This window comes from Gymnodraco acuticeps, unplaced genomic scaffold (genome assembly GCF_902827175.1).
Source record: "Gymnodraco acuticeps unplaced genomic scaffold, fGymAcu1.1, whole genome shotgun sequence".
NCBI lineage: Eukaryota > Metazoa > Chordata > Actinopteri > Perciformes > Bathydraconidae > Gymnodraco > Gymnodraco acuticeps.
The window spans coordinates 987,137-1,129,161 of NW_022990082.1; the positions used below are offsets into that span (position 1 = coordinate 987,137).

Here is a 142,025-nt window from a genome sequence, read left to right on the forward strand (position 1 = left end):
TCAGACCATCTGTGGAGGCCGTATAACTTTTGTTCTCCTCACCTTTTCTCTGAAGAGACTTTTACGACGTGCTTCTTGCTTCTGCCGTCAGTGACGTTTACAAAGCTCCACTCTGCAATGTGTCATCTCAGCAGCCATCCTACTATGAGGATAACCTCAAGTTAGTCACTTACACATTTAGATTTATCATAAAAAGCAATGGAACGTAAAACGGCATCCATTATTCATATACACTGAGTCAAGAGAGGGATATTCAACCTGTGTCTGTCAGTGAGAGGAAATATGTGCTGTTGTGTTGAAAGACAGGCGCTGCATACTCTGGTCACTTGATCACAGAAGAAGGAGATCACAGTTACTGTTTGTATGAACATTTGAGAGAAGCCAGAGGCCAGAATAAATTATTTTTTCTTTTACCGAGTGGAATTATAAATTGTTGCAAGACTGATCCAAAGAATAATGAAGCAGAAAAGGAGCACAGACGAGTGCATTTTTGGGACAATAAACCAAGCGCCGCGTTTTATGTAAAGATGTACTAACTGGTGAGGGGGAGAAAGGGAGACAGAGAGAGGGAGAGAAAGGTAACAAGGAACTGACAATTAGGGACAACTAATCACCAAGTGTGTAGCCAAGCGCATCCCCCCACGCTGGTGCCAGCGCTTGCACTGCGCTTGAACCTGTGCTGAATGCCAACGGCAGATAATTATAAACCCGCAGGGCAGGCCTCCTCTGAGCAGAGGGAGGGATGGAGCCTCCGCCAGGCCTGAACTCCTGACCTTCTTCACACACCAAGCGTCTGTTGTGGGCTTCGGAAGGTGCAAGATGGGTCACAGCAAGCCGTGAGGCAACTGGGAGAGAACGAGCGAGGGGAGAGGGCTGGTAGAGGGCTGGGAGGGGGGGGCGGGTATATGGGGTAGGGGGGATGGGTGAGGGCCACAGAGCAGGGAGGCTGAGGTGGGGGATGGAGGGATTTGAGGGAGGAGGTGCTCACAGGAGGGTCACTTTTTTGTTGGCATTCTTTGTTGAGCGCCCACAGCCAATCAGAGGAGAGAAGGAACCACTTGACAAATCAGAATGAAACCCTGAGTGAGAGAAATCCCTTTTGTTATGCCTGTTTGGTTATCTCCTCTCACTTTATCAGCATTCATTAGGTGGGGAAATGTGCTCTGTTCTATTCCTTTGTTAACAAAGAGAAGCCTTTGTTTGAGCTGGTTTATCTTTAAAGTGTTCTCAACCAATCATTTCATTGTCACACATTATCAACAGTTAATTATTTAAATCCTTGAGTCAATCCATCTTATTATTGCCCCATTTAACAATGAAGGGATCATGTTTACAGATTGATAGCAGAATATTTGAATGGGAGTTTTGGGCAAGTTACTTTTAGACTATAATACATTACTCATTAAATATTATGAATTGAAAAGTAATTACATTCCTTGCCATCAAAAGTAATGTTTTATAGTCGTTTTTAATACTTTCGTTACATAGCATAACTCCGTCAAAGTGCTTATAAACAGCTTTGAAGCATCACCACCCAAAGGTTATATGTTATGTTATCTATGTATCACTAATGTGTAATTTCCATCAGGATAAATACAATTGTATCGTATATTACATTACATTACATGTCATTTGTTAGGCACTTTTATCCAAAGCGACTTACATACATGCAGTACTGTGGACAATCCCCAAAGGAGCAATTTGGGGTGAAGTGTCTTGCCCAGCTAGGGACACAACGACATGCTGAATGCAGTGGAACTCAAACTAGCTACCACCTGATTCAAAGTCCAGCACACTATCCACTGAGCTACAGCCTCCCGCCATATCATTTTTAATCGATTGCATGGTCACAAAACTGATATCAACCCTCCATAATATTTCTGGTAAAACTTCACCCCTAAATTGTTAGGATTAGTTACAATAAAGTTATTGCCAATCTCCGAATTGTAATCTCTTTACTCTAATAATTACGAAAAAATTAAATTGTACCGCAAAGTAATGCATTGCAGCTCAGCCCACTTTTAGCAACTTATTTTCTGTCTTTTCTAATTTCCTCTTTGATTGACTTCATATTTGATGATAGAAAGACAATCCTTTTTTTTCTCAGTCCCAAAACTCAGAATGAAAATATAATAGTGGTAAAGTCAAATGTCACTGTGACCCACAACAATAAAAATACACAGAGAAATGACTCCCAATACAAAAGTGTTCTCTGTGAAGTCAGACATCTCGGCGGACCACCTCCACTCATCTGGCCTCCTGCTCTCATCATGAAGATCTCTCGCTTTGCACTTTGCCAATTTCCCATGATTGAGTGTAATTGGGACCAGATAACTCTCTCTCTCTCTCTCTCTCTCTCTCTCTCTCTCTCTCTCTCTCTCTCTCTCTCTCTCTCTCTCTCTCTCTCTCTCTCTCTCTCTCTCTCTCTCTCTCCTCAGCAGTCTTTGATCACTTCTGACCTGGTTCCAGCTCAACTCTGACACACTGGCAACCATTGCTTGGGTGGTTTGTGATTGCTCACAGACAGACTGCGAGATATATTGAGTATTGATGTGTTAGCCCCAAAATCCTACGTGCTGCAGTGAATATTGTTACTTTATTCCTTGGGATTGTTAATAATTTGTGCAACAGGCTCTCTCACATGTATACATCTGGTTAGAAGAATAGAGCACGTCTTTTTTCGAGTTGTTTATGGATGTGTGCGTGCATTTCATGAGTGATTGTCTTGAGGGAATAGAACAAGATGTGCCGAAAGATTCCCAAATTCGATTCAGGAGATTTGTAAACCCTTTGCAAATTACTGTTGCCTCTTTCTTTTCTCCCCCCGCCGTACTCTTCTTTGAAATTCGTCTTCTGAGGCAATCACTCCCAGATGGAGAATATTAGATGTAATCACTACCATTTGCCGGCTCTTTTACTCTCACTGCGAGGTGACATGCCGTCTCCTTCTGACATCTCCTCACAATCGACAATTACCCAGCACTCATCGATCACTTTCGGCGAGGAACTTTGACACCCAAAATCTGGGAGAAATCATCTAATTTGATAACTTAGAGAACTCTACAAATCTGCTTATGTATATTATAGATTCATACCCTCTCCATTGTGTGTTAGGGCCATTCTGTCTGTCTAAACTGCCAAGTGCACTCAATATAACTTGTATTAGCTCTTTTCTTACAGTGTAGAGCACATACATACAGCAAGAGTTGGTTTTGATCTACCGTTTTATACAAATACTATGTCAAGGGTATTGGCTCAGCTTTAAAGATAGCCATGTGCTTACAGTCGTTCTGCTAAGAATAAACTGTCTTTCAGTCTGCCATATGGAAAAGGTGAAAATCAAAGATGAGGGAGAAGGATGTGTGGAATTAAAGTGGTTCAATTCTCTATTCAACTTTCATGTAAAAACCTCTTTTTCTATCCTATTACATTCCTCTTGCTTCACGTTTTCTCCCCTTTTGCCCAACCACTAAACTCCCTCCTCTCCTATCCGCCCTCACCTCCAACCATCCCTCTCTCTCTCTCTCTACTCTCTATCCTTCATTCTCTGAGACAGACAATAAAGCAAGCTTTTTCACGGCTGACCTGCAATTCACCCCTACCTCCGCACCATCCCAAACCACAGACAGAGGGTGAGTTACAGCCCGTGATCCAACGTGGTGCTGAACGGTCTCGGACCTTGAGCCAGATTTGGGTCCCACAGGGCTTTCGGCCCCCGTGGCCGGTCTACTCTGTCCCGCTCAGTGCTGATGGGGTCACGCAGACTCCAAGACATACACCACGGTCCCTTTGAAGGAAATTCCTATGGGTTTCTGGAGGAATAAAGTATGAAAGATTGAGGGGAAAACAGGAAGAATGTTGAAATGAAGTAAAGAGGAAATCCTGTTTCATAGAGAGAGACCTGCAATTGCACTTAGGCCAACGTGACTCCTCTGACATGTGTCTATTCTTTAGGGAGAAGTAGAACGGATTTTGACATTCATCTAATTCTAGGCACGTGCTCCTTTCAGCTTTTCTCACGACCCTCATTTGACACAGCCACATCACTGACCTCTGGATCTGTCATTTGGGTGAGGATAAATTATAGTTCATGTGAATCAGATGGTACAGAGAGTGCTCCTTCAGCCAGGGGGAGCACCTGCTTTCAAATAAATCTCGGGATACAAATGATATACTGTAGCTCGATCATATGTCTGGAAATGTGGAAATCAGATACCTTGTGCACACATACTTTTTTTTTCACTCCCACATGAATTTTTTCATCTAACGCCCCAAGCTATAAGTTACCATTTTCCCTCCCCTTAACTTAAGTAAATCCCAGAATTCAGGATTTAAAGCAAAGGCCAGAGTCACATGTCTCGCCAGCCGCCTTCCTCCCAGAGAGGCTTCAGAGCGCTTTGACCCCGGGGTCTCAGGGTTGAGGTAGAGCCCAGCCAGCCCTCACTGGAGGAACCATGATCCGTGTCAGGTCATGTCAGCTCTCTGCTCAGCTCCCCTTACTTTAATGTAGTTAAAGCAAGTCTGGCTTGGTTCCACTCCACCAGGACCACTCACACTCTTTGGTAGGGACAACGGATGACATCCTAACAAGAAGTCGTTCACTTTAAAGCTCTTGTTCATTGTCTGGAAAATATTAGAGTAGGGTGATTAATAATATTTGGGCAAAGCTTTATAACTTTTGCTAACAAAACTATTTCTGACAATTATAAAGGATAAAACAGTTTATGGGAACATAACAAGGATTCTAATACAAGTGAAGACAGTTTTACAACAGTATCTTGCTTAAGTTCGCTTACATTAGCCACCAAAAGGTAATAGCCACACACACTAGAATAAGCGTGAAGCCGCAAAACTGCTTATTTCATGAAGTTTTTTTGTTTTGCTCATCAAGACAACTGTTATTTTTTAAGATAAGTGTTGAGTGTTAAAGGTTTCATACTCTTTAACACAAAGGGTATTTTTTTTTAGATATAGCTATTAAGTGAGTACTAGAGTACTAGTATTAGTATTACAGAGATCTGGTACACTCACTTCTTTCTAACTTCACCATATTTGAAAACGTTTTCAAACTTGAATATGTCAGACCTAACGGACACTCCTTTTACATAAGTTATTCAGTGTGTTGTTTTCAAATTATATTTTGATGTTGAAGGATCCATTTGGCCTTTTCTTGACATGAGTGAAATCCAATTCATGCTTTGCTCATTCCCAATAGAATAACCAATTTCAACAAGGCATCTTATCCAAAAGTAAAGAAACGAGTGGAGAGACCTGGCCTCATGAGGTCATAAATTGTAGAGGTAGACTCAGAGAATTGAGTACAGGCAGAAGCTCCCTTAAAGAGCCTATGGTCTCTGTTTCTCCCAGAGTTTAACCCTCTCACCTCTTCTCATTGGTCGCTCTTTTATTCAGCAGTCTGATTTATTGGAGTTCACAAGGGAGACATACAAGCGTTTCACAGCCATCAGCCTCGCCTGTGATAAATGACCCGCTGCTATCTTCATCTCAAGTGGGAGCTACAGTTCCAACGGGTGAGAAAAGGTGTGTCTGTGTGTGTGTGTGTGTGTGTGTGTGTGTGTGTGTGTGTGTGTGTATGTGTGTGTGTGTGTGTGTGTGTGTGTGTGTGTGTGTGTGTGTGTGTGTGTGTGTGTGTGTGTGTGTGTGTGTGTGTGTGTGTGTGTGTACATAGATGTGTGTTCCCTTAAGTGTAAACTAGGGTCATGTTGACATAATTTTTGCATATAATGTGCTGATGTAAGAGGGTGAAATAACAAATAGGGAAAAAGGGGAGAGCATATAAAATAACCTCTTTAGTAACCAGAGATGAGGTAATCAGCATGTTTTAATTTAAAAAAAGGAAATACATTTAAAATCCACACCTGATATAAATATTTGATACACATTTTTTCACTTTCTTTAACTAATAATTTATGGTTGTCTCTGTTTCTCTTCCTCACTGGGGACGGCCCACCCCCCACCTCCCCCCTCCATCCCTGGTCCTGCCCCTGGCTGCCGAAATTCAACGCAGCCCCTCTTCTCCCAAATGAAATTCTTTGGAAAGTCATTTTATATCACCCTTTGACTGTGCATTGAACTGTAAAACCACCCCATTGGAAACAAAATAAAAGGATAGGAGAGGGAGAGAAGGGGGGATGGGGCAAGGAGGAGAATTATAATTCTTTGCAGGCCTTTGGTATTAACCCAAACACCAGAGCTGTCAGCAGTTCAGAGAGGGAGGTGCGAGGGGCAAACATTCAGTGTTAATTGGCACTTTGTAAGCTCTGAGCCTTCCTTTTGTGAGGGAAGTGGAAGAGAGAGTGGGTGAGCAAGAGGGGGGAGGAGGAGGGTGGGAGGAGTGGTCAGCAGAGGGGGGAGGGAGAGATAGAGAGAGTGAGCTCTCGTTCTTGTAGGTTTGTTGGGCCTTGTTGAGGGTGTTTACGGTTCACTTCTTATCCTTTGTTAATTGGGCTTTCTCTCCCCCAATGAAAAACAAAAAAAATAATTAATGTAACCCCCAGCCTGCCACCCATGCTCCCTGTGATTCACCCCACCAGCCTGATCAGCAAGAGAGGGATAAACGACAAGAACGGGACAAAAGGATTGTCCTACAAGGTCATTATAAGCTCGTACATGCAGCACACTGAATGTATGACTCCATATTAAATGCAACTGGTATTGTATAGGCGTAACACTTTGCATTGGCGAAAACATATGCATATCACATTGAATCAAAAGATAAATCAGATGCAAAGCTTTTTTAAGCGGTTTATACAGACGTGGGCATTTGAATGTAAAACTCCCCGCTTCCTCACCCAGACTGATGCCCTCTGTGTTAACGGTGATACAGAGGGAGGGATATCTGACCATTAGGTACAGGATGTAAAAACACCCTGTCTGTCCTCTTTGTGGATCCTCTCCTTCCGCCGATGTGTTTGGAGTTATCTGAAATAATTAAAAAGGAAGAGATTGCCAGACAGAGGGAGAGAGAGAGGGCGATAGGAAGGCACCTGCCTTTGGAGGAGAGGGGGTGTTGTTGGCATGAAGCTGGTGCACTCTGCTTCACAGCACCTCTGGCCTCTCGGTCTTTCTCTCCCTCTCCCACTGACTGATGTAAATAATAATAGTACCAGTATTGAAAGGACACAGGTGTCAACCATTGTGCTGCTCTGAATGGACCTGGGGGAAGGAGGTCAGGGGTCACTCACAGGGCCACCTCAGCCACCTCTCACACCCACAGTTTGTATTCACACTGACGCTCCCTTTCATAGGTTTTCATCTCGCCTCCCCCTCCGCCTCCATCTCCCTCGCTCACTCTTTCCTTTTGTTATCATAGCTCAATGTTTTGTGAAAACTTTTCAGAGGTCATGCTCAAGCAGTATTCAGGAAGGTTAACATTCTTTCTTATAATTAATCGCCTCACACCATTACACAGATCAATGGTTACAACTTCAACTGATGTTAAATAACAATTACGCTAACAGACATTATTACCTAAATATTTATGGCATTATTCTATCAGTAGCCTAGTGGTGCATACTAAAACTATCCTACTTGCATAACAGTACATTTTTGTTTTATTAAGATACTACAGGGGAGGGGAGGCTGGACTTCGAATCAGGGGATAGCAAGTTCGAGTCCCACTGCAGTCAGAATGTCGTTGTGTCCCTGGGCAAGACACTTCACCCCAAATTGCTCCTGTGGGGATTGTCCACAGTACTGAATGTATGTAAGTCACTTTGGATAAAAGCATCTAACAAATAAAATAACATGTAATGTACAGTAAACTCATCTACATGCTTCACGACTAGGACCTATATGTTGCAGCTTCAAAATATCTCATTTTTTCTTAGATAAGTAGATTTACATGTCTCTCATCTGTCATTTTAAAAGTTATCTGGAAACTGGAGCCAATTAGCCTAACTTAGCACAACGCCTGGAAACAAGGCAGCTAGCCCACCTACCAGCATTTTTAAGCACAATAATTAACAAGTTCTCCTTTTTTTGTTACCTTGCACAAATAACTTTTATGAACATTCATTTGCCATTTTACGAGGATCTATGTGTCAGATACTTCTTAGCTGGGAGCTGCCAATGGACTTTATGCTAAGCTAAGCTAATCGTCTGCTGAATCTTGCAACAAAATCTAAAAATATTATTTTTAAATGAATGCATTTCACTTAAGATAGTACACTAAGGGGACCAATTCAATCACAATATCTTCTTAAATTGCTCCTTTTATCTGTCTACCTGTAGGCCTATGTCAAATTGTATGCCAACAGTTGTGTGTCACCTAATGGTTCACTTCCACCTTCACACAAGAGGCAGAATCCCCATTCTCACCAGTTGGGTCACCCACTCCACTGATAAATGTCTCACACACACACACACACACACACACACACACACACACACACACACACACACACACACACACACACACACACACACACACACACACACACACACACACATAATACACACAAGCCGGCGAACATGACATGACGCATGTGTGAAGGCCGCTCTTTCTGTAGTGCTCAAAGTAACTGATGGATGAAGCTGGACGGAGATTTGTGGAGCAGTGTCCTTTGTGCTCAAAGAAGCAGGACAAGAAAGAATCATAAATTGGGTCCGGTGCTTGATGGTTGAGGTGCGCTGTAATATTGCTATGCATAGGTGACTATTTATGGTCTGAAACATGACATTTCTGCTGCATCAGCAAACGTTGTGTGCAAATATAAAAGCGAGGACATACTGTGTGCTCACTGGAAAAAGGTTATAGACTTATTTTACATGTCGTTTGATTTTTACAACCGATGCATATATACAGATTGTCTTTCTTTATCGGCCGACATAGAGATGAAATAATATGCTGTATCACGGACATTAAAGCAGAATTCAACCTCCATTACAAACCTCTGTAAGTAAGCGTCCAATTGGCCAATCAGTCAGCCACCTTTCAAGTTTTATGTGTAGTCAGTAAAGCAGCCAGCCTCAGCTTTGTTCTTGGCCTTGGCTGTTTGCAGTCATAATGGAAATGTTTGATCTTGATATAGAGCCCAGTGCAAGACCCTGGGGAAAACCGCCATGATGCTGAACCAATAGGAGAGAGATTATGTTAGTGTAGTGCAGTTTCACTTGCATCATGTAGGCTGGATGATACTGAGAAAAACAATGCATCAACTTTTCAGTCTTATATACCATATTCTGTATGTGTTGCTGTGAAGGATGTGGGTGGATGCTCCTCAGCCTATAAGATCCATGCTGGGTGGAGATGCTAGAGAAGGGTGAGAGGATTTATTACCTAGCATTAGGAACTCTAATCTGTTGCAGGTGTTTCTGGCTGTTCTCCCTGGCTATGCCTTCTCTCCTACCCGGGAGGCCCCACCACATGTGTGCGTGTGTGTTTGTGTGTGTGTTTGTGTGTGTGTGTGTGTGTGTGTGTGTGTGTGTGTGTGTGTGTGTGTGTGTGTGTGTGTGTGTGTGTGTGTGTGTGTGTGTGTGTGTGTGTGTGTGTGTGTGTGTGTGTGTGTGTGTGTGTGTGTGACAGAGAAAGAGACAGAAGGAGGAGTTTTGTTCCCTTCCACTGCATGTGCAAGGAGATGATACTACCTCCACAATATCTCAAATCATAAAGTTTCAAGATAAGGACAAAGAGAACACTCACTCCAATGACATTCCCCCATCATTCATAGCATTGCAAATACCTGAAATAAAAAGTGTGAGAGAGCTGTGCAAACTTGTATATTCAATATTCATGACCACTTGCTGTAGTGTCATGTATATGCCCAGGAGAAAGTGCCCTTTATTCAGTTTCTCAACTTTTCAAATCAACCTTTTTTTTTAGCAATGCATTTCTTTTTGACAATGACATCTCTCTCTGGGAATACAGTAGAAAAACACTTTATCAGCAGGGTACAACCTCTAGGGTGTATTACAATACAGAAAAGACCACCAGGATGGATTGAGCCAACAGCTTCACAGGAGGCCTGTGGTGCTTTTGCAGGAGGATCAACAAAGACACAAAGGAACCCACTGAGAAGTCCTGCTCTGTAGGAAGTCTGCAACGCCTACTGTGGCCGGCTTTGGAAAGACAGAACTAAGGGAAATAGAGAAGAATGGAGATGGAGACAAATCAAGGGGTGGAGAACAGTGAAGACAGGAAGGGAAGGATATGGTGATGAAGGTTTAAAAAACCAAAAAATCTGATGATTCAATCTATGAAAACATGGGACCTGGTTATTTATTCCAGCAGAGACATGAGTAATGGAGATTAAATTATTTGAAACTAATTTGCTATATCAGTTTTAAATGCATGATAGTCTACAATCAAAATGTTTCTTTTGAGACTGAAGCCATCTGTCTTCACTACTTTGGCATTACTGCCCTCATGTGGATATCCAAAGTAATACTCCATTCAGATTTTTCGTCAAAAGGTTTGATGGTTCAAAGACTTACAGATTCAAAGTTCGTCATGTGATCAATAGCTAGTGAAGTTGCTGACATGAAAGTCCCAGGCTTCTCCAAAGTGCAAAATACAATATTCTCAAGACACAAAGAAATAAAAAGTGTGAGTGACATATTTATATTATAAATTATGTGTTTTTTATGTCTGTCATTTTTATGTCTGTTTAGGTGTTTAATACTTTATACCAGGGGTGTCCAAACTTTTTTCACAAAGGGCCGCATACATTAAAATATATGAAGGGCTGGGCCACTCACTAGAGGTGAGGTGTATTGCCTTAAGTAAGTCAGCAAAACCAATCAAATGTAGGTAAATTATGCTTTTTACTTGAATATGCTTTAAGAAGACAAAACAGCCTACATCCCAGTTCTCTGTAGGTTTTTACTTATTTTGTTAGCGGCTCATTCCTTAAAACAGGAGCCTCAGATTGCTTAAAACAAGAGGAAATAGGAAGGGTCTATTTCAAGCTTCTTATGTAAATAATTTATTATTATCAACTTAGATTTGTTAGAAATAGTTTTCAACTTTAATTGACTGAATGTATTTGAAACATTTGGCCTATTAACTCATGAATACTACTGTGAAATATCTGTTTACATATATATTTGAGAAGTACAATATAAGACAAGCACAAGTTTCATTTGTGGGCCATATTTCATTACAATTTTGGAATTCGCTGAGGGCCGATTCAAAATGGCCCGCGGGCCGCATTTGGCTCCCGGGCCGTAGTTTGGACACCCCTGTTTTATACTATTAACAGCATCTCTCCAATTTCATTCCAGCCAGGTTACCTTTGTTGCAAATCATTTCCACCCTCTCTCACTCTTCTTTCTTGTCAATGCTCTGCTATCCGCTTCGAAATGACGGCAAAGACCCCATCAAAAAGTACATAAAAATACATTTTCACAAGCAGGAGAAATACAGCGTGATTTGGGAAAATGTATTTATACAACTATTTCACCAGCTCTTTCACACTTACCACAGAAATGCAGTTATGTGAAATGTTTGATCATTCAAACATCACTAACATAAAGAAAAAGAGGGTCCTCTAATCTCCAGCAACTATGTGCAATATATATATATATATATTTATATTCTGTTAATAACTGTGCAATATAGAACTGTTACAGGATGTGTATTTTGTAAATTGTGTAACTTTGTATTTTGTTTTATATTATAACTTTTTTTTAACTTTAATACTTTTGTATGCATGCTTCTTCGTAACATTAAGCTGTCTTTGGCTCTTTTTCTGCTATAACAATGTACATTTTCAATCTGTGGGACTAATAAAGGTATTCTGATCTGATTCTGATTTCCTGACTCGTATATCAACGCTGCACCTTATCCTACTGTCTACTGCCCCCTGTCTTGCCTTCTAAGTAGTTAACCCGTTTTGTTTTTTTACTTGTCCTTAGCATTGGTGCTTCAGTTGGTGAAAAACTCTGGCTTGGCTATGTGTTATAGACAACATTTATACAAACCCAGTCTAGCTTTCTTCCCTGTGAACCTGTTATAACATGACCTCTCACAAAAGCAAGACGAGGAAAGAACAAAATAGTCAATTATTTCTCTTTTAATATTTTATAGGCAGATTTTATGTCGTGGAATATATCAATTACAATGAATGTTTTTCATGGGTTGTAGGTGTAGGAGTTCTTCATTATGTAGCCTGTGATGGAAGGGAATATTTCTTTGGTTATAGACAAGATGTAGGTGATCCAAGGGTAGAAGAGCTCCGACTGTCTCGTTGCTCCAGTAATTATGATGTTCATCGCTGCTTCTGTGGCAGGGTAGGCTGGAACACTGGTGACTCCCCTAGGACACAGAAAAATACTGCTTTTAACTACTGAAGAAAGCAGCAATGTTTAATGAAAGAAAAAGTAGCAGGATATAATGTAATCCGTGATGACTTTGATGTATCTGTGAGACACTTTGCATTTGGTTTTTACACTTGACTCACTTGACTTTCTCCATAGCTGCTTCAGTGTCAATTAGCCCCAGAGTGCATATAGAGATGGACACGTTGCTCTTCTTCATAGCCAGCTCGTGCTGAAGGGCCCCGAAGAAACCATTCAAGGCAAATTTTGTGGAGGTATACGGTGCCACAAAGGGACTGGGCATTTTACCTGTGAACCATGAATAACTACACTGAACAAAAATATAAACGCAACACTTTTGTTTTTGCTCCCATTTTTTATGAGATGAACTCAAAGATCTAAAACATATTTTATATACACAAAATAACCATTTCTCTCAAATATTGTTCACAAATCTGAAAAAATCTGTAATAGTGAGCACTTCTCCTTTGCCGAGATAATCCATCCCACCTCACAGGTGTGGCATATCAAGATGCTGATTAGACAGCATGATTATTGCACAGGTCTGCCTTAGGCTGGCCACAATAAAAGGCCACTCTGAAACGTGCAGTTTTGCTTTATTGGGGGGGTCTGGGGGGGTCCGAAAACCGGTCAGTATCTGGTGTGAGGGGTAGGGGTAGGGTTAGGGGTAGGGTTAGGGTTAGGGTAATGTTGTGAATCGAGTGGCCCATGGAGGTGGTGGGGTTATGGTATGGGCAGGCGTATGGTATGGACGACGAACACAGGCCACTCGATTCACAACATTACCCTAACCCTACCCCTAACCCTACCCCTACCCCTACCCCTCACACCAGATACTTCCTGGTTTTCTGACCCCCCCAGACCCCCCCAATAAAGCAAAACTGCACGTTTCAGAGTGGCCTTTTATTGTGGCCAGCCTAAGGCACACCTGTGTAATAATCATGCTGTCTAATCAGCATCTTGATATGCCACACCTGTGAGGTGGGATGGATTATCTCGGCAAAGGAGAAGTGCTCACTATCACAGATTTTTTCAGATTTTTGAACAATATTTTAGAGAAATGGTTATTTTGTGTATATAGAAAATGTTTTAGATCTTTGAGTTCATCTCATGAAAAATGGGAGCAAAAACAAAAGTGTTGCATTTATATTTTTGTTCAGTGTATTACACTTCTAATACATTGTTTATCAGATGTAAAACATAAGAATATATTGTGGCCTTTTTTGGGCTTCATTCATAACACTGCAGTAGGCCTACTCATAACTAGTGCACATATTCATTTAACTATACTTTTAGATGTTTTAATTGATTGGAACAGAAAATAAAACACAATTAATGCATCTGTAAAATACTGAAAATAAAAGATTGGAATAAATGTAGTATTTCATAATTTTACTAAACAGTATCACTAGGTGGTCCATTTAGTAGTCAGATGTCCTTCTTGTGTTCAAGGTTTTTTTCTCTAAAGACTTAATAGTAAAATTATCGAATATTTATTTTAGGCCTCAGAAAAAACTGAAAGTCTGGACACATACATTCTGAATGACTGCTGATTAAAATGTACTTTTAAATCCCAATTGTTTTCAAATATTATGATCATTTTTGTGAAATTCATAAATTAATACATCCATCATGTGTTTTTTAAATGTTTATTCTCATCATCAAGGTGTGTTTGAATAATGTCCCTATGTTACTTACCTAAAAGCGATGAAACAATCACCAGTGATCCATTACTTTGTTCAAGGGAGGGCAAAGCTCTCCACGCCATCTGAATGTAGCTGAAGAAATTGACCTTTGGAAAACACACACACAGACACGATTTTATTTTCCAAATCTACACTGTAGCTTTTGTGCATAAGATGATGAAGACTCTTTGAAAGTTGAATCTTGAAAACGAGAGATGCTGATAGACCATGAAAACGCTGCACTACCTTCATCAGCCACCTGGTGTGCTCCACGTCTCCCTCCCACATGCTGAAGGGGCTCGGGCCAATGTGGTTGAGAACCAGGTAATCCAGCCCTCCAAGCTTTTCAAGTGCAAAGTCTACAACTTTGTCCGGGTCTGACTCACTGGCCATGTCTGCGGCTATGTAGAGAGCTTTCTGGGCTCCTAAACTCAGACACTTCTCTGCCACCTAGAAGCAAATATCAGAATGAAAAGATCAAATGCATTTCTGAAAAAAATACAGAAAAAGCTTGTGGCTTAAAATGCAGGAACTTTGAAGAATGTGTACATGTCTGACTTGATTTATAAACAAATACACTTTACATGATATGATGGACACAGAACTGAACCGGCTGGCCCGGACAACGTAGAACCTTTCTTTTTAAAGATAGCTGCAGATTTTATTGCTCCACCTCTTACTACTCTTTGTAACCTCTCCCTCAGCTCAAACACAATTCCAAAATTGTGGAAGTCAGCGTATGTCCTGCCTTTGCTAAAAGGAGGGGAGGCCACCTTATTAAATAACTATAGGCCAATCTCTAAGTTGTCAGTTCTGGCTAAGGTTCTTGAACGCTTAGTGAGTGAACAGGTAAAGGTGTTTTTATGTACAAATGACATCCTGTCTAAACATCAGTCAGGCTTCAGAAAGCAACACAGCACCATCACTGCCAGAATGAAAGTGGTGAATGATGTGGCGAGTATTTTAGATAATAAGCAGAGTTGTGCAGCTCTATTTATTGACCTTTCAAAAGCGTTTGACACCGTCGATCATCACATTTTAAAGCAGAGGCTAGCCAGTATAGGCATGTCCAGCCATGCAGTGGGGTGGTTTGTGAACTACCTCTCTGAAAGGTCCCAATGTGTTCACTTTGATGGGCTGTCTTCTGAGTGGTTGAACATTGCTAATGGTGTTCCCCAAGGTTCTGTTTTAGGTCCACTTTTATTCTCCATCTACATCAACAGTTTAGGTGAAAATGTGGATGAAGCTACTGTACATTTTTATGCGGATGATACCGTGATGTACTGTGCAGGTCCCTCCATTAAGGAGGCTGGTGTTAAATTACAGGCTGTTTTTAACATTATTCAGACTCAGCTCTCTGAACTAAAGCTTCTTTTAAATGTTGAGAAAACCAAGGTAATGCTCTTTTCTAAAGCTAAAAAGACACCAGAGCCTGTTTTAGATATTGTAACTATACGCAAGGAATAAAACTTGAAGTGGTTACCTGTTACAAATACCTTGGTATCTGGCTTGATGATTGTCTCACTTTTAAACTTCATGTCAATAACCTGCTTAAAAAGCTGAGGGTTAGGCTAGGTTTCTTCTACAGGAACAAGTCCTGTTTCTCGCTTGAGGCCAGGAAAAGGCTAGTCACTGTGACCTTTTTACCTGTGCTGGACTATGGTGATTTGATGTATATGAATGCACCTGACAATTGCCTGGTCAAGTTAGATGCTGCGTATCACAGTGCACTGAGATTTGTGACAAACTGTAAAGCATTAACCCATCACTGTACCCTGTATGCAAGGGCTGGTTTGCTTTCACTAACTGTACGGAGGCTCAGTCACTGGTACATTTTTATATACAAAGCCATGTTAGGGAAACTTCCATCTTATATCTGCTCCCTGATCTCACGGAAAATTGTAAGTGGCTACTGCCTGAGATCGAATGCTGTGGTTTTATTAAATGTGCCAACTGCTAGGACTGTCTTAGGGAAGACAGCTTTTAGATGCGCAGCTCCTCTGTCTTGGAATAGTCTGCAAATTAAATGGAAACTGAACAATCTGGTGCCACTAAATGTTTTTAAAGCTCGGTTGGATACTAGTCAATCGGAAGCTATTGGTACCTGTTTATGTGGATAATTATGTAAATGATGCTGTATGATGTCTTTTTGTTGTTCTATTTATGTTTTTATGTTTCATGTGGAACTACTTGAGCAGGTCTCCCTTGAAAAAGAGATCAATGATCTCAATGGGATTTATCTGTATAAATAAAGGTTTGAAATGAAATTAAATGAATGTGCGTCAAGTCCACTGTGATGTTGTTAAGATCACTAACCTGCTGTAACACTTTCTCCCTCCTTGCTGTAATTACTATCTGAGCACCAAAGCTGGCATAGTGGTATGCCATTTGTTCTCCAATACCCGTACTGGACCCAGTCACCAATACCCTGGCCCCTTTGAGAGATTCTGAAAGAAACACAAAAACAAAGACATAGTCAAATTTGAGTTGTGATGGTGGAAATTAATTAAATGTTTAACTTGAGTGCCATTGATACAGCTTTTGAAACAATAATGGTGCTTTGCCTGGGCAAGTATATGTCACGATCTGCCTGTATTGTATTTTGTCTTGTCTTGTTTCATGTTTTATTTTGAAAGGTCTTCACCTCCTGTCTTGCCTGTTTCTGTCTGCATTGTGTCTTGTTTAAATCTGTCTGTGGTTCCCGGTCGTTAGTTTCCCTGGTGTGTCTAATTTACCCGATTGTGTTCACCTGGTGTCCCTGTGTTTTCTCCTCCCTCCTCACCTGTGTCTTGTTTCTGTGATTAGTCTTGTGTGTATTTAAGTTCTGGTTTTTCTGTCTGTCTTTGTCGGTTCGTCTTGTGTCATGACTAGTTCGTCGGTGAGTGTTCTGTTTTGTCTTTGTTTAGCACCTAGCCTTGAAATAAAGGAATTCTCACTTTAATCTGCATTTTGGTCCTACCTGCTTCACACACCGTGACAGTACGAACCGACCAACAAATGGACCCAGCAGATGATCCATGGGAGGTAGAATTACAGCATTTTACCTTCTATCTGGCTTGCTGCTTCGATTGGTGGAGGGGAGCGTCCAGTGTTCGGCAGAAGAGGGCCGCTCTGGTAGAGGCGCACCGGTTGGCAGCAGAGAAACTATGTTTTGTGGAGTTCTTACCTGACTGGATTTTGGACTTCCTTGAAACATGTGATTCCCGGCCTGCTAGCCCCAGGCATGCTAACTCCATGTCCCCCAATTCCCAACCTGGCACCATACGCCTTGGTGGGTTCCGCCTGAAGTCAACCTGTGCTTCTGCCCCAGTTCCTGCTCCTGTCCAGGAGTTGTATTCCGGAACTCGTCTGGCTTATGGAGGTCCACGGAGTATTCAGGCGGCTGCTAAGAGGAGTCGTCGCAAGGCCAGGCTAGCAGCCCGGGCCCCAGCAGCCATGGTTCCAGACCCGGTTCCGGCCCCAGCAGCCATGGTACCGGCCCTGGAAGCCATGGGCTCGACTCCAGTTTCGGCTACAGGGCTGGCTCCCCAGCCGACGCCAGCTCCCGAGTCTTGTCGGCGTACAAGCCGACTCCAGCACCTCGTCTCCTGCTGGCTCCCCAGCCGACGCCAGCTCCCCGAGTCTTGTCGGCGTACCGGCCGACTCCAGCACCTCGTCTCCTGCTGGCTCCCCAGACGACGCCTGCTCCCCGAGTCTTGTCGGCGTACCGGCCGACTCCAGCACCTCGTCTCCTGCTGGCTCCCCAGACGACGCCTGCTCCCCGTGTCCTGTCAGCGTACTGACCGACTCAAGTCCCCTCTCAAGTCCCCTCTCAAGTTCCTACCCGAGTCCCCTCTCCAGTTCCTACCCGAGTCCCCTCTCGAGTCCCCTCTCCCGTTGGAGGTCCCGCCGACTACTCTCCTGCCGGGGGTCCTGCCAACCCTTTGTCCTGTCCCGTTGGAGGTCCCGCCGTCTACTCTCCTGCCGGGGGTCCTGCCAACCCTTTGTCCTGTCCCGTTGGAGGTCCCGCCGTCTACTCTCCGTCCGGGGCTCCTACCAATCCTATGTCCTGTGCCGTTGGAGGCCCCGCCGACTACTCTCCTGCCGGGGGTCCTGCCAACCCTTTGTCCTGTCCCGTTGGAGGTCCCGCCGTCTACTCTCCTGCCGGGGGTCCTGCCAACCCTTTGTCCTGTCCCGTTGGAGGTCCCGCCGTCTACTCTCCTGCCGGGGGTCCTGCCAACCCTTTGTCCTGTCTCGTTGGAGGTCCCGCCGTCTACTCTCCTGCCGGAGGTCCTGCCAACCATTTGTCCTGTCCCGTTGGAGGTCCCGCCGACTGCTCTCCTGCCGGGGGTCCTGCCAATCCTTTGTCCTGTCTCGTTGGAGGTCCCGCCGTCTACTCTCCTGCCGGGGGTCCTGCCAACCCTTTGTCCTGTCCCGTTGGAGGTCCCGCCGTCTACTCTCCTGCCGGGGGTCCTGCCAACCCTTTGTCCTGTCTTGCCTGTTTCTGTCTGCATTGTGTCTTGTTTAAATCTGTCTGTGGTTCCCGGTCGTTAGGTTCCCTGGTGTGTCTAATTTACCCAATTGTGTTCACCTGGTGTCCCTGTGTTTTCTCCTCCCTCCTCACCTGTGTCTTGTTTCTGTGATTAGTCTTGTGTGTATTTAAGTTCTGGTTTTTCTGTCTTTGTCGGTTCGTCTTGTGTCATGACTAGTTCGTCGGTGAGTGTTCTGTTTTGTCTTTGTTTAGCACCTAGCCTTGAAATAAAGGAATTATCACTTTAATCTGCATTTGGGTCCTACCTACTTCACACACCGTGACAGTATATGTGCCAACTGGTATTAACTCTGTATATATCTAATTGGGAAGTCATACAAAATAATCTAAAGTTTAAAAACAGTTATCTCATATCCAGCCTATGACACCATGATCCCCATTGTATCTTCTTATGAGATAAGATATCAGACCTTATTGTCAATATAATGCTCTGCATGACTAATAGGGTTAGGATCACACTTTAATTAAAAAAACATAATAAAGAAGCAGTGATTAAATTGCTATCCATAGTGACATGTTGCACAATAGGTATAAGGCCTTTTTATCATTCAGTGATAAACCAGTTCCCGATATGCCAGTGCAAGGCATTTAGACAACTCTTTACACATTGGACTCTGACACCGACCCTAGACACGGCCACATTCGTCTGCCATATCTTTGAACAGGGAGGTAAAATGGTCAGATACATTGTTTTAAAAAAACCTAATACTACATGTGTAATGTTAATGCTATTTCTGTGTATGTACAGAGGGCAACACAAACTGAAGTCAGTTTCCTCGTAATTGTGATTCTCAACCCTCCTTAAATATGTGCATATGGCACATATTATGAGTACCTTTGTTCCCTTCATAAATCCATTTGTGCAGACAAATAACACCTTTGTGAAGTAAAAACTTCTTTGCAGCAATGTTGAGCGCATCATCAAATGAGGGAAACTGGATTCACCCGTCAATACACTGATATTTATTGAGAGACAGACAATTACATACGGCCGGGGATCATCCTAGTTTCACACTGTCCTTGTGCTCCACCAAGGTAATCTCTGAACCAAAAGACACAAAACATCTAACCAACACGAGGAGAGGCGGGCTTCCAGAAAGCCCGCGTATAATCAATAACCGATGCAAGACAATGATCTGCTTGTCTCAAAGAGATACTGCTAGATCTCAAACCCCCCCCCCACGGATATCGGGGAAGCGTTTGACCTGTGACCTCCACCTACAGTGGAGTCTTTGAGTGACTACAAGCAGATGTTTGCAGTATCACAGACTCTAAGGAACCATAAAAGACTCTATAAACAGATCAGATGAAAATATTCTCTTACAGATTCACTCTTTTTATCAATCTATTGATAACCAATTAACATTAGTCTAAGAATATTTCAGTCAATACTTAAAATCAATAGGCGTCCTCAGAGTTGGGTGGGCTCCTCACCAGGCTGGGGGAGCCTGTCAGCCACCTGCCTGTGAAACTTTCTCAACATGTCAGTTAGATATTTGACATAGTTAGTCATGTAATCCTCTGTCCACAAAAGAGTGAGTCTGTGGGGCATTACTGGAGGACTAGATCCTGTGAACATTGGCCTTCCCATCAATACTTCGTGTGGGCTAAGCCCTGTCGTTGCATTTGGTGAGTTTCTGATTGAGCACAGAACTAGCGGCAGCGCGTCTACCCATTTTAGTCCTGTGGTCAACATTGTTTTAGTGAGTTTTTCCTTTATAGTCAAGTTCATTCTCTCAACCTGACCTGAGCTCTGTGGATGATAGGGAACATGCAATTGCCATTTGAACCCTAACACTGTAGCTAGACTCTGGGTTATCTTAGAAATGAATGCTGGACCTCTGTCACTGTTAATCCCTGCTGGAACACCAAATCTAGGGACAACATCTTTGAGAAGACACTTTACAACTGTTCTGGCGTCTTCTTTTCTGGTAGGGTAGGCCTCTACCCATTTGGAGAACTGGCACACTATTACCAAAAGATATTTGAATCCTTGGCATGGTGGCATGTGCGAAAAGTCAATTTGCATATTTACAAAGGGCCCCGAGGGGGGCGGTAAATGTTCATGCTGAACTGGACCTTTTCTTCTTCTTGTCTGCTGGCATATCATGCATCTATCTACAAGGGTCTGTGTAGCTAGTGTAATGCCTGGAGCAAACCATTGTGACTTTATAATCCCATTCATCCCTCCTTTTCCTACATGTGATTTGCCATGTGCAACATGTGCCAAAACATGGAGGAATGAACGGGGACAGACCATCCGGCCGTCTGGGTGGAGCCACAAGCTGGACTCAGCGTCAAGTGTACAACCTCGTCTTAGCCATAAATCTTTCTCCCTAACATCAGCGCGGGCTTGCATGTCCGCGACATCATTAAAGGAAGGCAAACAAATGGTTTCTGCGGGTTGTGTCGAGGGGCATTGGAGCACCATAGAAGAGGAGGAAACTGCTGCTTGTTTAGCCGCGGTGTCGGCTAACGCATTTCCACGCGAAATAGGATCATTAGAATTTGTGTGAGCAGCACATTTAAATACTGCTAGCTGTGCAGGGAGCAGGATAGCGTCTAATAGCTCAGCTACTAACGCATGATGTTGAATAGGCTTACCAGCCGATGTTAAGAAACCGCGCATTTTCCACAAGACACCAAAATCATGGCACACACCAAATGCATACCTGGAGTCTGTGAAAATGGTTGCAACTCTACCTTCAGCCAAAATACACGCCCTGAGCAGAGCATACAACTCTGCAGCCTGAGCTGACGTGCCATTTGGCAAGGCTCGGCTTTCTAAAACTTCCCAGTCATTCACAACAGCATAGCCTGCTAAGTGTACTGTGTCAGACGGCCTGCTCGCAGACCCGTCTGTGTACAGAATCATATCTGAATTAGGGATAGGGGTTTGCAACATATCAGCTCTGGGGGAGGAAGACATGTCAATCGTTGTGACGCAGTCATGTGTTATTTCAAAATCTGGAATTGGCACCAGTGTAGCTGGGTTTAGGGGGGGGGAACGTTTAAGAGTGATGTGTGGACTTGAAAGAATTACAGCTTCATAACCAGATCGCCTTGCTGCCGTCATATGCTGAGTAGCAGAGGTGTTCAGAATATGCAAAACTGCATGTGGGACATGTACTACACCAGGGGTGGCCAACCCGCGGCTCTCGAGCCGCATGCGGCCCTTTGCCTAGTTTCATGCGGCTCTTCAGTTCATATCGAATTGTATAGCCTATGTGTGAGTTTGGGGGAGAGACACTGACTCCTGACTAGTGTTGCACGGTGTACCGATACTTGAAAGGTACCGCGATACCCTGCCGTTAAAAACGTTACGATTCCTCCGTTTCATTAATATCGGTACTTTAAGAATGACGGGGAAAAGTACTCCGGTGAGAAAGCGCTGTTTTAATAAGAGCCGTGTGTGTTCAGCGCTCTGCTTTCACTCCCTGCACTGCAGCCGTGCCTGCAGTCCCGCCCCTCTCAAGCACGCTCTAAGTCCCTCCCCTCTCAAGCACGCTCTAAGTCCCTCCCCTCTCAAGCACGCTCTAAGTCCCTCCCCTCTCAAGCACACTCAAGTGCCTCCCCTCTCTCGTGCACGCGCTAGCTGCCAGAGCATGTGAGAAAACGAGAAGCAAGTGGGAGTGCAACTGCTTCTGCGCCTCGGCTTGTTGACAACAAAGACGCCAGAAGCGAAATTTGGAAGTATTTGAGCGATATCTCTGACAGTGAGGGCAAGCCTACGGACACCACGAGGCCCGTCTGTAAGAAATGTATTAATTGTATTTAATACAAATTATTGTCATTTATTTTATTTATTGTTCTCATTGTTAAAAAGAATCGGAATCGCAATTCTTGACTTGGTATCGAAACCAAAATGTTGGTATCGTGACAACACTAGCTACTCCTGACAGTTAAACCTGATATTTAGTAGGTCTGTTAAGTATTGAATGCTAATAATTCTGACGTAATTTGGCCGGTCAAAGTTGTTTGGGCTCGGATAAAATCGCTCCGTTACTTTCGTCCCGTGTTACTTTCGTCCCGGCTCTCCCTACTTGTGTATGTGTGGTGTCAGGTGTCAGTATGAGAGGATGACAGCGTGTCTAATTTTGATGTGGCCCAACAGCCAATCACAATAATACCTGCGATGCAGTGAACCAATTTGAGGGGGGGAAACCTATCGTTGATTAAACACTATCCAGTGTTTCCCGCCAACGGAGCCCCGCGCCCCCCCCCCTGAAATTCAAGGTGTTTAAAAAATATATATAATTTTTTTTTTTAAATATATATATAGCACCAAATTCCAAATAATCTATAACTACTGTCACTTTTCATATTGAACATGTGCTCTTTTATTAAATAAACTAAACGCTTTCATTTTAAGTTGTGAGTTTAGTGTTTTTGACCCTAAGAAACACTGATGCATTAATCAATAACAATAATCCACAGCTCCTCTCTCTGCTCCAGAGGATTTCAAAAATATATATCCCAATGCCACAAAGATGCATCAGTGACGTGGTTGAAATCTTGTCTCCAGAAAACAAAAAACTGAAACAAGCGGTATCAGTGACTGTGTGTTTGATGTGGCTCTTTGCAGAAACATAGAAAAAATGTGGCTCTTAACCTCTGACTGGTTGGCCAGCCCTGTACTACACAGTCACTGGCCAGTACAATGGGAGAGGATTGTTTTACCACTATCGCCACTGCGGCCACAGCCCGCAGGCATGAAGGCATACCAAGCACCACAGGGGAGAGTCGAGATGAGTAGTATGCAACAGGCCGGAAATTAGAGCCATGCTTCTGCACCAAGATGCCCGCTGCAAAGTCCCCTTTCTCATGGACGTGCAGGTGAAACGGCTGATGGTAGTCAGGGAGCCCCAGGGCAGGAGCCGATGTGAGGGCTCGCTTTAAGTCCTGAAAGGCAGTGTGCATGTCCTCAGACCACTGAACAATGTTAGGGGCAGCCTGCAGAGTGGCAGCACGCAGGACAGAATCCATCGCAGCATACTCAAAAATCCAGTGTCTGCAATAATTTGCCATGCCCAAGAAGGAAAGCATGTCCTTCTTTGTGCGAGGTGGTGGTACTTTGTTCAACAGACAAATCCTTGCTGGCGAGAGGAGACGGTGTCCATCCCTCAGAATGTGACCCAAATACGTGACCTCAGTCTGGCAGTATTGCAACTTGGCCAGGGATGCTCTGTGTCCGCATTCAGAAAGTCTTTTCATGAGCAGAATGGAGTCGATGCGACAGGCGTCTTTATTGGGAGACAGACAATTACATACGGCCGGGGATCATCCTAGTTTCACACTGTCCTTGTGCTCCACCAAGGTAATCTCTGAACCAAAAGACACAAAACATCTAACCAACACGAGGAGAGGCGGGCTTCCAGAAAGCCCGCGTATAATCAATAACCGATGCAAGACAATGATCTGCTTGTCTCAAAGAGATGCTGCTAGATCTCAAACCCCCCCCCCACGGATATCGGGGAAGCGTTTGACCTGTGACCTCCACCTACAGTGGAGTCTTTGAGTGACTACAAGCAGATGTTTGCAGTATCACAGACTCTAAGGAACCATAAAAGACTCTATAAACAGATCAGATGAAAATATTCTCTTACAACCTTGTCATACAGTTTTTTAACAAAGTAAATAAAAAAAGAAGAATTTTAAGAGTATACAGGCAGAACTGCACCTCCTTTAATATACTTTTGAATGGCTGTGGATGCAGAGTGCATCTGAAACAAATCATAACATTTAATTAACTATGTGTAAGTTGTAGTCATAAAAAGTTACTATGTTATCTTAAGGAAGCTGTAGTGTCAGCAATGGTAGTAGCTGTTCATAAGGCAGTATACTGTTGCAATTGTGGGAAATATGACACACTAGCCTATTCACTTTACCCCATGATTTCATTACTTGTGGAAACTGGCTTGTTCACTGAATCCTCACATCATGGATAAATGCTACTTTCTCTCTCTGGTAATGCAAGAGTCACAAGCGTAAAGCGTGTCTGATTATCACCAATTACTCGCTCAGCTTGTGCTTCTTTTCCTAAACTTCCCCAGGGAAGCTTTAAACTCTATCATTATTATACATGGATATTTAGAGCATTGCAGAGCGGTTAGCATCCCATTACTGGACATGATGAGTTCACATGATTCAAATTCAAGAGATGACCACGTAGTTCAGACGTCACGTGGTCCACACTGTTAGCCATGAGATGGGATGGCTATAGTGATTTTTTATTAAGGACAAATTACACCTTATATTTTCTAATATTTTTGTCATTAGAATAAAGCCTTTTAGGAATATAACTTCCCTTCTATATTGTGTATATTTCTGTTTAATTGCTTCCTCTTATAACTGCCCATGTTTTTAATTCCCAGTGAACATTATTATTTTCTTATTGGACTTGCTTTTGTGTATATTTATATTTCTTGTAAACATTGATTTTCAAACTTTTAAATGTAATAATATATTTTATATTAATTTATATGATTTATATATTAATTTTTTTACAACTCAATTCAACTTAATATGATATGGTCATCATTATGTTGCAAATAGACCCTAGTTTCTATTTGCTTAATGCAAATTATTATTTGGTCATCCTTACCATGCTTTTAACCTTTTTTCTAATATGAGCCATCCCTAATTTATTGTCAGATTTCATAAATTAATATAGCTTAAAAAGTTAAATAAATCTCCACTGAACCAATTCAAGAGAATACCATTTGTATAAATGCGATTTTCTTTAATTTGTTGTATTACTTAATGAGATCTAGGATATTTTGGATCCTCATTTTATATTTCATAATGTGCAAACAGGTCTTAAAAACCAGGTGCACGAAGCTACAATTTATCTTAAATAAAACATTGCATTTTCAAACGTAGTCTAACAGGAGACCATTAATCTATAACAGTAAAGTTATTGAATATTCTCAGGAGAAATATCACCAAAATAATGCAACAGCATATTTTTCCACACTTTGTCTTATAGTAAAATCAACCAGAAAGAAATACATGTTGATGTGATTCAGGTAGACTACTGCAAAGCAGTGGAAGTATTACATATTTTTCAAAAGAGTAATAATCTACATTTAGCAAACTACTCTTTTCTCAAACTAAGTGTGGTAGTATAACCAACAGGGGACCATTCATTTGTAACTTTATTTGAGTAGGTCAATACTTTACAGCAGTGAAGTTGCTACACGTGTTATCCCTTTTCGGCATTGCACTTTGTAGACGGTCCCTGTGCACTTGCCCCTCACTTGGCTTCACATGAACAATGTCATTAGTCCATCTCCAAGGACTCTTTGTTTTGGCTCGTTCTGTTTAAAATTAGGTTGTAGGTCTTTGTCTACTTTTCTAGCCAACTGCAAGAAAGAGGAGTCCTTAATGTTAAAACAATGCAAAGAACAATTCGTCTTTGCACACACATGATATGCACCTTTAGCTACACCCACACTCCGGGTATTTAAATGTGTAAATGCCTGTGCATTTTAAGCTACTTCAATGCAATTTGTGTGTAACTGGTATTTCAAACACAGCAGTTTAGGACCGTTTCAAAACTCTTCAGTAATCAGCACAAATTAAAAAAAACGTCTAGACAAGAATCCTATGCAAACATCCCAAAGTATCGTTAGTCAACAACAAGGTTAGTTAACCCACTCTCTTACCTTTATTAAAACTGGGTGAAGTCCACTTGACAGCAAGGAAAGCAACACATATAGACGCTAACAGGACCTTTGTACAAGTTCCCATGTTTTGACCTTGTTTGTAGCTTTGTTACAGCCTTCTTCCTTGCACTGGGATGAGGAATAAAAAGGAGTGCCTTTTACCAAACCCTTCCCCTCTTCAACTTGACATGCATAGGAGGGGTAAGGTTATTTGTATGATAAAAGTTGAACATGTTGAACTAGTTCTACTCGCTTGGATGTGGGCGGAGCCGAAGGACAACGTGGCGGAGTGCTTAAACTGGATACACTGGATTATTTCCCATTATATTCATTTTGTCATTTAAATTAACTGAATATGCTTTATTGTTTCACATGTACAGACATTTTCATTTTAATATAGTTTAACTTACATAGGCTTACATAGGTTACATTCTTCTACTGCTTTACTCCAAACGTTTCCCCTGACATCTGATTTGATTTATTATTATACTTAATGGTACATCTATATAACGTCTTTATGTAGAGTCAAATGTGTTTATTTAATGAAGACACAATTTCATTAATATGTGCTTTCATACTTTTCTGAAACAGTTCAAAGGATCAAACGTTCCCTTGCTTTTGTATCCACAAGCTATTACTATTTTCGTTTTAGATTAAGTATGTACTTTTAGCCAGGAACCACTCACTAATAGTGTTGCAAATATGCCAAGTAAGGGCTATTTAAGCTTCATGATATGCTTCCTCATCATCCTGTATAAATAACTACAACATATTTGACATTTTCCTTGAGACGCCTTTCAGAAAAATCTGCTTCAAATATTTATTGTGCGAAATAACACATAAAGTGACAACATTGGGATTTAAGTCGAAATACATGCAAAACGAGAATTAGATCGAATCTGCTGCTCTTAAATACCACTAACGCTGGCTTTTGAAAGGGCAACTTTATTGACACAGCCCTTGTACGCAGTGTTGTCCTTCAGCATAGCCTTCATTCAAGCTTTTTACTGGCGTAACTGGAATAACCCTGCGTTGAAGGACACTGCACCACTGTGGACCATGGCGGCAAAGATTCTGCCCGTAGTAAAGTAAGTAATTATCATTTTACTCGTAATTTCCATTATGTTTTTGCTACAGTGTGGCGTGCTAGCCGCTCCATTAGCCATGTAGCTTAGTGACGCAAAGCTAACTGTCAGTGTGTCGGAGAGATTTCCAGCTGTCATGAACCACTGTAATTACAGGATAGATAGCTTAGTCTGTTTAATAGATCACTATTTAGCTTATCATAGTCTACCTGGAGCGTTATACATTGCACGTCAACTGTAGCTTTATACACACCAAACGTATTCGTTCACCAACGTGAGCTAATGTTGTATAACTAGCTAACCGTTGAATAGTTAACTGATTATTTATAGATAGATACTTTATTCATCACTGTTCTATAAAAGGCCAAAAATACTACAGCAACTTCAGAGACACTTTAAGCTGTGCACAGCACTAATGGTAACATTTTAAGCGTGTTATTCATCTGTTTGACATATATTTGACAGGATACTGAGGTGGGTTTTCTTGGTTTGTTGCTTGACTGCCTCTCTCCCCATATGTTTAGACTGGCCACCAAGGTGACCATTGCAGGAGGAGCTCTCTACGTCGCCTACGGCTCTGGCCTGTTAGGAAGCAGCGAGCAGGGCTCCGTGGCCCTGGGGAAGGCCAAGGCTGCGATCCCCCCCGCCGTACAGGAGTGGATGAAGTACTTTGGCCTGGAGGTACAGATAAGATGCTCTACTTATGATATGGGCTGGTAGTAGGCATGGCCTTGCAACTACAGGACAATATGAAAAGTAAACCCATTTATATCTATATTTGTTTTTGAAATGTGCCTGCAGTAGCTAAAAAGGTAAATACTTTAAACACTGCTGATCATGCTATATTTGTTGACATGGATTATGTTCTATTCTAGTGTCCTACCATCTCATAGTCGTCCCAAACATCATTTTAATTCACTATTACAAGATGAAAATAATGTATTGTTACATTCAATGAAAAGTTCTCAGTTGTGTTTACTACAAACCAGACCAAGTTATTTAAAAGTAACAATCCTAAAGCAATGGAATCACTAAATATGTTTTTTTGTGGATTCTTTTTAAACCAGCATTGATCCGACCCATTCAAATCCACCAGCTCATTTGTATTCTTTCCCATTAAACAAACTATCATGACTTTCCAGGTACAAGGCCCGGTAACAAAAAAACATAAGATGAAGATAACTGTCTGATTATTCTTAAAAATATCCAAATTATTTGAGTATATATTCCCATTCCGGTGGAATTCTGGAGTATCATGCCCACCATTTTAAGATAATGTATAAGGTAGTATTGGGAGTCATCAGCCAAACTAATATCTCTCAGATTGCACACTGTCTATTTGCACTGGTGTTACACAATTTCATATAAATGCAATATACACTGAACAAAAATATAAATGCAACACGTGGTCTGCGGTTGTGAGGATGTACTGCCAAATTCTCTGAAACGCCTTTGGAGACGGCTTATGGTAGAGAAATGAACATTCAATTCACGGGCAACAGCTCTGGTGGACATTCCTGCTGTCAGCATGCCAATTGCACGCTCCCTCTACATCTGTGGCATTGTGCTGTGTGATAACACTGCACGTTTCAGAGTGGCCTTTTATTGTGGCCAGCCTAAGGCACACCTGTGCAATAATCATGCTGTCTAATCAGCATCTTGATATGCCACACCTGTGAGGTGGGATGGATTATCTCGGCAAAGGAGAAGTGCTCACTATCACAGATTTGTTCAGATTTGTGAACAATATTTGAGAGAAATGGTTATTTTGCGTATATAGAAAATGTTTTAGATCTTTGAGTTCATCTCATGGAAAATGGGAGCAAAAACAAAAGTGTTACATTTATATTTTTGTTCAGTAGTATACATATTTACAATTCATGTAAGCAAGTCCTGTGGTGTTTCAAACTAACAGACCTCTTCTCATCCCCTCCTCAGGCTCAGCTTCCAACCATACCTACAGTGGAATTTTCTCCCGTTCAGGCGTGGAACTCTGGTAAGAACTGAAAGAAAACTTGTTCCCTTTTTTTGAAGAGATTGTAACACGTGTGATACCATCATGAATTTGTTCTTAATGCCCACATTTGAAATGATGGCAGTGACTTAGATATAGTGATATAGTTAGCATTTCATTTGGTCTGTTATCAATTGAAGCATCACTACTATCGCTCCAATATAATTGTTGTTGTATTGGTTTATACCTGTAATGCTTTGAACGTATTTCCGATATCTCTAAACCAAACCATTGATTTGTATTGCAGGGGTGCGGAAAACCATTTCAACTCTTTCAGAGGCTCCAACAAACGCAGTTGGATACACAAATCAAGGTTTTCAGTACATGAAAGACCTGACGAAGTAAACAGGACCTCAACCTGGACAACCTGACATTTATTCATGTTTTTGAGTTTTGCACTTGAGAAATTACTTCTTCAAAAGTTGTTTCCCCTCCCAGGAAAGAAGAAACTCCCAACATAGAAGGAAACAGTTCAGCTATAAGGAGTGGAGACTGAATGTTATTTTGGTTCTCTAAATGTTAGCGGCATTCGTTTTGAGTTGTTTTGTACATAATGCTAGGAAGCTAAATGTAGTTTAAAAAACACATTTTTTTTTTCATTTTGTGTATTCCATCCAAATTAATTTAGCTTAATACTGTCTAATAATCAGTATTTCACCCTCCTTTGTTCTCAAACAATCCAAGTAATCTTATGAAGAGAATGTCTGTATATTGTGTATATATGCAATTTCACCAGTTGTCACAAAAAATACATCAATCTTAAAACAAGTCACGTCTTTAGTTTGATTTATTAAGGAAAGAATATACTGCATGTTGATCAAGGCAGCGTGTCTTAAGAACAAGACCAGACAAATGTGCAAAAATCTTTATTACTCATGACAGAATAATAACGACACAAATTGCCTGTCGATGCTGCTACATCTTGGAACAGGTGTTGATTCAAAGCATAAAGAATAGCGCTTACAGTCATTTGTAACTCCACTTTACACAACACAGAAACACTACACAGCACCACTAGTGGTGATGTACAGTGAGAACCTCTTTTTTTAATGTAGGTTAAACTAACGGTACCTATTCTGCCACACATTGTCACTTTCCTACTGTCAAAATAAGGTTTAAATATATCCAGACACTCTGATCAGATAATTCATGCAGTGTTTTGAAAGCTAAAAATAACAGGAACAGTTAAACCACTGATTGACTAGTTAACTGAGGGATACAATTGAAGAAGACTGACGGGGCTAGACCAATTCAGCAACTGAAAAAGTGTGGATGAAACCAATTTTGCAAACATGTTGGCAAGAGACAAAGTTATAAAGCCTATAACCAGAGTTAGTGAGTTACTGTCAACATACTGTTATTTTTTCAGTTGAATATACCTGTTATAATTCTTGGAAATAAACAACCCTTTCACTAAAAGCTGGTGCTGTTTGGATGAGAAATGTATATAAATGAGAGTAACCACTACAAGCAACATTACAAGGCATTTTACACAAGTCTTACATATTGAATACTGTCATTTGAACATATTGCAACACATTTTTCTTTTTTTCTTCATGCGTATGATATAAAGCATTTATTCCGCCACATTTTCTCTGAAGGAAAAAGCATTTTGGGGAAACTACTGTTGTGGTCAAAAGTTGACATACACTTGTAAAGAACATGTATTTCATGACAGTCTTGACTTTTCAATCATTTCTATAACGCTTATTTTTCTGTGATAGAGTGATTGGAGCACATACTACTTTGTCACAAAACAAAAATCATGAAGTTTGGTTCTTTTGTGAATTTATAATGAGTCTTCTGAAAATGTGATCGAATCTGCTGAGTTAAAAATATACATACAACAACGAAACAAATTGGTAACATGTCCCTTGGCCATTTTCACCTCAATTAGGTGCTTTTGGTAGCCATCCACAAGCTTCTGGTTGAACCTTTGACCCCTCCTCTTGACAGAATTGGTGCATTTCAACTAAATTAGTTGGCTTTCTGACATGGACTTGTTTCCTCAGCACTGTCAGGATTTTGGGAAGCCATTCTAAAACCTTAATTCTAGCCTGATTTAGCCATTCCTTTCCACTTTGTATGTGTGTCTGTGGTCATTGTCCTGTTGGAGCACCCAACTGCGCCCAAGACCCAACCTTCTGGCTGATGATTTTAGGCTCTCCTAAATAATTTGGAGGTAATCCTCTTTCTTCATTATTCCATTGACTTTAGGAAAAGCACCAGTTCCATTGGCAGCTAAACATGCTCAGCGCATAATAGTAGCACCACCATGCTTGACGGTAGGCATAGTGATGTTGGGGTTAAAGGCCTCACCTTCTCTCCTCCAAACATATTTCTGGTAATTGTGGCCAAACAGATAGATTCTTGTTTCCTCTGACCCCAGAACTTTACTCCAGAAGGCTTTTTCTTCGTCCATTTAATCAGCAGTAAACTTCAGTCGAGCCTCAATGTGCCGCTTCTGGAGCGAGGGCTTCCTTCCTGCACGGCAGCCTCTCAGCCCATAGTGATGTAAAACACGCTTGACTGTGGACACTGACACCTGTGTTCCAGCAGCTTCTAATTCATTGCAGACCTTCTTTTTAATGGTACTCTGTTGACTCTTGACCATCCTGACCATTTTTCTCTCCGTAGCAGGTGATGGCTTGCGTTTTCTTCCTGATCATGGCAGTGATGCAACAGTGCCATGCACTTTATACCTACAAACAACTGTGTGCACAGTTGATCTTGGGACCTGTAGCTGCTTTGAAATGGCTACAAGTGACTTTCCTGACTTGTTGAAGTCAATGATCCACTTTTTCAGATCCATGTTGAGGCTCCTTTGACCTTTCCATTGTAGTGATGTGGATGAGTCTAACGATTGTATCATATGAACCCTATTTAAATTATAATCACTCACACAAAGTTAATTTGATTAAAACAACTTTCTACATCCCAAAAATTGATAATTCATGTTATATGTATATTTTTAACTCAGCAGATTCGATCACATTTTCAGAAAACCCATTATAAATTAATAAAAGAACCAAACTTCATGATTTTTGTTTTGTGACAACGTAGTATTTGCTCCAATTACTCTATCACAGAAAAAAAAGAGTTGTAGAAATTATTGAAAAGTCTAGACTGTCATGAAATACATGTTCTTTACAAGTGTATGTAAACTTTTGACCACAACTGTATATAGCGTACTATAACCTAAACATGTAAACTTTATACAATAAAGTGCTCCCCGAAGATCAACAGTGAGCTTATACAACCAATGAAGTGTGTAATATTTAAAGAACATTTGATACTGCATTAACAGCAAAACACAGCACTCATAAACTAATGGTTGCAAAACTTTCCTCAAGCTGTCAGTGTCCTTACATCTGAATGAAATCCAAATAGCAGCCTTCATACGCAATGATTTAATAAGGGTGTAGATGGTGGAGATATAGTATTTACAATATTGCAAAAATGACAAGCCGAAAGGCACTTTATGATTTGTGTGGGATCTAATTTATATGAGAATTTGGCAAACTGTGTCTTCTCCACCAGTGCAAAGTATCTTATAACTTGCTAAATATGGTGCAACGGTGCAGGAGAATCTTTACACAAAGCATAATTAATCTAAAAGGCTTTTGTAAATATAAGGGACCCCTTTTACAAAGTTGATATCAGCCATTCCTTCCATTATTAACAATAATTGTATAATATTGTTAAATGAATACAATACACACATTCATCTGCCCATTCAATTTAATAAATGCCTCAGTGGAATGTGTCTATCCCAAACGTAATGCGTATATCGTGCTTACTAGCTATTTAATTAGGATAATTACTCCAAGGACAGATGAGCGAACATCTCAAGGAAAAACAAAACCAAATGCAGAAATCAACTGCCCTCTTTGCAGCTGTCGGGCCATCCTGAACTGTCCAACCTTAAATAAAAATGCAGAGCAGCAACAATAAAAACAAGTTGACTCCATCTCCTTGCGATAGCCGAGCATAGCGGTGCTACAGTTCTGCTGTGCATATGAAAAACAGATTGCACTTTCTTCTGAACAATAAAGCGTTTTAACTATTCAACCCTGCCATGGCTTTGGATAACAGATTATAACGATGAGTGGAACAGACGCAGATGGAGGGAGGCTGGAGAGTGAGATCAAGTGTCCACTATGCCTAGGTGGTTTTCACCAGGTCATAGACATGGATATGAAAGTCATCATCATATTTGATATAGTAGACAGAGGGCTTGGCTGGGACCTGGTAGATGACCAGGCCTGTTCTCTTCACACCTTTGTCAGTAACATACTCCACCTGTTTCCCCACCAGACTCTCCGTCTCTTCTCCGGGCTTCCTGTCTGCAGGCAACAGGTGTTTGTTTTCTGAGGAGTGAAACATTATAGCGTTACATGTGAGTAAGTCCAAGTTAGTTTGACATTTGCTTGTGTGTAACTCACCAAACACCGCCTACTTAAAGTATCTCAAAGTGGATACAACACACAGTGGTTTGTTTTTCAACCAAAATGTGCACGGAAAATGATTAAAACCAAGAGTTCTTTATTATTCTAGAAATGATCTATCCCAAAATGTATCTTATTCATAAAAATAATAGGATGTGATAACTGTCATAAGAAGTATACATCCCAATTTTCCCATTCCAGTCTTAATTTCTTTTTAGACAACTTTAAACATTTTTTTTAATTACTTTAGACAACTTTTAAGCATGTAATCTCTATAATATAAATAATGATGGCAACAAATCTTTAAAATAACAAACAATATGAGTTTTTAAATGTGTTCAATATTTAGATTGGATATCATTCGACCTCATACAGAATATATCTCTTATCTCCAAACACAACTCCAAGCGTAACTTTAAATGATGTACTTTAGCCTGTTTACTATTACGAGTATAATTATTTGATGAATACTATTGATAAATACAGACTTCTAAGACCACCAGGAACTCACATGCTATCCATGTCAAATAAGTTGAAACAGTCCTCCAAAGTAGAAAATACATTTCCATCACATAGCAGATCTTGATCTATAAAGCTTTAGGACACAGTTATTGAAGACTTAAGAAAGCCTTGTTAAGTATCAATCGGTCTTTGTTAAAAAAAACAACCAGTACCTGCTTCAGGCAGAATCCTGAGGTCTCCGTCAGCATAGTCGTCCCACAGCTGGTACATATAAAGCACGGGGTCCTTTTCATAAGTGATATAATACCAGTTGGTCATGATGGGAGCTCTGGAGAGGACCATGCCTCTCCACTCGTTCTTCTCTCCATCCTCCTTTTCAAACAGATGCTCCACAGCTTTGCCCACCAGCTCCTCCGCCCCTGGTGGCATCTTGATCTTGTTGTTTACTTTGGAGACACAGCCACAAACGATGTAAACATTAAAAGTGAGAAACATGGCAATTTGTTACCAAACCGCAGGTAAACGTGAATAGCATCTTCATTATATGACAAATGTTTCTCTTTGTTAATAAGTCTAAAACTACATGGTGCAGATTAACGAGAGGTGTGGTAACTCACCAACTTTTTCTGACAGGACCTGCAGGTTCGACACTCTCTCGTCCTTGAACAGCTCGATGCCATAGACGCAGTCGAAGCCGTCATACTTCACCATGAAGAGAGAAGTGTTCACACTCAGCCTGTCCAGTACCGTTCCCTTCCATTTGCTCTGGTTCCCCTTCTCACGCCAGTTATGCTGAATGCGGACTCCCAGAATGCTGTTGGGATCCGGGGTCAATGTGTCACTCAGCTCCCCGCTACTCCGCTTTCTGAGAAAACAGGAATATTAAGGGCTGTGCGTCTGTTGTCCCATTAAAAAATACTCTGTTGTTTTGTATACAGCTGTTTATTTGAATGCAGTGGGATTTTTTACCATTTACATTATGTTATAAAACCACCTCTAATAACTATTACACTATATTTTAAAACAACCATTAATGGCCTCATGTGATGACATAGCTTTGTTTCAACATACCTGCCTCTTTTCTTGGACATGCCTCCAGAAAGTCAAAGGCTACTGATAAAGAGAAAGACAGGGACACGTTTCAGTGATTATGAGAGAGTATGACAGCTGCCATACCTGCCGTGTCCTGTATATAACCTATATAACAGCATGAGGAAGGCCTCTGCTCCAGCTAAGAGGCTGTCCTCTCTACAGAAACCTGTGACAGACTGCAGGCTGCTCAACAGAGACTGACAACTGCAGCAGCCAATAGATTAGCATGCAGGAATAACTTCCTGGGTATTTACTCTAACTACACAGACATGGAGGTCATATCTGGTGCGAGACTTGGTCATATTTCTTACACAACTTCAGCTCCGTTAAGTATTTAAAACACAATCTGGCAGACACAACTTCAATATGTCAGCCATTTCACTGTAGCTGACATATTACAGTATACAACGTTAGCCGGTTACATGTGACTGTAAATAACTTGAATATTAGCAGCATACATGAACAATATATTGAGATGAGTACTATAAACCACGTTATAAGGCATGCCGTATACCACCTGTCCTGGACTTAATCCAACACACCTACACCTCACTGTACGTTATCAATAAGGCTAGCTCTACCTCAATGCAGATGTGAAGGCAGCTAGCTAAACCCGTGTCCCTGAAACCAGGTATCACACACCAGCAACAACTGGGTGGTTACAGCCCATTTTCTCCCCACGTAACATCTCTCCATTACCTTTACGCAGATTTCATATCAGTATTGTTCAGTTCGTCTGGCAGAGAAATGCTGCCACACACCAGCCCGCCTATGTAAATCTCGCGAAACCTGTGGAAAATGGGAGATGCGGAAACGAGACTCTAGTTCCCAGGGAGCCTTCGGTTGCCACGACCACAGAGAAAGACAGCAACACTCGCGCAATGAACGCTGGGAAATTGTGTTTTAATGACAATGATGTGGACTTTTTTTAACAACCGGAGTTACACAGGTGTTGTGCTGCATGCTGCGTTCGAGTGTTTTCGGAAATAGCGTCATTACGGTATTATAGCGCATGATAGACATGAAAAGGTACACAGCAACAAACCACAGCAGGAGAGTGAGGTCGGAATTTTCTGTGACGCAAGACTCGCCAATAATTTGATTTAAAGGGGCAGAGAACGTTAAGGAGATTTTAAAGTTAGAAAAGCAACATTAGCATACAATGTGGTGTTTGGACTGTATTGCCAAGCATACTCTTTCTTTAACATGTAAATGCAACTTTAGGTCTTTCACAACAATTAGCAAATCAAGTTTGATCCACATATTAAATACATTGCACTGATGTGAAATATGGTGCAACCAGTGTTGCAAATACTCAATGGCCGTAATGACCACGTTTTAAATGTATCTTGAATTATGAACTGAATGCCTGCAATACAACTGTTCCAGTAATCTTCAGGGTCGTTAGACAGCTACAATGACCTCTTGCCTAGCATTTAGGGCAGTGTTAGTGAGCATGGGCAAATCAATGGTAAAATCAGCTGTGCCACTGACTTTAATGATGTCTCAAAGTGAGGTGTTCATACTTTATCTGTGAAAACGTTCGTGAAATACGCCCTTTTTTTTAACAAATTCAACATGATATATCCTGAACCTATATTGTCATTAGGCTACTAATTCTGCTTAGTAGCCTACTACATTTTTTTTCTAAAGCTGTAATGACAGAGTTCATGATTTCCTGGTGGTGTCACTGTTTGACAATTCAAAACGTAGTGCTGTGGGATTGACTACACTCATTTTCACTTTGTTGCAGGCCAGTATATTTTTTTAATTTGAAAACAAAATTCCTGACTTATTCAAAGGCATGATGCATAACAGAAACAAAAGGCAACAACAGTGGGGGTGAAACTTCCTTTATCATCTTATCTCAACAGCCACAGCACTGCATGGCACATCATTATAAAGAGTGTTGTCTTACATTTGCATCCCAGTCAAGCATATTATTAACACATAACCATTATACCTAATTTGCCTAATTCTTGTTTAACACTCTTGCTATCCAACCCCTGAAGGTTGAAATGCGTGTGTAGACATCAGGAGTCCTTTTTTTTTTAACAAATTCAACATGATATACCCTGAACCTATATTGTCATTACTACTAATTCTGCTACTACATTTTGTTTCTAAAGCTGTAATGACAGAGTTCATGATTTCCTGGTGGTGTCACTGTTTGACAATTCAAAACGTAGTGCTGTGGGATTGACTACACTCATTTTCACTTGTTGCAGGCCAGTATATTTTTTCAATTTGACGACGAAAAAACTAAATTCCTGACTTATTCAAAGGCATGATGCATAACAGAAACAAAAGGCAACAACAGTGGGGGTGACAAAAACTTCCTTTATTATCTTATCTCAACAGCCACAGCACTGCATGGCACATGACACCTCATTATAAAGAGCGTTGTCTTACTGTACATTTGCATCAAGCATATTATTGACACATAACCATTATACCTAATTTGCCTAATTCTTGTTTAACACTCTTGCTATCCAACGCCTGAAGGTTGAAATGCGTGTGTAGACATCAGGAGTCCTGGGGTCTCCGCATCTCCGACCAGAGAAGGAGACGACGCCTGCTGCTGCTCCATCACACACCAACGGACCACCTGAATCCCCCTTAAACAGAAAAGATGAGAGACCCTTCACAAATTGTGTAGTTTGTTTGAAACATCCTGAGATCTTTTTTTGTTCTCAGCCTTACTTAATAACTGCAAACATAAAATAAGACGGTGTAGAAGTGGTGTGAAAAATAAAGACTTCTATCTTTGAGTCTGCCTCGGTGTTAATGTGAAGATAAAACATCACAGAAAAGACACATTAGTTTCTAGTGTTTAACCACAAAGGGTTAATTATGTCCTTCACTACAGTGGCATCATTTTTAAACGAAAAACAAAGATATTATTAACAAATGTAATGTTTATTTTAACATATTGAAGCGTACTCTTTGAAAGGTTTGCTTTTAAGCGTATTCTCTTACCGAGCAGAAGCCTTGAAAGACACCGGCTCCAATGCCACAAACCATGCTGCTGGTGATGGGAACAGTTCTCCACCTTTTAATACACCCCCGCTGTGGCAGGGTGGTTACGTTGACTTCCTGAAGCCTGTTCGGTAAGGTGCCATTGTCCCCTACATCCCCCCAGCCAGCTGTGATGCACTGACTGGAAGTACTCAGCCTGCCTCTTTTCGGAGAGATCAGCTGCACGGAGTCCGTCAGTTGTGCACTTCCATTGAGCTAAGACAAGAACAATTCAATTGATAAAGAAATACGTACATTTAAACCTTAATTTCCCCTTAATAATCTGATTCACCAACAATGTAATCCTTACCTTTAAAAGCATGATATCATTTCCATGTCCATCATAGTTGGGATGTGGAATGGATCTGACTACAGTGAACTCCTGCTTTGTAGGCTCATTAGCGTTCAGGGAATTAGCTCCAAGCACGACTGTATATGGTCTAGAAATCACAATAAAATGATGGATAGGCATTCGGTTAAGAGTTCAAATAATTTCTCTTGAGATTGACATTATTTTCAACATTGAAAATATCATTACATAAAAGAAAACAAATTGACCACTTCTAAGAACAATTTATGTTTTCTAGTTGTCCTACAAATCAGCACTTTCCATTCATTTATTAAGTACACAATCACCTTGCCGACTTTAAAGAAGAACGGTATTCACTACAGTAAAACATTATCAAAGAGTGCATCCCCAAAAACATGTCCTGCTTGTAACTAAGCCTTACTTTGACAAATATGTAAAAATGTTTGCTGGAATAAATTACTTTGGTCTGACGAATTAAATGTCCCTGTAAGTTTGTATTTCTACTAAATTGACCTGATATGAAAAAACACAAAATAACAGAAAAATCTCTGACTGTTTTTTTTTAATCTTACATGGGTATCTCACAATGTGCTGCTGTGAGCACAAAGTCCCCTCTCATCAGGGCACCCCCACAGAGGTGGCGTCCTCGGACTTGCAGCGAGGCCATGTACGGTCGAGAATTAGGGGCAGCATCTCTTCCTCCAACAATATAAGAACCATTAGCTCCTGAAATACAAAATCACAATTCATTAATCGCCTGTGTTTATCCAAATTGCTCTCAGTTGGCAGCCAATGCTAATTTATGTCTCATCTTACCATTAAAGATGAAGAGCAGCAGTAGTAGGGAGCTGGTTGCCATGGTCTCTGCTCAAATCCACACCTTCCACTAAAGGTCTTGTCATTTTTAGAGAAGTAAGATATTACTTAGTTTGTGGTCTTTATTGCTTCAGTGTGTTTGCTAACAGTCTGTTGACTTTTCGTAAAAGGATGGTTGGATTACAAAACCTGTGTAACTTGCATGTTCAAAACAGGCTTTCATAATAGATGCAATAAACGTGTTAAAGACAATGGCCATATTGAGGCCCACAACGCTTTAAGGGTTAAAACTGCTGTATGTGTCACAGTGTACAAGATTAAAATGTAATGTAAGTTGTTTAGCAAAGGTAGACATTTTGAAAAAAGCTATATAGACGTTTCCTGGTTCCACCCCTGGTACATTTCAGCCTCTGTCAGAAGTGTGTGTGTGTGTGTGTGTGTGTGTGTGTGTGTGTGTGTGTGTGTGTGTGTGTGTGTGTGTGTGTGTGTGTGTGTGTGTGTGTGTGTGTGTGTGTGTGGTGTGTGGTATGTGTGTGTTGTGTGTGCGTGTGTGTGTGTGTGGTGTGTGTGTGTGTGTGGTATGTGTGTGGTGTGTGGTATGTGTGTGTTGTGTGTGTGTGTGGTGTGCGGTGTGTGATATGTGTGTGTGTGTGTGTGTGTGGTGTGTGGTATGTGTGTGTTGTGTAGTGTGTGTGTGCGTGTTGTTTTAATGAGCAATTTGGTTGGTAGACTAGTAAACTGCAACTGTAAGATCCCATATTCATTAAAGTGACAGAGACAAAAGCGCATGTGTGTGTGTGTGTGTGTGTGTGTGTGTGTGTGTGTGTGTGTGTGTGTGTGTGTGTGTGTGTGTGTGTGTGTGTGTGTGTGTGTGTGTGTGTGTGTGTGTGTGTGTGTGTGTGTGTGTGTGTGTGTGCGTGTGTGTGCATCGAGAATTTTTACAAACTTTATTTTAATATTAGTGCTTAGATTTAACTCTTGCAAATTGTTGAAAGAATTATTTCTCTTTTCACTAGTTTACATCATGTGAACAAGAGCTTCATTGAAGAAATAATGTGGTTTAGTGTAATGCAACACATGGTAGACAGAAACGCTCTGCTCTAACATGTAACTGAGTTCCTCAGTTATGTTGAAAATATTTTCAAATTCTCCTGATGAAACTGCAGTAAATGTCAATATAAAACTGCCATTTTAAGAATCAAGTATCACTGTTTTGATTACTAAACACTAGAAATATATATTTTAGATTTCTCATAATGACATAAATACAATTTGTTGTACCCTGTTGAAGACCGTTACCATAGGAAACAAATACTACAATATTTAGAATTTGGTTTTGATTTTTATCAAATGGTCGTATTTATTCATCATTATTTAGATGAATGAGGACATGGTTCATGTGTGCCTCGCGTGACACAGCCTAATCAAACATTTCTTTGACTTGTGTGACAAACTAGCTGAACCTCAGTAACCACAGTTTCCAACCTCAGATGAGTGTTGATGTCAGAAGACACCACACTCATATCTTATCGTCTTGCTATACTGCTGTATGCCAGACACGTATGCAAACAGCATTTCAAATGTCTGCCCTTTGTCATTTTTTAGGAAAAGAGGAAATAAATAAATAACAATAAATATAATATTACGAATACTATCATTCGCAACCTTTTCTCTTTCCTGAATGGTTATTCTCCATAATGTACGTGATTTACCAATAGTAGGACTGTTTCATTTTGAATCTATTATATTACATTATCTTATTTATAGTCTAATGGGATGGCATTCATGTCTTGGATCCTGGAATAGCTTCTTACCGATGTCATAGGACCTTCACTATGGTTTGCTGAGGTTATATAGCTTAATTGAGCTATATATAACATCAACATGTTATATATATTATATTTATATGTATTTTTTATATTTTAAATAACTTATTTATTTCCTGTTAGGTTAGGTTAAGTTAATTTATTTATTTCATTGTTTTTAACACACTTCTTCTATGAAAAAATCATCTGTTAATCCCCTTGTATGAGTGTCTTGGCTGACCTGCTTCTCTGACTAAGCAGCTCAATAAATAAATATCTGCCTGCACAATCCAATCTGTTTCATTGAATGAATTGAATGAAAGAGAAAACGATATTTGAGAAACATTTTTAATGTTGCCATTGCATTAAAGAGCAAACACTCAGTGACTAAGACACATTATTTTCTACCAAATACAATACAAGTGTGCTGAAGCAAAGCTTTTTGAAATATTGTTACATTTTACAAACATTTCTTCGCTTTAATACAGGCGTTGATCCAGGAACGGTATTTTGAGATATCAACGTAGACGTTGGGTAAACCTGGGAAGGAACAGTTGTCATTGACAGTCGCAATTCCAACAGCTTTCCCCTTGCACACGAGGGGTCCACCAGCATCACTCTGTGAGCAGGAAATATCTTTATTTGTTAAAAAGATTATGCATGATGTTATACTTTCTTTTGGAATAAGAAACAAATGTATCTATGAAACATACCTTACAAAATCCTCCCTGTTTTCCACCTGTACAGATAGCATTGGCAAGAAGTTCAGGAATCTGATCTTTGCAAGCCTTCGGGCTGATGACAGTCACGTCCACCACATTGAGCTGATCAACAGAATCAGATCCATCGTTCTTTTCTGGACCCCATCCAGCTACTTGGCACTTTTCATTTTCTTTTACATCCGTTTCAGGGTCTTGAAGTTGTATTTCTTCTGGTAGCTTTTCTGGTTTTCCGGGATTTATCTTGAGATAATCAAAAAGCAGTTTTTCAAAACACAGTCTTACATCATATGTCAGGTACAAATTGGTTTGTTGGAGCACATGAGTCAATTAAATAAAGGTTATTACGAGCAGGATTACAGTATATCAACCGGTTTTTGGTTGTGCTGTGTAAATATTATAAGCAGGAATATTTAATACTATTTGCTTCCCCCCGTTTATTTACATTTACCCTCACTGAAATTAAACTCAGTTGTTTCATTTTCTTCAAACCACGGGACTACTGGGCTGAATAAACTTACTTCAATGAGCATGATGTCAGTCCCAATCCAAGGTGGAGGTTTGCATGTGGATATAATGTGTTCTTTTATTTTAGGGCCAGGTTTCCTGAGATCGTGGGTGCCGAGAATAGCCATTGGTTGTCCGTCTTCATCACTGAAAAAGACATCAGTGAGAGGTTATAGTTGTATTTTGTAAAGTTGTGACAACACAGAACAAATGAAACATGCTTTTTACATCAGACAACAAAACATTAGCTAGAAAAGGAGGAGTAACTTACCATTCATACCCCCCATGGGTGACAACAAATTGTTTGCTGACAAGGAATCCTCCACATATGTGTTCATTGTTTTCCTGCACCGATACCATAAACTTCATCGAATTACCTTTGGCAGCTGTCCCATTTATGATTTTACTTCCAAGTACTGTAATCATATGAATAAAATAACAAAGAGTTAAAACTAGTTATTATTTAATTTTCAGGATGAAGAAAAGTCATCAGAACAATTTACCGTTTTGATCTTGGCATGCCAGAAGAAAAAGAAGCAGAATCTTGGAGAGCCCACACATCGTGGCGACAGGATGATCAGCCCGCTGTCAAGTGGAACCTTTTTACTGCAGAGTTCGAACTACACAATATGATTGCCATCTATTTATCTTCACTTCCAACCACATCCTGCGGGAGATGCTATTTTGCAACATTGCAAAGAACATACATCATGTAAATACTATGTGTTGTTAGGACACATGGCCCTTCTCACTTCGGTTAAATTGATTCCTTGCGTCCCTCACTTGCGTAGTTTCCCTGTGACTACCAGGAAAGCATGGAGAGATGCAAGGAAACCACGAGAAGCAGGGAAATGAGTTTTAAGAGCAATGGGACGTCCTTTCCTCCGGAGCGTCCGTTTGTGATGACGCTGCACAGCTGATCGTCTGACAGCAGCCAGCTCTGTCCCCTTTTTTTTCACAAACACCCCCGCCTCTGTTAGTACACATTTACTGACACAAACATTTGTATCATCTGTTGTAGACCCAAATAAATTAAATTAAATAAGAACTCTTTCTCAAAAAAGATAAACGCCATTCTTAAAATGTATAAACGAACATTAGTTGGATTAATATTGATTAGAGTGCACAATAGAAATAAAATAATTCAGAGAAGAAAAAGAGATATGTTATCTATCAAAACCCAGTTAGATTAACATTCATTGGACTGCACACTTTGTTTGTTTGTTTGTGTGGATATCAGTGGCGAACTGTCTGTGTCAATCACAACTGGACCTTCTGTAGGCACACACCCCTCCGCGACCGCCCCTCCCCCCCTCCCCTCCGCGGCATTATAATGTCCGTCTTTTCAGACATGTCGTCTTGAAAAGGATACTCACACCAATTCCGCAACAACTTCATCTTCACCTGTTGCACTTGTCCTTACAACGTTAAAAATAATAAAACGGCATGAATTGCTTCGTCGCATTCATCTTGATGCTCTGTCTCGAGCCAGTTAACTAGCGGGCCTTCTATAATACCCTGGAACCGAGGGGAACTCTGAAAGAATACGCCCATTGGCTACAAATCAATATATGATTGGTTGATCAAACTGTCAGTCCAAACGTACGCTCTCATTCAGTGCAACGGCCAGGGCATTCGATCAAGGATGTAGAATACCTTGGTTGAAGGATATTCTACCCAGAGACCCAGAACAAGATCTGATTGGTTGCTTTCTTTTCTAACACAAAACCACTGAAATGCGCAGTGCATGGACCGAGAAGGACAAACAAATCAACGTAATATTACAGATCAACAACACAGATACGATTCTCATTTATTCATTGTATTGTGGTGACCACCTATTAATACACTGGGACATAATTCATACATGGAACTACAGTTGGGGCTATTGTTCCCACACGGACATGTTATGTGTTTACTATATATGTTGTGTGCCCTCCTGACTTCGCTCTCTTGTCGACCCGGGCTGCGACCCGACAACATGTCCTTTGCAGCTTGTGAATAAATCACTATTCTTGCACCTTCCTTGCACCGCCTCTGACTCCATATCTCTCGGCACTACACTGGTGACCCTGATACGTCTTGAGAAGTTTCCGGGACGGAGCCGAACACGGCAAAAGGAACTCGAGTTCCTTTCTCGAAATGCCGGGGTTTGATTGGAGACGTCCGTGGCTGCCACCGGCGCGCGGACGGAGGCTCGGTGCGCGCTCAGAAGAAGGCTGGAGACGTTGCTCGCCGTTCCCGCATCGGCTTTCTATCCAACGGGGGGACGATGCACGACCTGCTGGGTCGACCAGCAACCCCATTGCTACCTCGTGGGTTTGTTCTTCGGGGCGTGCGGCTGCACGTCCCGGCTGCTAACCACGTGGGGCTAACGACGGCTGGCAGCTATCGGCTAACCACGTGGGGCTAACGGCTATCAGCCCTTTTGAGTTTTTTTTGTTTTTGTTTGTTTTTCTGGTGCCGGAGAGGAGGTTCGACCAGCCGGTTGACCTCATGTGGACACTCTCACATTTTTCACCACCTCCACGGTGGTTCCAGGCGCCACTCACGTTTTCATCGACGCCTGGGTGGTGCACTCCTGGACCCCGTCTCGCCTCGACGGTTTTGGACGTCGCCCATGCTGCCATCGGCCCGTGGGTGGCGCGCTCCGGAGCCTGTCTGGCCTCTCCTGCCTTCCGGGGATATCCAGACGCCACTCACGTTCATCGGCGCCTGGGTGGCGCACTCCTGGACCCCCTCTCGCCTCGACAGTTCCGGACGTCGCCCATGCTCCATCGGCCCATGGGTGGCGCGCTCCGGGACCCTGTCTGGCCTCTCCTGCTTCCCGGGGATGCCTCAGCGCCTGCTGAGGACTTCATGCCCGCCGCCGCGGCACGTCTGCCTGCGGCCGGGTTACTCTCCTGCCTTCCGGGGATATCCAGACGCCACTCACGTTCATAGGCGCCTGGGTCGCGCACTCCTGGACCCCCTCTCGCCTCGACAGTTCCGGACGTCACCCATGCTCCATCGGCCCATGGGTGGCGCGCTCCGGGACCCTGTCTGGCCTCTCCTGCTTCCCGGGGATGCCTCAGCGCCTGCTGAGGACTTCATGCCCGCCGCCGCGGCACGTCTGCCTGCGGCCGGGTTGCTCTCCTGCTTCCCGGGGATGCCTCGACGCCTACCGAGGACTTCGTGTCCGCCGCCGTTGCACGTCTGCCTGCGGCCGGGTTGCGCTCCTTCCTCCCGGGGGGACTGCTCCTCTCTTCCGGGGATACCTCGACGCCTGCCGAGGACTTCGTGCCCGCCGCCGTTGTGCGTCTGCCTGCGGCCGGGTTGCGCTCTTTCCTGCTGGATTCTCCGCGACACCTACTGCGGCCCCCTTACGACGGCCCGCCCCCGGTGTGGGTGCCCTCGCCCTCGTTAGGGCCCCTGCCCTCTCCTGCGGCCCCCTTTCGTGGCCCGTTCCATGGCTCGGTCCTCACCTGCGGCCCCACCCTCCTCGGCCCCTGTGGTGCTTCCTCCACGGACGCGAGGATTTTTTTGCCATGTTTGAATTCTGGGGGGGCTTGTGTGGTGACCACCTATTAATACACTGGGACATAATTCATACATGGAACTACAGTTGGGGCTATTGTTCCCACACGGACATGTTATGTGTTTACTATATATGTTGTGTGCCCTCCTGACTTCGCTCTCTTGGCGACCCGGGCTGCGACCCGACAACATGTCCTTTGCAGCTTGTGAATAAATCACTATTCTTGCACCGCCTCTGACTCCATATCTCTCGGCACTACAGTATATACATTTTATTTATATAATTAAATCGAGTTTTTGTTTGTTTTATCTGAGTGTTCCAGGGTATTCTCTGAATACCTTGAAGGCCCCGACGGTTCGCCACTGGTGGATATGTAGCACATTAACATTTTAATAGCACTTCATGACTGAATGGAAATGACAATAAATGAAAATGTAAAACGGAAAAAGTGATCATGAAATGTTTTCCAATAAATGAATAAAATGATTTTTGACCACTTTGTTGTTCAGATATATCACATATTTGTAACTAAATGATACATGAATTGAAACAAAACACGGTATAAACTGAGGAGTGACTCCCGTGAGGTTCATGTGTTTTCTTCACTCCGCTGGGAAACAGCTCTCATGTCAAGAAGCATCAGATCAGTGCATGCACTGCCTCGTCCAATCAGTGAGCGATACACAGTAAGGGGGTGGGGCGAGTGTCTGAGGATTTCATCGAAGGATGGTCTGGTGGTTCCTCGGTTATAGCTCCTCCATTATCGCTACTCGGTCCTCCGGCAAAAATAAGGCCATTGGGACGCTACTCAAGATGGCGCAGACAAATCAACTTCCGGTGAGACCGAGGAGCGAGGAAATGAAAAATAAGAGAAGTGAGAAGGGCCCATATAAATTCCTCCTCTTCCTCCATGTCACTCCCCATCCATTTTCACAAATATCTTTTATAAACCTATTACTTGCATCATTTCCTGTGTCAGTGTGGCGATGCAGTTGTTTTGACATGTGTATCATTTCAAATGTATTTCTTAATTTGTTCAGCTTTATTTCTATTGATATTGGCACAAAATAAATACTTTAAAATGGAGATGGAAGGGGTTATTTACATACAAGTTGTTTTTTTAGTATTGTGGATTTGGACCAAATTGTAGGTAAAGGTTATGCATTAACGTCCTTTACCCACCCGAATGGGCCCCCCTCAGTCGGACGGCCAAAAAGGCAATCCTGCATCCTGCAACATTGCTGCTGTTAGTAGGTGAAACTGGCAGGCTGTGTCCAGTAATCAGGACTTTCCCACAAGCATATGTAGAAGTGGATACAATTGACCAGGGGTTTTCTTTTAGCCTGTAAAGCCTATTTGGTTGCCTCTGTCACATTTTAAAGCCACTATTTCATCGTACACACAGAAAATTATGAGTGTTAACCCAATTTTGACATGCAGTGAAATATTGAGGAACAGCATCCCACTCAAACATTTCTTGTGAAATCTGCAACAAACCAGCTGAACCACAGAAACTGATGGTTCTGCGGCCTCCACAGCCTGAAGCACATGCACAAGTATTGTGTTTTTCTGAAAGTTCTGGGATATTCTTGTCCCTGTTTGGATAATACTCATCCTTAATGTGACTAAATAAGCTTTAGTCACATTTAGTTGGATGAAATATGTGAAAAATGATCAAAATTGTTTGGTATGGATCAACATTTTAGCTTTCACATTTGGGCTGTTGTCTTTTATTACTGCGATGTTGCACCATAAGTACAACGAGTTGCTGTAACCACAGTTTCCATCTCAAAGTCTGAGTGTGAGTATTATCACAGTCAAGTGTGAAGATAATTCTGTGAAAACATGTCAACGCTGACTGACAACTAATCTACAAGAGCATTGTGGCTCATTAGTCAGTGTCTGACCAAAATGTATTATAGTATTTTTTTGCTATTTTCTGCTATAATGTTAATTTTGTATCTGACATTTTCATTCATGTAATTTTTTTAATTAATTAATACTTTTTGGACATTGCTGCACTTTTTGTGCATACTATTATGTGGCTAAGTCTAATAAACTTTGTCAGCCAAAAAAAAAACGAGCTGATTTATCTGATACAACCCAGACATTTCTTTCAACCACAGAAACACACAGTTTCCATCTAAAGATTTAAGTAGTGACGTTCCCACACAGCAGTTATGAAACTAGAGCTCAATGATTTTATGATTGTTTAACAGCTACAGATGTATCAGTGCTATAAACACATATTTTGACTGGATACTAAAGGCCTCATGCAAACCCTTGACACTGTCTGGTGTTGTTGCTGGTGACATTCTGTGCACCTCAAACGACAATAAGAGAGCAATAAGAGACTAGCACTACTTTAATCTGACCTTTTTATCGTTTTTTCTTAAAAATGTATTTGCCATCTTTACCATCGTCGACAACTTGATTGAACACATTTCGATTTTTTTTCTCCCTGCTCCTTTCCTTCATGGCCTACAAAAACTTTGTAAAGAGTACATGTTTTGTTTTATAACAATTGCCATAAGTGGAATAAACTAATAAATAAAAAAAGTCTATAGTTCAAATCAAATATTGATGATGTTTACAATATTTTAGAATAGAGCGTCTACATAATGAACAGTTTAACTTATGGTAATATATTGAAGTATATTTTGATGAACTTTTGTTCCTTTCATATTAGGTACGGTTTCTTTGTACTGTGAAGTAAGATTGCCTCCCCTCTCTTCTCCCCTACAGCTCAATGGATACCTTTTTATCATGCCAAGATAATGCATTTGCATAAAACCCTATTGCTTTACTGTGTAAAGTGTCTTTGAGTTTCGAGATAAACGCTCTTTAAATAAAATGCATTATTATTATTGTTATTATCATTATTATAGAACCTTTAATGCAAGATATAGCCTAATGTGTTTTATAGATACAAAATAAAGGAGGAACATAATTAAAAACAAGTTATAAACAAACAGACAGTTATATCACATAACCATAAAACAATACAACATAAACAGTTATACCTCTAAAATTACTGCAAATTAAAAGATAGGTCTTCAATTTACTTTTAAAAACTCCAATGGAGTTTGCTGTTCTAAGATCCAATGGGGAAAAACATAAAGCAGCCTCCCCAGATTTCTTGTGTATTACTTTAGGTACTTCTAAAAGAAATGCATCGGAGGATCTGAGTGTCCTTGTTGGGTTATCAAAAGAAAGGCAGTCCCTGATGTGTGTAGGGTCCGGGTTATGTAAAGCCTTATAAATTATTTAAAGCATTTTAAAATCAACTTGGAAAGACACCGGTAACCAGTGCAGTGATTCCCGCAGCATTCTGATTTAATTGCAATTTCGTTAAAGATTTTTTTGGAGACCACAATAATTGCAGTAGTCCAAGCGACTAGTAATAAAAGCATGTAAAACAATTTCCGCTGAGTTAGATTGCTGATACTGTTTGCTATTTTTTTACATTAGTTAATTCTATTGAAGTGCCTTATGAGTGTTAAAAGTAGTTTATAATCCGACATTGAAACTATGGTGACGTCACATGCTCAACCTCTCCAAGTGCAGGATCTCATTATGATTATTTAAACATACAAAATGAATGTATACTGATGAAATAAACCTTGATAGACCAATCTGTGACACCACAAAGCCTCCATATTACAATGAATGTTTGCTGAAGTAAAACCTTTTCCTATAAGAGATTCAAACCTCAAGTGTTCGGATAAAGAAAAGAGAAAACAACATTTGAGACATTTGCTTTATTTTGCTTTTCCATTAAAGAGCGAACACTGCCAGAGCAGCTGAGACACAGCCTCCCCTCCTAAATACATTCAAAGTGTGCTGAAGCAAAGCTTTATGATATTGCATATTAAGCTTTTTAATTGATGATATTGTTGATCCAGCCAAGGTATTTGGAGATCTCTGTGTAGACGTTGGGTTTAGTTGGGTAGTCACATGTTCTGTTGTAGTTGAAAGACACAACACCAACAGCTATCCCGTCGCACACCAGAGGACCACCAGAATCACCCTGTGAACAAGGAATATTATTCATTATTTTATTTAAGATTTTTAAAGCATTTTTATACCAGCTTACATCTTACATCAACAAAGATAAATCATACCTGACAGAAGCCTTTGTCACTGGGATAACCACCGGCACAGATAACATTGGAAGGAATACCACCCCATTGTACCCATGACTCAGAGCATGTGTTCAGGTTTATGACAGACACATCCACCACCATCAGCCGATCAACAACTCCACCACGAGTCTCTGTTTTACCCCATCCAGCTACATGGCAGGTTTTCTTTTCTTGAATGTGGATATTAGAAGAAGGAAGGGCAATGATTTGTTTTTTGTTCCCGGCAACTTTCCTCGTCAGCTGGAGATGAAAAAAATCTCAAAGTAAATCTCACAAAACTAGCAATGTCTGTAATATAAGATAATGCTTTTTTATTCTTCAGACTTCAAATGTAACAAAAAATGGCTGAATATGAAGCTGAAAGCTAAATTATTAATTTGATCCAAAAAAAAAGTGTACTTACTTTGAGGAGCATGATGTCATAACCTCCGCTTACTTGGTAATAGGATCCGTGTTTGTATCTCTTTTCAATGTATCTTACATTTTCATCACCAACGTTGAGGAGTTTATGAGTGCCAACAACGACCCTGTCCGGTTCCCTAAATGAAAGATAATATTCAATATTGAAGATAATATTTAAAAATAAAGGTGGTTAATATATCTTGAAGACTTTTCAAATTGAATGATTCAAAGATAGCGGATAAAGGAAGTTATACTCACTCGGAGCTACAGTGCGCAGCAGTGAGCACAAAGTCTTCGCTGATCAGGAATCCTCCGCACAGATGTTTCTCGTTTTTTTGCAGGGAGACTAAAAACTCGTACGTATCATCTGGGGCTATTGCTCCTTTTATGATTCTACTCCCATCTGCTGAAATAAGTAAAAGGTCATACAGTAGGTTAATTTCAGTTAATGATTGGAGCATAATAAACAGAGTTCGGAGTATTACCATTTTGTCCGAGAGATGTCAGGACCTGAAAAAGCAGGAGTTTGTGTAGAGCATGCATGATGCTCTGCAAGACAATTTACTTGCCTTTGTTCTTCGGGGCATTAAGTCGATCCTTTTATGCAGCACTTTGTCTGATTAACACTAAGATTATTTTGAATTCTGACCACATCCATTCAATGTTTGCCTGCAAGTTTGCACTGACATATTTCATTGGTCCCCATTTTGCAATTTTTTTTTTGTTGAAGCAGCCCACTGTGGCCACTCAAACATTTCTTGTGAAATCTGCAACAAACCAGCTGAACCACAGAAACTGATTTCCTGCTTCACTTCTGAGCGAACATCAAAGTTGTGAAACGAATACTATTTAATCACTTTGATCATCATTTCACAGAAAAATGATCTAAATGTAAAATCTAAATTGGGGGTGAATGGCCGCTTCCTTCCTATCAATCCCAACTATATCTGCATAGTCTTGAGACTGCATGTGACACAGTTGCTTAAGGTGACACAATCTATCCACAGACGCATGAGTACTAGGTATATGTTAATTTAGTAGTGTCCTTTTCATTTGGCTCTATACAAATAACATTTATGATAAATATAATGTTAAATTGACCCTGTTCTATATTAAAAGCTAACATTTTGGGGACATGACCAAGTGATGCGACTGCATTCATCAAAATCTGCACATATCTTTAAAACTGAAATGATCTGCACAGCCACAGTTAATGTTCAATGTGTCCAGACAGACATGAATTCATCTAATGTTACAGCAGGTTGGAAGGATATTGAAAAAATAAACAAAATGAATATGCAGTGCAAATGTTAGGCCTTTACTCGAATATGAAGATTTCTTAAAAGGCCCAACCAGTCACTTAATGACATTAATAACTAAGGATTTCATGTCTTATAAGAAAGTAAATTCTAATAATTAAAAGATAAACATTTATGTAAATGTCCTCTTTCTAAAGAATAAAAAAAACTTAATTCAAGGCCGCATTACAAACTAGATATCCGGCAACTGCCCTCGGCATATATACGTTTTTAATATTATGTTGTTTGGTACCTATAACTCTCCTTATTTATTTGTGATACCAAGCTATTGGGTGTTTCTCAATGTCGAGGAAGGTTGCTCCAGAGCCACTATTTCAAGGATGCTACGTCATCGAGTCCCGCCGAAGAACTGTTCCAATGTCCAGGATGCTTGGAATTCTACCGAGGCCGGAGTCCTTCGTTGGGGGAAATTTCGAGGCTGCACATGTGTATCCTCCGCGGTCTTAAAATCCCCACAATGCTTTGCGCACGGACCAATTTCCAAATCTTTGGTGGAAATTGCGCTCCATTTAAGCGGGCCTCGCATATGACGCACACCTGTTAGCCTGTTCCACCATTCTTCGTTTTCCGAGGCTAGGAAGAATTCTTGCCTTGCTTCTGAAGGACCTGACTCGGAGGGACATGTCCTACCAAGGAAGCGTTCTCGACATTGAGAAACACCCATTGTGTTTGTGATTTGGAGGTATTTTATCCTGGGGTTATTTCATGACCTTGGCGTTTCTGTTTCCTGTTTTATTTGTAAAAATCACTCACCTTGTTTCATTGACTTCCTGTTTATGTGGTTTCCCACTTTATGTGATTGTTGGCCTCGTCCTGATTGGATCCACCTGTGTGTGATCACCCTGCTGCTCCTGTGTTTTAGCCTGCACACAGCAGCTGTGTCTTGTTGTGGTGATTAGTTCTGAGTGCATCTATACCTGTCTGTTTTCAACTGTTCTCCTTCAGTGCGTCGTTAATGTTCCCTGGTGTGGTTCGCCACAGTGCTCGTCACTACTTTAATCCTCTTCTACCCGTTGATGTTCTCCCTGTTTGTTCTAAGTTTAGTTTACTCTTTCTTGTTTTTGTTTTTTTAAGCTCTCTTTTCTTGTTATCTTTACTACCTGTGACCTGTTATTGCTGTTTTACTTTTCTTTATGTAATTTTCTTTAAAGCTACAGTAAAGACAGACCTCTTATTTAAAGTTTTGGTGTGGCCCACTGTTTGCCACTAACAGGACTATTTGGGCTGTCACATTCTTACAGGTAGTTTGGTACAGTGTGGAGATGTTTTATTTGTATTTCATGCTTTTTCTCAGTTTTAGCTCCTGTGTGCTTCTGTCTTACAGTATGAGTGTCGGCTTTCTACATGATATTGGTACTGGTTTTAGAGCCTTCCCAATATTATCCTCCGACTGTGGGTTTCCTGGACATGCTCTCCTGTACTGGTAGGCCTGTTTTTCCCCCCTATTTGTGGATAAGACTTGGTAACAGTAAGTGAGCTTTTGTTGCATTGATCTAACGAGTAAAGACCACAAACACCGTTATTGTTTAAGGTGGACATTCTCGACACATGCCACTGAAACCTTTCTTTGAATCGACAAACTAAGAAACCACAGAAACCAGTTTCCAGATACAGGTTTGAACATTTATGTTCTCACGGTTATGCAGCAATGATTTAGTTAGTTAGGCCTCATTGCAGGGGAGAACAAACACAGATCTAGTCAGAACATTAATTACCTTTTTTCTCATGTAACATTATATATTATAAACTTACATTTTTTGTTTTGAAAGAACTTTGATGAAAGGATTCAACTGATTATTCATTATACACATCTGACTACATTATTCACTGTTTTTCTCGCCACAAATCCATATTCAGATCCACTACCAACACATGTAATATTTGATAGACATATTGCAAGCTGTTGCTCGCATTAGAACGTCATTCTACTGTATACTCAGTAGAGAAGGCCTGTGTCGGAACACAGAGCTGCAGAGTTTCTCTGCTTTTTGACCATTAGTGGGCGCCACTCCAATCAGTTTTGGTTATATCCATCCTCTGCAGTGCATCTGAGTCCAAAGCAAACAAATGTGTGTGTCATCGGTCATGCTTGTGTGTTTGAAGTATTTATTTATCTGTGCCCTGTAGTTAATATGATGTCACTGTCCAATAATTAAAGTAAACTAGTTTGACAGCCAAAATAGAGTTTGGCATTCTACAAAGTTAAAACATAATTGTAAATGATTAACTCTGCGACAAGCAATAACGCCACAAGGGAAACAAACTCATTAATGCATATTTTTAATATCACCGCAGGTAGAAACTTATCAAATTCATAAAAGCAGTTTTGAAGAAATAACAAAATCATAACAAATAAAATTTGCCAACATTTAACCCTCCGAAAAAAATTGAAAAACTTTGAAAGTCCTTTGAGCATCAGATCTGAAACCATTGCAACTGTAGAGGGGTACACACACTTCAACCTGTTTCATAGGGTCAGGTGTGAACATGTTAACTCATCTTGGATGACAAATGCAAACCAGCTTAAGTGGATTTGAAGTTTCTTTGTGCAACATTACCCAATTATAAGACTAAAAGCTGCGCCATATTTCTAAATTAACTAAATTCAAAAAGGTTTAAGTGATTGACGTTAACACATACAACACGGTTAGCTACATGTGATAAGAAACTGGCTTTACTTTCAGGAGAATACATGACCCTTTGTGTTTGAAAAAGGTGAACAACAGATGCAACATATGTAGATGCACATGTAAGGGATAATGTGCAGCGAGGCGGTCATTATGGGTAAACGAACATCCGACAGGCTGATCAGGGACCGTTGCGTTACATTTAACAATCCTTCATCATCTTTCTGATCCAGGGAAGGTATTTTGATACATCTGTGTACACATTGGGCCTATTTGGGTATCCACAGTCCTTTTTCCAGTTGTAAGACACAACACCAGCTGCCTTCCCGTTGCACACCAGAGGACCCCCAGAATCACCCTGTGAGGAGGAAGAAGCTATATTAGTTCATTTGCTTTCTAATGACCTTTTTATAATGAGACCATACCCCTGACGGGAAAGGAAGCATACCTGACAGAATCCTTTATCTGTGCCATATCCACCAGCACAGATAACGTTTTCAGGAAGCATGTTAGGCCATTCGTTCTTACAGACATCCAGGTCAACAATGGGCACATTCACCATTTGCAGCTCATCAACAGGTTTACCAACACTTGTTAGACCCCATCCAGCTACACTGCACGGATTCTTTTTTTTAATCTTAGTCTTAGTCTTTGGAAGTGAAATTGGTTGCAATCTTTTGTTCAGTCGAGCTTTCTTGGACAGCTGGAGAAACAAAATCACAAGTGAAAATGTGTGAAAAAAACTAGAAAACACAGAGGTCTGATAGAGGATACTTCTTATCCCCATATCAGACATCAAGCTTGCTTGAAAATGAAGCTCAAAGTCAACTTTATTGTCAATCTCAAAATATGTTTGTACACACAGAAAGATCGAAATACTGTTTCCCACAGACCCGAGGTATAAAAAACACTCATTAAAATACAAGAACACTCAATAATTACAAAATAACCGTTTACTTCAAGTAAGCAGGATATATATAAAAAAGATAATGTACATAGTGCAAACATTTCCATAGCAGCGTAAAAGTGACTGGTGCTGGATTTTGTGTGTGTGTGTGTGTGTGTGTGTGGGGGGGGGGTGTTAAAGTCCCGGTCCAGTGGGGGCATGGTGGAGAGGTGAGATAGAGGGGGGGGGGGAGAGTTCAGCTGCTCATAGTATTGATGTAAATGCTTTGTTGTTTTAACGGCTTTGTTGAGACTAAAAGTATTTAACAGAACATCAAATTACTGGAACTCTACTTACTTTGAGGAGCATGATGTCCGACCCCTTACCAACTTTCTCATAAGATGGATGCTTGCATCTCTTCACACTGTATCTCATTGTGTCATCAATCTTCTTGAGATTGTGGGTACCAAGAACAACACTTGTATTCCTAAGCAAATGATCATCAGGAGGCAATCAGTAGTGTTTATTAATAGCTGCTGCATGTAATGCAAAAATAAGGTTCTTTGGATTGGTCCAATAACATTATTCATTGAGTATTGAAAGAGCAAAGGTAACTCACCCATCATCACAATGTGCAGCAGTGACCACAAAGTCTTTATTGATGAGGAATCCTCCACAGATATGTTTGTTTCTGCTGTTCTGAACCGAGGCCATAAACAGCATTTTGTTGTCCGGGACCTTTTCACCATTTATGATTTCACTACCAAGAGCTGAAAAGAAGGATGAGTTAATTCTGCATTTGTAGAAAAGAGACAAATAACCACATGTGGGAATCTTACCATGAAGTCCAAGAGTTGTCAGAAGTTGAAGAAGCAGAATCCTGTGCAGAGCGTGCTTCATGCTTGCAGCAAACTGAACCTGTTGTCTTTGAGTGTCGTGTCGACCTTTTTTACACCAGTTCCCTCAGTCAGCGACCCTGTGCAAACTTTAAATGTGTTAAAGTGATGAGTGCATGTGGTGGTAAAGAAATGACACCTCATGAAATGTTGCAGTTGTTTTAGTAGATATAACGCCTGTGGTTCTGCGACCTCCACAGCCTGAAGCACATGCACAAGTATTGTGTTTTTCTGAAAGTTCTGGGATATTCTTGTCCCTGTTTGGATAATACTCATCGTTAATGTGACTAAATAAGCTTTAGTCACATTTAGTTGGATGAAATATGTGAAAAATAATCAAAATGGTTTGGTATGGATCTACATTTTAGCTTTCACATTTGGGCTGTTGTCTTTTATTACTGCGATGTTGCACCATAGCAACGAGTTGCTGTAACCACAGTTTCCATCTCAAAGTCTGAGTGTGAGTATTATCACAGTCAAGTGTGAAGATAATTCTGTGAAAACATGTCAACGCTGACTGACAACTAATCTACAAGAGCATTGTGGCTCATTAGTCTATTTTCTGCTATAATCTACCCAATGTTAATTTTGTATCTGACATTTTCATTTATTTTTCCTTAGTCAGCGACCCTGTGGTTTTCACCTGATTCACCAAGACTTCTTTAGCCCACCATGTATGTATCTGTGCAAACTTTAATTGTGTTAAAGTGATGAGTGCATGTGGTCTGTAAAAACACATTATGTGAACAGCATGGCTGAGTTCTCACACAGTGCTTAACAATAATCTATTACTTCTCTTCAACATTTGATGTCAATTCATATTTTTACCATTTTGAATCAATGGCAATTTGACATTTTTTTATCACTGGATTTATAACACTTAGCCCCGTAGGATTTAGTGACATTTGGTTGGATGAATGAAGTAAGAAAGTTCTTTAGTATTGATTTACTGTTTAGCTGGGACCATATATTACTTGTATGTCACACCAAAAACGAAATGAGAAGCAGAAACCGCGGTTTCCATCTCCAAGTCTGAGTGTCAGTATGATCACGATCACAGGTGTGAAACGAATTCTGGTAAGTCGTGTCAACGCTGACTGACAGCTAGTCTAAAAGAACACTGCGGCTTATTTCTCAATGTTTGACTCAAGTCTATTTTAAAGTGAATATGTTATGAGGAGGTATTACTTTTCTGAAGTGTAATTTGTTTGCAGTAATTCAACATAACTTAAAAAAATAAATAGGGTTTAAAGACTGAAAGCATGCAGAGAAGAGCAAAGTCATCCAATGGTTTTTTCCAATGTAAATATGTTGAATTCATTGCTAGAATCTGCCATGGGCATTATAAACACTGACGTATTGAGCATGAATCTATTTTACCCACCAGTCATGTTCATTTTGCATTTAAAATGTCCATCCAGTGTATTTGTATTCTTTTTTACATTGCTCTCCTTTGGTGCACACTGATGTGGCGACATCAAATGAACTCGACTCTACAATGTTAAAAAGATCAGAAAAGATTTTCCGTGTTGTTTTATCTCATACAACCCACAACCCAGACATTTCTTGAGAAGTATTGCAATCTAAAAGAACTGCAGAAACCACAGTTTCCAGCTGCAGATTTGGGTATTGATATTCACATAGTAGCAGTTATGAAAGTAAGTGCAACTCATATTTTGCCTGTGGATGCTAAAGGCCTTATGCAAACCATTAACAATAGTTGGATTTGTGTTGTTGGTCACACTCCGTGCATTCAAGCAGCGATAGGAGATCAATAAGATGCTGGTACTACTTCAAACTAACGCTATGATTTCACTATTTGCCCATCTTTAACATCGGCAACATAAAGTAATGTTCACTGCAATTATAATTCGAATCAAATATTGATCTACATAATACTTTTACCTTTATCTATATATGGAAGTATACTTTGATAATACTTTATTAGTTTTACCTATATTGCAGGACTTTTACATGTGTGTTCACCACATGGCATTACTACTTCCATGTAAGTAACATATTTGAGTATTTCTTCCACAACGGCTTGGTTTTTACTCAGGACTTTAAGGGACTTCTCATTCGGTATGGTTGCTTTGTAATGTGTCTTACTAAAGTTGCCTCCCCTCTCCACTCCCCAGCAGCTTAATGGAAACTTATTAGCCAAATGAAATAATTAGCATAAAACACTAGCTATTGCTCAGAATCAAAGCAGAGCCTCAAATATCTATTGATCTGTTAGTACTCCATGATACCCAGCAGAGAGCGCCAGAGGTCATAACAAGACTTTAAAAATGTCTGCTTTTTCACCATCAGAGGCAGCCCCTCCTCCATCTTTGTACATCTAATGTGAAGTCACAAATTGAGCTGTCGGATGAATCTTCCTAACATCATCTGTCTGCCTTCTGTACTAAAGTATTACTTTTTAGGTGGTGGTGGTAGTGATGTATGAATAGGAGCTATCCTTCTAGGAACTTTCTGGACGTTTTAAAAAGTCAATTTTTTGTTATAACAAGCATGTGCTTGTTATAACAAAAAATAATATATTTGGTCTTTGCTACATGTTTCCCAGTCAAACCTGTTTAATACTTTCTTATAATGTTATAAGAAAGTATTAAACAGGTTTGACTGGGAAACATGTAGCAAAGACCAAAACTATTCTGAATAGCTAACAGCTATTAACATACTGTAGGTCCATATAAAGGCAAGGCAAGATACATTTATTTATATAACACATTTTATAAACAAGAACATTCCAGCCAGTACAGTACACTAAAAGCATGTTGCACTTTTATATTGGTGATGATAATGGTGAACTCATTATAGAGCTTTTCTGTAAAAGTGAAACGTTTTAAGATGATATTTAAATCCAAGGAGCCACTACAGTGCATACGAGTATGTTGATCTGTTACATTTAACAATTATTTTTCTTGAGAATCTTTCTGATCCAGGGAAGGTATTTCGGTAGATCTGTGTACACATTGGGCATATTTGGGTATTGGCAGTTGTTATTCCAGTTGTAAGACACAACTCCAGCTGCTCTCCCGTTGCACACCAGAGGGCCGCCAGAATCACCCTGTAAGCAGTAAGAAGCTTTATCAATCACTTTCCAAGAGTACATTAATTTATTCCAGAAACCACTTCATATGACAGGACAGAAAACATACCTCACAGAATCCATTTTTTGTGCGATATCCACCTGCGCAGGTGATGTTTTCCGGAAGAGTAAAGTTTCGACGTTCCCATATTCTTTTACAGGCCTCCAGGTCAACAATGGGCACAACCACCATTAGCAGCTCATCAACAGATTTACCATCACTTGTGGAGCCCCATCCAGCTACCTGGCACTTTTGTTCATTCTTGAACTTAATCTCAGCTTTTGGAAGTGGAATCGGTTTTATTCTTTTGTTCTGTCGAGCTTTCCTGGACAGCTGGAGACACACAAAATCAAAAAGTTAAAGTTAAAAGCTAGCAAAGCCAGACTTAAAGCATACTTCTTCCTCCAGGAAACATCAAGCTAACAATGAATTGCTTGAAGATGGGGCTGCTTTGAGATTTAATGTAAGTGGGTATAGGCTTGCGGCACTAGAACAGAATTAAACAGAACATCAAAGTTAGAGATATTACTGTAAAAATGCTATTATCTACTTACTTTGAGGAGCATGATGTCTGCCCCCTCTTCAACTTTCTTGTAAGATGGATGCTTGCATCTCTTCACACCGTATCTCATTTTCTCATCAACCTTCTTGAGATTGTGGGTACCAAGAACAACACTTGTAGGATTCCTAAGCAAATGGTCATTTAGGGGTAATCAGTACTGTTTATTAAAATAACTGCTGCTCCTTTAGATAATAACATAAATCATAGATTGCCTAAAAAACGTTGACAACTTACGAGCGATCACAATGTGCAGCAGTGACCACAAAGACTTCATTGATGAGGAATCCTCCACAGATATGAACATTTTGGTTGTTCTGCACGGAGGCCATAAACTGCATTTTGTTGTCCGGGACCTTTTTACCATTTATGATTTCACTACCAAGAGCTGAAAAGAAGGATGAGTTAATACTGCATTTGTAGAAAAGAGACAAATAACCACATGTGGGAATCTTACCATGAAGTCCAAGAGTTGTCAGAAGTTGAAGAAGCAGAATCCTGTGCAGAGCGTGCTTCATGCTTGCAGCAAACTGAACCTGTTGTCTTTGAGTGTCGTGTCGACCTTTTATAAACCAGTCTCCTCAGTCAGCGACCCTGTGGTTTTCACCTGCTTCACCAAGATGTCTTTAGCCCACCATGTATGTATCTGTGCAAACTTTAATTGTGTTAAAGTGATGAGTGCATGTGGTCTGTAAAGACATGAAACCTCATGAAGTGTTACCGTTGTTTCAGTAAATATAAGGCCTGTGGTTCTGCGGCCTCCACAGCCTGAAGCTCATGCATTATGTGAACAGCATGGCTGAGTTCTCACACGGTGCTTAACAATAATCTATTACTTCTCTTCAACATTTGATGTCAATTCATATTTTTACCATTTTGAATCAATGGCAGTTTAAATATCTTTGTTGACATTTTTTCATCACTGGATTTTTAACACTTAGCCCCGTAGGATTTAGTGACATTTGGTTGGATGAATGAAGTAAAAAAGTTCTTTAGTATTGATTTACTTTTTAGCTGTGACCATATATTACTGGTATGTCACACCAAAAATTAAATGAGTAACAGAAACCGCGGTTTCCATCTCCAAGTCTGAGTATCTCATACAACCCACAACCCAGACATTTCTTGAGAAGTGTTGCAATCTAAAAGAACCGCAGAAACCACAGTTTCCAGCTGCAGATTTGGGTATTGATATTCACATAGTAGCAGTTATGAAAGTAAGTGCAACTCATATTTTGCCTGTGGATGCTAAAGGCCTTATGCAAACCATTAACAATAGTTGGATTTGTGTTGTTGGTCACACTCCGTGCATTCAAGCAGCGATAGGAGATCAATAAGATGCTGGTACTACTTTAAACTAACGCTATGATTTCAATATTTGCCCATCTTTAACATCGGCAACATAAAGTAATGTTCACTGCAATTTTAATTCGAATCAAATATTGATCTACATAATACTTTTACCTTTATCTATATATTGAAGTATACTTTGATAATACTTATAGTTTTACCTATATTGCAGGACTTTTACATGTGTGTTCACCACATGGCATTGCTACTTCCTTGTAAGTAACATATTTAAGTATTTCTTCCACAACTGCTTGGTTTTTACTCAGGACTTTAAGGGACTTCTCATATTGAGTATGGTTGCTTTGTACTGTGTCTTACTAAAGTTGCCTCCCCTCTCCACTCCCCAGCAGCTTAATGGAAAGGTATTTGCCAAATGAAATAATTTGCATAAAACACTAGCTATTGCTCAGAATCAAAGCAGAGCCTCAAATATCTATTGATCTGTTAGTACTCCATGATACCCAGCAGAGAGCGCCAGAGGTCATAACAAGACTTTAAAAATGCTCTGCTTTTTCACCATCAGAGAGTGCCACTTCTCCATCTTTGCAAATCTAATGTAAAGTCACAAATTGAGTTATAAAGTAATTCTGGGTAAGGGAAAAAAACAACAAAAGTATAAATTATAGTTATAGTCTGTGAAGGTACAGTACAGGATGCACTAGCTACTGCATGTTTTCTCCTCAAGCTCAGTAGTGCACATTAGTGCTAATTTTGGATTTAATGTCATGTCAGTACTTTTGTCTTATTTTCACTATGGCTTGACTCTTCTTTCTGACTTCTGACTAAGCAGCAACCCTGTAAAGGTTGTTAGACAAGTAATGAACACTGCATGTGAATGTGTTACTTTGGCTGTAATTTGGAGCTGGTGCTGCTCTCTAGACACAGAAACATTGAGAAAGATTTTAGAAGCTCTGTGCCACTGCCATGTGTTTTCAAACCTCCATATAATGTACGAAGGTGTCGAGCCAGGAGGGATTTGACTTTGGCCCGCAGTTGAACCTCACAGCTTAGACACAGGTGTCTTGCTATATTGCGTTTAGTGTAAATGTCACTGTAACTGTTGCTCAATCTGTCCACACATGCATACATGGTAAAGAAAAAATAAACATTATATACAGCTTGTTTTTAAAGCCCTAGTTTGGCCATGATCTGAGTGAGAGATTGTTTCTCAGTTGGATTGGATCTAGCCTCCAGTTTTCCATACAGCGTTGGCGTATTGCTCCTACAAGTTGACAGTACAGTACAGAGAAAATACTAATTGTCTGATACAGCCCACATGTTTTAATCCAATAATAACTTTCTCCCATGCCTTATTTCAAATCTCCTAACGGGAAAAATAAAGCGTTATGAAAGAACATCAACCTGTTAATGTTTTGATTTTTAAAAGTGCAGTGTTGAGAAAGTATTGCCATGCATACAGTGACAAAACACAGAGCATGTCTAGTTCCACTGGCTTGAAGAATTACTTCACATAGTGGGGCTTGAGGGGCAGGTTGGATGGGCTTAAACTTTGCATGAAGCGGCACTGACTTTGGTCTTTTCCAGTCACTAACAGCCAAAGACAACCTCATGATGTTGACTGGGACATCGGCCAACATGTGGCTGGCCTGCCTCGGCTGGCCAAAATATATAGGAGATGGTGTGTGCCCCTTAAGGCTACTACAGACTTTTCAATAATCTTCCTATATTCTTGGATTTTATTTTTCTTGTATTCTTTTAGGTCATATTCCTATATTTTGACAGTTTACTAGTTGCACGTGTGGATTGTCCATTATATTCTTGTCTGCAAAAGTTCCAAAAATGTTGATATTAGCATCACAGCCACTAGCTAAAGCTACATGGTAATAAGAAATCTACTGATGTTCGACCTGTTTTGCACACATCTCTCTATTTCTGTTTTTATTTATTTTTTAAATAAAAAAACTTACCAGCATCTGTAGAGCTCACTAATGATAAAATTAGTACACATTTGGTTTGACTTTATTGGTTATTTGGCAAACTCGAGGTGACAATGTTACTGCTGCATTTCAAAAATTGTTTTAGCACAAAACCTCCTGTCAGGCAACTTGTCGTTATTACCTTCAGAAATTTAATTTAATTTATATACAGTCTTACTTACTTAGTGATTTTGGTAGGTGCTTGTGGGTATAATTGTTACCTTTGTTCAGAGCAGCCAGACTAGCTGTTTGCTCCTGTTTCCAGACGTTATGCTAAGCTAAGCTACATGTCTACTGGCTTATAGCTTGCTGTACAGACGTGAGATTGGTATCAATCTTCTCATCTCACTCTGCAGAAAGCAAATAGTTGCATTTTGGCTCTTTTGTAACTACATTTCTATGCTGGAGTTTACAAACAATCATCCTTCCGTCCTCCTCTTCACTTTGTCCCCCGGTGTCTGGCACGCGGCAGGCATCCGGAGAATGCCCGACATGGGGTTTGGCCGGTCGGCCCCACATACCTGCGGCGTGGCATGGCAGGGCTTTAGGGGAAATGTGGCGCATGTGCCACTCAGCAGCCCTGCCTAATGTCCAGTAAGTGGCTTCAGACAGGAACACTAATCCACTCAGTGATGAGCAGCAGTCTGAAGGCTCTGGTGCAGGCTGCCAAGACTGTCCGAGCCCACTCTCAGTTTCAGACAGAGCCCAGTGTTCTTCAAAGGGAATCATTGCAACTTTAATAAAATAGCATTTCCTTTGCTGGTATTTGACTGTGGTGAATCAATTTGTTCTTGCTTTTCCTCTTTCTTATGAAATATTTATTGACAAAATGAAATAGGACAGTGAACTCACATGAAGTAGAGGACATATGAAAGGACAGCATGATGAACTGTAAGAAGACCTGCATTTGTTTTAACAGTTAATACACCATTTTAATTTTTGTATTTTTTTGTATTTGTATTATTATTATAATTTGTGTGAATCTGTACTGTCCTGTTTTTCCTTCTCACTCTGTTGCTGTTTTAACCACTGAATTTCCCCATGGAGGTCAACTTTAAGTGATAGGCCTACCACAGATATTGATGACATCATCTCAAGTAAGCAAACCCTAAACCTATCTAACCCTGATATTTGCATTTAATTCTCCCTGAAGTAACATTTTAAAAGTATGAGTAGATGTTTTTTGCAGGATTATAGCCTACTGTTAATTTAAAAAAGAAAAAGAAAACATCACGTGGCACAGTGGTTCCCAACCTGGGGGCGCCAAAGATCGCAGGGGGGGCGCCAGGCCTCAGATGATTTGAGGACAAATATCATATTAAGCCTTTTTTTTTGTTTAAAAAAAATAAATTATATGTATAATTGTAACGCAATACATGATTGTCACTAAAAGCCTTTCTCTACATTACAATAAAATATAAATAATAATTGATTCATTAATTTGAATAACAATTCAAGTTAGTAGCTATTATAGGCATACAAAGACAGAAATGTATAAGTCTTTCTTTAATAGAAATGTTTCTTAAGCGCATTTTTAAAACATAGTCATTGTCCATGCCGGTTTCAGTTGGATTATTTGTCACAGTTGCTCCGATCAGATCGGTGATTATTTACGACTTTTGAATCACATCGGTAAAATCCGTCTTACTTTGAGCATGTGTTTTAAACAGTTTAATCCCTTTGTGAATTGTTTCCACTTGCGCCGTCCTTTAATTCCTTCATACAGCGGGAATCCAAATGAATTATTCCTGAGTCCGATAACCATCAAAGTCACTCCAATAGTGCTCCTTAATTACGCTTTCATCCTCCTTTAACAACATACTTCACATTCATCCAGTTTGTGACAGTAGTTGTACCATTTTTGAGACTTTTAAACTTTAATTACCGCTGTTGCGCCCCCCCCCCCCCTTCCAACAGGAGTCATTTGGGGGGGCTCTTGGGAAAAAAGGTTTGGGAACCCCTGACATGGCAGACGTTTTTGTTGCCATATCACTTGCACAGATTGGACCACTGGAGCTTTTCTCTTGTCCATACTGTATGTATACACCCCAAACAGCCATTAAACTACAACTGTAACATTTAAAATCCTGATTTTCTTCTGTAATTTCCCTCTATTTCTTTCATAATGCCCCAGGATAGTTTTTTTAATCAAGGTGAAATATATTCAACTTGAGACAACTACTTTTCCCTCTCATAACCCTACAGTATATTCAAATATGTGCTTATTTCTACACACCTGCACCTTTTTAATGCCCTGTAATGCAATTTTGCTCTAAAATTCATATTGTATTCTGTCTGAACACAAGGTACCATGCCCAGAAGGTTGGTCATTGTCAATCAATCAAAGTTCATGTCTATAACCACATAGAGACCAAATGATAATACTATGGTTAAATATTGTTTCACACTAATCAATACATTGTTCAAAAGAATTATACAATGTTTTAGATAGAATTTTCCATGATCATTGGACACATTTTTTGCAAATGAAAAAAAGGAACTATCATTTTAGATCATTAAAATGGGATTTACCAGAAAACTCAAAATAGGTTCGGTATTATCTTGAATTTGGTTATAACAGCGTATACCTGATAACCATACACACACATGCTCACAAACTTACATACACACTCATCTGTCGTCCACCCTTTAGTCCAGCTATTCAGCATTATAACTTGGCTGTTTTTGTAACAAAACAAGGCCTAATCCTAAATTCAGGGAGCTGTGAATGTGCCTCAACAAATGGCAGACAAATGAGAAGGATTAGCGAGGGCCTGTGAAAGAGTGAAAGGTTTGCCATTGATCTACGGTGGTCCTGTTCTCTTTCAGGGCCACTCGGTCTGAAAACCCCACTGAGTAAGAGCATACAGGGCCACTCCAGAGCCCCCTAGGCCACCGAGAGACACACAACAGCCACAATTAGTCTCAGGAGCTGTAATGGCAATTCAATAAGCGCTTTAAAATTGTGCCTTAGTCCGTCTGCCACCCCACAACCCCTCCCATCCCTTCCATTTTCGTCTACATACATAAGATTGGTATTATGAGTGGCGAGGGGCTCTTTTTTCTTTCCCACCCACCACAGTTCTTTTCAGTCGCTGTGAGAGAAAATGACCACACAGGGTTTCAAAGGTTCCAGAGGCTGTGGTTTGTTGTCGCTGAAGCAGCATGACTTGTGCCCCTGTAGATTTTGGCTAAGGCCCTCAAAATGGGCTTCTATTATTACTTTTTTCCGTCCCTCAGATACAAATTAATTTTGAAGTAGTCAATGTAATCTTCTCTTTACAGACTGCTTTTATTGGGTCATGAGGTATACCTTCAATCAAGTAATGTGTTCTTGCCTGTTCTGCTGTGAAGATGTGCTGCACTGTGTCATGTTTTAAGAGGGCCGACATTTCCAGATAGATTTGAGGCCTTAGCAGAAACATAAAGATGTGACGTGCCTACCAGGTGCTTTCTGACAGACAGTGAAGCGACAACATCATTGCATGACTCACTCTCTCACTCCTCCATTCACACCGATCACATCAAACATAACGCAAACACCTGTGCTCCTGACATCAACACATCATGGCCGACCAGGAGCTGAGGATGTCTTCTAGATGGCTGTCATTTCCATTCTCCTGGTCTCTTTTTGGGACATTCCTCATTGATTTTGCACAGTGTTTAGTATTTTCCTTTCGCCTCATGATCAAAGGCCAAAGCTTTTGATCAGGACTTCCAAAGGATCCCTCTCGTTTTGCTGGCGAGCAAACTGACAGGACAGTGGTGGAGCAATGCTAATTACAGCTCCCATTTGGTGTCCCTGGACCTGGCACCAACCGGCAGTCGCACCCTCAGGCCAAGAAGAAAGGAGAGATCTTGGACAGTTAAAAAAGGAGAGAGGATAAGGAGAGGAGAAAAGATGGAGGACACACTGACAAAGAGGCGAGTCAATCGACAGAACAGGCAGAACATGGGATTACTTCAGGCGTGCATGTTTGAGTGTGTCTACTCCAGCTGAAGGTTGGATAACGATCATATGTTCAGAGACACCTACAAACCTGTACTGTACTGTATTTTGTACAGCTATATTATTCTCTTACAACAAGAGAGCAAAAACGATAATATATAGATGTTGTCTGTTGTAGCAATAAGACTGTTTCATGGTGGGCTATTTCTTATACTTTGATTTGACATTTGTACATGTGAAACAAGCAAGGTGTGCTTTAATTATTAGCTCTACAGTTGTTGGTTGGCTGATTTTGTGAAATTTGGTCCGGCACCTACTTCCTGTCTGTTATGCTAAGTTAACTCACTGATAGCTGCAGTTTTATATATAGCGTGCAGACATGAAAGTTGGTATTGATTTTCTGACCTAACTCTGTGCAAGTAAGCTAATAAGCATATTTCCAAAATGCCAAACGTTTACATTACATTGTATTTTACACTTAAGATACAACAGCAATAAAAGGAATATTACAAAAGGACTAGTCTTTACTTTTCAAAATGTAAAATCCCTAGAGGATACACAGCTGAAGACAAAGACATTTGCATGGCAACCATACAGCCAGACCCCCCATACTGATATGTGTATGCTGCCCCCAGACCTTTGGTTCTGAACTACAGTGTGACTTCACGCCATTTTGACCAGACATGTACCCCGTCACAGTAATCTTGCATTATGACAGGCTGAAAGGTTGGCCTTTATTCACCCCAAACAGCCACTATTCATCCCCGACTCCCTTTCTGTTCACTGAAAGGACCAAGTGGCCTCATGTGCCACTGTGGGGCTCGTCTGTGTGTAAATGACCTTGATGCTCGGGTGCATAGTTCATAACCGCGGAGCTTTCATCAGACACGGGGAGGTCCTCCACATCAACGCCTCTCCTGCTGCGAGTTTTGTCATGATTGTGATGAGGAGTGGGATTATGTTGGGGAGCTCTAATGGAGATGTTAGTAACGCTCAACAATCATTGCCACGCAGGCAATAAGATTGAAATGCCATTTCTGCACTTTATAATTTAGAGAGATGATTTTAAAAAGACTTGCTGGTATACTGGAACCATGACTCATGATTTATCCACATGTTTTATTGAAGTTTACCAAACTCAGAATGGACCAAGGCACTCAAATGATTTTACTTTTCTGAAATAAACCTAAAGACTGTTTGTTCGGAGACTTTGGTCTTATATACAACCTACTATTACTGGCCTATAGCTGTAAGCTGTTTATTATAAGTGGATCACAAATGTACCGATATCCAGTAGTAATACCATACAAAATGAGCTGAATATGGACATTAATACGATAACTTTTTTCCCATTCTTTTTTTTCAATAGGACTACAATCCAACACAAAACGTCGACAATAACAATATACATCAACTTCAAACAGTTAAAGAGTACAAAATGTTTTAAATATATTAAATGATCTATTAGCAACAGCCTTGTTGAGAAAATGTTAGCAAGACTTGAGAGGGAGACAGTTTGTAATTACCATTTACTACAAAATTAATGAAGCTGCTGCTATGTGATGTCTGCTTAACCTATGGCTGCTATAATGCATTACATGACTCAAAATGTACATCGTTATTTCACAACTCAACGAAGGACCAACAGTCAGAGACTAAGCATCTTTCTGATACAGACTCCTCCTCTATTAACTGTTGGTTATTTGAATGGGTGAAGCAGTTCGACAGAAACATGCACAAACATACAAGGTTCATCTCGGAAAGTTCAGCACGTTATCCCAGTAGTTAGCTTAGCTTCTGTTGTGTTCTCCAGAACAGTTCTTTTATCAATGCGTCAGCATCTCTTATCCAGTCGTGTCAGTACAGTATATCCCAAACAACAGTCAAGATGTAAGATTTGTAGTAGGGCCATAGCCAAGATTTTAAGAAATACTCATTCATTATTTGTAAATCTCTTTTTTTGTTGAATAACTCTTCACAGCTTTACTCCACATTAATGTAATTCTGGTAGGGAAATGTTGTTTATTTATTTCTTTAATTTCAATGGCCTAAAAGTAGTCAGATAGCAGATCAAAACATGACTTGCTTGCTATATTGATTATTGGAATACTTTTTATACATGTGATTAACAATATACAGCTTGAATTTGTTGGTGATATAGTGCAATACATCTCCAATGTTTTTATTTATAATTAGATTTCACATGTGAGACATTGAAAAGTCAATTAATATGTGAATTTCTCACATGTTTGTAGTCAGAATATGTTAAATATGAGAAATGTGTTTAAAATGACGCATTGTAAAAATGTAATTGTAGAGTTTGACCCCATCCCAGCAGTGGCTATGGCCCTGATTTGTAGCTACTTCAAAGTTGCACCTTTTGTTGCTTTAAAGGGATAGTCAAAATAAAAATATATTTTTGTTGAACCAGATGCTTATTTAGCTGAGCATCTAAAATAGGTTAAAGGATAAACCAGTGAGCCGCATTTGATTTGTTTCCACGCCTTGCTGTCCCTTTACAATCCTTACCCATCACTTTACATGCAGTCAGACTGATACTGTAACCAGACAGATGCCCGGAAATAGTATACATACTGTGTATTTACTCTATAGCTGAACATCATTAGAAAATTGAGAAAATAACTTAAAAGTACATATTATACTAACTCTACAAATGTTACAACCCTTAACAAATATACATTTATGTGACAGGAGGATGGAGTAATACAAATAAAGATGGCCGTCATGGCTTTATCAACACTAGTGTGAGTCAGCCATTTGCTGGTCAGAGTTCAGAGGTGGACAGCTAAGAGGGGAGCATGGGCAGGAAGTGAGTGGACGGATGTCTTCGTCGAGCCTTGTGACCTCGCCGAGGCTTCCCGCGCCCGTTCAGCGAAACAAACATCTGCCTGCCGCCGTGCTTCCAGCGGAGTGAGGCGTACGTGTTGTACCCGTTCTCCTCGATGCGCTCCTTGAACTTGCAGCTGGGGTTGTACTTCACCTGGTCACAGGGAGACAGACGGGTTAAAAAGGTTATGACAGATGCTTAAATAGCTGACTGATAGTCCTGCAGTGCTACAGTAAGCCAGAGTCCATAGTGTAGTGCTGTTGTTTCAGTGAAAGATTTCCCAGGGCTTGATAGTTTTTACATCAAGAATGTGTCTTTTAGAGGCCACAATAGAAGTCTTTTGTCTAGAATTTTAAAGGGTTGGTTCATTCAAATTGCATTAAAAAACATTTTATGTCTAGCCTTGCAGATAGTTTCGGGGTTATGATACATCTCTGAAATGTATTTTCCATTGACCCCCTAAATAGTTTATGACAGGGGAATGTTGTTTGTGCTGTTCCAAGCATTGAAGAATCAAATGCAACTTCCAGAAACAATGTTCTGGTTACTCGCAATACTCTACAGGCCCTACAGTTTAATTTTCATTGGGACTGCTCTCTGAAAAGTAATCACTGACTGAAACTGATCTGTTAAATATCCTGAGTTACTGGGACGTTGTTACTGACACTCTTTAAAGTTTAAAAACCCAAACATACCTCATAATACCACAAAAAACAAACATTGGGAATAATTGGGCGAACGAAAAAAATAAAAATAAAATAATAAACTTGTTAAAGTTGTATAACTGTATCTCTTTTCTCTTGAGTTTGTATTTCAAGTTCTGAGTTTTGCTTAAAATACGCTGATTTATGTGAAGGTCGGAAAAGTCACTTTTTCATGGGTGGTTACCGCTTTGTATCAGTTCGTCAAAGAGTATTGAAAGCTATTGTAGTGACAAGAGATTCTGCTGCATTCCCTTTTCCAGATCGCTATCTTGCTGCTATAATGAGGCCCTGTCTGTGATAGCATCAGGATAGTATGAGCTTGGCGTGATTCACCTGCCTTTTTATTATTATGGGATGTTTCAGACCTAGATCTTAAGATGTCTTATTTACCTGTTGAAAACACTTCTCTTATCACTGCTGCTGACTGATTGCTTGTGCCTGATTCCTCCTTATCCAAGATGTAAATACATGAGCTAGACACCACACACCTCAGGTCTGATGTGTGGCCGATTTTAACAAAGAGAGGTGATTACTTTTGAAAGCTTGCTGTGTGCAACAACAATTGGCAGATGGCACGCAAAGACTTTTAAAGGATCCCAGCTGGCTCTTTGTCATTGCAGGTTGGGTGACTTTTTCTCTGCTATTTATTTTGACAGTGAAACAAGCCAACTAAAGCTGCAGGTATCATCAACTGTGGCCCAGGTGTACAGCCATGATTGATTGTAATACTTTAACCTCTCTCTGGACTTTCCAGCATGGGATTCCCTTCACTTCAGCAGAATCAAACATGTTTGGGTATAGGCACTCATTTGAGACCCCTATACATGTATTCCCCCCCTCCCCTCTCTTCCCAGCCCTCCCATCTTGACCCAGAGAGACAATGTTGCCAGGTTGTATACGCACCGATCCAAAGAGCGTGCCTTTCTTGGACATAGCTAAGTACAGCCCGGTGCTGACAGATTTGATGGCAACAACTCCCACACTGACAGATCGGATTTCCATCAGGCCTGGAAAATAAAAAGAAGGGACAGGAGAGTCTGGGTTAGAAACATCTAGCTGTGGGAGTTTCCCCATCAAAAGCCACTCTATCATTAGCGATTAGGATACCAGACAGCCATATGCTTTGAGACAGAACAAAAAAACACACACATAGACATGCACAATGGCCCGAGGGAGCTGTCTTTGTGAAAAGACCTGTCTGTCTCAGAGCATTTTGAACAACAGGTTAAGAAATGATCATATCGGAAAACAAAATGATTATTATGTCAGAGAAATCGAGCAAGTTAACCATTGCACCCTAAACCACAACCTGATCCACATAACATTTGAACAACACATACACAGTGTCTGATGCTGCACAGCGTCATGCCCCCCTCCCTGCTTGTCTCCATTTGAGCCTCTCAACTCCAGATGTGACACCCCACCCAGATAATGCCCAGTGTTGTTTACTGAGCGACACAAAACCCGTGTCTGCTGGCCACTTAAGCAGCCACTCTAACTCACTTCACCCCATGAACAAGCCGGCAAGCTTTGAGCTAAATGTTTCCTCTGGGCACTGATTGCAAACAAGTCCCATGCGGCTTACTCTTGATCTGCTTTTTGTCTCCTTAAAGAAAATAAAGGCACACACCCTTTGTCATAGTTACGCCAGGGAGATGTTTTGGAGATGAGCTGAGGGGTTCTGAATAGCTGCTGATTGCTGGAGATGAAACTCTCTTTTAGAAGATATTTATAGATTTTCTTGGTTTATTTGCCCACTTAGACCTTCAAAAGCGCCCTGATGTGGTTTGCTATCTGATCAGAGCGCGAAATCTTCCTTTCACACCCCCTGGAAACCAAGTCTGTGTAACAAATGCATGTAATGTTGCTGCTTAAAGGTTAAGAACTGCATTATATTTGTAAAAAATTGATTGTTGGCTTTGGATAAATGCTGTAAACATAGCACCAGATCAAGGTGCTGAAGTACAGGGGGATCCCAAGCTGGTAGGAAATGTAGGAGTCATGAAAACCTCCAGCAGCTTCAGTACAACCACAAGTCTTCTGCAGGGCCGTGACTGAGTTCCTGAACAGACTCGCTGATAAAACCCATTTAGCATTGAAAAATAAACATCACACCAGGGGTTTTGCAGGTGCTTCTCTCCCTGTACTGCATTTTCTTTCCACTGATTTATTCGTGCAAATCCAGATTTAGTTTGGAAAGAACAGTAAAGCTGAACTTGGCGCAAAAGCTTGATTTAATATGTTTTTGTATGAAAAAGTGAGCTGAATATTTGTTTTAGTACAGGCTTTAAAGGGCAGGCAAGTCCTCCAAATTAAACAACAAGCGTCACCTAATTTGTCTATGCCCTCTGGAACATCACATACTGTACGGAGAAGCATTTTCTGATTTTACGTCCCTTTTGGCAAAATGACATAATTAGTTTGTGCCCGCCAGAGCCGTCTGTTCTCTGTTTTATGATGTGACAAAATTATGGCCAAGGTTTGTTAAGGGCGAAGCAAAGATCATGATTTGGGTTAAAGACTAGTACTTTACTAAGCTTATATGAGCTTCATCGTGATGGTTAAAATAATAAACACTAGGTTGAGGTTGACTATTTGTTGATAATCGGAAGGAAACATCAATTTCGTGGACCTTTTCATTCACGCAAACCCCTCTTCACTTACTTTTGTTTGGTTCTATTATGTCACCTTTCCCTATTTGCTCCATCTCCAAAACTAAAGCCAGGTCTTTTTCACTTAAACGTAAACAGATGTTGAGCATGTGAGTATTCAAAACATCCTTTCAAATCTCGTGACAACTTGTATTGTTCAGATGACAGCGATATTAAACGCATTATCTCATATTTTAATGCCGATAAGGACACTACTAACCTGCTATACAGGATGGCTGCTAATACTACCAGACTACTGTTTCTGGTTTCAAAGAGCACATCTCAAGGGCTTCAAAACTTCAAAACACACATCTGCTGCGCCCATCACTCTTAACACGCAACTATCTCAAACTCTTTTCAGCTCTGAACATCACCAGTCGTGCTTTGCAAGTGAGGTCATCTACTTAAGGCACAGACACAGACAAGTACAAAGAGTAAAAAGGAAGGGAGACGAGGAAGGTAAACAAACACAAACTCCTGTTGAGTGTCTTTCTTCTCTGGCAGGATTGCGTAAATGTAGCTACGTCTCTGCGCTCGCCACAGCTGCAGGGAAGGAGGGAATGCCTCACTCGAGTCCAACCAGGTACCAGCTGCACCCCCATCATTCCTGCACAGCCTCTGATCCTCCGAGAAAACATTAACACTTTGATGGCGGCTTCCTCTTTACGAGCTGTGTTTACAAACACCGGGTGTGCTACGGTGGCACCTGGAGCGTGCAAGGGACTCATAAGCAATTAGCTGAGGCCCGGCTGGTGATTGGAGCACTGCAAGGATTTATGGGGGATTAGTCCAGGCCAATGAAAACCGCTGGTGCCTGAAAGTGGTGCCAGCAGTAATTGCCATTATTTGCTGGTTTGAGTTCAAGGCACAGTAGGTGTTTTGCATGGAAGTTTGTCACATCTGAGACATTGCAAAGGGTTGTCAGTTAAAACTCAGGAATTACAATTAGTAAAAGAACACTTTAATACTAGAGAATAGTCTTAAATAAATGAAAGTTTAAATTTGGGGAGTCATATCGCGAAGTGTGTAAAGCACCTCAACAAAACTTGTGCTTTTAACACATGAAATATTGTCCTTTCTCTCCTCCGCTCTCACAGGTACCCTACATATAATTTCCTTCGTACATGCTGGTGTAGCAGCCAGCAGACACAAAAGATCTGAGGACATGAAATGGGGATTTGACATTGTCTAGAGGAATCACTCGGGCTCTGGACGCTTGACCACACATCTATAAAGACCAGTTAGATCCATATAACTCACAGTCCCCCCTTTGAAAAGTCACTCCATTGTGTTCAAAGCCTGAGAAATCAGAGTGAGGTATTTCAAGCTATTAGGGTTTTCCTAACTGCTGAAATGCAAAGGTCACTTTACTGGAAGGAAACGCTGAGTTTAGCGTCAGGACTTGAAGAAATATGCTGTAAGGATGATTCAGTTTAAAATGTTACATCTACTCTAAGAGTGTTTTTAAAAGCCAGTCAGAGATTTGATTTATTGAGGTTATAAATACATCTTTAAACCTTTTTTGCGGATTTTTACCCCCCTGCAAACCTCTCAGCAAAGTTTAAGTGCAGAGTTATGGTAATCTTCTTTTTAATGAACCCTGTTTTGTAACATAATCGTCTCATGTAAATCAGCAGTTTGCATAAATAAAAGTATCCTTTTTTCAGTGCAATAGTTGACTATGTTTAGAGACAATTAAGATATGTTGAAATTGTGAAAAAACTTTATTCAGGAACTCTTTTCAAATCCTTTTACCAATATCACAATTAGAAAGAAATTAAACCAACAATAGAGACAAATTAATTATTTGTTCCTGAGCTGCATTGGGAACTGAAGGTCGCTCCTGCTCCGGTTCTGCTGAGCAAGTATCAACTGATGGCCCTATTGAGCTCATGAAAAAGGCTCCTTTGGCTTCCCACTTGCAATTGGCAAGATCTCTTAACCTTTGACATGTTTTGGCTGGGACTGTCAATAAGCTCAAGCTGCCATTACAAGCAAATCCTGCACTATACGTGTCTAGTCAACTGTGGACTTGCCATTTATTTCTCCTCTATGGGATTTTTAAAAGCATAGAAAAAGTCTTTTACCCACTCTTTTTTTTACTCTTTCTTTTCTCCCCGTCCCCCATTTTTTGGACGTTAGCCCAACGTCAGATCATTCAAGCCTTTTCTGACTTTGAAAAAAAAGGCAGAAAGGAAAGAGAGAGACACTCTCACGGGGTTCCCTTTTGTCAGACTCATGGTATGGGGGAGGAGGAGGGGAGGAGAAGGGTAGGGGGGGCGAGTACAGGGTGAAGGTGCTGGTTATAAGATGGGGGATTCGGTGGCGGGGGCGATGGCTGTTCCCCCGAATAAGTCTTTGTTACTCACCTGAGAGGTGAAGAGCTAGACAAGATCTTATTAATGACCGAGCGATTTGAATGGGGCTCTACAAAGTGGGACAAAATGGTTCCTTTCATCACAAATTTAAAGCAGAAAAGAGTGAAAGACTGAGCAAAGAGAGAGTGAGAAAAGGAGGTTTTTCTGCTCCGTTCCTCCTGTCTTCTTTTTGTTCCTTTTCCTAGGTCTTTAATTTCTTGGGTTGTCCCCTTGAGCAGCCCTCCATGGCTCAGTGCTCGACCAGAGCGGAGCCTGGGAATCTCGGAGTTCCCGCTGTGCTCCTGCTCTTGATTGACATACCTTTTCAATTATTTCACAGTTTGCTTGCTTTTTAAACGCAGAGGGCCCTGTTGTTTTTTTCCTTCTGCCCTCCTTTTCAAAACACAAGCTTTTCATGTCGGGTCTGGGCTGCCGGGCCTAATGGCTGTGACCAGCACCTTTGATCTGCCATGACCCCCTCGAAGGGTCTGGTACTGGACGAAGCCGCCGCCTGTGTGTATCGGCACAGACAAAGGCTGCATCACTCAGTACTGCTTTAAACACCTTGAGAGATTAACATGAGAACAGGCGCTTTAGTGGAGGCCATCACAGGTGGTGTGATATGGAAACTTGGGCTTTAACCCTTGAATGTACAGTAAAAAAGCAACTAATGAGCATAGGCGTGTGGAGAAAGAGGATTTTGTTAGCTTTATTCCAGAGAGAAATGTGTAACCTGCACATCATTTATGTTTCAATCAAAAAAGCAATTACCTTAAGCAAGTAGTATTTTCACTTTGGCTTGTGACTCCACTGCACACTCTTCTTAAAGAATCACTGAGCAAAAAATGGGGCTCACACTGCTTATAAAAAATACATAAAACTAATGTTGCATGTCAAACTTAATGCAAAAGCTTTAGCAATCATTACCATATTAAGCCGCCCTCAAATTGTCAGTGGAGGAAGTAACAAGACAGAAGCACTACCCTTCATGTGAAACAACACAGAAACATTGCCACCAATCGCTGCACTCCAAGTTAAAATAATTTCAACCTTGACCTCTGATGCTCAGTGGCGGTTCTAGACCAATTTGACTGGGGGGGCCACTGGCGGGCCAGTTATTTTCTGAGGGGGGCACAATAAATGCAGGACGAAAAAGAGAACTAGACAGTATGAAGTAATTGCGCATAAGAAAACAATGCAATACAGTTATTGGTATTTGTTTCAGTACACTTATTTATTTCAGATAGATCTTATAGTTATTACTGTTAGCTTCAGCTTAAGTTATAGTGCAATGTTTGCACTAACACCATATTTATATAAAAATAAGGGCAATGAACAGTTACATCTCTACTTTACATAAGGGTGTCTGCACAATCTCACATTACAGCAACAAAATCCTGCGGTTTTTGGCAAACCGAGTACCAGAAAATATACATTTAAAAAAAAAAAAAAAACTTTTCATTGTTAGGGGGGCCACAGGTCAGTGTTAGGGGGCACTGGGCCCCTGCCCCCCCCCTAGAACCGCCCCTGCTGATGCTGTTCACTGTTCAAATCACAACCAATGAGATAACCTTTGATGACTTAAGTGTATATAAGACAGACATAATATCAACATTCATTTAGAACACATTTCAAAAGGGGCAATAACCAGAAATGTCAGTAATATCATTTGACTTTTCCAACAAACAAAAAAATTCACTAGCAATGAAAAGAAAAAAAGCTGATTTGAAAAATAAGCAATGACTGCAAATTGTCCTTTTCATATCATAGTCTATAAAGCTCAATCAAGACATTAATTTAGGGCGGACGCCATTGTTTATGCCCTGACAACATAATGTTTAGCCAGAAAAAACTGTAATTATGGCCCTGTAATTAGGTGACTATTCAAATACATGACAAGTGATGTGTCAGCACAAGAATGATTGATTTTATGTAAGTACCTGGGGAGCATGAACTGCCTTTATTTTGAAACAGTTGTGGAAGAAGTATTCAGATCCTTTGCTCACTCTAAAGTACGATCGCCATGGAAATGATATACTGCAAGTAAGACTCCTGCATTTAAAATCTTGAGTAAAAGTTGTATCTGTCAGTATTATTAGAAAAAAAGCGTATGCTATGCAAAGTAATATCAAAGAATAATAATCACATTCAAAATCGTCAAATCTGTAAACAGGAAGGGTATACAAATTGTGATCTGAATGTAATCCCTTCTGTGTGGCACGTGATTGTCGGTCAGTGATGATATCATTGCAATGAGAGGCTGATGGGAAATCTGATCTTCAATTTTCTGCGAAATATGACAGGGCTTTAGACACAGAGTGATTACTTACAGGAACGACGTAGCTGCAACTTGAATATTATTGTCTGCCACTGTGTTACAGAGAGGATCTCAAAGCATTTCAAGTTTTGTGAAGGTTCAATGCTAGCCCAAGTTGATATCCAGCGAACCTTCCTTTACATTAAGGTGTATAGGAATGTTTATTGGTGTGACTTGTGCTTTCTGTAGCACCACCTAAAACCACACATTTGAGCATTTTCTTTTTTTTATCATTAAGGACAGGGTATAGTATCATATATATTTAAAGCTCTGATCTGGGCCATACAGACATGTAGAGTAATGAAAAGTTGTTATGAAAGGGCGTACTGTACGTTTTTTTTACTATTTCACAGCAGTTATGGTGTTTTGGGTGCACAGCAACACAATGGCCTGGACTACTCTAAAGGCAGGAGCTTCTGAGTATTTTTGGCCACAGCCCAATGAGCGATGTCAGAGCAGGTGTTTGACATCTGCTTCTTTAGGCAAAAGTACCTGCTTTGACCTGACTAATTAAAGTGCCACACTGATTTTCTGCCTTATATCTTAAATAAAAGTATTCTTAAGGTCTGTCTTGGAATTATTAATGCCCAGACTTTTGAAGACATGCTGAGGATATTACTCACATTTAGTAAATGTACAAGCATCTCCACATTTTTATGTACATTGATTTTGTTTTTACCTTTTCAGGTTACTTTTAAACATTTAGGATAGGGTCTTGGGAAGCTGTTGAATGCTTTTGAGTTTCTACTCCTAAAAAGTTGTGAAAACATTATTTTAGTCAAAGTTGAGGACTTGCTCAGGATTTATGTTCAAAACACCCAGGTTGAGTCACAAAGTAATGAAATTATGACATTTAGTTTTTCTTTGAATAAGTGTGATGAGGCTCAAAATACATATGATGCAATGCCATTAATGGTTTAGTGGGCCAACCAGTTCTGGACAGTAATATAACATTAACATGCGTGTGTGTGTGCGTGTGCGTGTGCGTGTGCGTGTGTGTGTGTGTGTGTGTGTGTGTGTGTGTGTGTGTGTGTCACTCTGTTGCAGAGCAGCTGTCGGTGTCCCTTCCTACAAACTGTACCTGTCTTTCTTTCTTTCCTCCTGTCTCCCATCTGCCAGCTTGCCTTTCACTGCCCGTCTGTCCCTCACTTCTCCTCTGTCGTACCTCTTTGGTCTCAGTCTGGTTCACTCCCTCCCTCTGTCACCCCTCCTCTCCCTCCCTATATGAGCCTGTCTGCAGCGGGTCTCCGGACATGCATCATACCTATTAACTCTCACAGGACTGGGATGATTTATTCATCCTCTTACTAACAGTTATAAGGTCTATGTCCGCAGCAAGCTGGGCGGAACTGACAAACACAGGAAACACACAACCTGTGGTAACAAATCGTAGGTCTTTGTCACTTTGTCATTTTTTTGTAATAGTAGATTAAAACAGGATAAATATCCAAGATACTTTCCAGCCTTCACTGTCATCATCCACCACATGTTAGTCAAATCAGTATATTCAAACTAACATGCCAAGTTATTTATTTCCTTAAATGATCTCAGACTGTCTGGATGTCTGAACAGTGTTTCTCTTGCATATCAACTCTACATGTCTTGACAGTTACACTCATGTGTGATCAAACAAAATGTATAAAGTACATAATTAACAGCAAAGGAAATAAAAAACAGGATAATTTTCGCACCATTTCTTTGAACTTTCACAGATATAAACATACTGTCACTCTCTAAATCCCTCTGTATACACGGTGTGCATGTGTGCGGCCATTTAAATATGACTCAGTACAATGTCCTGCTATACCTTGAGGAAGTAGGACACAGGAACGACTGGTGTGCATATGTTGTGTATTTTTTGTGAGAAGATTCCCTTGCATATGTCCCGCCCCATCAAAGAAACAAGGACGATGGATAGAAAGGACAGGAAGAAAGGAGAGAAAAGACTGGCAGAGGGATGGTCTTCCCTTGCCACATATCACTTGCTGTTCCCACATTCCATTACAATCTCCGGAGGGATGGGAGTCAAGATGAGACCGATAAGATTATTTTTCTCCTGTATTTTTAATCCCAGTCCATTCAATGTCTTTTGTTCAACAATGTTTTTTTAAATTATTATTATTTTTGCTCTTAGATGGCACGTACAAATGCATCCAGAAAAGATGTGACTTTCACCAACTTTAGGATGGTAGCTGTTTGAGATAACGTCCTGACAGTATAACATCACCTGCTGTTCATGTCATTCTAGCCCCTTATAACCAAAGTCATGAACTGCTTTTTTCACGCCAAACTCTTTCCTCTTTATTTCTAACCTTTTGTTTTCTGCAGTCCTTGGAATATCAATATCTTCTGTCATTGAATGAGCAAATGTCATCCATGGAGAAATGCCTTAGCACTAATTACTAAAGGAAACCTGGAAGCAATTTGAAGTGCACTCTCTCATAGTTGTGAACACGTTGGTGTTGAGCCAGTTTCCCCTGCTTGCCAGACCGAGCCACTGAGGGAGGTGTAAAGCAGAGACAATCTTCTTCTCTACAAGCCGGGCCCAGTTTTTTTGAGCCTGTGAACAAGCCACATGGTGGTGAGCCGCTGAAAGCTGACTCCTGCACTCCCTCGGCCCCAGCCCCGGCCGCAAGGGGTGACATTCTCTCACACACAATCCAGAGGCCGGTCCTCTTTCAGGACTCGCACTCGGCCCTGTTACCCCCACCCTTTCAAACGGTGCTGCTGGGAGAAGTACTCCAGGGATTAGCCCAGCCAGGTCTTTCAAAGGCCATTAGAGCAAATTACAGGTATCCTGTTACCAGTGCGCTGGGACAGGCCAGGTGAGGGGCGCAGAGGCCAGGCGAGAGAGCAGGGGTCAGCTTGGGACAAAAAGAGAAGGCCACCCTGGGCCCCACTCTATCGGAGTGTCTCCCTGGCTCCACAAACTGGTAGGCCTGCATCTATGAATGGCTCACTTGATGGGACCTCAGAGACATTGTCTCACCGCCGTAACTTTAGCCTTTTTTTCTTAGTACCCCTCCACCCGCCCCCACAACTCACTCTTCCCACCCTGGTTTTCCTGTCTTTCGATTGATGCGGGCATGGCTTTGCCCATATAACTGATGATCACAGAAAAACGACTATAAAACATGAGCAAAATTCAATAAAATACATCACGAGGCTGTGCGATATCGACCGTGGTATTGAGAGTATTTTTCAAAGACTCATTCATATCCTGGCTTCTCTTGTTATATAAAAAAGCCTAGCCCTGGGCCAAAGATTTCATTTGAATTACCTTAACCCTTTCTACTTCAAATCTAAATTTAAATCGTAATGACAACCACACAAGCATAGATGTGTGGTCTGTCAATGCATCAGAATGCTGCAGGCATCATGAGACTGATTCTGTTGATAACGTTGTGGAGATGGCCACTGGGACTTCCGCATCCTGCCATTTTCTTTTCTCTAGACTACTTGCACACACTCGCCCTCACACACATGCCTCTCGGCCACTTGTACCGGCCGCTATAACACACAAATACACACACAAATGCCTTACCCTATCCAGCCGGTGGATGACAATCTAGTGGAGGAGTTGCGGAAGTGTTTCATTAGCCAATTACCGCTTGTAGATAAAGCCTGCGTTCCCACAGTCCGCGAGGCCGGGGGTCAAATGTGACCAATTACCCTCCATCCCCTCACAGGACAGATTAGTCTGTCTGATTTATCCCCAGACAGACTGACCCAGTACTCCAGAATCACCACCCACATCTGGATATACTGTATCTATGTGTGTGGACAGGCACAATGTTCATGTTCAATGTTAAAAAAAACACTGCTTGTACAGTCAATGACACTGCAAATGTGATACTAACGGTCACTAAATGTCAGTTCAAATACTACAGTATAGTAGAAAAATCAAGGGCAAAGCTCAGGCCGAAGGTTCTGGCAGCACTGTGATCTCTTCTTCCACACACACACTCCCCATCAAACAGTGATTAGTGTATCTGCACGTCCTGTCAGCATGCTCTCCATGGTACTTATACCAGTGAACACTAACTTCCTCGGACATGCTAAACTGTGATTGTATGTAATGAAACATCAGTCAGTTCATTAGGGACCTCCGTGATTCAGAATCAGAGGGAAAAGACCCTCCGCTGATCAAACCCTACATTTACAAGCATGATGGGGGTAGGCCAGCCAGAAAAAGGTAACACTAGAGGACAACCTGATGGAGTGGGTAAGTGGTGGGGAGGAGGGCAGGGGCAGTGAAGCTGAGGGATAGCAGAGGTGAAAAAGGTTAACGAAGCCCACGGTATACTCGTCTGTGTCTGTGAGGTACTGAGGGGCCGCAATCTTACCAACCAAGAGGCCTTTTCTTTAATCAGGGAGGGCAAAGTGCTTCCAAATCATGCATCACATCCGTAACAAGCGAACAGCAAGCTATCAAAGGCTTCACAGATAGTTACGAACAGATCTGCCCGCAGAGAGCTTTGTGAGTCACAGCTTCTGAAGTTTCCTGCACTTTGGTTCCCCTGTGAGGAGCGTCTGGGATGGCGGGATCCACATTAGACTGAGGTCATTCTCCTGTGCCACTAAATTGCAGAAAGCTGGTGTTTTGCATCTGTGGCTGGTTTGGTTGGCTGTTCAGACCAGACTCAGCCACCCTGAGTGGAAACATAATCAGGACTAAACAAAGGCTTTGTTTACAGTTTCCTACATTCATCTTCCCTGCAAATTATTGAAGCGTATCTGCATCTGAGGCAAACCAGCATTCCCTGTCAGTTTTAATCACAGCAAATCTGTGTCTACATTTGCAAATACTGTTTTATTTTTTAGATCAGATTAGAATAAACCAAGTGAGCCACTTATTTGATCTGTACAACAGTAAAATGGTCTTGTAGGCTGGCAAGCTAAATTTGTCAAAAGTTTTAGCTCATTCTGCCGTTATATCCAAGTTATTGTGATTTGACAACTTTAGGTTGTTTTCACTGCCGGGAAACTTTCTGTTTTTTTCTGTATGTTACTTTTATTTGTATTTATGGAGACCTAAAACCACAAATCCCTATTTTATGGATATTTTGAAACATTATCAATGGCTATATATGTTTTAAAGGGACACTGTATAGATCTTACACATAAAGTTAATTCAAAGTCCAAGGCAAGCTAGCCTGTGAAAAGAGTCGTACGATGTCTTCCGTGGTACGAGACTCCCAAACTTCCCAAACCCTGGATTCTCTAACCCTAACCCTAATCCATCCTGATCATGGCATTTCATATCTTAGCTCTGGGGTTAAAATGTACATTTTTAACTGAAAATGTTCTTCCCATACACAGTATAGAGGTCTGATGATTGAAAGAAGGGGGCGATTAGGAAGCAGGTGAGATCTAATAAAAGACAGTTGCATTATGGGACATGTAGTATCCTGCATTGTTGGAGCTTGAGCCTTACTTGAGACTAAAACTCTGGATAGCTTGGATCGATTCGGATTATTCTTTGTTTATCTCTCGTTAGTCCCTCCCTGTATGTTTTCTTTATATTCGAAGGAGTTCGTCAATTATATCAGATTCTTCCTCTTCCCTGGAAGCCATTGAACAAACAATAATTTTTTTGCTGTATTCAAAGGCAGTCTGAAAATCCACCAAACACAAATAAGTTTGGAGAATGCTGCCAACTAAAAGAGTGCATGTGTGGCTCAGGTGTGCAGCGTGGTTCCAGTGAGTGAGCACCAGGACACAGAATATTCTCTGTGGCCTGAGCCTGCCCCATATTTACATTATTAAAATGAGATGGGCCTACATGGAGGTGACAGAAGGCCCAAGAGTGAAATCAGGGCCCTGTCAGAGCTGTCACTTGCTCCACTGGCCAAAGGGCCCTGACCTCAATCCTATCCACTGCAGGGGAGGAGAGGGGGAAATGGAGCCAGCAGGAGAGAAAGAGGGATGGTGTTAGGTAGAGAGGGGCAGAGAAAGAATCAAGAGGATGGTAGTGAAAGATGTGTGCATAGAAATAAATGTATGATGAGGAAAGGGTACACAGAGAGAAAGGCGGTAAGTTCACATCTAACCCCGGGGATGAAATGAAAGCCTGGTGTCATAAATACATTTTTATATTTTTTCTGCAGTTATGACTTTTGTCAGGAGTAAATAAAAAATAGATGAAAAGGAGGAATTAATGAAATTATGTTTTGACCACTGTTATAATGCTCTGAGAAACTAAATTATCCAGACGATATTTGTAGCAACTGCTCAGCCCAAAGGAAACTGTGTTGAGGAACAGATTTTTGTCAATACATGAGCAGGCATGCTATGGACTGTATTGTCTTGTTTGTGCCACCCTCTGTGTTCTAATGAGGAGCATGGCCATCTAGAAGGTAGGAAATACTTGTGTGCACACAAGGTTGTTAGCGTGTGCACAAACACACACACACACACACATGCATGCATCTGAATTGAGTGCAAGGTAAGGTCTGGTTCATATTAGCCATTAGGGAGAGGAAACACATCTTTTTCAGTTTAGGGTCCACTTCATGCTCCTGCAATGGCACAAGTATAAACACAGGCACATGCTGTCTGAAATGTACACACATTCAAAGAGCCCTGACACTATACTCACATCCTGCTCATGTTCGTTTAGAAGAATAGCCTTAGAGATAAAAAGCAGGTATGGGTGGATGTGGGTAATGCAGTTCAGAGAAGACGCATGGTCTCAACCTGTTGGTGTGCAAAGAACTGGACTGGAGTAGCTTTTTTAGTCTTTAACATTTGCATTAACTATCCTTCTTTCAGTAAATACATTTGCAAAACGGTTATTCAGTCCAGACAGGGACACACAGCAGCTTTAACGCAGAGGTTGTTAACCTTATCGAGAACAAAATAATCACGCATGCACTGACGATTTATTTTACAAAATCGTCATCTCAATAAAAGAACCAAAATATAACTGTAATGGGATTTGTAAATGAACACTTTGTAACGATTGTGAAAACATTGCGTTTAAACATTCATGGTGCTCAGAGAGTGGATGGTTGTGATTTTTTAAATGTATTTCGTGTCTCTTTTTCTAGTGCCATCAACAGCTCAAAGATTTCACTTATTCTGTAAAAAATCTGAACTTCTAAAAGGTTGTTGTAGAATCTTACAACATTTTGTACAGACATTCATGTTACCCAGTGGATGATTCCTAATAACTTTGGTGAATTCCTGACTTTTCCCACAGCACCATCATGTGTTTAAAGGAACATTACAGCCTAGAACAGCTAACATGGCTGTAGACTCTTACTTTCATTGAATGTATTTAATTTGTATTGAATCGGTCAGGCTTTCTGGGGCTGTGTGTCTTCAGTTCACTGCAGTTTAAATGTAATTTGCCAGTTATGATCCTCAATATGACGCAGCAGCTTTCTCCCGAGAGGTGTCATGATTAAACCCATTTTTCAGTCTATTACACATTGCCAGGTGCTCTAAACAACATTTTATAACTTAATTGCCTGACAGCAAGTCAATATTTAGCTACTCAGATTGAATGTGGTTGCTCTGTTTGCGTGTGGCTGAGATTAAAGTCTACTGAAAGTCCAGGGTGCTCCCATTATGCTACTGTGTCTTGAAGGGTGGGGAGCCCCTGATTTACCTGAATGTAACCTAAGAGAAAGAAGCGCCTGATTTCACAGTTTCTTATTGCTTCCTTTATGATCTAGTCCAAATCCTATGGGGAGGGATATCTGTCTTCAGGGCAACAGGTGCATTACATTCCTGCTGTTATTGCTTCCTAGTCCTGGGCTTCTTGTGAGTTTAGGTTCAATTTGAACACCTTTAAGCTTCAGCAGCTTTAACTAGTCAGCCGTAACTGTATTTAGTGATCTCAAGTTGTTTTCCCCCCCATCTACCCTCTTTCAGTTTCTTTATTCCCAGGCCAGTAGTTTAAAGCCTTCCCAGTCATGATGTCTAGCTCAGTTTGAGCAGGGAGGTGATAGACTTTATTGCAAGGGTCAAACAAAACCATTATTCTGTCTTGGTCTATCTAAGGCTGAGGCAAGACCTGTCTCCCCTGACTCAATGGGCTGATCACGTCACGTATGTGTACTTGTGAAGGGTCCGAGGTGTGAGAGACGACCGTTACTTTGGGAGAGATTCCTTTAGCAAAACATTTCAAACATGTGGTAGCCGTTCCTATTTTATTCAAATACACATTAATGTTACACCTGTAGTAACAGTTCTAATGTGGTCTCATTGAAGAAAAGGCCAAACTCTTTACCCTCATTATAAAAACGTACTGCCTGGCTGTCGCCATGTTTAACATTGCATTGCCATAGTGGCTCATGACAGTGATATATTAACAAATTAATCATTGAGGGAGTAGTTTGGGATTGCATGAAAAAGACATGATTACTCACAAGTCCCCCAAAAAACTCAATCTTAACCTATTACACCCTAATCACATCTGATGTTCACACTATTCTTCCTGTATAGCCGTATTCTTGAACCTTGTATTCAGTGGTACTCTCCTTTTTAAGAAGCTTTTCAGGACGTCAGTGCAAACATCTTTTATCAATGACTTTAAGATCCCAGAAGCTTGTAACTGGCACTGTGAAGTCTTTTCCTTTGTGTTCCCTTCACACCCACAGGATGTTCAGAGCTGTGGGATGCTATAAAGGCATTTGCTGCTGGAGCCAAAGTCAGACTCTATAAACCTGATGATGAACCCAGTAAATCTCAAAGAGGAGCCCGAACCAGACTGCTAAAGGTTGTTAGCTACTAATTGCTACATTTCTAGAACCCATTCATGATATCAAACACTGGTGGCAGAAACTAGGGATCCTCGGCTAATTAGCGTGACACTGACACTCTTGTCCTGCAATGTTCCCAGTACAGTGAGTGCGTGTACGTTTGAGTGTGTGTTTGAGAGGTAAAGATATAGAGTTTTAACATGCTTGTTCACCATGCATGCGTGTGCCAGTGATGTTTTATTTAGCTTTTAGCCTCTTGATACAAGCAACAGCTGGCAAAAGGTCAATTTTCCTTTGTCTCCCACAGGCTGAGGCCATGCACTGTCCTTATAGAGGGGATAATAAATGCATGATTCGTGGGATTTTACCCTCCAGTTGGCATCCAAAATCTCCACGAATCCCCTCTCAGATGAGACGAGGCAGAGGAGACCTTACATAATGCCTAATGAGCAACGGGAAGCGCTCCAGCACTCTTCTAGCCTTTAATTTCCACCTCAATACTGAGCAGAGCACGCCCCAGCCCTTCTTCTAGCCTCATTAACATGTGTATTCTCCCGATTCAAACACCAAAGCACTTCCTACGGCCAGGTGCTTCCCTCTTTAGCCCCTGCTGTTGATCCAGTCTCACGTCCCCGTGTGAGCTCTACTAGAATTAATGATGAGTCATGGTAAGGATGTAGACTGACAGAATAAACATCTTACACCTTTAAAATGGCAGACAGATCCGAACAGACATTTTGTAATTTATTTGGCATCTGCATGCCATTATACCTTAATGCAGGCTAGATAAGAAATGAGTTGATGATGGGAAAAAGTAGTGTTTTGGGTTCAACTTTATTTTTTATTTAAAAAGAATAGAGCTTAGCAATCCAATATAAAGTCTGATTGAATATTCTTAAGTGCCCTCTGTTTTAGAATTTTACAATAGTGAGTACTTTAGAAGATCAAGAAATACATGAAGATACTATTTCATTATTATTAGGTATATTTAAAAAAAATAAAGTGTTAATCTTATTTTCAGTTCATCCATATTTAAAGATAGGTGTCAAATAAGATTTTTCTGTACAAGCAATTCCCATGCCACGCATTTTGCTCCCTACCGTATATGCTGGGACACATTTCCAACACTGCCAATGCAGTCTTACTGGTCAAACACTTCAGGTGGTTTTAGTCATCTGTCTGCAGTACTCCTGTCTTTTCCCATTTTCAAATTCAAGTCAGTCTCTCCTTGGCAAGTGTCAGTTTCCCCTGTCTAAAACAAGTTTGAATAATTTCCACAACATATTTCAGAAGGGTGGAAGATTTTCTTCCCGTGGGTCCAATCCAAGTAAAATACACTCATGAACTAGGAAAACTCTTACTTCAAACAGCAAGATGTTGCACAGCAAGGGAAATTTGGTAAACACAACACACCCTGGCTGTGAGCGTTGCACGGCTGCAGAGGCAGAATGGCCGCAGTGACTCCTGCGATTATAGCAGCACGGCGAGGTGACCTTATTTCCTAAGGGTGAATGAGCTGTCACTACCTGGAGGCTGCACAAACCTTTGATGCCTTCAGCCACACACACCTTAAATGTAACAGGCCATCCTTTAAAATAAGATGAAAAAACATCAAATAAAAAATATACGCAGTGCAGGAGGCCAAAATAAACCCAAGCATTTGTAATACTTAAAAACAGAACGAGGGAGATAAATAGGAAACATGCTTGTCATTAAAGCAATCAAATAGAAATAAACATCCATGAAGTAACTGAATTTGGCTTTAGCAATTGTACTCTCGTCTACCGCTTCTTTATTTGCTGTTGCAATTGATCATGAAGCGGTTGCTGGGCGTGCCCACACAGCTCTTGTGTTGTAGGGCTTTATAATTAGCAGGCTATGACCGATGACCCAGGACAGGATATGATGCGTACCTGCCTCTGGAGCTTTTGTAAACACTTGGGTATGTTTTTCCCTTCGATCATTCTCTGCTTTGCCATAGGTCAAAAGAAAAACATGTCGAAGCCCTCCCCTTCAGTCGCTCAAAGTTCAGTACTTTGTCTCTTCTTGTGGCTGTTCAACAAGTTATTTTTAGAAACTTTGAATATAATGGTGGATCTATTTTTAGAGTGTCTGGTTTCAAAGGCTGAACTCAGATAATAGTCGAGTCATCTTCATTATCTTGTCTGATTTTAATCTCTCTGGTTTGATTAACAAATGTATTGAAGGCCAGGTAAACTTGCAACAACTTTCTTGAAAACGAAAAACGGATGGATACCTGAAACTTTAGTGTTTGTGTGTGTTTGAGTGTATGTTTGTGTACATTTCCACATGTGTGCTCACATGGCAGGACATTTTTCTTAAAACACTTTGGAGATGAAACTGATACAGCCTCTCTTGTCTGTTGCTGATGAAAGCTTTGCACTTTGTCACTCAAGAGCATTTCATCTCATGTCATTTTAATAAAACCTGATAGGGCATTTAAATGACTGTTGCACAATATGTTTGCATGTCATAATAGTAGCCAATTCCTCATGAACTGAAACGCAAGACTGATAAACAAAAAGATAATTAATAATTTGTGTCTTGTTTTTTTCTCTGTCTCCTTTCAACCCTGTCCAGCTATCTCATCTCTCTGAGTCTCTTTCTCTCTCTCTCCTCTTCCCTCAGCTGTTCCATGCCCCTGCCCCGCTGGGATTGATACAATATTTTCCGACCTCAATTAGCCGTGAGCCTGTTGACTAATTCCAACTGTTTTTGCACCTGAGAGGGAGTTGGGAGTTGGGGCTGGGGCTGGAAAAACTGAGTGGGGTGGAGGTGAGGGCTGGGTGTAGCATGCAGAGCTGTCGGGGCAATATAGCTGTGTCGACAAGAGTGTACAGGCAACACAGAGGACAAAGGAGGGGTCGGCCAGACTTCTGGGCAGTTAGGAAGCTGCATGCAAGCTCAGGATAGTCCTGAGCTCAACTACTGTAGTTTAATCTGGCATAGAACAACAAAATAATGTGGACACTTCAATACAAGCCACAACAGTGCGTCCAACATTATGTATATCTGTATTTGTCTGTGTGCCTGTGTGTGTCTCTTCAACCACTCAGGAACTTATTTTAGATTTTGTTTGTTTGATCAGATATAAAAGCATATATCCAAAGCATTGATAAAAACCAAACATAAATGTGTACTCTTTCCTGTGTGACACTTGCGCCGAGGTTGCACACTAGTATATTTGCACACTGCTCTTGTCATTAAATATGCACAACTTCCTGCTTATCCTGCCACTCTAATCTATAACATGGCCACCGTATCAGTATCAAGAAGTTGTCTGGGTCAGGAGGTTTCGAGTCTGATTGGAGGCCTCCTTATGGAGTAACGGTACCCTTCGCACAGACACAGAGTGAGACCTCAAATCGGCCTTAAACCAGATCCGTTGTAAAGCGCAACCATAGATTGACCACAAGGGCTACATGACCGCTGGGTTGGCGCTGTGCTCAGCTCAGGGTGCAGGTACACACCCTCTCTCTGTGTGAGCGAGCAGATAGAATCGTTCTTTCCACCAAAGGAAATGAGAGGATGATGGCTAAAGTGTATGAGGGCATTATATTTAAGGGGACTGCACTATTTCAAAGAGAGCTACTGCAACGACGTAAGCCCTAATGACATTACTATGGCAAGAGAAGGCATGCATTTCACAATCCTTAGCCATAACTTTTGCTACTTTCCAAAGATTCTGAACACTTGCCTCATGTTGCCAAGTTTGTGTTGCTGCCACTCTTCCAGCATGACCTCTGAGGTGTCAAATTCATGGATAGTTTGGGAGTAATATGTTATTATGGTAGCTGACATACAGTATATTACCACTAATAGGAGAGAATAATGTCCCAAGTTGGAGATCCCACAGGTCCAAATGTAACACCGTAATAATTCATCTCAACCTGAGTTTCTACCAGTGTGTGTGGCTTTAAAAGATTCTGCCAGGTGACTAATCCCGACAGGTTAACAAATGTCATTCAGTCTGCAGCTTGGAGCTTATTGAAACAGTGGCAACAGACTGGCTGGCTGTTAGCTGGACACAGCAGCTGCTACAGCCCCAGTAGCTGTATGGAAAACTCTGACTCACCCACTTGCATAAAAAAGGCATTAACGACCAAATACATAAATATTACCGGCAAAGGCATAAACGTCTCTAAGGGCTATCCAGTCCGTCAGTCAGCCAGGGACTAATGGAGATGGAGGTCAGATCACAACCAGAGTCGGCTCGTTTGACCTGGTCAAGCATCTGAAAGACGCCCATTGATGGAAACGCTGAAGAGGCACGGCTGCTGTAAGAGCAACCTCTTCTCAGGTGTCCCTGACCCGCAGATACAGAATACAGAATAATTTATCTGAAACTGCATCGCTTCATGCTGAATACTTCACGTTAGGAAATGTTGTGTCTAAAAAGATGCCAAGATGCATTGTTGTCTGGTGTAAGGGGGAGCCACATACATTAGAGAGATTTACTATACAGTTATGTTCAAGGAAAAGTACAAATGCAGGTCACATGAGGCTATAAACTGAAGCTTTTGTTATTCAGCACTTTATATTTGGCTTTAAACAGCAATCTCGAAATGTATCACAGCCATTAACAATGCACATGTATTTGTGTTTGCACACAGATTTGTTGGAGGAATGTATTTTCCTTGTACACCTGCTACTTACAAATGATGCACTTTCGTCACAGTTTTGACAAGTTAATCCCCAGTGAAACTGAAGCTTTTTTTCCAAGCCCAGTTCACACTGGCAACTGATGCTCAATGTCTCTCCTCAACTCAGCCTTCTTGTGCCGACAGTCCCATGAGGAGTCTAAATCCATTCTAGGGTATTCCCTTCTTACCTAGCAACGCATCTCTCATGCTCTAAACACAACACAAATAGCTCAGCAGTGATAGAAACACAGGATATCCCTGTGCACTGCTATAAAAGAGAAAAAGATAAGAAAGTCCAGCCATAAAAATAAAACTGAGTACCTCACAGGGCATCCTGTCTTCTCTGTGACACCAAACACACATTATAGATACAGAACTTAAATACACTTACTGTCAGCGTAGTTTTTCCGCCGAGTGCCGTCCACCTTGCCTGTTTTGTCAATACAGAGGAAGAACTTGTTGGCAGAATAAAGTCGCCGTAGTCGGACGTCTCCCTCTAGGTGATTGTAACTGCGAGTGTGTCTTTCCAACGTCCATGAACAGTTGATGCCACCTGCCAGCACCTGAAAGGGTTCATGTCCAACCCCTGGAGGACAGGCCCCTGTGGCGGTGCCAGCGGTGACCAGGAGCAGGGAGAGGCATGCCAGGCAAATGGAGGCTGCACTGGGTAGGGGGAGAGGTCGCCCGGCAGAGGCTGCAGCAGTGGTGGTGCCAAGGGCAGCTTCAGGACAGAGATGAGCTGCGGCCGGCGTCCATCTGCACATGGTGGGTCAGACTCCCAAGGTGCACCTTGTGCAAGCTGTAGGCATGCTGATGATGGGGAGATGTCCCAGTGGAGGGATGACAAGAGGGTGGGAGTCCTGAAAGGAGAAGGGAGGGAGATGGCTAGCAGATCCTCAGGATGTCACAGATTATCTCCACTTCAGGCCTTCCTACAGCAACAAGCTTCTCAAAGTTACTCCATTTGTCATCTTCAGTCTTGTTTCCGATTATTTTTGTCTGATCCTTTATTGAAGAGCTGCAATTTTAGGAATTTACCTTTAGAAGTTCCTCATTAGTGTCCCTCCTTGTTTCTCTGTTTCTTCTTCTCCTTGGACTGAGGTCTTCTTTCCCGTACCACAGATAAAGTCCTTGGCTGTATGATGATGCACATATATGTGTGTGTGTGTGTGTGTGTGTGTATGTGTATTTTGAGTGAGTGTGTGTTGGAGTATGTGTGTGCACCTTGCGATGCTCTACTCTTTCCAGCTGAATAGGAACAAGGTGCCTGTCTGAGCTGCTGACCCGTGGCTGAGAGGGAGTTGAATGAGGGTTGGTGACTGACTGCGTGTGTGTATGTGTGTGTGTGTATGTGTGAGTGTGTGATACTGAGAGAAAGAGAGAGGGAGAGAGAAAGAGAGGGAGTGAGCAAGTGAGTGAGTATGGGAGGGAGAGAGCGTGTGTGTGTGTGTGTGTGTTTGCAAGAGAGAGAGAGAGAGGCAGTGAGAGTGTGTGGTGTGTGTGTGTGTGTGTGTGTGTGTGTGTGTGTGTGTGTGTGTGTGTGTGTGTGTGTGTGTGTGTGTGTGTGTGTGTGTGTGTGTGTGTGGTGTCAGAGTGAGAGGCAGTGAGTGTGTGTGTCAGCTAGCACAGGGCAGTGAAGCAGTGAGTGTCAGTCAGTCCTCTCTGCTGTGGAGTAACCGGCTGAGTTGTCGTGCATTTTATCCTGGGCAGGGCCGGCATCTAGGGGGTTGAAAGAGAGAGGAGGGGGGGGGGGGGGGGGGGTGGGGCCACCATAGTCATTCATAACCATTTCAAACAAACGAGAAAGTACCATCCCCTTTTCTATTCTCTCTTAGAGAAGTTTATTCTGTGAGAAACAAGTCATTTGCTTTTCACCTGAGGATTTTATTACCCTCTTGCTTTTTTTTGGTCACGGACACCTGGAAACACTTACATCCCCTTCCCCTGTCCCATGACCTCTGCTGTCTCCCCTTGATGTAAACGGTGAAGCATTTTGTAACACCGTCAAATCAGCCCCATTACTGTCCGGTGAACCAGCTAGGAGGGCATTTTTTGACACTCTTTTCCTCTCTCTGGCCACATGGGGCAAATTAAGAGAGCCTTTCCTTCTTTTTTACCGCCGCTGGTTTGAATCACCAAGCAGAGCAGGTTGCAGAAGTGTCGGCAGAGTTAGTCCAGATGAAGCCTTGGCGACTTTCTGATCACCTGTGTTAATATTTCAATGAAACACCCTCTCTGATCTTTGCCTTTTAAGTTAGGAGAACAGGACGGAAATGAAGAACACCTTTTTTGTGACTTCCCACACTCTTGTCTGTTTTTTTTACAAGCTGTGTAATAAACCTGATTAGGGCAAGGCATTAAAGCTCAGACCATTCCAGTTTGCATTGATGACTTTGTATTGAGCATTTTTTGTTAGGCAGTTTTGTTATTAACAGAGATGTGTAGAACCATTTTTATCCGACCACAACGAAGGTATTCACATTTTGGGAAATGTTTGCTTTCTTGCAACAAGATAAAGAAGAATATTGATAGAATACAGCCACAAGCTACTTAGCATAGTTTAGGAATAATACTGGAAACAGGGTGAAGCAGCTCATTTGGCTCCTTCTAAAAAGATTTGCTTGGTATATTATACCATACTTTGATCATCATATATGGACGCTTTCATACAGTGTAGGAGCATGCACTTCTATACAATCGAGGTTCTGCTTTTCACAGACATATACTGCTTATATAGACTACAAAACAAGATGGTAACTTTAAAATAGCAAGAAGAACAGTTATGTTGCAAATGTATTATCTTTTCAATTTACACACGGCATCTATTGCACGTCTGTCCGTCCTGGGAGAGGGATCCCTCCTCTGTTGCTCTCCCTGAGATTTCTCCCATGTTCCCCTTTAAACTGTGGGTTTTCTTCGGAAGTTTTTCCTTGTACGATGTGAGGGTCTAAGGACAGAGGGTGTCGTATTGTCATACTGATATTCTGTACAAACTGTAAAGTCCACTGAGACAAATGTAACATTTGTGATATTGGGCTATATAAAGAAACATTGATTGATTGATTGATTGATTTGAAAAAGATGAAATGTGTTATGCAACCACTCCAAGATAATAGGGATATACCAATACATAACATATATACAGTATAGTGTATATATGTATAGATCTAGTGTTTCTAGATCCTGTTCACACAGTAAGCAAATTGTGAGCGGATGTTCATGGACATAACAAATTGTACTTCATGGACATGCACATGTATCAACCAATAATTTGCCTCAAGTCTCTGCAAAAAAGCTAATAAATGCCATACATTTCCCTAAATCATTGAACTATTACATTAATGTATCTTAAATGTATGAAGTCAGACAAATGCTATTAAGTACTTTTGGTATTTTGTAGGAGATTATATGATAAAATAAAAAGATAGAAATGGAAAAATCTAAAGAAAAAGAGAGTGGACATCCAGTTTTGAAGTGGGGCTCTGCAGTTTGTGGTGGCAATTAGGTCCTTTTTAAAAGAGCCCCTCGATTATGAGTATACCACCCTGAGGCTTGTCTGGTGCTGGATGTGTGTTTGAGGAGTGTGTGTTCAGAGAGGGTGACAGTCACTTCACACTCTTTAGCTTGTTAACTGCCTCCAGAGACTTGCTGTCCCCCTAGCCCCTATTTAAACCTTAACGTCATAAAAGAAACACCAGTCGCCTCTTTCACCAAACTCCCAGCTCCAGCACCCCAACTCCCCCAAGCCATTCCTGCCAGTAGGTTCTGGTTCTCAGTGCCCGCCAGGCTCCTCATCAAAGCTATACTTTCAGCATAGATCTGGGCCCTTCGTAAAAATCACAGTCTTTTCACCCTCAATTAAACAACGCAATTAAACAACGCTGCTGTGTCTGCTGTGTTCTCCTATCTCTGTTCTTGGAAATTAAATCTGTTCTGCGAAAGACAGATTTGAGTTTTTAGTGATTAATGGAACTGGTTGGAGTCCGAATGAAAAACAATGAAAGGCAAAAGACAAGGAGAGATAATTGTGAATACGTTTTTGATTATGTTGTATGGCCTATCTTCAACAAATATAAAACATTTAAAGTTTTTATTTAGGACATCTGAGTGTTTGCAGGATTGCTTGGTATTTCATTTATTGTTCTCTCTCTATCAGCCCTGTAATAGGAAACACTTTATTTGTTAACAAAGAATTACAAGGTGTTTGTGTAGCAGTAACTTAATAAGGGACAAAAGTGTAAAACGCTGGGAGCAGCACCATCATGGCCATTTTGGAAAAATATTTGCAAATTCATTTGTTAGTAACTGACACATTATTTTGGTACTGAAGAAGTAACATAGTTCACTGTAAAAAACAGATCCATACACCCCTTGATGATGTTGTTATAAAGAGGCACTATTGTGCTTTTTTTTTTTTTTCTCTTTCCTGTAATGTGAAATGTAGCTTTTTGTGCATATAAATGGTCTGCAAAGGCTAAAGTCCCAACGTTTCCTCCAGTGGAAGTGTCTCTTACACACACGCCTTGATTGGACTCCCTTGTTTACTACCATCAAATAGTGACATCACATTTTAATACCTTCGCAGACACATCTTTCCTGATAGGCTAAGGGGCGGGACATCTCTAAGCGGTTGACTAATCACAACAGAGCCAGCCAGCCAACCAATCAGAACATACTGGGCTCTGGTTTCAGACAGAGGGTGAAAAGAGGTGCTGCAGCACATGAGTATATGTGAAAAAAAAATTAATTAAACACAAACAAAACAAAGACAGACAGAATGGCCGAAAAAAAGAGAAAGTGCGAAAAGGTTTAGAAGCCCCAGGAAGTTACTATTGTCTATCCTTTGCCAAAATTCCCTGTAATTATAATCACACAATCACTCTGCTGTATCACTTCTCAAAAATCAGAGTGTCCCCTGAGGTCAACAACAAAGCTCCGGCCTCATGTGAGTGTCAGATGTGGCAGCAGATTGCTTTGTGGTGTCATGGAAGCAAATGTTTGGGCTCTGAGCTCAGTGTCGGAGCGGACACAGGCATCATGTATTACTTTGTTAAATGTCATAACGTCATAACGTGCAATCTCTTGCTATTGTACAATGTCTATGTTTGATGTTAGAAACAAATATAATTCACATAACATATACTGAGGATTTCCTAAATGTCCAATCTCCAATTTATGATAAAGTCAGGGTGTAATCCACTGTAGAAACTCAGTTTCCTGGGTCAAAAACAAGTACAAGAACACTTTTGGAAAGAATTACCAACGATGTAATGAAAGTTTCTGTGTGAGTCTAATCTTTATTAGAGATTATATAAAAAGGTGTCATTTATTTATCAGAAGGTGCACACATATGCTAATAAAATGACTCCTGTGTACTGTGAACAAACAGATACGTCCTAAACCACAACTGGGCGCACATGTGAGATGGGTCCTCTGAACGGACTCCAGCAAGTGTAATTAAAACAGAACCACTACGAGTTCTTCCAAGTACGCGTCTGCTTGACTTTTCTTCAGGGGATTTTGGCACAGTGGTGCATTGACATAAATTCTACCACATCTGAGTTTGCTAATGATTAGCTAATTTGGACCAGTCATAAACCAAAGGACTTCGACAAGATGATGTTGCTCGAGGAACAGTTAGAATTATGGCAAGCCATCTGAGAGTTGTTAAAACCTCTAAACCAGAGGTGCCCAGTACGTCGACCGCGGGGGCAATGCTGGTAGATCGCGAGTCATTCATAAAAAAAAAAATCCAGCTCCGTTAAAATAGACAAAACAGGTTTTGATCCCTCCTCTCTTGGCCTCCCTGCCACTTAATTCAGGAGTTTACTTGATTGACAGAAAAAGCGACCTATCGCTTTCCAGTCTGTTAACCCAGAATGCAAAGCGATACAAAATCAGTCAAGTGCCGGGAAAACATTCAAAGAGGGTCTTCTGAGTCAGTCATTGAAGAGATCCGGATCATACGAGTCATTTGAGTCATATGAGTCAGCATCACCAAGAGCGTAGAAATCCTACCGGTGAAAGCGAAAACTTGTTGCATTTCACGAGCATATTAAACTGACGTTACATTAACCTCCGCTACACAGTGTCTTTTGCTTTAATAAAAAATGTTGATCACAAACAAAAAGGGTCATTTTGCGATTTCGCGAATCTCAGTCTGCTGTTGACTCGTGCTGGATCTCTGGATCTGCTGCTATACGGTTACGGCTATGAGTCCGCACGAGTCTGCTGTGTTTTGCACAGTGAGTCAGGATTTGCAAATCTGAGTCTGTGAAGTTCCGCTGACTAACTCGTAGGCTACTGGTCTCTCTCGATCATTGTCCTGGATTCACGGATCCCTCGATTTTGATTAAGTCCATTATGCTTCCGGCTCTAAATGAAGTTTCAGTGTAGACTTCTAACAAAATTGTCATGTTGTGCAACATTCTCCTGCGTGTAAGAGCTGCATTTCCAATACGGATCTTACTTGGCAAAACGTTTATTTTGAACATAGCACACAAAAAGAAACAATGACAAATGATAGAAAATTGCAAAACAGTTAGAATATATATAATGTCTTAATTATACAATTATTATTATTATTATTAAAACACAATTGTGCAAAATGTGCTTTAGTAAAGGAACATACTATATAGATATAATGCAAAACATTTTTTTTTTTAAATGCACTCACTAAAGAAATCAAGCATATCTTCACCCAGTATCTCCAGCCATGATAAAATAACTATGAAAAATAAGAAATTAATTAAAATGAACATATATACATATTTGAGTCATGAAAACAATGTGTATGTAGATCTAATCATATGCCCACCCCCCCTCCTATTTTCACATGGACTGCGTAATCATTGCAATACTGGTGTTTGTATGTGTTAAATGTGTGTAAAGTCGTGTCTTTTGCTTTAATAAAACATGTTTATTGTTACCCAAAAAAAAGGGTAATTTTGCGATTTTGCGAATCTCAGTCTGCTGTTGACTCCTGCATGACGACGGGTCTGCTGGATCTCTGGATCTGCTGCTATACGGTTACGGCTCTGAGTCCGCACGAGTCTGCTATGATTTGCAGTGAGTCAGGATTTGTGAATCTCTGAGTCTGCTGGATCTCTGGATCTGCTGCTACGGTTACGGCTCTGAGTCCGCACGAGTCTGCTGTGTTTTGCACAGTGAGTCAGGATTTGCAAATCTCTGAGTCTGCTGTTGACTCGTGCATGATATAGCCGCGGGAGCTGGAGGAGGGGCTGCAACATGTTACTGTTAATCTCTCCCCACTTTTGGCCACACCCACTAAGTAAAATGTCTTCCCGGCCGCAGCTAAACTCGTGCACATGACGAGTATGGTGTAATATTCTGTTCTATGAACATGTAAGTGTTTACATAAACAGATGAAGCGGACAACTTCTTTCAATCCGAGTGTCCATCTTTATTTCCACTGGCGCGTAACTTGCACACATACCTTACGTCATCCACGTGATCTCTGTAATCAAAGATCTTGTATTCACCAAGATGTTACATCCCCCTTCTTTAGAAAAGAAAAGTATAGCTGCCATAACAAATTATAACCATATGCATTTAAAGCATTTAAAATAAATGTACATCTTGAGGCACTATATCTACTAATTGTGATTACTCTATCACTGAGGGAATATTATAAGGCTGGTACATCAACATTTAGTAAACACTTCTGCAGTTTAACTTATCTTGTTGAACAGTTGCCCAGAAATAATTCTAATAGAGCATGTAGTACTGCTTCTGAAACAAAACTGTTGAATTCAATTTCTAAACAAATAAAAATCACAGTGCATTGTCAGTGTTGCATTTCTTTTTTTTCCTTTTTTTTTTTTACAGATTTAACACATCTCTTGGCTTCACTATGCGGCCTGATCTTGTGATCTTATTGTAAACAATGTGTGATTGCTCTCTGGGGCCTGTTTGTTTCTCAGTGTCCTGCTGCAAAGTCTTAGTGTCCTCAGGCTCCAACTGCTCGTCTGATGGAGTCTCCTGATCTGTGTCACTCTCACACATTTGTAGAAGGTGACGCCTGTTGCGCCGAAACATGTGACCTCCGTCCGTGCAGATGTTGTAGGATCTCTGGGTGCCTGCTGGCTCGACTACTGTTGCAGGTTTCCATGTCCCTGTTGGAAGCTGGATGCGGATCGTGGCTCCCACTGGTAGTGCAGGCAGTGATCTGGCATTCCTGTCATAATATTGTTTTTGTCGTGTTTGGCACTGTTCTCTCCTGCTGTGAACGGTGCTGCGACAGGCAAGCTCTGGTTGTAGATGCTTTTCAGTGGTGGGAAGGATGGAGCGCAGACGCTTGCTCATGAGTAGCTGCGCTGGCGTTTTCAAACCATCCACTGGTGTGTTTCTATACTCCAACAAACTGAGGTACAGGTCAGTTCTCTGAGCGTGTGCTTTGTCCATGAGAGCTTTGGCAGTCTGAACTGTTTTTTCTGCTAGCCCGTTGCTCTGTGGATACAGATTACTGCTTGTGACATGCTTGAAGTCCCATGCATGAGCAAAAACGTTAAACTCTTGTGAACTGTAGCAAGGTCCATTATCGCTGACTAGTCTGTGGTATTCCAAATCGAGCGAATATGGCCTTCAGCTTTTGGATGACTACTGAGGAGGTGAGGCTGGTGATTTTTTCTACCTCAAAGTACCTGCTATAATAGTCAACTACAACTACATAGTCAGTACTGTTCCATGTGAACAGATCAGTGGCTATTACCTGCCAAGGTTGTTCTGGGATTGGGTGTGACATCAAAGGCTCTTTTGGGAGTGAGCTGCGTCGCTCAAGGCAGGTGCTGCAGGTCCCTACTAGTGTCTCTATCTGCTTACCCATCCTTGGCCAGAACAGCACATCTCTTGCACGTTGTTTGCACTTTTCCATCCCTAAGTGTCCTGTGTGAATGCGTGAAAGCATTTCAGCCCTGAGTGAGTGCGGCACGATGATTTTATCTCCTTTCAGTAGGATGCCACCTGTCTCTGATATCTCATCCCTATGATTCCAATACTCTGAGACTGCAGGTGGACATTTTTTGATTTTCTCGGGCCACCCTGCTTGGATCACCTGTCTCAGCACTGAGAGCTGCTCATCTTTGGCTGTAGCGGCTCTGATCTCTGCCATTTTGCGGTCGCTTACCGGAGCGTTGCTGATCACAGTGTGTATTTGGTAGTCCATGCCCTCACTGATGGAGCGGTCGTAACACTCAAGTGGCTTTCTGGATAGAGTGTCTGCGACAGGGATTTGTTTTCCTGGTTTGTGCTCGATAGTGATGTCATATCTCTGTAGGTGCAGTATCATGCGTTGCAGACGTGGTGGTGCAGCTGCTAAGGGCTTACGCATGATTGACTCAAGTGGCTTATGATCTGACTCGACGATCACCTGGCGTCCGTACAGGTATTGGTGAAACCGCCTACATCCAAAGAGCACTGCATATAGCTCCTTTTCGATCTGAGCATAGTTCTCTTCAGTTTCAGTCAGTGTCTTTGATGTGTATGCGACTGGTTTCTCTTCCTGGAGCAGGACAGCTCCTAAGCCGTGTTTGGAAGCATCGACTTGTAACTTCACATCCTTTGTGTGATCGAAGTAGGTGAGTACTGGGCCAGGCTCCTGTGTTAGGATGTCTTTTACTCGTTGAAAGGCTGCATCATGATTTGAGTCCCACACAAACTCACTGTTTTCCTTTAACAGTTGCCGGAGTGGAGCTGTTGCCTCTGACATTCTCGGGGCGAACCTGGAAAGGTAAGTGACCATGCCCAGTATGGTCTCCAACTCTGCCTTGCTTTGTGGGTTAGGCATTTCTTTGATGGCCTTAATCTTGTTCGGGTCAGGGCGGATGCCTTCTCTTGTCAGCTTGTGCCCAAAATAGCTTACCTCAGGCACACAGATTTTGCACTTGTCCTTATTCAGCTTTATGCCTTTTTCTCTGGTTCTCTCCAGCATGGCACGCAGGCTGGCGTCGTGCTCCTCTTTGGTGCGGCCGTATACTATAATGTCATCAACGATGGCGGCAACACCTGGAAGCCCCTCATAGGCCTCATCCACTCTCCTCTGGAACTCATCCTGTGCAGATGATTCCAAAAGGCAGTCTCTTGAAACGGGACCTGCCGTAGATCGTGTTGAACGTGGTTAGCATAGATGAGTCGTGTGTGAGCTTTATATTCCAGTATCCAGATCTGGCGTCTAGTACACTGAAATACTTTGCTCCAGCCAGTTTTGGTGTGACGTCATCTAGAGTAGGGAGTGGATAGTGGGGTCTTTGGATAGCTTTGTTCAGGGCGCGGTGGTCTAGGCATATTCTCAGCCTATTTGTTTTCGGCTTTTCCAACACTACTAGTGCATTAACCCATTCAGTTGGCTCTGTGACTTTTTGGATAACGTCCAGTTTTTCCATGTAGTCCAACTCATCCTTGAGCCGGTCACGCAGAGCATATGGGATGCGTCGAGGTGGACATACCACTGGTGGTACAGAGGGTTTGAGTTGGAAACTGCATTCTCCAGGAAACAGTACGATGCCTTTAAACACATCAGCAAACTCTTCCATGATGGTTGTGTGCGTTATCGGCTTTGCATCAACTACATGTATCATTTTGACTAGGTTTAAATCTAGACATGCTCTTAAGCCTAACAGAGGTGGAGCATTTGTATGGACTATGTCAAAACCTACCATGGCTGTTTTCTCACCATGTTTACATGTCAGTCTACATGTTCCTTCTGCTTTTATCCTGTGCCCACCATAATCTGAGAGTTTGCTTGATGGGGGGCCTAGTATTACACTTCCATATATCTTGCGGAATGTGTCTGCTGGTATAATACTAGTCTGAGCACCAGTGTCCATTTTAAACTTCAGTTTGTTCCTCGTTTTTCCTATTTCTACTTCTGCATATGCCTGTTCTCTATCTGTGTTTTCATGCTCTTTTATGATAGCATCAATATAGAGTTCTTCTAGTGACTGTTCTGCACTGTTTGAGATGGTATGCAATTTTCTGGGATTATATCTCGTCTGTGGCTGCTGTGTTTGTGACCTACACACCAGAGATGGGGACTCGAGTTTGTGACTCGGACTCGAGTCGCACTTAAGTCGCACACACAGAGACTTCAGACTTGACTTGGACTCCTGCTCAAAAGACTTCGGACTCGACTTGGACTCGTGTTTTGGGACTCGTGAACAATCATTATGTTTTCTATTTTTGGCGTATTAAAGGTGGGGTAGGTAAGTTTGAGAAACCGGCTCGAGATCACTAGAATTTGAAAATACACAACCGGAGAAAATCTGCCACTTCCTCACAGAGCCCCTCCTCCAACACACACGAACGCGCACATGACCAATGAGGGCACGAGATAAGTTTGTGCCCCGATGGGAGGCTGACAGGCAGGTAGGCCATCCAGTTATTTTAGCCGGGCCGGCTATCGGGATGTTAAGAGCATTCCATGGAATATAACAAAAAGTGTATCTCGAGCCGGTTTCTCAAACTTACCTACCCCACCTTTAACATTAACATTAACATCATGGTAACACCATGGCGACCGGCGGCACACCTGCAGCTGTACCGCTTGTAATTAGGTTCAACTATAAAAACTTCGAACAAAACGCCGGCGGCACCAACAAAAGGAGCGCACACTGCAAAGTCTGCAATATTAAAACCAAGGATGCTGGTGCAACAACGTCAAATTTCATCAGGCACTTGAAAACTCACCCGGAGAGGTCAGTCACATTAACGCATATGGACGGTTACCAAACATGTTTAGCTCAGCATCAGCTATGTAATGTTAACTTAGCTTGCTACTAGCTTTGTAACTGAATATTTGAAAAGATGAGTGAATGTTTGCTTGTCACACTTGTTTGCGTTGAGTGGCGTTGACATCCAACTCTTGACATGACATAAAAAAGGTCGGTAACGTTAATCATTACGTTCCGCTGCCACCATCTACTGGCTAACGTTAAACGTAGAAAAATACAAAGTTACATACATAAATACATCTGTCGGTTTATAGGCAGGTTACAGGTTTATTGTTGACCACGTAACGTTAATGTTACAGGTTTATCAGGTTACCATTACACTGGGTTTGAGTGAGAGGATAGAGGAATATGTTTATTTATAGTAGACTTAAAAGATGTAATTAGAGACCCAGTGTAATTAAAAAATACGGTTGCAGAGGTCACATTTTAACATTTTTGTCCACTGGCCAAATGGCTAGCCTAGTGAATGTTGAAATGTTACCAGCCACTCAATAGATTGCCATTGTTATTTTTGGCTGGTGCGTGCAACATACAGTACCAGCCACTTGCATGATTTACCAGCATTTGGCTGGTAAATGGTGTTAATGGTAGATATCTCTTTTGGAACAGGTCATGTTTTAATATCACCAGTTATATTTCAGATAATATTGCAGCAATAGTTTTTTAGTTGCAAATGGCACAGAACAAATGTTTACTTTTAAGTACTTTTAACACAGTTTCCCTGCGGGGGATTAATAAAGTATTTGTGATACTGATTTCTGATTCTGAAGTGTTTTGCTTATAAGTTGTTTTCATTTAGCTAAAGTGTGATGTTTTTCCTCATATTGCATTGCAATAGCCTGTTTAAAGTGATCATATAACAAACAACTAATCAGTACTGATACTGTATGCTAATAGATATAGGAGTGATAATAATACAGTAAATGTTTTGAATTTCTTAGATATAGCTGTGCAGTATTCTTAACAGACTGGATAGCAGCAGACAATAGAAGGCTTATTACAACCAGAAGAGACTTGAGACTTGACTTGGACTCGTGACCAAAGACTTGAGACTTGATCAAGTCTCACCCCACAAAGACTTGAGACTTGACTTGGACTCGTGACCAAAGACTTGACTTGGACTTGCAAAAAAAGACTTGTGAACATCTCTGCTACACACTTTATCAAAGTGGTTGGGCTTCTTGCATTTGCTGCATTGGCGACCCTTTGCTGGACATTCCTCAGTGCGACTGTGCTCCCTCCCGCATGCTCCACATTCCTTGCTCCTCACGGCGCTGTTACGATCATTCCATGTCGTCTTGTGCCCACGGGATGCTTGGTCTGCTCTAAAAGGTTTTCTGCTAACCGCGTGAGCAGAGCGACTGTCGTGGCTAGCAGCAGGGGTTAGCATTGTCTTTAGCTGCTGCTGTGATAGCTCATGTGAACGTGCAATGTCAATGGCTTTCTCTAGCGTCAAGTCTGGACTGTGACATAGCAGTTTTTCGCGCACTCTTTGTGAGTTTGTAGCAAAGACAATCCTGTCTCTTATCATTTCCTCACTGTTTGGGTAGTTGCAGTCTTTACTTAGCAATTTTAGCTCCGTTACAAACTGGTCAAAACTCTCACTGTCCCCTTGGATCTTTTCATGAAATTTATAGCACGCAAATATGGGATTTGCTTTCGGAGTTACATAACTACATAAGCTTCAAAACCGTCATAGTACGTTTTTAGTACCTTACTTTGGTCTTCTGTGAGAGTCCATGTATAAAAAACATCTCTGCCTTTTCCCCCAATCCATAGGAGTAGATAGCTACATTTTTCCTCCTCGTCTTTAGCATGTAGCGGGCCTGAAAACATTAGCTGCACATGCTGCCGAAACTTCCTCCATGCGTCCGGCAGATTAGACGAGTCCCAGTCCATTCGTGGTGTTGGAACGCCTGTGTTCTCCATCTTCCGTCGTCAGGTCGATGATAAATGAACTAACTCTGACACCATGTAATATTCTGTTCTATGAACATGTAAGTGTTTACATAAACAGATGAAGCGGACCACTTATTTCTATCCGAGTGTCCATCTTTATTTCCACTGGCGCGTAACATGAACACATACCTTACGTCAGGGGTAGGCAAGTAAGTTTGGCCTTGGGCCAATTTTTTGCTGAGCCACAAGATGGCGGGCCAGAACATAATAAAAGCCTAATTCAAGGAATTGATTTTGGTAAGAGGGCGCAGCGCCCCTGTTCCCCGGTTCAGAAAAAACTCTGATATCGCTGATAACTCTGATGCGCAGTCAGATCCGCTGATTGGTTCACTGATGATATAGGCGCCCAATCCAGAGCCTCTGGCTAGACCCGCCCAAAGGGAGACTCGTCCTCTCTAGCCCCATTTCAGTCCCAAAGCCAGGGCTATTATCTGTATTTTAACAGACTTATCTTTTAAATTGAGGTGTATTTATTGTTCTCTTCAAAGTAAATTTTTCTCTGAAATTTTAGGGAGGATGGTCCTCCCATTCCTCAATGGACAAGCCTCCACTGAGTAAAGTAGAGTTATTAACTAGGTAGCATGTGTTATTTACAGTGTTGTGCTAGTTACTGAAAACCAGTAACTAGTTACCATTACTAGTTACTTCATGTCAAAAGTAACTCAGTTACTTTACTAGTTACTTACACCAAAAAGTAATGCGTTACTGTTACTAACGTTTTCGTTACTTACCTTTTTTTTTCTTCATTAATGCCCTTATAGCCTTCATTTCAGTACTGTTATTGCATTGGAGAATAATACAATCTGTTGATCAACTTGACATGCATTATATGCAATCTGGATTGCATCGATATTAGCTGGCTTTCCATTTTTGTATATTCTTTCTCCAGGTAGTTGGAAAAAGTTTTCCGTCCCATATGCCGTGTGCCGCCCGGACATGCTATCATGCTAACTAGCTCCCTGAAAGCGGGTGACTCCACTGTAGCAATAGCCTGCATGTGTTCTACAACATACCGTGCAATGGCTTTATCCACTTTTCCCTGGCCAGCAGTCCCTTGGTTAAAATCCAGCCGCTGTTGCTTAGGTGGAGGTGGAGTGGCGTCGGCTGAGTCTCTGTGGTCTTAGCTACTAGCTTCGTCCCAGCATGTTGTTTTTGCAGATGTTTTAAGAGATTTGAATGACTGGTTTGGGCAGTAGATAGGCTCTTTGACCCGCCAAGACACAACTTACATTTAACTAAAACGTTCTTTTCTTTGTGCTCGACAAAAGTGAAATAGTGAGAATATCTCCAGGTGGAGAAACTAGACTTGAGCTCCGCCGCCGCCATGATAGTCTTGTTAGTAAACAACACAAACACGCCCACAGCCCGTCTCCGCATGTGACACAGGAAGTATCTAAGTACATTTACTCAAGTACTTAAGTACAGTTCTCATCTCTGTTCGCCTGGCTGTTGACTATATAAAAAAACTAACGGAGTAACGCATCATGTAGTAACGGTAACTGCTTTACTGAATTTAAAAAGTAATGCGTTAGCGTACTAGTTACTGCCAAAAGTAACGCGTTACTCGTAGCGCGTTAGTCCCAACACTGGTTATTTAACATATTTTTATTCTGATAAGTATTGTCAAGTTCTCTGGGTTTTGGGCATTTATTCGAGTGTTTGCCCACATTTGAGAGGCTTGAGGGGCAACAGAGGACGCATGGACAACTGGAATCCTTTTTCCTTTTCTTTATTTCAACTTTTCAAGGACACATTTGGATTCTTTCAGGTTGAAAACCTTTAAAAAATACAAAATAAATGAATTACAGCATGTTTTGCTTTGCAATTTATTTAATATATTATAACCTAAATTAATCAGTAACCAAGTATTTTACTCAAACTCAATGTATTTAATAGTTAAATAAGTACTTTAATTTACCTGGTTCCCCACAACCACACATTTGCCATATATGACCCGCTCTATCGAAATCAGTCGAAAGTCGCAACGGCTCATTTCAAAATAAACGTGGATTTGCGTAAAAAACTAGTTTTTCAGGGTTCGGGTGTTTTGTTTGATTTTAAATAAACAAAGTCATGGCTTTCAGAATATGGAACTTTTATTTCCAAAATCACACGATAAATACATGTTTGAAGCTTGTAAAGGGAAGATGACAGCTCTCCCTCGCCACTCTGCTCTTCCACAGCGCCGCTTCCCCTCCCTCCGCTGACATTATGAATGTAAGCGGATATGTCGGGACAGAATTTATTTTACCGGACAAATTTGAAACTTACCGGTCATGTTTCAATAATAATAATAAGAATGGTGTAGCAAAGTTTCCGTTAGCAGGTAATCACCGGACTATGACAGGATATGCTGATGGTTAAAACTCAGTTAATGGGAGTCATTTTTATATTGCTTCAGTTTATAATCGTTACAGATCGAAAAGTTCAGATTCATTTTTCAATAAATGATTCCACAAACAACAAACAACATAATTATTACATTCAAACAAACTACTTGTAGTAGATGAAGTAAATTATTCAAAAGTTTACATTAACTTTGGATAATAACACGGGAGAAACGGATCCTCTCTTTTCCCCTCTCCCTCTCCTGACAGCCCGTCAGTTTCTCATGCAGCGCGCTATACAGTGGGCGGGGATTCAGGTGATTATGCAGCAGCTGATCTGATCTATCTCTCGGGCCCGTCCACACAGCGGCGTGCGTTGAAGCTTCCAACGCTTCTGCCCATTCACTTTGAATGGGGTGACGTCACTTTTAGCCGAAATGCATTTTGGGAAGCGACGTGGAGCGTTGCTGGCGTAGCTGGCGTCAAAAGTTGAGCAATGTTCAACTTTTGACGCCTCGACGGAGGCGTCAGCCAATGAAATCCCGTTTATTCAAATCTGCCAGTACAATCGCATAGCCAATCAAACCGCGTGTATGCTGGGAGAGACTACGCAGGTCATTTCCTCATATTCAAAAAAATTGAGGGGAAATTCATTGTAGCGGTAGTGAATCACCCGGTGCTGTATGATCAGTCTTTGTTCATCTACTGGGATACAAACCGGAGGAGCGAGGCATGGAGGGAGGAGGCAGAGACAGTGGGTGAAACTGGTAGGTTTTCGCCTGTTTGGGGATTTTATATCCAGTTTACTTCGTTTTAACATTGCTATTGCTTTGTATGTCGGGGGCGGGAGATTCATGTGATTGGTTGTTGGTCGTGTTGTTGGCCTTTATAGAGAGCACTGATCAAACTATTAAGAGTGAATATCGGCCGATAATGACCGGCGGCCGATCGATCGGAGCATCCCTAATTATTACCAGACATTTTGACCAGCAGGTTTTGAATTTACCGGGTTTTAATGAATTTTACCAGATAAAAACCGGTATTACCGGCTAATGGAAACCCTGATGTGCGACTCTCGGTCCTATGTTGTTAAAAAAATAAATTAAAAAAAATCTCAAAATAATATTTTATTTTTGATTCTCAAAATTACGGGCCAAATATTATTGCTGGCGGGCCAACAATGCCCCGCGGGCCGCCTGTTGCCGACCCATGCCTTATGTCATCCACGTGATCTCTGTAATCAAAGATCTTGTATTCACCAATATGTTACATATGGATCTCTGGATCTGCTATGATATTACGGTTAGTCCCCACGAGTATGCAGGAAGTTTCACTGATCCGCGTCCCCTGAGCCAAACGATAACTTCTGGAAGCTATCCTACTTGCTAAAGGGTAGGCAGATGGACTGTGGTACGTTGTAATGTTATTTTACATGTTATAAGGAGAGTAGCGAGTGACGCAATTTATAGTTTTAATGTGTACGTCACACAAGGTGTAGGACTCAAAGGACTCAAAGGGTTAATGGAGAGGGGAGACTCGTCACGACCAGCTCATTTCTAGGATCCGGGTTAATGATCCGGATGAATCAGGACTCGCCCATCTCAAAGCAAGCGTCGCTCCGCCAAAGAAAGGTAACGTGGAGAGGCATTATCGGAGTGTTCACAACTTCACAAGGCATATGACAGCGACTTCCCTCCGAGTAGCGAGTTGAGAAAGGTCATGTATTATTGCTACAGAAACATTATCTCGCAGTCTTAGTGTCGCCAACTCGTTTCTAACATGCAAAAAGACACACAAATTAGTCTATGGTCGGTGTATTTTCGACCTGTATCTCTCTCCCCTGTCTGTGTGCTAGGGGGGCGGGGCAGTTTACACACACTCGGCTGCTACATGCAGCAACACACGGCGGAGAGAAGCGCTCCAAGGTGTGGTTAAATGTTACCCGTCTTGAGGTGGACAATGCTCGTTGCCAAGAGTGTTTAGCATGTAAGGGCGGTAACACGAGCAATTTGTCTAAACATTTAGCAAAAGTGCACCACATTCAGACGGAGGAATGCACCGGGTTCGACTGTCTTTCTAGCAGCTCTGTAGCCCCATCCACGAATAACTTGTCCACGTCAGGTGTTATGTATGCTAGCAGCAACACACGGAGTTAACTACATTATACAAACATGGGTTAATGATTAGAGGTAACAGAGTTACTCTTTATTTTGTTAAAGTTTCAGCTATTCTGTTTACAGTTCTGTCATCAGATTATTTAATACGATTTGTTAAAACATTGTTTCTTTTGATGTGAAATATTATTTATTTAATTTTAAATAAAAAGCAATGCTAATTTTGTTCACAATTTGTTAATTTAATAATATATGTATTTTTAAATCAAGTATTCATCTTTATTGTCTTCATTGTTAGTTTCCACATGCCTAAAACAACCTCAAGCTAAATCTAAAAGTTGATGGCTAAATAAGAGCGTTTGAGAAATTGTGCAAGGCATACAGTAATAGTCCGAATAGTCGATTAATCGTTTCATTAATCAATAGATTAATCGATTATCAAATTAGTCGTTTGTTGCAGCCCTTTTGTAGTTATCCCATGTATAAATAAAACGTGTTATTCAGCAACCCTTGCAATTTGGGATTTTATTTTTGGTTGGTAGACCTCGGTGAGCTGGTCATTTCAAAAGTAGCTCACCAGCCAAAAAAGTGTGGGCACCCCTGCTCTAAACCATAAGTGTCTACCTCATGGTGGTGTTAGAGGAAAATACTGTGTGTAAACAAAAACATTAGGCAAGGCAAGACACATTTATTTATATAGCATATTTTAACACAAGGCAATTCAAAGTTATTTCCAAAAAGTATTAAAGACAGTAAGAATATATTGAAATACATTTAAAGACAGTCAATAAAAGCCAATAAAAATACTGAAAGAAAATGTACAGTGCAGTGCAACATATAAATCATTATTTGATTTAATAAAAGGCTGCAACAAACAAAAACAGTGAGATGTGCATTTTTCTAGGAGTTTGTTCCAGATATATTGAGCATATTAACTAAACGTTGCTTCTCCATGTAAGTTCGACCCTTGGGACATTTGGATTCATCCTCTGAGGACCATGAGTGTGTACACAACTTGTCATGTTAATCCATGAAACGGTTCAGGCTGAGTCGAGCCATGCTGTGTGGATGTGCCCTGAGCTGAGAACACCACTCTGTGAGCCAGGCACCCAAGGAGGATGTTCTCAAGTGGAGAAATCTAATCTTTCCCAGCAGGAATCCAAGCGGCTCTGTAAGTGTATGAATAGAGATAATATCTCTATAATGAGGCCTGTTTTGTACCATCAAAGTCTTCAAAAGGGTCTGAAACCCGACCTCCCTCCTAGCACTGACAATCCCTCAGTAATAGCTCCCTATTATTAATTGTTATGCCTGCCTGCTAAGTCCTTGTCTCTCTCTTTCTCCCTTTTGCTCTTGTTGTTGTCTTTTAGCTCACCCATGACCTCGTGCTTTTAGTACTGACATGCTGCCCGTTTGTAACTCAGTGGTATGGAAGGTGTGTGTTTTTAACATAAAACTGTTCCCAGACTATAATTTACTTTCTTTAAGCTAAACTGCAAGGAGGTAAAACACTCACATAAGGACATGATCTCACACATATTATTCACGGCAGTAAATTCTTATAATTTCAGCTGTTTTGCAATTCATCCTTTCAGCATGTCCAACACTGCCTGTGTTGTCGTGTCAGAGCCAACACAGGTGTGCTTGGTATCGCTGCGCTGTCTGATGTGGTTGACATGCGGACATGGTTAAAGGAACTGACCAGACCACCAGAACGGACATGGTCTTTTGCATATCCTGCTTAATGGCCATTGTCTATTGTCAGTGGCTTTATGATATGTGGGTCGTCTATCTGATGCTGCGAAGAGTTCTGAGAGATCCAGCCTCCCGGTTCTTCAGAGGACGGCGAGCAGAGATCCAACTAACCGATAGTGTTGATGATAATAAATGTGACTTGTCAGGAGCGATTTAACATTTAACTGCTAATCTGATGCATCAGAACTTAAAAGAGGACACGGACATGAAGTAAAAATAGATTTGATTTCCATAGAGAAACAAACAAGGGCAGAGGCAACCATACAAGAATCCACCTGTTCATCAGGATTGATACACTTTTACACACTCACACAATGTTGGCCATGCCCTTGGGAGCAATATGGGTTTCAGTATCTTGCCTAAACATGTTTTTAATGCAGGGCTGGAGATCGAACCACCAATGCTTCTATCCAACGTTGAGCAATCTACCACCTAAACCATAGCCAACAGAGAACAGGATGCCAGTGGTGAGGATTGAAAAAACCACTTTAAATATCTCTGGTGATGACTCAGCATTTGTTCCCTCTTCTAATACATGCAGTAGATTTGTCTGAATGTTGAAGTTGACCCATCATCATTTAAGTCTCAAAGTGTAGATGATCTTTTCAAATTATTCTATTAAGATGCACTTGTTAATAGTTGCATGACACATCTAAGGACATTTGAACTGACTCACTAATTGAAAACATCTTTAAAAGAGCTGTGAGTCACATCAGTCCAGGAAAGGTTTATGCAGAAGCCTGAAGGATCATTTTGGTGTCTGTGTCTCTGTAATGGACAGTAATGGACACAAAGTGTGTGATGAGTAATATTTCTAATTTAATGTTCGTGCCAGTACTCAGCAAGTTTACAGTAGGCTGTAAAAAATAGCTAATGTACTGCAAAAAGTTTGATAACGTTTTCAAATCAAGCTTTAAAAAACGACTTCTCAGATGTTACTTATGTAGAGTTTCATGTGGGGAGTTACTTAAAAAGCATTTTCTTTCCCGCAGGTCACTAATTCCATTTGACACACACACACACACACACACACACACACACACACACACACACACATGCAAATACACACGCAAACACACACGCAAACACATGCCAAAAGCATTTACCAACACAAGCATCTCAAAGAGAAGTATCTCCATCAAAAACAGCCCTCTCTCCATCTGTTAAACAAATAGGGAGCCTCTACAAAGGTGTGCAAAAGAATCCACATGATCAAAGTGTATGAGAATGGCAGCCTTGTCCTGGCCTGGCCATTATCAGGCCCCATGAATGCCTGTCTTCTCCTCTTTTGTCGGTCGAGGCATTGACAGTCACTCACCCGGCAATGACTGTCACACCAGCGCAAAGAGCCAGCCGCCGACAGGGGCCAACCACATCAAACGAGGCTGTCAAGGGGCCCTGCTCGTGAACCGTGGCAACAAACACCTCCTGATCCTCACCTACAGCTCAGCAGCAGACACCCACCGCTGTGCTCTCAGCCACTGCCTCCACTGAGAAAAGATGTACTGCCTGGACCTAATTTCCCTCTCTGTTGCCCCCCCCCCCCCCCCGCCCCCCAATTCTCTCTCACTGTCAAGTAGTGCTTGTGTTAACCTCCAGCCTGCCGAGACACAAAGGCCCGCTAAAGTGTTTAAGAATGCTTTATGGATGCATGACAAGGGGAGGCTGACACTGCTGGGGGTCAGAAAGTACACAGGATGTGAATGAGATACATTCAGTTTTACTTACGATTTGGAGCTGAGTCACACTTGATTGAACTGTATGATGTTTGAAATTCAAAAGCTGATTGGAAGAAGAATATATTTTTTTTAAGTAACTAAAATGTAGCCTACTTTGGTCAAGTCATTATAAGGGCAGGTTGCATGTGTATACTACCAGTTTTGGATTACCTAATGGAAATGAAGTTTACTTAACTTGTGTTGCTTTCCCCTTAATTAATGAGAAGTTTACATAGATTGCCGCAAAACAGCTCTGTGAAAACATACTATACACAAACACAAAGATTGTTGTGGTTTTCTCAAGTGTCAATTTACTCTATCATTCAAATTAAAGGTATTTTGCATTTTTTTCATAAATTTGCTGCTGTATTTTCCATATATAAATCTACAAAAGAAAACTCTGCACAGGAAATAAATGTTATGGCTGAACTTTTATTTTCAATCTATTTTGTACTACAATTTACTGGTGTTTAGAGCATGGTCATAACTTTTCCATTCTAAAATGAACTATATAGCAATGACACTAAAGCTGAATTCAAAACAGTCATTTTCACCTTGGCCTCCAGTTTGACCCCTAGTCCTACTTTAACTTTACTATGATAAGACTGCCACCTGTAGGCCAAAAATGATTCATTATCCATTTCAGACTACCCTGATCATAAAATACAGAATATAAAGATACGATTTTTTTAGATTCAACTTTTGAACATGAATACAACGAAATGCAGTTTGCATTCAACTAGAAAGTGCAAAGAGTAGTAAAGTACCATAATAAAAATCAGATCAATGTATATAAATGTCTAAATATGAATACATTTCTTTTGATAAGATGCCGATGTGGAGCATATGCACGTAAAGTGCTGGATTTAGGAATATGATAAATACAATCTTAATGAATATTAAATACAGACATTATTATGTGTTATATTATATGTACATATTTAACAATGTTACTGCCATCAGTAAGTGAGAGTATTTCAAGTGAGAACGTCTACAAGAAGCTGGTCTTGAAAACTTAAACCAATAATTAGCACAGATTACCAAAAAACGCAATACTCGATTTATCTGCGATCCACTCAACATGCCTTACACGAGCATGATGATCGTTCCTCGCGACTAGCTTGGTCTTATTTAAGATGGCAGCCCTGTGTTGAGAAGTAACGCGGTTATTACATGTCAACATGTCACTCCTCAGACTGTGTGCCTTTGCCAAATGTCTGAATCGTCGCAGTTTATTTGAACAATGTGCAGTTCGCCTGTCTCGTGCGGACCGCTGTGTGCTGTGTGTGTCGCTAAGAGACGGGGCAGTCAGACGAATATCAGGTGAGTCTGTCCTACAGTCACAGTTAATGATGCACCAAGTTTACCCAGTTTCTTCGAGCACTATGTTAAAGTCAAGGGTATATTCAACAGTTAGGTTTAATGTTGGACGAGAACAGCACATGGAATATGTTGAATGAATATATCGTTATTGAGTCTAGTGTGAGGATGCTTTGTTTGTGGACACATGCTTAACGGCGTCTCTGTGGTAAACTTTTCAGAAACGTCTGTTTTACAGTCAATGCTCCGGGGAAATAACCGGGTTATGTAACTCTTTATTATTGCTTAGTTAACAATTATTATAAACTCAATGGGAACACCTTAAGAAAAACCTTTAAGAACAACTCTATTATGAAGCTTATATCACTACTCTATAACATTAGGCTATTATTATAATAAATATATTACAATTTATAAACCTGAATCAATGTTTAAATTAATATTACCTTAATATTAACAATATGTATTCTTTGTTAAATTGGAAAATTAATCAAACGTTATCATAGTATGTTCATCATTTTAGAGCATTGGGCTTTCCTTGAGCCTCTGATCCTCCTTTTGTGTTAGTGAAGGAAAACATCAAGCAAAATAAGATGACAATAAAAAGCTATTGTTTTTTACTGCAATAAGTAAACAGCATGCCATATCACTATGGTTTCAGTTGTTTCTGCATATTGTCGATGATCATTATTAATATTATTATCTTTAATTATTTTTCTTTTTTTTCAGAGACACCATGGCAACTTCAAAGAAAAAATATTTCCTTTGTCCCAAAGAGAGAAGATGCAAAGAAACATGAACTGAAACAGTCTCTGTTACATGGTATGTTAATGTAGACCACATGTGGCATGCTTATGCATCTTTGACCCCCAAACTCACCATGTTATATGTTATCAATAAATGCTTTTTAATACCAGATACTGGTTTGTAAGAGTTGTTACTTGTTTTCTGTATGCAGCTTAAACTGCATTTGCTTACCATTTTATCAAAGACTTCTGGATTTGAATTCACTTAATCAGCAGTTAAAGCCTGTCGTTATTTCTGTGTTCCACTCTTTTACTCCCAAACAATTGCAATTACAAAATATGACTTTTTTATTTCATTCTCTCTCAGTGCTTGAAGCAAGGATCCAACAACTCCAATCCGACACAGTTTTAGATGTCCAGCATACGAAGGTGCATTTTCTTAAAGACCCGTCTTCTGGAAATAAGGTCTTATCTGATATAGCTCCCAAAAGCACACCCAAGAAAGAAAACGTCATTCCTAAATCAGAACAGACTGGTGCTGAAGAGGCTTCTAAATCTAAGCCAAGGAGATGGATGGAAAAATTAAAGCAGGAGGAGAAGAAAAAATTGCAATATTTAAAGAAAGAGACAGTACAATCTAAAGGAAGTAACAGCAGCTCATCACTCCCTAGTACATCACTGAAAACTATATCTACTGCTGCTGGTGCTGCTGCGGGGACAGCTGAAAATCCGACACCACAGCAGACTGTTGCTGATGCTAAGGTCAGCTCTAAAACTGAACTGGTGGAGATAAAACAGATGGAGAGGCTCAGTCAACTAATAAGCCAGTTGAGGTATTCGAGTAACCTCAAGGTCCTGCAGTGTGACAGTGAGGCTGAATGCGGGGACCTCTACAAGAGAATCTGCTCTTACCTGGAGGCGTGTGTGTTTTCTCAAGACATTCAGAGGGCGCAGCGATTCCTGGTCAACCAGCACAAGAAAAGAAAAAGAGTTATGAACACGAATGTCTACAACATCATGATAAGGGTGTTGGCAAAGCACGTGAGTTCAACAACTTAGATACTAAAACTGAGAGGGTTTGGAGAAGTTGTGGGTCCTTTGAAATGTTTTTACACTAAGATATATCAGGCTAAATGGTTTAACAGATTTAACTTATAGCAAACCTCATCAGGATTTGTTACTTGTGAAGATAATGTACAATACTCTGGTTCTCTATTAGTTGTCAGTCTTTCTATCGCGTTTTATACAATAATCTTATACCTTGATACCTATTTAGTACGTTTTTTAGATTAAATGTCAAATATTTCCTTGGTGTCAATAAAAAAATGATTTGACTAAACATTAGTATAAAGTGCACATGGTGGCAACGTTTAATTCTTCCATGTCTCTCTCTCTCTCTCTCTGTTTATTTGTAGAACAATTTGAATCAGATTGGCCGCATATTTATTATGTTAGAAGAAGCTAATCTGAAGCCAAACCTGGGATCCTACTGTAGTGTCTTGGAGTGTATGGGACGCAAACCCAACTGCCCCCCAAATGTTGTCATAAGGTATGTTCACACAAAAACACACATGACATCAATAAACAGGACTCAATAACAGCTGTGTTTGAGACTCACCTAATGTATACCTTGTGTTTATTTGCCCCCAAATGGTGTCAAATACAAACAAGCAAGAGTGTTTCCCCCCCTATACCAGAATGATAATAGTGGAGTCACGCTTTGTTATAGTGCTGTGGATGGAGGTCTGTCTGTTCCAGATCATGTTTGTGATAACAAGCCATTTCAAGTTTACACATGTTTTTCTGTATAATTTGATATTTAACTTTTGAGTGCTATTACTGTAAAGCCTCGGGACAGATTTAAGTTTAAAGGAGAGCAGTAGTAATACAAAGACTTACCAGCAGGGGTCATGTTGTGCTCATTGCTTGCACTTCTGCACTCCTTTCTGAGTTATAGCATATTATTTATTTAATATCGTAGCCATGATTGTCACTTTTGATGAGGGTGTAAATCTAAGAAAATGTCACATGTTGCATTCTTTGGATATTGTTGGTTTAGTTAAAGGCTGCAGAATAATAGTGTTGGCTGGATGGTGGTTACTTTGGTCACATGGCGATAAAGAAGCAGCATCACCTCATGAGGATCAACAGTAGTAAGGCTTTTACAGTAGCTGTGCAACTAAAATGTTTGCAAAGATTTCCTATTTGTGTGCATTCATTGTTTTCTTTTGTAAGATTTCAAGTCTGAGATTCTCTCTTTATTCTAAAAACTTGTTTCTGCCACATAGTGATTTCAATGGAGATGGTCAGGGTTTCCCTTTGCCATTATGGTCTAGTTTTAAGTTGTCTTGTTTATAAATTGTAAATCAAAGCTGCTTTCAAACCCAGAAATACAGACACTAGCAGAGTCAGCACAGGTATACGTCATAAATCCATCCATCCATCTTCTCCCGCTTATCCGTGGTCGGGTCGCGGGGGTAGCAGTTCCAGCAGAGAGCCCCAAACTTTCTTTTCCCTGGCGACATCAACCAGCTCTGACTGGGGGATCCCAAGGCGCTCCCAGGCCAGCGAAGAGATATAATCCCTCCACCTGGTCCTAGGTCTACCCCTTGGTCTCTTCCCAGCTGGACGTGCCTGGAACACCTCCCTAGGGAGGCGCCCAGGTGGCATCCTAACTAGGTGCCCGAACCACCTCAACTGGCTCCTTTCGACGCGAAGGAGGAGCGGCTCAACTCCGAGTCCCTCCCTGATGACCGAACTTCTCACCTTATCCCTAAGGGAGACACCAGCCACCCTGCGGAGAAAACCCATCTCGGCCGCTTGTATCCGCGATCTCGTTCTTCGGTCATGACCCATCCTTCATGACCATAGGTGAGGGTAGGAACGAAAATGGCCCGGTAGACAGAGAGCTTTGCCTTCTGGCTCAGCTCCCTTTTCGTCACAACGGTGCGGTAAAGCGACTGCAGTACCGCTCCCGCTGCTCCGATTCTCCGGCCCATCTCACGCTCCATTGTTCCCTCACTCGAGAACAAGACCCCGAGATACTTGAACTCCTTCACTTGGGGTAAGGACTCATTCCCTACTTGAAGTGGACAGTCCATCGGTTTCCTGCTGAGAACCATGGCCTCAGATTTGGAGGTGCTGATCCTCATCCCAGCCGCTTCACACTCGGTTGCAAACCGATCCAGTGAGTGCTGAAGGTCGCAGACCGATGAAGCCATTAGAACCACATCATCTGCAAAAAAGCAGTGGTGCAATCCTTAGTCCACCGAACTGCAGACCCCCTCCCCCACGACTACGCCTCGAAATCCGATCCATGTATATTACAAACAGGATTGGTGACAAAGCGCAGCCCTGGCGGAGGCCAACCCTCACTGGAAATGTGTCCGACTTACTGCCGAGGACCCGGACACAGCTCTCGCTTTGGGAGTACAGAGATTGGATGGCCCTGAGTAGAGACCCCCTCACCCCATACTCCCGCAGCACCTCCCACAGTAACTCCCTGGGAACTCGGTCATACGCCTTCTCCAAGTCTACAAAACACATGTAGACCGGATAAGCGTACTCCCAGGCCCCCTCCAGGATCCTTGCGAGAGTAAAAAGCTGATCCGTTCCACAACCAGGACGGAATCCGCATTGTTCCTCCTCAATCTGAGGTTTGACAATCGGCCTGACCCTCCTTTCGAGTACCTTAGAGTAAACTCTCCCGGGGAGGCTGAGTAGTGTGATGCCTCTGTAATTGGCACACACCCTCTGATCCCCCTTTTTAAAAAGGGGAACCACCACCCCGGTCTGCCACTCCTTCGGTACTGTTTCCGACTTCCACGCAACGTTGATGAGACGTGTCAACCATGACAGTCCCTCAACACCCAGAGCCTTCAGCATTTCCGGGCGGATCTCATCCACGTCATCCTACGTCATAAATGTCCATGTCAAATACAGCTATTGTCTCAAGGGCTTCGCTTCAAAGGGTCAGCTGCGACCGGGTCGGTGTTATAATTTCAACTTTGAACGCAGCATTCAGTGGCAATTTCCTGTCAACACAGAGCTGTTATACTGCTGATCATGTTTGGACAGCTGTGTTTTGAATGGCAAACCTGATCATTGTTCAGTGTCTATCCTGTAGTCTACTGACAGAATCAATTGTTCCTAACTCTTAGCTCCTCGTTTGCTGTTCCTTTCCCTCATCGCTGATATCGTTTCCATGGCAACACTGCATCTTACGGATGTTTCTTCAATTTCTTTTTGGCAATTTGCAGAGGTTTCTGTAATAATTATTGTAGCTTTTCACCAAGCTTCTTAGAAAATAAGTTTTAATGTTGGCAGCAGCATGCTGACATAGTCTTAATGAGGTTGGAACAGACTAATTAAATAGTTTGAAGATAACTCTGTTCTATTTATTTTTTGCTCACACCACAAGTTTAAGCAACTTTGTATCAAGCCTTGACAGCCAGTAGTCCAGTTGTGTCTCGGCGGTAACTAGGTCATCCTGACAAATCACAGTTAAGTAATATTAATCAAGTTTTGATGTCACTGACTGTGTGTCACACTTTGGATTTATTGCTGGAAATGTAACACATACAGTATAACCCTATGGGCACAGCTCAAAGCCTCAACACTCAGTCACAGTGTGTGTGCTTGTTTGATGGCAGCCAATACAATCAGCTGGCCTGCAGCCCAGGCAGGGCTTAACCTGAGTCAGGAGTTATTATTATAGCAGGACAATTCCAGGGCACAAACTGTATTTATTTCATTTCCCCTCATGCATGTTGATATATAGACACTGTTGAACAATGGACCCTTTTGGAAATGGCATGTCCTATTTCAGTCTCCTCCTTCCCAGTCTGCATTTTAAAAATACATCATAAAATGGAGACAGGGCTATCGTACTTCAAAAGCTTTAACTTTCACGTATCAATCTCTGCAATGCCTCCAAAGATCCATTACTGGTTCTTATATTTACTTTTTAAATCGCTGACAGTGGTGAAAAATATCAGGACCTGTAGGGTAAATTAAGTTGGAACGACTGTTTACCATTATTAGTTATTGATTTTTATGGTGATGTTGAAGACAACTTCCTCGTGGTAGATGTTTTATTAGATATTCTGCGTGAATGCAATATAAGTTTAGATCTTTTTAATTTATGACCATCTATTTTGTAAAGGGAGTGCACATTTAGCCCACACAGCCTTCAGCCTTCTCAAGGTCTGACCTTCATATGTTGTGTGAGGAAGGCACTTTGTAATCTGGGCCACAGCTATGTAGCTTCTAATCCCACTATGCTAAATAACCTGAGAAGTGATGGAATATTATCTCTCCCGCATTTCAGTGCTGGCTTGATTAGCTGTTTGAGAGCTTCACCCTTCTCAGTTGGGTCAAGTGCTGTTGCAATATTACACAAACACACACACACCGTGACGCACACACACCCCCTGGACCCTGGAGACATCACCCTATGCAGCGTGGTCCAATAGCAAGACAGGTGGTGGTGGCAGGGCAGTAGGATTGTGGGTAGGTATCAGGTTAGTCTATCGATCAGTGTAAGCTGATGCTTGTATGACATTGTTCTGCAGCAGTTGCTTTCTCTTACAATCCTCACTATCATCATTTTCTTTGTCACTCACTGTGTTTGTATCCTGCCTCTTCTTTACTTTACTGTGTTGTCTCCCCATTTCATATGCTGTACTCTCCTAATATCACTCTCGCCCGTGAAGTCCCCCCTGCAGCATCCTTACCCTCAGTGCACCCATCTGTTCCCCTCTCCTCTGTCTCTCACACACTTATCTCTTAAAGTTGTTCCCGTCTGTAAGTGCTGTGTCCTCCAGAGTTCTTTGCTCCCTGGGGTGAAGTAGAGCAGTCACTAGGCTGATTATGCTCTATCTTTCAACCCCTCTGCTCTCTTTGTTCCTCCGGACCACGGTGCCAGCACCCAGACTAATCCTCTCTGTGTGCGAGGCTCTCTCATTTACTCAGACCAAAATGGCACATTGCATCACGAGAGACTCCGAGGCACAAGTGAGAATACAAAAAAAATGTGACCTCTTCAGCTTCCTTTTAGAAATATAACATACACTTCAAACAGCAGACATATGACTGACTATTATCACACATTTCTTTTTTATGTATTTATTCATGTGGAGAAACCATCTCATTTTGCTGATAAGATGCAGTTTTAGGAAATTGCTGATGCAAGTTTCCCCTAGATGGTAATCAGCATGCTGTTATTTATAATTGTTTTTAGAAGGTGTGCAGGTGAAGCAGAGTGCTCTCATCCTCTGAGGGGATGAAACATGGGTTTTCCTCACTGGAGTCTCTAGGCTCGGTCACGTAGTTCATTTGTTAACCTCTAGGGAGCAGTGCAACCAAACACGGTGTAAAAGCTGCTCAATCATGGTTTGGCAGCGGCTCTTTACCTCAAAGTGTGCATGGCACTAACAAGGTGTTATCCCTGTAGACATATGACAGAGGTTCTTGCACATAAATGAAATAGTGTACACTGTAGGTAGTACAAATTGCATATACAGTATAACCTGGATGCCATTCAGTCATTTTAAACAAATATTGCATTGGCCCAATTATTAACTTTATATACCAACAATTAGGACTGCACAATTAGTCAACATGTTATCAAAGTCACAATATTTGGTGAAACTATCAAAAAAAAGAGTCTACTAATGGTATTTTATAGACTTAATGACAAACCCTTCTTTGGTATGGATCAGTTTAAAATAATCACTGTTATCATTTTAATCTATTTTGCCATTTGCCATATTGATTAAAATTATTATAATAGATATAATTCATTAAGTTATAATGAAATGTATCATGCAGCCCTAACACAAATCATAAATAATTGACCAACACAAACTATATATCACTTCAGCCCCTGATTCCTGCTAATCACAGAATAATACAAATCCACCGGGCTGGATTCATTAATTCACAGGTTTTCTGAGGCAACGTATCAAACCGAGCTATGAAATAATCATGTTATTGCACCTCTCATCTGTATTCCAGAGACTGGTTGCACAATGGTATTATTTGCATTCTGCAGTCCTGTCATGGAGACTGTTCCCTCTCTAGGAGATCTCTAATAGGTTATATTTAAATATACATTTCATAGATGTCGTCAGTGCCCATCTGCCCCTAGATCAGTCTCATACTTTGACTCTGACAGAAAGGCCCATCAATGCAAATAGATACATTTATATTCTGTAACTGTAGATCAGGGTAGGCGAGACATATACAATGATCCAACAGAGGAGGGAGGTTTTTAAAAGATGAATTAATCTGGAGCTGGCAAATTATAGAATTATTTTAGTCCAAGTCCCACATCAACAGGCAGGTCAAAGGGTTGTGCCCTCTTAACTTGTGATCAGACTCCAAAATCTGTTCCATCATAATAACCATAATCTCCCACGTAAATGAAAATCTACTTCGTGATCTGATGTGCTCATTCTCTGGCTACCTTTACTGAACAATTCTCGTTGTCTGCAGGTTAAGCTTTTTTAATCTGATCTTGTATACAGGCAAGATGTGGCTTGAGATATGGCTTTTAGTCTCTGGTTGGCAAAATATTAAACAAATTGTGTGGACTGTAACGTGCACACAAAAAGACTGTGCTGCTGGTAAGAAGAGCCAACAAGTCAAGGAGTCCTGCAGCTACACATTGGTGCACTTCTCTGTTCCCTTATGGCAGTGGTTCTCAAAGTGGCCAAAATCATATTTTTTTAAATTATTGATTCGAAAATAATATGATACAGTACTATTACGTCTGGGTCTCTGTGTTTCATTAAAGCTCGGCTCTGTGTGTGTGTGTGTGTGGAACGAGCCATTTTGTGTGCGTGCGCGAGCGAGAGAGAGAGAGAGAGCGCACCGGTACCGGAGATCGTTGATGTTAGCTTCTGGTGCTAGCGAGCTACGCTAACGGATATAAGGAGTTTTTTCAACAACAAAGTGGAGGAGAGTCCTCTCCTGTCAGACTGAGAGGCTCAGTGAGCTAAAGGACTCTCTGTGTTATCTCAGTGGGTCTCAATCGTTTTGGTCACCATTAATGTAAACAATTATTTCCGAGCCACACGTTTATATGATCATTATAGTTATAAAAAAATAAGAGAATAAATTAAAAACAGGTATGAAATACTATATGACATTAAAAAATGAATAAAGTTTAAAAGGGGAGTGATTTGTAAAATATCCATAAAGAAATAGTAAATCTGTTTACAGTTCTGTTTCATATGGGTGTTGAGAGATGTCCATAGATCTCTTCATTTTGCTCTCAAAGTGCACCAGATTGATGCTTTTAACTTCAATATTTAAAAATCTTCCCGGGGGAGCTTGACCCCGGACCCCCCTATGTGAGGTCCACACACCACCTATAAAAATAGCACTTTACCCCTGCTTACAGCCGTGAGCTGATTATCGAGCCTTCATTGTAACTGTCACACTGTGTGTTTGCGTGGGGATTGTTGCAGTAGAACATTCCACTGTAGCGCCCGGTATATTAATGGGAAACCCTAAATGTTTGAGCACCCTCTATGAAACGTCAAGCTACCCCACAGCACCCCCAAAATAAATCTCTGGCGCCGCCACTGAGCCTGACTATTTGTTTTGGGGGGGGGGGGGGACCCAACTTTTTTTTTTCTCCAAAGGGGGGGCCTGACAGAAAAAGTTTGAGAACCACTGCCTTATGGTCAGGAAAGAAATGCAAATAGTTTACTGTTTGTGCTTTGTTTTATCCTTTGCATCCATCGCATAGCACAATAATATTCTGTGGTTTACAGAATAATCAGGTGATGTCTAATTTGTTTACTACTATTATTGAGTGTGCTATTGGCCATTCTTACTCATAGAGCTCATGAGTAATTGGAAAGTGACTGGACTGTATACTTTTATCCCAATTTAATTGAAAAAGTGACATCTATTAGCCAGAAATAATAATAGCTGGCACGAATGGTTGTTAAGCCACTTATTCTGATGAGCATCCCCAGGTCACCTTACTCGAACATGGCTCAAATCTGCTTAAGGGCCAATAGAAACCTGGTAAAACAACTGTTTGTCCCTTTTATGTCCAGGTGCCTGACCCAGATGGAGGAGGAAGGCTTTTCTCTGGATGATGTGTTCAGAAAGGGTGTGTTTCGGCAAGATGAAAGAGACATGGTGCTAAAGGCCGTGCAAATCGTCCAGCCCGACTACCAGACCAGCCTCAAAACAGACACTGAGCAGTGCTCCTCATCGCTGGTTCATAACTACTACACACAGGTAAATGTAGCACAGGCTGTCTTTGACATGTACCATGTTCTCAGTTGTTGTGACACAGTGATTGGTTAGTAGCTAACTTAAGGCACTCACAACCTATTTCCTCAAAAATCTTCATACTATGAGCAATAGTCTCCGACATGAACTTACAATTTTTCTACCCAAGTTTAAACAGTTATGATTATTTTACACGTGAGTTTTATGTTTCCGTCCTCTTTTTTTACTCACTGGTCAGAAGTGGACCCAAGTCGGAAAGTTAGAACGTTTTCGGTACAACAATCAAAGTTTCGCAATGTTTTTTATTATGGAATACTGTCAGTTGATGATTCGATAGTTATTTTGCCAGACCACTGAAGGTCAAATCTGATCAAACAACACTGTGAAACTCTTAATCATAATAACAAAAAAACCAAAATGTATGATTAGAAGAACAAATATCAATAGGCCTAGCAGTAATCCTTGTGGTTTGCCAAAATGTACTTTAGATTTAACATTTACAGATAAACTGGCTTTCATTTATCATTATTGAAAAGACAAACAGACAATTGAATCACTTAAAGGTGGGGTAGGTAATTAACTTCAGAAACACTTTTTGTTATATTCCATGGAAGCTCTTAACTAGGGATGGGTACCGAGCCCCGGTATTAAATGGGGCCCCCGGGGCTGAATTATTAAAGACCGTGGTACCGTTAAGCTTCGACGTTATCGGTACTGGAGACATTTAAAAAATATCTCATATTTATTATGCTACACAAACATTATATTGCAGTTTTAGTGTCGCCAACTCCGTTTCTAATACGCACAAAGACTGCAAAATGCGTCTATGACTATTTTGAGTATTTTCGATCTTTCCAATCCAGACGAGAGATCTCTCTCCCCCGTCTGTGTGTGAGGAGGCGGGGCAGTTTACACACACGCAGCTGCTACATGCAGCAACACACGCACGGAGGAGATGGCGGAGAGGACGCGCTCCGAGGTGTGGTTAAACTTTACCCGTCTCGATGTGGACAATGCTCGTTGCCAAAAGTGCAATAAGAGTTTAGCATGTAAGGGTGGTAACACGAGCAATTTGTCTAAACATCTAGCAAAAGTGCACCACATTCAGACGGAGAAATGCACCGGGTTCGACTGTCTGTTAAAGTTTCAGCTACAATGAACCAACCCTGGTGCTGTTTCTTTTGATGTGAAATATTATTTATATATTTTAAATAAAAAGCAATGTTAATTCTGTTTACAATTTGTTTAGTTAGTTTACCTTATTTTTTTCCAAAAGAACCGATAAGAGTACCGTTAAAAGACCGGATCGATAAGCGGTATCGATAAAAGTAGTAGTACCGTTAAAACCTTAACGATACCCATCCCGATAGCAATGAATACATTAAATGCTTTAACAATAAATACATTAAAAAAATGCATCTTTGGAAGCCGTAGTACTGTAAAAAGCACGACCCGGCTGAAATAACTGGATGGCCTACCTGCCTGTCAGCCTTCCATCTCGTGCACAAACTTATCTCGTGCCCTGATTGGTCATGTGCGCGTTCGTGTGTGTTGGAGGAGGGGCTCTGTAAGGAAGTCTGAAGGAAGGGGCGGATTTTTTTCGGCTGCGTACTTTCAAATTCTAGCGCACTCGAGCTGGTTTCTCCATCCTTACCTACCCTACCTTTAAGTCATCATAACTCATATAATGTACATTTATGTGTTAGCTGCTGGCCTTTATGCTTAAATCTATAACTCAATTCAGGGGTTGTTATAGTTACTACAACATGCTGATCTTGATATAGCAGATGTGTGTTGAAATCAAGGATGTTATACCCCAGTTGTTGTTACTTTTAAAATCAGAGATTTAGAAGATCCATCAATGCCATGACGTGCATTTCATAAAGACTTCATTTTGTATCCAGAAGCTTTGAATACATTAGTCACAGTTATTAAACAGCATGGGGCTTTGTGATAAAGAGTGTCAATGTATAACATAAATACAGATATTGTGTATGTCAAAGCACCACAGAAAGCTGTCAGAAGGCTCCAGCGTGACTACGAAATATTTGATTGTCACTCCTTCACAGCCAGACGGGCACTGGCCTATTTATAGTGAGCCGACTGCATCCTAATGGCTGCTCTGCTGTACTCGCCTCTCCTCCTCTCACCTCTCCTCCCCTTTTCCCACCTCACTTCCCCTTCTGATTCTCACATGATTCATTAACAGCTTTTCGTTCAAGTTTAGAATTTAGAATTAGAAACAGATTTATTAATATTGTTGGTCAACTTGATGTTGTTGTTAGCCTGCGTGTGTGAAGGTTGCTATCAGCAGCTCCTGTATTTTTATCTTAAGAGTGTAAATGAATCATGCCACTTAGTGAAATGTGAAACCGGCTAAATGTAAGTGTTCCATTACTTCCCTTCGATGGTATTTGTTAGGCTGGTTATCTGACTATGACTGTGACTTACTGGCAGGTTGATTTAATGACGGAAATGCTGTCCAAATAACTGGTCTGTTAGATAGCAGAGGAGCAGACTGGATGGTCTCCGGAGGATTTTGAATCCGTGTTAGCAGCAGACACACAATCTAATTAGAATATTGTTTGTTGTTGCGAGATGGAATTTTGATTAGGCTGATGCGTGTACAAAATGCAGTTTGATCTAGTTTCAACTTGTCATCAGAGAATGTATGGTATTATCATTTAATTATTTTTGTTTGTGTTGAAACTGGTCCATGTGCCAATTTCAACAAAACATTGCATTTTGCTTTGCTCGCAATACTAACAGTAGTTACTTAGTACACTCCTCAGATGGTTGGTAAAATTGTGTTAATCCAGCCAGTCGATGCATTGTGGGTTTGACACAGTACAGTGTGTGTATATGTATATATATATATATATATATATATATATATATATACATACACACGGGACATTATAGGTTTGGACAGTTTTACAATGTTGTTATGTATTTGAATAAAGTCACACAGCTGGATAGTCCTTTCTGTAGAGCTTTTTGCTTTTCTTTGTACCTCAGAAGCTTCAAGTTTGCACTTTCAACCCTATGTGCCAGCACAATTTTTCCTGTGTTAGCTTTTTAGCGCATCTGTTTTTCTGAAGTTGTAATATTGCACAAGAGCTGTCTGGTGAGCAATTTATGTGGCACACTACCTTAAACTCTGCTCTGGCTACGGTCCATGCTCCATCTCTCCAAGGCCTGATTTACTAGGAGTGAATAAATGTTCTTACCGCTGTACTACAGCCACTAATGGCTGCAATCTTTCTACGACATATAGTATGGTCTTACTGCCTTGGCAAGGTCACTACCTCCTTTAAACAATAACTGACATTTATAAAGCATATTGTATTTCTTTTAGTAAGAAATGTGGCACTGTGTGACAGTCTGTTGCTCAGTTGTTTCCTTTGTCAATGCAATCCGATTTTATCTGGTGCTTTGTTCGAAAGGCATTTTGATAGTTAATTTACTAAGCATACACACATACACTCAGCAATTCATTTCAGGCTATTTATGATCAAAATTGCCTTAATTGACCACTTCGCTAGATTTTCTTTTCGATCATTGAAAATGTTTTTACCATTTAAGCTTTGGACCCCCTTAACTGCCTTTTTATATATGTTCATTCAAATCTTGATAATATCAAACTGAGAAGAAAAATGAACTCTGGGTTTCCACTCTCGCATTACCGAGCCAAAGATTTTTGACACTAACGCTTTCTTTGCAGAGGACTAAAATGCTTTTAAGACTTGGCCTCTGATAACTGCCCTGAAAAGACCAGCAATCAATTGGTGGGCAGGTTAGAGGTAAATACAAAGAAGGTCAGGGTCTTTCAACCTTCTGTCTCTCGAGGTTAACCACAAGGTGAACACAAATCTTTCAATGGCACTGTAGGAATCGGTTATTTCTCTGTTTCTGTCTGTCTTTCTCACAGTTGTGTTTGTGTGCATGTGTTTTAGCGGTCGGACCACCGGTACCCTAAACTGGACTTCAGTCAGGAGGAGCTTCAGCAGCGTTTTAAAAAACAGCTCACCATTGAGCAGGACTGCACCATCACCATCGACTCTGTGGAGGCCAAAAAGCCCATCACTGAGCACATTGCCAAAATGGTAAACAAAAACACATGTTGTCTCTCCTCATCTTCATCACTAATATATACACGTCTTCTAAAAATGTGGATGCAAAAATCTTCAAATAATTGTAAAAGTGTGCTATAGAGGTAAATAGTAGATGGTTTAGTCTTAAAAATCGATAGTCAATCCAAATCCTTAAATATACTTGAGGTACAACATTGGTATTTACAATATATTGGTGTCAGATTATTTGTGACGGACTAGTTCAAATAATTGGTTCCCTGTATCACAGGAGTGTTGTTGTTGCTGCATTGTTTTTAAGAAAAGCAAACCTAATTTCTTACAAACCTTGTCTTTTCCATTTGGAAAAAGAAACATAGCGTAATTTGTACTGGAAGGACATCTTGTTGTTTTGTGCTGTAATTCTTTTCTTTTAAAAGTCGTGTAGATTCCCTTCTTAATCCACCATGCTGGCTCAAATTACAGACGAAGATGGTGTGTTTATCTTGGCAGTTTTCTTGTCTGTTTAAAGAGATTATGCTAACACCATTTACGCAACTTTGATGTATTGACATGCATTTCTACACCAAATGGTACCCAATGTCTGCCAGTTTTTCCTTATTTTCTGTTATAAACTTTTAAATAATATGCATTTAGGCCTGACAGGTTAGAGGCAGGTGTGCCTTTTTTTCCAACTCTGGCATTTACAGTCCTGCCTGGCTCGCCTAGCTCTGCAGATGGGCTACGTGGGAAGCGAGCGGGCTGAGAGTCCCTGGTGGTCGGGAAGCATTTACAGATAGGCAGGACAGAATAATAATGTATTGTAATGGATGCCTCTGGAGAGAACCCAGTCACCTCTCCCTTCACAATCAAGACTGTGTCTCTGCTTCAGTCTGGATAAAACTCTTTGACTAAAGAATGAACTCAGTGCTCGGTATAACTGCAATACCTCCCCATGTTCTTGAACAGGAACAAAGTGTGCGTACCCATCCACAGAATCTAATTTCCTATTATTCAGTGTATGGTCTTAAGTAAATGATTAAAAACCAAGAAGCACATCTAAAACATTTATTATAGTGCACAGGAAAATGAAAATAATGCTGAAGCACATGCGTGTTCTGGCTTCTGGTAAAATAACAACGTGAGAGCTAAGAGCAGTGTTGGTTTAGATATCTGCCTAACTTCAATGAAAGGGATGATGACAGCTGACTACTTCCATTGTCATTGAAAAATGATATACTTTACTACATACCTTTTCTAAAATGGGCCAAACTACCTGTTTTAGTCCTGGATGATACAGTCTGTGGCCCAGATCAAATCAAGTTTTATTTATAAAGCACATTTAAAAGCGATTTTTGGTCGAGCCAAAGTGCTGTACAGTGTACAGTACATTTAATAAAAACACATTACTACAATCACAATAAAAGACAATAAATTACAACAGATGTGTTCCTCTTAAGAGAATAAGGCTTTTCCCCTTTTCGTCTGAAGGTAAAGCTCAACCATCAAATACCATGCACTCTCATGCTACACAATGTCTAGTGAGAGGTGGCCCCATCTGCTGCTTCACAATTCATAACCATGTCAATTGGGTTCATCCAGTGTGTGATAAACAAGCAACGATGCATTCTGTTTGACAATTGTCACATTCTTTATTTGTTTCCTGCTGCCAGTCTATGTTATAAGATGAGGATGACTTCCAGATATTTGTCCTTTCAGAGGAAGCTGCTGGCGAATCAGCGGTTCCTGTGGTACAAGAGCCTCCTCCAGGCCCTGAGGGAGAGTAAAAAGATCCTGGCTAAGACCAACACTGTGGACTATAGGCATAACCTTTATCCCTACCTCTGTGTGCTAAAGGATAAAGACTATGTTGACATCATGATACAGGTAATATAACCCCTCTAGCCCAGCATACAGCTCAATAAAATGCAGGAAGTCTTGGATTTAACGAAGACTTGCCTGTCTGTCTGTACTACACTATACAAACAAAGATTTGTAGCTGATTTTTTTCGATACAGCGGTAGGACCACAAAGCCACACAACACAAATCATGTATCTGACAGTGACAACAGCTGCAAAATCATCATGCTTTATCTTTGGCAGCAACAAAGAGCCTGTTTTAATCAGATACCTCCAACACAGACAAACACACAGGATGTGTTGTTAATTCTGAATATACCGTTTTTTACATTGATTTCCCCTCTGACTGAAGGATTGGTTTATAAATGTTTTGACGTTTTTATCTGTGTCCTACACCTCAGAGTATTGACGAACTGCCACCAAGTGGAGAGGCGCTGAAGATTTTAGCCAAATATCTGGGCGGCAGGGTCAACACCAAGTACTCCGTGAGGCAGAAGCAACACAATCAGACGGTGGAAAAATTGAACAATATTTACGACACCTACACGGACCTGGTGGCAAAAGATGGAAAGGTAGAGTATCACCATTCCCAACGTCTTCTCATTTCTTGTCTTAGAACAATACCAAGTACTGGTTTTACTCTGTTACATCAGATACTATGCTAATGTGACATTTTAAGTTGCAGTACATTTAACAAGAAATGTAGATAAAGTTGTCACGCATATTTAAGTTGGTGCTCTGTTTCAAAGTTTTGTGTCAGCCCGTTCACTGACTCTGTTTTTATGGTCTTTGTCCGCTGGGGGTGAAACCGCTGTGTCATCAGGACTGTAATGAGCAACAGCTCATTATACTCCTGTACCTAGTTATACTAGAAGTTAGTTGTTTGTTTACATGCAGCCTTTGTAGTTAAAAATATCCCTATTATTATATTTTTCTTTGCTGTTATGACACAAATCATTACTTCCTTGTCTGAGGACCAACTAATGTCTCTATTCTCTTGTATCATCTTTTTCCTGAAGGCTCCCTATCTGTGGTTTCTTGTTTTGGCAGAACTTTTAATACCTCTAGACTTTAACAGGATTCATGATATCTTGAAATATGAAAGCTAGCTTTTCATTAGATCACAAAAACAGTGCTTTTTTCACACATTCTTTGATCTTTGGTGTCAACATGCCTTAAAAAACACTGTAGCTTATTGTGATGAGTGAAAACGTAATCCTTACTAAATAAAAACACTCCTGTTCTTCTCCTTCTAGGAGTGTGACACCCTTCCCAGAGAGGAGTGGTGTAAGATAGTGACGGACCAGAATTCAGGCCCCTCGCTGCAGGGAGGAGAGAGCGATTTGCCGTTCATAGTAACCCTGGAGCTGGGCATGTACATGGTGGATTTGATGGTCAGCAACATCAAAATTAATAGCGACATCCTGAATCCCGATTTCGACAAGAAGCTCATACCCCTCATCTACCATATGTACACCTTTCGCAGCACACGACAGGTACAGTGGAAGTCTTCTCAAAGTACTCACAGGGATATCAAAAGAAGTTGCTAGCCTGGAGTTGGTAGCAATCATACTGAAACGGTTTTGCAAAATAGGAAACCTCGTAACAGGATTCCTGAGCGTTTGGTTCCCAGACCAAAGAAGATCCTTTCATCTGAGATTTATATGGAAAAAAGGTCAAGGATTATATTTAAAAGGATCTCCAGCAACCTAAAGTTGAAGAACATTTTCAAAAGGATTCAAAATAAACTCAATGATCTGTCATTATGAGAACCCACAGTCAGTCAAATCAAATGATAATATTATTGGTGACTTTTTGAAAATTACACTAATTCAGTCAGATAAGAAGATCAACCAGACCTAGTGTAAGTAGTTGTACAGTTAATATTGTAATATGGAAACAGATCTACAGTGGAGCAGAAACAAAGGAAATCCCTGAAACTCTTAACCTTCACTGTGGAAAAGAAGGCAACTTTCCCTCTGAAGCCTTTTGCCTTGAACACCCACCTATTCAATGTGAGGCTCCGAAGAGTGTGAATAATAAAACCATTTCTCCCCTCGTGGGAATTTGCGGGGGGGGAGAAGTCGAGTAAGGTGAATAGGTTCGTGGCTAATCCCTTTTTTAGTGTCCCCTTAATTGGCTCGCTGATTTACTGCCACGGGACCCTGCAGGGGGGTGAGCCGACCGTGTCAGGGGAGAGAGCAGGAAGAGAGAGAGAGGGAGATTTGTGGACTTTTTGGATTTGATGCACTCTGACACTGTTGCAGACTTTTACTCTTAAGTTTATTTTATATGAAACTATATATATATACATTTAGTTCTCCTTCTACTTTCTTTTCTCCTATTGTTCCTCTTTCCTCAGAGGTTAGCCCATCAGGGGAGCATCCTAATGATTTTATATCCCAGCGTGGCAGACTGACTCATGCAATGCAATGCTGAGGTGTATTTTTCTATCTGGTTAGTATAGCCTTTGTAATGATGGTATATATTTCCAGTCCGACATGCTGCCTGCGCTTTTATTAATGAGTGCTTTCAACCATTAAGAAATAATCTTTTTTTAAAAGGAAGAATCCTGCAGGTACAAAGCTATCAATAGGCCAACTATATCCAATTGCTCCTACCGCTTTAAATAATACAAAGTGCTATCTACAGAAGAGTGATGTTTTTGTTTGTTGCGGTCAAGAGAGAAGGGTTTTTAGTCTGTAATGAAAAATGTGCGAGCAGATATCATAGTATTCTGTGGATGTCAGTGATCTGATATTAACTAGTGATAAACAGAGGACTAATATCAATCGAAGTAGTATTTAGCATAGTTTTTGGGTTTTGATTGTAACTGCTCTGAAACAGATTATTTATCTCATCTACTGGTATTCATTTATGAGAATTCACATTCATGTTTTCTTCTGCTATGTTTGGCTTCTAATTGGGTGTGCTCTGATGTTTCACCCTGCAGGTTGGCTTCATCAAACCTCACCCCATCCTGTCTCAGATGCAGCTGGAAGCCATGGAGACCAAGTTAACCTTTGACTCCTATGTGATGCCAATGCTGTGCCCTCCTGTGCCCTGGAATTCAGTCAAGTCCGGAGCCTACCTGCTGACACCTAGCCAGCTGATGCGCACAGGGGAAGGAGCCACGCAGCACGAGGAGTTGCTGGAGCAATGCCAGAACCTCCATGCAGTCCTGGACACTCTCAACCAGCTGGGCAACTGTGCATGGAGGATCAATAAGTCTTTGTTGGATATTATTATCTCCATCTTTAATGATCGTGGTAATGATAAGCTAGACATCCCTCCTCCTTTTTCAGAAGCCCCCAAAATCCCCCATTTCAGCCCCCAAGATCCCAGTAATACGTCTTCTGAGAAGGCCCAGATGAAGAGGGAGGTGAGTAGTGCCAGGAAGAAGGGCAGTGAGATGCACAGCCTGCGAATGGACGCTCTTTATAAACTCTCCATCGCCAACTTCATGCGGGATGAGATCTTCTGGTTCCCTCACAACATGGACTTCCGTGGACGAACCTACCCCTGTCCCCCGCACTTTAATCACCTAGGAAGTGATGTCACACGGGCTGTCCTCGTGTTTGCAGATGGGAAGCCCCTGGGACCAAAGGGACTTAACTGGATAAAGATCCACTTAGTCAATCTGACAGGACTGAAGAAGAAGAGCTCACTGAAGGGACGGCTGGAGTACGCCAACAGCCTCATGGAGGACATCCTGGACTCTGCCGACAACCCTCTCACTGTCAGTTTCTCTTTATTTCTCTGTCCTGTTTATCCATAGTTCAGACTGGCATTAATAGTTCTACATAGATTATAGTTAAAACGTCTTATTCTATTAAAATAAGCCAAATTAAATAAAGGCTGCCATTTTTTTAATATATGCAGCCAGAATTGGAATTAGAATACTTTATATATCCTGGGGGCGAATCTGGTTTACTGCCATTTGCTCCGTTTTAGAACAAAACATGTGTATATTTCAATATACAGAATACAGTGGGATATTATTATTGTTAAAGAAATGAATGCTGAAGACCAGATAATTGTTTGAAACGTACCTTTTTTTATACAGCAATAGTCATAAAGAATGAGTACTGCACTGATCAGTTTTCAAAATGCAGATTATAGCATATCCCTTTCTCTTACTGGGGTCAGCTGTAGAGGTGACACATTCTAAAGGGGATATGAATATCTGTCAAAACAAAAAGTAACATGCTTTTCCCGGTGGTGTTTATGTATGCAGGATAATGTGCTTGTGTTTGTCTTTGTCAGGGTAAGAAGTGGTGGATGAATGCAGATGAGCCCTGGCAGGCTCTGGGCTGCTGCATGGAGATAGCCAACGCTGTGAGATCTCCCGACCCAACGCGGTTCATCTCTAATTTTCCTGTTCACCAGGTACCATAAAACACCTGAACTAATTATGTATCTGTTTACAGAGTCGTGTAGCGGTTTGAATCTCATGTCCCATCTCCTACTGATGTGTTATTTAATAAGTCATTCAACTGCTGAATAGAAATTAAATTCATCTCTTGGGTGAAACAAAGATTTAAAAATAAAATAAGATGATTAGAAGCGATTATCCTCAAAATCATTCAGTCATGCTTTTATAGTGCTGTTTTAGAGGGCACATCGAAGTTAACAAGGCAAAACATTGCCTGCCATCTGGGGCCATTTATCTGTTAGAAACCTGTAGCCCTAATCTCACCGCACAGACCACAGCCTCAGATATCCTGTACTCAGATACAAACAAAAGCAACAGACAACTCCTCACAAAGTGCCAGTGTTGGGTTTATGTTTACTATTATTTCAAGCCCACTTACGTATGTCAGGTGTCCAGTGATATACAGGTTTAAGCATTATCTCAAGCTTTTATTTGACACACTGTCTGCCCCTAAGACCTTAGTCAACATCGTGTTATAATGTTCCTTTTTATTTGGCACTTAAAAACAAACCTCTTTATGTTATTTTAGGAATGTACACATTTGATATAATTCCTCTGAATGACATACCAAACATTAACATGTCAAACTCAATGAAAGGGTCCCAACTATGCTAGGTTCATATATTTATTGAATCGTTTATTTGGCAGGGACAATGCACAGTAATGAACATTAAAATGTATGAAGCGTAACAGTGCCAGATTTAGCTTTAATGATGGAATGATATATGTATTTAGTGTCTCTACTGCGACATGTTTACACGCTTTAATGTTCAAAAAAGTCCTCTTTTCACCCTCTGTCGGAAACCAGAACCCAGTCCTTTTAAAGCAAACCAATACAAATGCAAGTAAAGAAAGTGCCAATATTCTTTCTGATTCCAGAGTTTAAACTTATACAAAGTAAAAAGCATAATATAAACTATATTAACATGAAATGCAGTGTAATCAATATGGCCAGACTTATTTAGCACCCCCTCCTTGTATCTGTATCTAATGGTTTCCACTCAGCTTTTATCATCAATCTGCTCTTGGTCTGTAGAAAAAATGAGCCTTTTAGCTGAGTCTGTCCCATTGATGTTAACTAATGTGAACTGAGATAATGAGTTAATAAATAAAGGAAAGGATCTAAGAAGCCAAAGGAGACTTGTGTGAGAGACTTTTAATGGAAGTTACAGAACTTTAGGCAAAGTAGAGAGACATTCAGGTTAATGTCACATTAGGACAGACGTAACATAAATAAGATAACTTCTGCAGCTGCCAGGATTGTGGCTAACTTTTTTTGCAATATTCATGTTGTGTCTTTTTAATTTTGTAACACTGACCACCAGTGACTTTTAATTTAGTGTAAATGATAAACAAATATATCATCAGTTAATTGTTAACCGCAAGTCTGATGCCAAATCCGGTCCAGATGTTTCTTTGAATGGTGCAGATCATTTAAAATGCTCATTGACGGTTTGATGGTCTGGCGTAAAGTGCAAACTTCACTTTGTGGCTTTGTCAGAGTGAATATGGTATGAACTAAAAGCCTTAACAAAATCTTTTTTCTCATCCATTTAGCTGATGCTCATGTATTTCATATTGCCCTTTTTGTCCCCATTTCTGTTTCCTCTTTTTAGTATGTTTACTGTTCTTTAACATCCATATTCCTTTGTGTACCCGTTCTCTGATTGTGTGCTGATTATTCCTTTTCTGTCTGTGTTCTCTCCTGCTCCACATCCTCGCTTTAATCCCTCTCCTTTTCTCCTGCAGGACGGTTCCTGTAATGGTCTCCAGCACTACGCTGCTCTGGGCAGAGATGTTATTGGTGCCACATCAGTCAACCTCATGCCCTGTGAGCTGCCTCAGGATGTGTACAGTGGAGTCGCACAGCAGGTCAGCTTGGTTTGGTTTTTGTTACCTTTTTGAACTGGATGGCTTTGGTGTTGCACAATGTAACCAAATTGTGGTACCGCTAAACTGTTAATCTCTTACTGTTTCCCATGAGTTAGTGACAGTTTAAACATTGAGAATACATTTCAAGTTTCTCACTTCAGTTCTAGCATCTAAAAAAAGGTGTTTCATTTGTTCAGGCCTTGCATCAAAGTGCAGTGAGAGTAGACGCTCATATCCAAAAGCTCAAAGGGGGCAAGTGCGCAGACAATGCTATCAAAGAACCCAGCCTGCTGTGAACCTGCATACTTTTCAGGCTGGAATAATTGAAGCTAATTGTTATGTGACATTTCAGTACAGGGAAAATCAGAGTGTGCTGGGGAAAAAAGTCTGTCTGCGGCTGTATCAAAGGGCAGTGACTGTAATTGCAAAGTGCATTGTTGGGTTGTCAGTGAGCTGGACGACTGACTGTAAGAGAGAGCAGGACAATGCAGGCAGACATTATCAAACAGCTTTATTTGTACCTAAGATACTGTGTAGATCTTTCTTGTGAACTAACCAACCACCTGGATAAGTAAATGTGTTTAACTCGTAAAGATAGGCTGTTCAAAAAGTAATCTACAGCTGAAACAATGTCATTATTTATTAGGAAACTTGCCAAACATTTTCTTTCATTTGACAGCACACTTTTCAATACCTAGTCAATGCAATCAACAAAAGATGCTATATAGAAATATATTTCTCGCTTCAAATCAACTTGAAACGGTTAAATTATCACTAAAGTTCCTTTTTAAATTCATAATACTCAGTATGAGAAATATATGTTTACATGTTGCTCCTCTACTGTGACAAGCTTACATGCTTTAATGTTCAAAAAGCTCTTTATTTATCTCACACTGCCTGTGCTGCAGCACCTCTTTTCACCCTCTGTCTGAAACCAGAGCCCAGTCTGCTCTGATTGGTTAGCTGGCCGGCTCTGTTGTGATCTGGTTGTTAGATAAATACTATTTAATTATTGACTTATTGACAAATCATGATATAAATCAATATCAAGATATTCTGAAATATCTGGATAGAAGAGTTTGGCTGTATTGCACATCACTACTTCTACCCTGATCTATATGTATTTGGGGTTGTGCATTTAAATATTCTCCACTAACACATCTGTTACTATCTCCGACATGTCCATGTGTTTCAGGTGGAGGAGTTTAGAGTGCGGGATGCAAAGAACGGGGTGAAAATCGCCAAGCTCCTGGAGGGCGTCATCAGCAGGAAGGTGGTGAAGCAGACCGTGATGACCGTGGTGTACGGGGTCACACGCTACGGGGGCCGCCTGCAGATAGAGAAAAGACTGAAGGAGATTGATGAGTTCCCCAAGGTACAGTTATGTGGTAGATGTGGGCTTCCCTCGCACTGCATACTGTTTTATTTTTAGTGTTGTATCAGCGCGGGATGACAGAGTGGCCTTTTTTTTAGTGAAAGATCTACTCTATATCCTTCTACGTCTCCTCTTCGGTTACACATTCAGAGATGCATACACTCAGCCCATACTGAATCTCAATTAAATGCAACTGATCTAACCTCCTTGAATGTCATTTCTCCATTGTCTCCTGTATGTCCAAGAAGGCATTTATCACACAGCTGACAGTGACTGCAAATGATTTCAGTAGCTTTGACCTGGACATTAAGACTCCTAGCACCCTGTCTCCAAGTGTGCTGTTGGTGGAGCAAGAACATTAGCTTTTATTATTCCTATTAGGCAAGTTTATTTATGGGTTATTGCAGTGGAATGAGATATTGCATGGTTGTATCAGGGAGGCCAGCAGTGTAATGCAACAACAGCTATATTCGATATCCTGTGCACAGTCATTATAAATCTATTTTTAGTTCAGAACCACTGCACTTTGATTTCATTGGACATAACCGGTTCTTTGACTGGAACAAATGATTATATGGCAGGGAAAGGGAGGCATGTAATCTTCCTACAGCTCTGTAATGCTTATTATTTGTCAAATAGCTACATATATTGCCTTACAATAGTTGGAGTTATTCTGGTTGTCTGTATAGATAAAACCAGCATGATCCTGCTGTCAGTGTATCTGCCATCTCACAGCCAGAGGATTGTGCTAAATGACTCCTGTATAATATTCCTAATTGTTTAAACACAGAATTGGAGGGAAGTGTAATTGTGAGTGTTTACAGGGGGTTGGATGTGGGGGGGGGGGAGGAAGCTGTAAGCCAGGAAGAGATCGTATCGCTGTAATGATATCTGAAATGTCCCAGGCTCATTCAGTGCTGCAACTTTTACCACATATTTGCATTCTACATTTAATACCTAATAATAACTAAATGGGGAAAACAATCATTTGTATTGATGAGGAAAGCAGTGAAGCGAGAAGGTGATGTGTGCAAAAATACAAAAGCATAATCATGTATTGTTTTCCAGGAGCATTTATGGGAGGCATCTCGTTACCTGGTGCGATTGGTGTTCAACGGCTTGCAGGAGATGTTCACAGGGACCAGAGAGATCCAGGTGAGTTTATCGCACCTATTTAAAAAAACACATTTGTTTCTTACTAGTTGCAAAACAGAGCTGACATTCAGTAGAAATATTGTCTCAAAGTACAGTTGTTCTTATTTTTACTAGAATCTATATCCCTCATGCAATAAGTCTCAACACCTTAAAGGGGACCTATCATGCAAAATCCACTTTTCCATGTCTTTTATACATAAACATGTGTCCCCTCTGTGTGAAGAGATTCTGAACGTTTCAGGAAAAAAGATTCTCTCTCTTTTTGTCCTGATCCATTTATATAAAAACCTGTCTGAAAATGAGCTGATCAGATTTTGGCCACTTTATGATGTCATAACGATTTTTTGGCTTGTGTAACCATTAGCCAATCACCAACCAAAGTAACCCCCCCCCCCCCCACCTTATCACCTGAATCTCCTCCTAGAGCACCATTGTGTTCTTTTTAACCAAATATCTCTCCGAGGGGCGTGGGGAGGGGCTCCTTATTTTCATCTAAAGTAACAGACAGAGAATCAGCACTTTGGAAACAGGGCTGAAACAGAGGGGATTATGAGATGCTGCAATGCATACTGGTTGGTATTTTGAGGCAAACACTTCAGAGACATGGTTTTTAATGTATCTGAAACCTATAATATATTGATGAAAAACAGTATAATAGGGGACCTTTAAAGTAATAACCATTAGGTAATATAATGAAAGTTTATGTCATGATGCCTGATTATTTGTAATGTATTATTATGGGTAAAATAAAGACAATGGTCGACTAAGACACTTACATGTAATTAATCCAATTATGTTGTCTGTGTAACCTAGAGACTTTAATCAGATCAGCTAAAAATGTGAAAATTGGTTTGTTGATAAATAAAAGGTTCAAGATGAAGAATAAAGTTTAAAATAATAAAATAAAATTAGGTTAACAACAAATAAATGTGTCTGCAAACAATTGCTATGTGCAGTATAAACCCAGATTATCTGACTGAATATTTTTGTAGGATAATAACAAAAGACAATTCCTATGTTCCCTGTAATTTAAACAAAATTACATTTCCCCCTACGTATCTTCTTCGGAAAGACTTAAATAGAAAAGCTTTTGTCTACTGACCTGCTACTCCTATATAAGATATTTCATTTTCTAATAATGTCTAGTTTACTTTACCACTACCGTGACTACTGCAGCCATTCATCACAGAGACTCTTTTTATAGATTTAGGGCGTGCACCTGGCGGGGGATACTATATTATCTCCACAGGCAGAGAGGAGTCTGGCAAGCAAATAGAAACACCACCCACGACCATGTTTGTGTCCTCTGGGAAATGAGTGGGGATGGCCCAATCTGAGATGAAAAATACGCTTCCCATCATGCCTTGGTGCCGACATAATGCTGTTGTGTGTGTGTGTGTGTAAGTGTCTGAGTGAGTGTGTGCACCTGTTGCTTTCAAACAGGTCACATCCTCTGGGTTTTCAGCAGTGAGTTGAGTATGAGTGAGAGAGAAGCAGCTCTGTCATCCCTGACCCCTCCTCCCCTGTTTATTTTCCATTTATTCCCCTTCCAACTGCGTCTGTCCACTCCCTCCCTCCCTCTGCTGCTTATCAATCTATTACTGACTGATCAGTCAATCTCTCCGGCTTCCTCACTATCTAATCTCGCTCTCCCATCTCTTTGCTTCCACACTATCTTCTTTTCGATGTACCTGAGAATAAAAGGAGAGAGGTGATGATGAATGGTGCGGCTTTGGGCCAGACTGCTATCTCGAGTTGTTAGGACAAATATATCTTTCCTACAGCTCTCCATGTGCCTGCATGTGTGAGGAGGCACTTTTGGGGCATTAATAGGGCTTCTATTCCTGGAGATAAACTTTTCCAGACACTTGTGCAAAACGTACGGATATTTATCAAGCTTACCAACAACTTCTCACTTGTTCCTCTGCAAGTTTGCAACACTTGTTTCAAGAAGTAGAACAGCAGACATTATGCATCTTTTATGCAGTGTATTTTCTCAATGCTGTTCCAAATGCACCATGATGTTCTTTATTTCTAAAGCCCGATTAATTACATCCACCTACAAACGGTCCAGACTCACTGATTTGAACCCGATTGCTCTGTTGTGCACATAAACACACTTACACAGGAAATAGACAGGCTCACACTCTTGATTGCTGGCGGGCTTTGATTTTCTGAGTATGTTTCACAATCCAGTGTGTGCCCTCAATGTACCTCTGCTTTTGCATCTGTGTGTTGCAGGAATGGCTGACCCAGAGCGCCAGGCTCATCTCCAAGGCTGGCCACTCGGTGCAGTGGGTGACTCCCCTGGGATTACCCGTCATTCAGCCCTACCACCGCGCACGCCGCCTAGTGGTAGGTCTCTTACGACGGATTATGAAGATGCTCTTTACTAGTTTTTCTCAGAGAAGTTGTCGTACTTTTTATGAATCACACGCTGCTATATCTAGCTACGTTTGTACCATTGGAATTAGAACAGATGCCAAGTGTAGCAGGGCTTCAAGTCCAAACGTGCACATTACATAGAAAATAAATATAATATTCCACTAGGAAATATTAACAATGGTACGTCATGCAAGACTAATAATAATACAGAAAGTATAAAACAAATGGAAACTAAATAAATATAGAATAAAGCAACTAGTGCAGCAGAGGTGTTACAGAGTCTCATGCCGGGACATGTCAGGTCATGTTTGATTGGGAGTCCAATCTAGAAACAAGTGGACTTTTCCTGATCAGTTCGACCACTTTAAACCCTCAGACGGCGCCGTTCACCATCGTTTCATACACCGTAAGTTAGACAGTTTTGCCAATTACAGGCCAGTCTTTATTTCTCTGTATTTGATACTTTATGTATTCTCTTTTATCGTTATCTTGTGACACCTTGTGCTTTGCTCTTCCTTACTTTTGCTCTCACCTTTCAC

The 142,025-nt window shown here is 41.0% G+C and overlaps 10 protein-coding genes and 1 long non-coding RNA gene across 14 annotated transcripts in view; 3 read left to right on the forward strand and 8 right to left on the reverse strand.

The window, feature by feature from the left end:
• Window positions 1-12,017: 12,017 nt before the first annotated feature.
• Window positions 12,018-26,456, reverse strand: hsd11b1la (hydroxysteroid (11-beta) dehydrogenase 1-like a). Its single transcript, XM_034216229.1, has 6 exons — window positions 26,184-26,456; window positions 16,302-16,432; window positions 14,232-14,435; window positions 13,999-14,092; window positions 12,423-12,588; window positions 12,018-12,277 (listed from the first exon to the last, which is right to left on the reverse strand). The coding sequence occupies exons 1-6, from the start codon at window positions 26,266-26,268 to the stop codon at window positions 12,094-12,096; spliced, it is 864 nt and encodes a 287-aa protein (XP_034072120.1). The 5' UTR covers window positions 26,269-26,456; the 3' UTR covers window positions 12,018-12,093.
• Window positions 26,457-27,107: 651 nt separating this feature from the next.
• micos13 (mitochondrial contact site and cristae organizing system subunit 13) lies at window positions 27,108-30,695 on the forward strand. The gene is made up of 4 exons (XM_034216240.1): window positions 27,108-27,271; window positions 27,793-27,949; window positions 29,207-29,264; window positions 29,530-30,695. Exons 1-4 carry the CDS (start codon window positions 27,243-27,245, stop codon window positions 29,625-29,627), a joined length of 342 nt encoding a protein of 113 aa, XP_034072131.1. The 5' UTR covers window positions 27,108-27,242; the 3' UTR covers window positions 29,628-30,695.
• Window positions 30,133-36,327, reverse strand: LOC117546126 (spindlin-W-like). Of its 3 annotated transcripts, none has more exons than XM_034216237.1 (5): window positions 35,984-36,327; window positions 35,264-35,302; window positions 34,810-35,057; window positions 34,405-34,638; window positions 30,133-33,652 (listed from the first exon to the last, which is right to left on the reverse strand). In XM_034216237.1, exons 2-5 carry the CDS (start codon window positions 35,281-35,283, stop codon window positions 33,447-33,449), a joined length of 708 nt encoding a protein of 235 aa, XP_034072128.1. In that variant the 5' UTR covers window positions 35,284-35,302; window positions 35,984-36,327; the 3' UTR covers window positions 30,133-33,446. The 3 variants fall into 3 exon arrangements, with proteins under 3 accessions (XP_034072128.1, XP_034072129.1, XP_034072127.1); XM_034216238.1 differs by having other exon boundaries at window positions 35,268-35,305; window positions 35,984-36,325; XM_034216236.1 differs by having other exon boundaries at window positions 35,264-35,305; window positions 35,984-36,323.
• Window positions 36,328-37,604: 1,277 nt separating this feature from the next.
• Window positions 37,605-39,513, reverse strand: LOC117546125 (serine protease 57-like). The gene is made up of 5 exons (XM_034216235.1): window positions 39,429-39,513; window positions 39,185-39,338; window positions 38,613-38,742; window positions 38,264-38,518; window positions 37,605-37,902 (listed from the first exon to the last, which is right to left on the reverse strand). Exons 1-5 carry the CDS (start codon window positions 39,469-39,471, stop codon window positions 37,750-37,752), a joined length of 735 nt encoding a protein of 244 aa, XP_034072126.1. The 5' UTR covers window positions 39,472-39,513; the 3' UTR covers window positions 37,605-37,749.
• A 2,054-nt stretch (window positions 39,514-41,567) lies between these two features.
• On the reverse strand, window positions 41,568-43,277 carry LOC117546124 (granzyme K-like). The gene is made up of 5 exons (XM_034216234.1): window positions 42,963-43,277; window positions 42,731-42,875; window positions 42,474-42,606; window positions 41,947-42,195; window positions 41,568-41,852 (listed from the first exon to the last, which is right to left on the reverse strand). Exons 1-5 carry the CDS (start codon window positions 43,018-43,020, stop codon window positions 41,694-41,696), a joined length of 744 nt encoding a protein of 247 aa, XP_034072125.1. The 5' UTR covers window positions 43,021-43,277; the 3' UTR covers window positions 41,568-41,693.
• A 6,445-nt stretch (window positions 43,278-49,722) lies between these two features.
• On the reverse strand, window positions 49,723-51,104 carry LOC117546122 (chymotrypsin-like elastase family member 2A). Of its 2 annotated transcripts, none has more exons than XM_034216231.1 (5): window positions 51,009-51,104; window positions 50,782-50,929; window positions 50,525-50,660; window positions 50,101-50,361; window positions 49,723-50,006 (listed from the first exon to the last, which is right to left on the reverse strand). In XM_034216231.1, the coding sequence occupies exons 1-5, from the start codon at window positions 51,064-51,066 to the stop codon at window positions 49,857-49,859; spliced, it is 753 nt and encodes a 250-aa protein (XP_034072122.1). In that variant the 5' UTR covers window positions 51,067-51,104; the 3' UTR covers window positions 49,723-49,856. The 2 variants fall into 2 exon arrangements, with proteins under 2 accessions (XP_034072122.1, XP_034072123.1); XM_034216232.1 differs by having other exon boundaries at window positions 50,782-50,926; window positions 51,009-51,081.
• Window positions 51,105-54,106: 3,002 nt separating this feature from the next.
• LOC117546123 (mast cell protease 1A-like) lies at window positions 54,107-56,372 on the reverse strand. The gene is made up of 5 exons (XM_034216233.1): window positions 56,195-56,372; window positions 55,975-56,125; window positions 55,713-55,842; window positions 54,918-55,172; window positions 54,107-54,827 (listed from the first exon to the last, which is right to left on the reverse strand). Exons 1-5 carry the CDS (start codon window positions 56,253-56,255, stop codon window positions 54,672-54,674), a joined length of 753 nt encoding a protein of 250 aa, XP_034072124.1. The 5' UTR covers window positions 56,256-56,372; the 3' UTR covers window positions 54,107-54,671.
• A 2,637-nt stretch (window positions 56,373-59,009) lies between these two features.
• On the reverse strand, window positions 59,010-60,454 carry LOC117546121 (granzyme B(G,H)-like). The gene is made up of 5 exons (XM_034216230.1): window positions 60,363-60,454; window positions 60,143-60,293; window positions 59,901-60,033; window positions 59,416-59,679; window positions 59,010-59,324 (listed from the first exon to the last, which is right to left on the reverse strand). The coding sequence occupies exons 1-5, from the start codon at window positions 60,421-60,423 to the stop codon at window positions 59,163-59,165; spliced, it is 771 nt and encodes a 256-aa protein (XP_034072121.1). The 5' UTR covers window positions 60,424-60,454; the 3' UTR covers window positions 59,010-59,162.
• A 7,786-nt stretch (window positions 60,455-68,240) lies between these two features.
• On the reverse strand, window positions 68,241-92,859 carry fgf22 (fibroblast growth factor 22). Its single transcript, XM_034216239.1, has 4 exons — window positions 92,432-92,859; window positions 91,785-92,253; window positions 71,597-71,700; window positions 68,241-70,142 (listed from the first exon to the last, which is right to left on the reverse strand). Exons 2-4 carry the CDS (start codon window positions 92,155-92,157, stop codon window positions 69,948-69,950), a joined length of 672 nt encoding a protein of 223 aa, XP_034072130.1. The 5' UTR covers window positions 92,158-92,253; window positions 92,432-92,859; the 3' UTR covers window positions 68,241-69,947.
• A 15,273-nt stretch (window positions 92,860-108,132) lies between these two features.
• Window positions 108,133-113,324, forward strand: LOC117546129. The gene is made up of 5 exons (XR_004568941.1): window positions 108,133-108,193; window positions 110,500-110,711; window positions 110,911-110,975; window positions 111,676-111,762; window positions 112,288-113,324. It is a non-coding gene; the product is annotated as an uncharacterized LOC117546129 (long non-coding RNA).
• Window positions 113,325-114,112: 788 nt separating this feature from the next.
• polrmt (polymerase (RNA) mitochondrial (DNA directed)) overlaps window positions 114,113-142,025 on the forward strand; it is a 46,707-nt gene continuing 18,794 nt past the window's right edge. Inside the window, exons 1-15 of the mRNA XM_034216226.1 lie at window positions 114,113-114,336; window positions 115,063-115,155; window positions 115,447-116,120; window positions 116,495-116,628; window positions 124,154-124,340; window positions 128,291-128,440; window positions 130,124-130,291; window positions 130,666-130,836; window positions 131,521-131,760; window positions 133,218-134,003; window positions 134,531-134,653; window positions 136,449-136,571; window positions 137,767-137,946; window positions 139,015-139,101; window positions 141,343-141,456. Coding sequence (XP_034072117.1) covers window positions 114,195-114,336; window positions 115,063-115,155; window positions 115,447-116,120; window positions 116,495-116,628; window positions 124,154-124,340; window positions 128,291-128,440; window positions 130,124-130,291; window positions 130,666-130,836; window positions 131,521-131,760; window positions 133,218-134,003; window positions 134,531-134,653; window positions 136,449-136,571; window positions 137,767-137,946; window positions 139,015-139,101; window positions 141,343-141,456 — 3,372 coding nt within the window. The 5' untranslated portion in view covers window positions 114,113-114,194. The remainder of the gene's footprint in view (window positions 114,337-115,062; window positions 115,156-115,446; window positions 116,121-116,494; window positions 116,629-124,153; window positions 124,341-128,290; window positions 128,441-130,123; window positions 130,292-130,665; window positions 130,837-131,520; window positions 131,761-133,217; window positions 134,004-134,530; window positions 134,654-136,448; window positions 136,572-137,766; window positions 137,947-139,014; window positions 139,102-141,342; window positions 141,457-142,025) is intronic.

Coding starts and splice junctions, on each gene's coding strand:
- fgf22 (XM_034216239.1), bottom strand. CDS start 92,157: ATGTGCAGATGGACGCCGGCCGCAGCTCATCTCTGTCCTGAAGCTGCC. Junction 71,701..91,784: donor GCGGAAAAACTACGCTGACA/GTAAGTGTATTT, acceptor TTTATTTTCCAG/GCCTGATGGAAATCCGATCT. Junction 70,143..71,596: donor AAGGCACGCTCTTTGGATCG/GTGCGTATACAA, acceptor CCCTGTGACCAG/GTGAAGTACAACCCCAGCTG.
- LOC117546125 (XM_034216235.1), bottom strand. CDS start 39,471: ATGGCAACCAGCTCCCTACTACTGCTGCTCTTCATCTTTAATG. Junction 38,519..38,612: donor ATGATATCATGCTTTTAAAG/GTAAGGATTACA, acceptor TTCTTGTCTTAG/CTCAATGGAAGTGCACAACT. Junction 37,903..38,263: donor TCTTTCAAGGCTTCTGCTCG/GTAAGAGAATAC, acceptor TTTCTGTTTAAG/GGGGATTCAGGTGGTCCGTT.
- LOC117546126 (XM_034216237.1), bottom strand. CDS start 35,283: ATGTCCAAGAAAAGAGGCAG. Junction 35,058..35,263: donor ATGTCCAAGAAAAGAGGCAG/GTATGTTGAAAC, acceptor CTGTTTTCTCAG/AAAGCGGAGTAGCGGGGAGC. Junction 34,639..34,809: donor GGTCCTGTCAGAAAAAGTTG/GTGAGTTACCAC, acceptor GTGTCTCCAAAG/TAAACAACAAGATCAAGATG.
- LOC117546121 (XM_034216230.1), bottom strand. CDS start 60,423: ATGAAGCACGCTCTGCACAGGATTCTGCTTCTTCAACTTCTGACAACT. Junction 60,294..60,362: donor GACAACTCTTGGACTTCATG/GTAAGATTCCCA, acceptor CCTTCTTTTCAG/CTCTTGGTAGTGAAATCATA. Junction 59,680..59,900: donor CAGACATCATGCTCCTCAAA/GTAAGTAGATAA, acceptor GTGTGTCTCCAG/CTGTCCAGGAAAGCTCGACA.
- hsd11b1la (XM_034216229.1), bottom strand. CDS start 26,268: ATGGGAACTTGTACAAAGGTCCTGTTAGCGTCTATATGTGTTGCTTTC. Junction 12,589..13,998: donor GATTGTTTCATCGCTTTTAG/GTAAGTAACATA, acceptor CATGGTTCACAG/GTAAAATGCCCAGTCCCTTT. Junction 12,278..12,422: donor GCAGCTATGGAGAAAGTCAA/GTGAGTCAAGTG, acceptor TCTGTGTCCTAG/GGGAGTCACCAGTGTTCCAG.
- LOC117546122 (XM_034216231.1), bottom strand. CDS start 51,066: ATGCATGCTCTACACAAACTCCTGCTTTTTCAGGTCCTGACATCTCTC. Junction 50,930..51,008: donor GACATCTCTCGGACAAAATG/GTAATACTCCGA, acceptor TACTTATTTCAG/CAGATGGGAGTAGAATCATA. Junction 50,007..50,100: donor GTGACAAAGGCTTCTGTCAG/GTATGATTTATC, acceptor CCTTGTTCACAG/GGTGATTCTGGTGGTCCTCT.
- LOC117546124 (XM_034216234.1), bottom strand. CDS start 43,020: ATGTGTGGGCTCTCCAAGATTCTGCTTCTTTTTCTTCTGGCATGCCAA. Junction 42,876..42,962: donor GGCATGCCAAGATCAAAACG/GTAAATTGTTCT, acceptor ATATGATTACAG/TACTTGGAAGTAAAATCATA. Junction 42,607..42,730: donor ACCCATGGGGGGTATGAATG/GTAAGTTACTCC, acceptor TGTCTTTTTCAG/TGATGAAGACGGACAACCAA.
- micos13 (XM_034216240.1), top strand. CDS start 27,243: ATGGCGGCAAAGATTCTGCCCGTAGTAAA. Junction 27,950..29,206: donor TGAAGTACTTTGGCCTGGAG/GTACAGATAAGA, acceptor TCCCCTCCTCAG/GCTCAGCTTCCAACCATACC. Junction 29,265..29,529: donor CGTTCAGGCGTGGAACTCTG/GTAAGAACTGAA, acceptor TTTGTATTGCAG/GGGTGCGGAAAACCATTTCA.
- LOC117546123 (XM_034216233.1), bottom strand. CDS start 56,255: ATGAAGCACGCTCTGCACAGGATTCTGCTTCTTCAACTTCTGACAACT. Junction 55,173..55,712: donor CGGACATCATGCTCCTCAAA/GTAAGTAGAGTT, acceptor TTGTTTCTCCAG/CTGTCCAAGAAAGCTCGACT. Junction 54,828..54,917: donor CAGATAAAGGATTCTGTCAG/GTATGCTTCCTT, acceptor TCCTCCTCACAG/GGTGATTCTGGGGGTCCTCT.